The 132,273-nt window shown below is 41.8% G+C and overlaps 1 protein-coding gene across 1 annotated transcript; it reads right to left on the bottom strand.

Annotated features, from left to right (window-relative positions):
- Positions 1-18,009: 18,009 nt before the first annotated feature.
- CCDC88C (coiled-coil domain containing 88C) lies at positions 18,010-119,180 on the bottom strand. Its single transcript, XM_075713051.1, has 33 exons — positions 119,121-119,180; positions 118,905-119,005; positions 109,821-109,929; positions 77,834-77,903; positions 68,321-68,379; positions 66,607-66,690; positions 65,108-65,248; positions 64,154-64,338; positions 63,492-63,573; positions 62,877-63,035; positions 56,605-56,751; positions 55,024-55,168; positions 53,031-53,033; positions 52,245-52,426; positions 46,798-46,935; positions 44,285-45,355; positions 41,792-41,919; positions 40,192-40,333; positions 39,400-39,588; positions 38,863-39,024; positions 37,468-37,745; positions 32,551-32,694; positions 30,876-31,062; positions 30,467-30,612; positions 28,972-29,061; positions 27,877-28,118; positions 26,164-26,337; positions 24,632-24,724; positions 23,841-24,023; positions 23,375-23,443; positions 22,536-22,604; positions 21,464-21,765; positions 18,010-19,023 (listed from the first exon to the last, which is right to left on the bottom strand). The coding sequence occupies exons 1-33, from the start codon at positions 119,178-119,180 to the stop codon at positions 18,010-18,012; spliced, it is 6,348 nt and encodes a 2,115-aa protein (XP_075569166.1).
- Positions 119,181-132,273: the final 13,093 nt, after the last annotated feature.

Raw genomic sequence — 132,273 nt, forward strand, 5'->3', positions numbered from 1 at the left:
GCAATTTCTGAGTGGAGAATGTCAGGAGAACATCTCTCATGAAGCAACAGTAACAGCAGCAGACTGCCTTCTCCATGACCTGTAGACCAGATCAGCTTTGCATTTCTATTTGCCTCTGGCATGGTGACAGATCTGAGCCTAAGCAACCCCAGATCAAACGCCAAAAGAACCCAGCTGGAAACAAATTTGTTGCCACAGAAACAATTTCTGGCAAGAGGGCTCCATGGAGAGGAACAGAGTATCATTTCAGGTGAGCCCTTTTCTCAGCCTCCCTCTATCACAGTGTTTTAAATCTATTATTTAGTCTTTTTTCTTTTTCAGACAGATTAGCTACAGCTTCCAGATGAAGTGCCTAAAAAGTTCTCCTTTTGCTACCCAGTAGATTAACAGAGTTCAGAGAGTGGTTTCTAGCAGAGAAAAGTGAATTACAGTGGATGCATCCCTCAGAGAATAAACTGCAGTGTTGTTCTTAGCTGCTGATGATTACTAATACCTTTACTTAAAATTATTGGCCCGTTTCTTCTAAACATTAAAGCTGTTCTGTGTCTTTTCAAAACCAATTGCCATCAGCTGTCAGGGACAGCAGCTCTGTAAATGCTTCTGCTGGCAGAATAATTCATAACAAGCATTAAAAGCCACTCAGAATAAGCTTTATAGGAAAAACAAACCTCTTAGAGGAGACATTCAGCTAATTATAAGGTAATGAGCCTCACAAGGCCACCATGTCTGGAGTTCTCTTTCCACAGTTCTTCACTTACAAGTAATTAGCAAGTTGTGTAAATGTCCTCATGGGTCCGAAATAATTTTTATTTTGGTTATCCCCACACTGACACAAGAATAGTCAGTGGGACTGAAGGCCCAGGACAACATGAAGGCACCCTCAGGTCAGGTCTAGAAAAACTGGCAGGGAAAAAAATTTCTGCCAAGAAAACTTGCAGTTACAGCATCAGCTGGTTAATCTGAGTGACAGCATCCACAGTGCTGGTTAGGGGAGGAAAACTTACATTAATGCCCACACCTTTGTACACCTGGCCCTGTGCAACTGTGCTCAGCCACAGGTAAGAAGTTTCCAGTCTGTCCAACCTCAGGAACCAGCCATCCCCCAGGTTCACTCTATTTGATCACATCTAGTATGATGACACCTGTGTACACCTAGTTCAGCTGGGACTCATTTTTCTCCCTTCTCTCCCCCTTCCTCACATCTCCCTTCTCTCTTTTCCCACTGTCTAGGATTGCTTACACTCCTCAGGTCCCAGAACAAAGGGAGTAAATTTTTGTCCGCCAGCCAGATAAATACATCTCACTGTGGATGTCAAGTGAGATGAGGTGTTTTTTAATGAGATACTGGAACTGCCACTTCTTTCTTCATTTAAAACTGTGATACTCGAATCACAAAGCTGTGATGTCACAATGCATTGTCACCTGCCCGGCTGAGCCCCACTATCACAGAATACCATACTGGTCTGATCCTATAAACCCAGCATTTTCTCACAGTGTACTCCCCAGACCCTGGGAAGACTCCTAAAACTTTGGGGATGTACCTTCTATGTTATCATCTAAATTACGGCTGTATAGCACTGAGCGTAAAATGAGCTGGAGACAGCTACCTTCTGCCTCTTCCCTCATATAACAGAAAGACCTTACAATTGCATGTGTAGAAGCAGCATGGTAAGGGGGAACAGTAACATACTACCAATAAGACGGGGAGGCCAGGAAGGATAGGGGTGAGGACAATAAAAAATTTTGTTTCCTCAGAACATGAATGGTGGAGTGGGTGTTAAATACACAGGGTTGACTCACTTCTTACCAGCTTCTTGATTAAAGCAAACTTGAAAGAAGAAGTGGTCAGACACCGTACTCTTCTGCAGCCAGTGTGAACACCGGATGCTAATGTGGAAAAAGTCATGGAGGGAGCTGATTAACAGACTGCTCAGAAAGTCCCTCAACGCTCACAATGACAGTGTCACGTCTTATGAGCCTACGTGTAGCTATTTTTCCTTGCCTCACTGTTAAGTTTCCTTAAATTTTTATTAATATCTGCATGTGTTCTGAATAGAAAAGGACAGGACAAGGCTGTTATATTCTTTTAAATTCTCTGTTTCTCAGCTCCCTTCCCCATGCACACATGAAGCTGATTGCTCAGTGATTTACTTCTCTTGTTGCTTTACAAAGACTGTCAAGAACCAGAAAAATGTACTCGTAACACAGGCAACGTACAATAATGAACAAAGGTTTTTAATCCTATTAAAAAAAAAAGAATAGATTCATTTCTGACCGAATGGATTTCTTTTCGCTAAAAAACCTTCACATTCCAAGTTTCCCAAGTCAGGTTCTGAACAGAAGCAAGAGAAGTGGCTTACTGTTTGGAAAATACAGTAATGACATATTTCTGAGATACAAAGACAAATCTATATAGGTGTACACAGAGCGCTCACACACCAAGCTATGTGGTTTAGCAGTTTCCTGTTAGGCATAACTTTTTGCTTGTCTTCTCAGGATAAACGAAGTATTTAAATCACTTATTAGTCATTCAGAGTAGCTTATATCTAGTCAACTTATACAGTCCTACTAAGTTCTCTGAAAATGACTGCTGGAATTTGTCTACTGGCTATTGCTCTGCTTCCCCGCTGCAAACATGAAACAGTTTCTCGGTTTATCTTAACAAGTCCCTTTCATCAATACAACTTCAACATCCAGCTCTCCTTGCTCCTAAGTGGAACTCAAGAAAGTTTTTTTTGGAAGGACTTTTATTCAAAGTTCCCACTAATGGGAACTTGCCAAGGAAATTAATTTTGAAGTTGTGAATTTTTTTGGACATGTTGCTTTGGTTGAGTCCTTGGACTGCCTCGTTGTTTTTCTTTAACAACCTAGCCAAAAAGCTGTCCTTCCACCTTTCCAAGGGTCATAACCTTGTATAACCTGGCTCAATGATGGAATGAATAGATAAACAAATAGAGAGGGATAAATAGATCAAAAACGAAACTCACCTGTGAGCAGAGTTTGTGCAAAGAGGTTTTCCCTGCAGTGTGAAAAGCACAAAACTCCCTTCTCAGCTCCTGCTTAGGCTGCTGGCAAGGCTGTCCTCCTCCCTACTGTGAGTGAGGCTGTTGGTGAAACAGCATAGGGAAGGAGGAGGAGATTGTGTTTCAGCTCCTGTGCTCTTTATGGTTCAACTGCAAAGGAATCAGCCCAGCCCAGCCCAGCCCTCTCCTCCCTCACCCACTCATTCATAAATGAAAGAGATGAGAGTGCCAAAAACAGACACTAAATACGGAGGTGGAAACACACGCAGAGCGGTGTCCACATCCGTACCTGCCTCACAGACAGGAACCAGCAGATAACCGCACTACGATCACAGCAGCTGGTACAAAGCCCAAATACTGCTGCTTGCAGCTTATCTAAACACACACAGATGTTGCCTTGTGCGGGTGTATTACAAAGTACACAGAGTATTAGTGTGGTTGTTAGTGTTATTTACAGTAAGTTGTTCCTAGAGCTTGCTGAGATCAGATCTCCGTTATGTCCAAACACAGCAGAAGCTGATCTCTGCACAAGGGAGCATCTTCCCTGACTGTGCAAGAGCAAGGGCTGTGAGGTGAGGTTTCCTTTTCCTTCCTCTCTCATCTAAACAGCAAGACAGACTGAGGCATAAACAGATCAAAGGGCTTGTCCAAGGTCATTCAGGAAGACTGTAGCAGATGTAAAAGCTGACCTCCTGCTAACTCGCACCACTACTCTTATTCCCACAGGAGTGAAAGCTGCACCATGGGATATGTATTAAAGTGGCTAGCATTCAAACTGAAGTGCACTACTCCTAAAAAACAGATAGATATGAATTACACCACTGAGTCTGGAAACAAAAGCTGTTACTAGTTCAGGCTCTGAACCGGTACGTAACTCACCGGATGTAGCACGCTGCCATGCTGCTGTAGGGACACCAGTGACACTGTGCGCTCAGTACAGCACCTAACGGGAGTTCTGCTTACTGTAATGGGGCAACAGTGCTCCAAGGGTGGCCAGAGACAGTAAGTCTGGAAGTAGGACTCTTGTGCGGGGTACTCTAAGACGTGTTCTCCATTTCCAACCCGGTGGAAGGCAGAGTGACATAAGCACAGAAAAAAAAATACGGGGGGGGAGGGGGGGGGGGGAGTGTGGAAGAGATGATACAATGACATTTACAAAACTCGGAAATACTCCAGGACTACCCATGCCTAATGTCAGAACTGCATCAAAAATAACTCCTCATTCCAAACACAGGCAAAAGGATCTTCAGGTATGACAGGCTAGCAGATGGCAGAGCCCTTCCTCTGCCAGGGCCTCTGGCAGATCAGGGATCTAAAATTATCTGCAGGGTTAAGGGACCTCTCTGAGTTTCTGAGGAGGGTTGAAACAGAAAAAATAGGAAATTCTTGAACATGGCCAGAAAAGGCTGCAAAAACCACAGAATGGTCCTTTGCAGGCTCACCGTGCTGCTCAGAGGATGGCAGAGATGCAGACAGCATACCTGGCTGAATGGGTGAGGCACAGGCTCCCGGGAGCACAGCCAGAAGATGAACACACTGTGCAATAGTAAAGAATATGAAGGTTGGTATCAAATTTATCAGGGCTACTTGGAACACTCCCTCCTCTGTTTTGTTTTGTTTATTTAGTACTCTTTATTTAGTATTTATATGTATTTTTATGTACATATCTAAGAATACATATATCAAGAGAATCGCACAGACTGGGATCTTTCAGGAAGCAAAGTAACACATTTGTTCCAGTGCCTTTTAATCCACAGTTATGTACCGTGGATATTGCAACTCTTTTATTAGATTTAAAGAATTTATAAAAGATTATATTAAGAAAATTAAGTGCAGTTACTTCCTTAGTAATATGTGCACTCCTCTTCAATAAGGACCAACAGGGCATTATATTTGACTACTTGCCTTCCCTGAGAGCCTACTGGGGCAGAGATCACTTTGCTATCCAGGTCTCATTGGCAGCTGCAGGGGAAGCATTTCCACCTCCTGCAGGGTCCAGGGTGCAGATGGGGAACAAGTCCTGAGAAGGGAAAGCAGAGACACCAATGGAAGTAACATTGTAGGCAGTATCTCTTTCCTAGTTCCCAACTTGGCTGCAATTCTCTGTCATGCTGAACTGTGAACGTGCTCAAAGACGTGTTAGACAGATGTTAGATACATGTGACCAGAATATCCAGAAAGCAGAGCCAGAGCCTTGGTCATCAGACACAATATATGTCTATCAGAGTGTACTAAAAAGCACTACTTGACCCACGCAGCTGGTAGATCGGGCCGTGCAAGTGGAGCAGAAACAGTCACTTCCATAAACCTCCTTTTCAAAAAATTATGGAGAAAAACTCCAGGAAGATCCTGGTTTGCTTTTCTTTCATCCAGCCATTCTATTTTGCTTAGCTCAGCATGCAGATGCTGTAAAGCAGGTTGCTAAAATAAAGGGATTTGGTGGCTTGTGTTATCCCCGCTTCATCACTTCCAAGGCAGCAGAACAGTATCTGTTGCAGACCACAGCCTCTATCACACACACTCAGCAACTGCGTGTTGGGACATATTTAAAACTCTAAAAATGAAAAGAAATGAAAATGTTTGAAAATTTTTGTAGCCTTTTATCTCCATGAATTATACAGCAGCTATTAAAGTTGACAAATAGCTATTATTCAGTGCAAGTGACAATTTTGCTTTTCACTCACTTTGGTCAAATCATTTTAATGCGTGTGATGATTAAGTAACTCCACTGAATGGAATGGCTCCTGGCTTGCATGTGTCACAACCAGAAGCAGCAAGCTTCAAAAAGAACGGAGCTAAACTGGTGCTATAAATGTCACAGATGCCACAGAAATGCAGCAGGAAGGAGGTCATCTAGACCATCTCCTTACTCTGAGGGCCAATAAGGAAAACTAACTACCTCCCCCAGACCTTTAGCTTCTTCTCTTAAATTGCCATTGAGGAAGATTCTGCCTCTCCTCTGGCAATGTCTCCATCCCCTGGAGCTAGGCTTATTCTTAAAAAGCTTGCACTAATATCAAAATCTTAATCTTCCATGTTTCTAATTCATTTAATTTCTTCTTGTCCTTCTGTGAATGGATGTGAAAAACAGTCTATTGCTACCTTCCTCCATGTTAATCATTTTAATGTCTGAGTATTAATCACAGCGGTTATCTTAGACTTTTCTTTTGTAGACTAAACAACCCCATTTTTTTAGTTGTCTTCACAGAAAATGTTTTCCAGACCTCTGCTCACTCATGCTGGTCTCATTTTCCATCATCAGCATCCCTCTCTATGCATATTCCAGCAGAGGCCATTTCTGGTAGTGTTGGCTCCATTTACTTCCAATTACCCGATATATGCTTTACCTTTAAGGGTCAACTTTCCTATGGAAGCTTGATTTAAAGCCTTTAAAGCCTTTAATGAACATATTTTTGTGAGGATAGGAGGAAAATAAATAAGTTTTCTCTCTCTTTCACAGTGATAATCCACACGCAAATTCCCATTTTGTGTAGCTGAGAAACAAGGACTTGCTACTGCTCTTCCTTCTGTCCTGGTACCATCTCTAGAGCCCTTGCAGGTCCAGCTCATACACTGCACTGAGGGGTGGCTATGCAAGGCAAGGCTTCACTTGTTTCAGCTGCCAGTGCAAGAGGGAACACTGCTGCAGATTTCACTGCAGCCCAGGCATCTTGCTTCACCTATCCCTCCTCCTATTTTCTCTTGTTGCTGTTCTTGTCCCAGTCTGCACTGCATCATGTGTTATTTTTAACCTTCTCCACAGGTCTCAGTTTTCACCCTGCAGGGCACATGCGCAGTCCTCAGATCTGCACTCCAGGTGCTTTGGAAAGATGCATGGACCAATGTCCTAGAATTTATGCCCAGAATGTGCCCCAAGTGGTCCGCTTGGCTTCAAGAGTTCCCAGTGGAAAATGTCATTGCCTAATACACATCTCAGAAATAAGCTCAGTCACCCAGGCCACACCTCTATCTCCAGAAGAAACTTCAGGTCTCTCCCCTTGCCTCTGTGCTGGCAGCTGTCAGGCGAGACCTGCTCTCCTCTCTCTTGGTGTCTGACTTCATGGGATTTCCCAGCTTCCCTTCAAAGCCTGCAGGGCTCCCATTCCCCCAGACTCAGCACAAGACCTACAGCTCAGCTCTGTCTTCCAAGCCAACAGAAAAGCACGAAGCTCATATCCTCAAGAAGCAAAAGAAAGGAGAAAAGCCAAAGTGCTCGCTAAGCAGAGCACCATGTGTGACAGTGCTCTGCTGGCAGCATAACAGGGCTTTGACAAAGCCAGCACTAATGAAAAGCACTGTCCTGGAGAAATGCCTCTGTGGCTGGGGTCACCTTCAAGCAGCGCCCTGATTAATCCTCCTGAGGCCTCTCATGTGCAATGCTGGCCATTTGGGAGCTTCCATTCTTCAAACGGTGAATATCTGAAGATCCTTAAAAACCTCCACTTCCGGTGAGCAGCACCTTTCGGCTGACTTGGTGGTTTAGTGCCTCAGCTCTTTCTCACATTGGCTAGCACAACTGTGGACAGGTATCAGCCAGGCTCTGCAGGGCTAAAAACACAATCTGGGGCCAGGTAATGTAGCTTGGGGTACTGATGCTTTCATAATTCAACTTCATCCCTTTCCAGGGATCCTCCTTGTGAGAGGGTCCTTCAGCAGGTATAAACTCTCTCCTGGCTCAGAAGTTACTAAACTGGCTCTCAGTTGGCACTTCCAGCAGCTACTTTCTGGAAGATGGAAAAAAGATTGGCAACACCTTTGGGAACTCACTAAAACTAGGGATCTTCTGTCACAAATTAAAGCTCAGCATGGTGACACAGGCTGAAACCATCTCAGCTCATCACAGGAATGTGTTCACACCTCGTAACCAGCAGGAAATTCTCTCTGTGCCCTCACCATGCTGCTGTTTCCCAAGGTCCTTCAACACGTAAATTCAGGAGTGCTCATAATTTCTGACTTCTGCCCACTTCAGCAGAGATAGGAATCTGGAAGGGCAGCAAAGACTCAGTAAACTAGAAGTGGACAAGCAAGCCATCCCCACAAGGGTTTTTTTGCTAGATAGCGTATACCTCTCTAGTTTCTTCCTGACACGGGGAACATGTTTCATTTACACTGAGAATGAAATTTAACCATATTTCGCACCTAGACTGCAAACACCCAACACAGAGACTTCATTTCACACGCTAGAAATGGGCTTCAGGTAGCTGAACTTGGGGCCCTACTAATGCCATACAGCGTCTACGTGTGGATTAGCAGTCATCATCTGCAGAGAATTAAGGACCTGTAGAAGGTGAGCTGGCTTTTCCTAGAGTGAGCCCCTGTGTTACAGCTGCAGGTACCTGGTTCTCCCTTTTGCCTATAAAGGGAGAAAGGCCTCACTCTGTAAGAGTGAAGCGTGAGGTGATGTGAATATTACACAGCTGTCCAGAAGCTCTCCCTGTTTCTGTTCACAGTACTGAACAACACAGAGACACAGACAGAAAGTAAGTCAAGAATGCAGGAATTTCTATGCAAAGACTATCAGAATTAATAAAAAGTTTTGTCAAAATCTAGGAGGCAGGGGCAGTGAAATCATTTGTTGTCATCACAGCTACTCCAGAGTCCAGGCTATAATATCTCTGTTCTTGCTATCTGCAGAACAAGAGACTGAATTCATTCTTTCCCCAGCTGTTATGCCACTACAGAGACACTGGCTTTGTTGTGTGGCCTTGCAACTACTGGTTGTGTGAAGGACCCGTGGATGATTATGGACGTGTTGGGAGTAACCAGATGGACCCACTATGAATGCATGCATGAACGTCCATTCAGATATGGAAAAGAAGGTTGGTCACAGGTCAGTGGAGTTCTTCAAGATGGATAGCCACATGGACTTGAACTCCTGTGCTGCTGCTCTTCCCACTGTTAGCATGGATCTGGGAATTTTAGTTTGAGAAGAACTGTGGTCATAAAGTGGTCCATACACCACTGCCCCATGCAGTGGGGAAGACAGGGCCTAAATGCCCTTGAACCAATACTTCAAGGGCAAAAAAGTCCCTGGTCTTCAGTAACTGCAGTAGGCGGTCAGTCAAAGTACGAATGTATATAGTTCTCCAGATGCTGGCATTTCCTGTAAAACATTGCTACAAAGACATTGTGCTAAAAACAATACATTGGGGTTACTGAGTTAGTTCACTTTTTGCTTTTCTTCTCACTTTCAGTTTTAGATTCTCTTGTAAGTATACTCTCCTTTTCCTGATAAACACTGTCTGTTGAACAGATATAACCTGTTAAGTTTAACACATGAAGGGAACAGTTCTTTTAATTTTGGTTATGAAACTTTATACAGGTGAAATTTGGTCCAATGAAGTGTTGTTAGGATCTGTTTTCATTCATTTGCCTGATTATATAAGAAGAAAACAAGCACGTGTTCGTATAGGACAGGGTGGGAGACTGAAGGGAATTCAGGATCTGCCAAATGGGACTCTGTTACCATTGATATGGCTGGTTAAATAAACAAGGGAAAGGATCTGTGTTCACGGGAGCTGCATGTGGGTAATAGGACTGGGTTTCAGGAATTCAAGTTTTTTTCAATTGAAGAAGCCAAAATAAGCAAGGAAGGAAATTCTAAAACAATGAAAACGATGTGGAAACTCATATTGTTAAAAATACCTAAGACTAAATAGAAACAGTATTGCCTCAATATGCAAAAAGTGACACAGACCTTCTTAAATGCATCTATCATTCTATTAGTATTTCTAAGGGCTAACAAATTCTCACAGAACTTCAGCAACCTATTGTTGAAAACTAATTTCTCTGACCATGAAAGATATCTGCTGGTCCTAAAACATGTAACAAAAAAGCGTAGAAATTCCTATAAGATATTGCATTAAAATTCTGCTACAGATAGTAGAATTCTGTATTTATTGTGATGAATAAATGTTCGAAAGGCATCTCAATAAATAAGAAGTAGATTTGGAAAGACTGGTTCTAGACTCCATGCAAACATGCATCTTCTGCACCAGAAATACCCGCAGTTTTTATAGCGCATGGTGTATTTCCTGTCTTAAGGCTTGGCCATCACTTGACACAAACACAGAGCAGCAACACAAATGAGCTAAAGGACGATGTGGGGAAGAGCCATGATGAGAATACAATGACCACAGCATACACTATGAAGGGATGTGAGGGAGGAAAGGCGCCTTGAACTGATGGCACTGGTGTATTTGGGCAAAATGGTGGAGCAGGATGAGCAAGGATGAGGCAAGGGAGCGTGGGGAATATTTGAGACAACAGTGGATGAAGAGCTAAGGAAGCATCAGAAAGCACTGAGAACAGATACTGAGATGAGGACTACAAACTGACCTCAAGACTTGAAAATATGACTGTGTAACAGAGTGTCTGGCAAGGGCAGAGAGGTACAAAGAAATGACATCAGCAAGAAAAAATGGCAAAAAGGTGAGAGCTGGCTGATAGATGACTAAAACCTAGCAATGGAAGCAGGAGTGGAAAGAGTAGAGAAAGCTGGAACTAGATCTGAAGGGAAACAGGGTACAAAAAGTAAAGTCAAGGGTAAGAAATAGTTAAAGATAACATTCTGCATTTAAGAACAGAAAGGTCTCTAGTGCTGGAGAGAAGTAGTCATGGAGCTAATGTGCATTTGGCCACACTGTGGTAGCTGCTTGCACGATCTGAGCTGTAGGACAGGATTTAGCAAGAAGGCTCTTTTGTTTGCACATTTCATGCGAAGAGTTCTCTGTTAACACACCATGTGGTTGTTTTTGGAAGAAGTGATTTTAAGAGCATACCATATGGCAAAGATGGTCGTCCAGATGCTCCTTGAACTCTGACAGGCTTTTGCACTGCTATGAGCAAGCAATCCTTGTTCAGAGGATTGCAGTTCTAAGAAAAGTTCCTAAGATTTTCACGTCACAGTCATTTCCCTGATTCTCAGTATTTCTTCTACTTTCACTCACAAATAGCCAAAAGGATCCTACGGGAGCACTCTCAAACTGATTGGGAGTTTTCCATCTCTGTAGAAGGCTGAGTTGCTGCAGCTGAACATCTCCAGGTAACCAGCGGCTCTGAAACACACACGTCTATGGATTAGGTTTTTTATGGGCTCACAGTGCATTCACATGCAAATTCCAAGTTTTGGATGACTAGAGAAAAAAAAAATCCTCTTGCAAAGGTGCAGGGAGGCATTTTTCATGGTGTCCTGGTTTTGGCTGGGATAGAATTAATTTGCTTCCTAGTAGCTGGCAGAGAGCTGTGGTTTGGATTTAGGATGAGAATGATGTTGATAACACACTGATGTTTTAGGTGTTGCTAGGTAGTGCTTACGCTAGTCAAGGACTTTTCAGCTTCCCATGCTCTGCCAGGTTCACAAGAAGCTGGAAGGGGGCTCAGCCAGGACAGCTGATCCAAACTGACCCCAAAGGTCTATTCCATACCATATGATGTCATGCTCAGTATAGAAACTGGGGGGAGTTGGCCAGGGGGCACAGCGATCGCTGCTCGGGAACTGGCTGGGTATCGGTTGGCAGGTGGTGAGCAATTGCATTGTGCATCACTTGCTTTGTATATTATTATTATTATCATCACTATTTTACTTTATTTCAATTATTAAATTGTTCTTATCTCAACCCAGGAGTGTTTCTCACTCCTCCAATTCTCTCCCCCATCCCACCGGGGTAGGGGGAGTGAGCGAGCGGCTGCGTGGTGCTTAGTTGCTGGCTGGGGCTAAACCATGACACATGGGTTTAAGAAGAATGGGATAATTTTGGTCAGAAATATTTAAAGCAGCAAGGAAACATAGCATTCCACATCCCATAACCTTCAAAATACCCTGCCAAATGGTAAAACAATCAGACTAGAAGCACTACAAAATGCTCACTTCAGTCCTTCACAGACATACTTTTCCACTTACTTCTTGCAGAAAACTCCCTCTTCCCTCCAGTGCAAGTCTCTAGAGATGCCTCAGCAGTCCACTGGGGAGTTGTGCTTCTCCAGCTAGAACACCCTTCTCAAACTCTCACGTTCTTCCTTAGCAGTGTGTCCCCAAACACAAAATGTGCTTTATTTGCCATTAATGTGTCTCACACTTCCAGAACATGCCAACTACTGAAAAAGTGAGTGAGGTGATCTTTGACTTGCAGATGTCAAGGATTTTCACACGGAGGACGTGCTCACTGTTCCTGCTGTGGTAGCCCGGCTCCATCCTGAATCTGATGGCAGCCAGCACCTGATGTTGGAGAGGAGGGGGACCCTCTTATACTTTACCTGATGATATTTTCTTAAAGCAGAGGCTGTTGAGCTCTCCCATAAACTATCTCATACCATAAATGAAAAGCATTAAAACACTATGATATTGTATTGATCTATTTGATTCCATAAGAGCCTGGTGCAATGAGTCTCACCAATACCTTCATTTTCCCCTTCCTAAGCACTCTCTCCCTTGTCATGACTTTCAGATCACACCATAGGGTGTCACTCACTGAAGAGGGAGCTGGGCTCCTGCTGTTTTCCCTTTGTGCAATACATGCTTTTCATAGGCTAATGCCGATGCTTAGATTTTCCTCATCCTGGTGTGCAACACACACATTACGTACTTTGGCACAGCCTCACCATCAGAGCTACATAATCCTCAGTTATGATAATCTTTGGTTAAGAACATGCAAGTATTTTAACAGCATCTGGGAATGATAGAGAGCTGACATTAGTTTCCATGGCATTCTGTGTTTTGTTTTGGACATGTTTTAGGTTCCTAGTTTCTGTGGAAATACCACATTTTCATGTCCTGTTCTCAGTAAAAACTAGTTTTGGTCCCCCACCACTAGTCCCCAGAAAAATCCCACAGTCACTAACCTGTCCCTTCCATGGCTTCAGCAGGGGTAAGGACAGGTAGTCTGCTACTGGGTTGCCCACTCATCCATGTTACTCTTTAATGGGATTCTTCACAATCCGCCAAATCTGAACTAACCTCAACTTTGTGTCACACTTCATCAACTCACATTTCACTGTCTTTAGGACCCAAGTTAGCCTTTTAAGGATTTTCCCATTTGAGAAGCTTTTAAACAGCAGCTCTCTCTTGTCTACTGTTCTCTTCATACTTTTGAAGAAATCCTTGAGACTGGAAAAACACCATTGAATTTTGCAAAGCTTGCCATAGCTTCTCCCAGTCACCTTAAACTCCTGCCAGTACTCTCTTAAATCAATTTTTTTCACCACTTTCCAGCTGATGCCATTCTCTCTTAGTTCTTAGTACCAGCTTTCAAGATAGACCTTCATGGCCTGTCCTGGTTTCAGCTGGGATAGAGTTAATTTTCTTCCTAGTAGCTGGCATAGTGCTGTGGTTTGGATTTAGAATGAGAGGAATGTTGGTAACACACTGATGTTTTAGGTGTTGCTAGGTAGTGCTTACACTAGTCAAGGACTTTTCAGCTTCCCATGCTCTGCCAGGTACACAAGAAACTGGGAGGGGGCACAGCCAGAATAGTTGATCCAAACTGACCAAAGGGCTATTCCATACCATACGACATCATGCTCAGTATAGAAACTGGGGGGGGTTGGCTGGGGAGCAGCGATCGCTGCTCGGGAACTGTCTGGGTATCGGTCGTCGGGTGGTGAGCAATTGCATTGTGCATAACTTGCTTTGTATATTATTATTATTATTTTATTGTTACTATTATCATTACTATTTTACTTCATTTCAATTATTAAACTGTTCTTATCTCAACCTAGGAGTGTTTCTCACTCTTACTCCTCCGATTCTCTCCCCCATCCCACCAGGGCAGGGGGAGTGCTGCATGGTGCTTTAGTTGCTGGCTGGGGCTAAACCACGACACAGCCCCATCTATTTCTCCAGTTTAGCAACGCTTCAGTAACAATAACTTGTTATTTTTAGTAGCTGGAATTATTTCCCTCTGCACTGTCAGGTTAATTCTGCCTGATACTCGTGATTTGTAAAAATATTCCCAAATTTTCCACCTTGCCTTGAACGTCTCCAGTGCTGCCAGGATCTGACATTCCATGACTCTGATGCAGAGAAGCAATTGTTAGGATAAAATTTTTTGGTGAAGCTTATCACAACTGATTTTATTTCCCCCTGTTCATCTAAAAATGCAAAACCATATTTCAAATGCTCCCAGCACAGCTGGGTTCATGTTTAACAAAAAAAAAAGTTTTAATGTCTTGACATCATTTAACATCTAGGTTGTAGTCATTTCACATGAACTAACGATTTCTGTAGCATTTCTTCCAAGTTCTATCTTAAAGTCATTTACCTTTGGCTGAACTTCTAATATGCTCCCAAACATCTGGATGATCACAAATAATTTCCAACCACATGGTGTTCCTTGATGCGTCATTTTTCTAAGCTAAGTACCAGCCATTTTTACAATGCACTTACACTTGGAACTTCCCTCGTTACAGGAAAAAAAGTAAATTCTGTTTTTTAATTTTTCTTCTGGAGATTTTATGTTCTGAACTCAATGAGCTGAAATCAGAAAAGGTCTTTTCACTTCACAATCAGCTCCCAAGTTTGAGGAACAGCTAAAGAATATCTAATAGTAAAAAGGTTTCCGCTACAAGGTGTATCTGTAGAGGACCTAGGCTTCAGATTTCTTGGTAAGGAGATACTCTGTCACTGCAGAGCATGCAACTCCCTAGAAGCAACTTCCACAGCAGCCATTTCTCTTACTTCAAGCAAACACCATTGTCATGCAGTGCATGCAATTTTAAGCAAAATTTGTTTCCTCACGTTAAACAGCTTCACTGACTTCAGAGGTCGAGCACGCTGCAGGGAGTGGGTGTTGCCAAAGGCAGAGCCCCTTGGCTTTCTCAGAAACTCATCGGCTACTTAGCTGCCTCCTTGGGATGGGATCCCCTTCAAAAAAAATCTCTCCTTTAATAGAAAACATGACCTAGAGAATTAACGAGCCATGTATACAAACTGAGGCACTCCATTATTGAACGTTACTTGAAGCATTACATCCAGAACCATTCACAGCATTATTTAGCACACATAATGAGCAATCTCCAGAGAGCACATGCTCCCCCCGCCGTGTCAGGAAATACCAGCATCCTACAGCCCTTTGCCACGCAGAGCTGGGAAAAGCCCACACGCTGAAGCTGGGGGCTCCTACAGAGAGCGGCCCCTTCTCCCCGGGGCTCAAGACGTACCGGTGCATGGCTGCAGCCGGCGGCTCGCCAGCTTGCTGCCAGCACTGCCGACGGCCGGGCCGGGCCGGGCCGGGCCCCACCACCCGCCCGCGCGCGGTGGGTCGCAGTAGCCTTCGAAGTTGCACAAATTGAAACAGCTGCAGTTTCATTGCAGTTCCCCTTTTCTTCTTGGAAGGAATCAAGAGGCCTGAAATGGCCTGGCAGCTCTGCCCCCTCCACTTTTCCCTCACAGAAAAACCTCTCCCCGCAGCCCCTGCCGCCTCACACAAGCTGGCGCCTCAACCGGCCCAGCTCCGCTGGCACAAAGGTGGGAGGATTTGCCAGTTACTGTCTTTCTCTAAACACAGTTGACTTCTCTCCCATGTTAGCTTTGACACACAGAAACATCCATTTACCCTGCCGACAACTGCCCTGGGCACCCCAGAGAGGCAGAGCAGCAGCACCTTAGCTGCGGGCAGGCCTTGCTTTCCCTCCCACCCCATTTCTTACCTGATGGCGGCTCTTACCTGGGAGCCACCGTGTCTATTCAAGAAGAGTTGGAAACAACTAATGAATTGAGCAGACTGCAGAATGACTGCACCTGCCACGACAGGACAGGCCCTACACCAAAATTTTCCTTAATGTCCTCATCAGGAAGGCCCAAGCACCACAGCATCGTGTGCTTCAGCAGTTGTTCCGTGTTATAACGTCTGTATTTAAAATTATCCCAGTCTTGAAAGGTGTCATGTAAGTATTAAGTACATTTTTATTCAAACTCACTAGAACTGAGAAAGTAAATAATTGTAAATAACTCAGAAAATGACAACTAAGGTGTAAGTGACAGAGCAGGTATTTACAGCAAAAGCAGACCTGCAGTACCTGACAACTCACAGATCAATTCCTCAGCAGTCCAGCCCGCGCCTCCAGAAAGGAGCGTCAACAAGGGAGAAACACCAGCCTTTCACCCCGAGCGATCTGGCCAAGGATCAATGTTGAGAGGGAACTTCTGGAAGAAGAATTACAGTTTACCAAAAATACTCGGTATGTTCTAAAATTGCTGTATAGCACATAATTTTAACACTGTTGCAAAGCCATGGTTTGCAATTAAAATAGAGAAGGCAGAAAGTTCCTTTTGCCATTCTCTTCACGTTCAAAGATGAATAATTTCTCACTTTAAGGCATCCTGAAAGTTAAGCACAAAACAGATTATACAAAATGCAAGCTTGGTCAAAATTGACAACATGCTTGGCACTGTCTGAAGTGGTCAGAGAAGCATAAAAATCTAATGGTCTCATTCTACAGTGACATGGAAGTCACTTAATTTGCATGATCAATCCCCCTGAAATCTTCAGTAAGAAGGTTACAATCAAACGGAAAGATTTCTGATACGTCTTTTGTGGCAGCATTATAAAAACAAACACAACTCTGCCATACAGAGATACCAATCAATACTGAGGCTTACACAAAGCTATTGCAGACCGATCTCCATCCAGCAGCATGAATAGTGGGTTTTTTTCCCCAAGGAAAAAAAGAGAAGTACAAGATCCATCTATTTTATTTTCATCTTTATTATAAACAATTCTGTAGTTTCCAGAATGGGATTACTACACACTAGATAACAAAAACATCCTCGGCTGAGTCAGTTTTAGCTTTTACTAGATTAAATCAGAACCAGAAAAACAAGTAATTTTTTTAAGGATTTAGTCTATTGCAAGAAAAACAGCTTTACAAACATGAAATAGAATTAAAGATGCACATTTGATCATATATACATAAGCAGCTGATGACACTCTGGACAGAAACATACAAGGAACTTCTTTGCACATAAATAGATTTTAAAAAGTATATTTCTTTCACATGTATACAAAATTATTTTGCTTTCTATACTGAGCAAAGCTCTTGGAGACATGAACAAGAATTTCTAAGAGACCAAATCCCACATATTGCTTAGGATGTGGGCTGTCATGCACACAAGGATGTAATAATACAATTTACACAGCATTCCTATACAATACTTGAGCTTCTTATATACATACTTACAAGACACTTTTGTACACGAGATGCCACCTTTGCAATTGAAATGGCATCTCCCCTGAAAGGCTGCATTAGTTCCAGTGTTTGCATAAAAGATAAAACAAGTTTCAAAAGGCAGCACCACTTGGCTTGCAGAGTCAAGGATCCACTGAGCTGCAGCTGTAGTGAAGGCAGTGGGTAATTACACTGGCCTCTCTGATTACACAGTCCCAGCAGGGAAGGTTAAGACCTGACCCTTGAAATCTACACATTACCTCTATAAAATGTGGCTGTGGCAAGAACAATTGATTTTAACAGATCCATGGCTAAAGCCACACACTTTGGCTCTTCAGCTTTCTCTTTAAGCTACTTAAGCCAGGTGTCTGGTTCTGTCTTTGGGGGAGAAGTTTGGCTTTAACATGACCTTTTCAGTATGGTTAAGTTATTTATCAATGGTGGGGCTGGGTTCGGCACACACAAATGACCTGTGAAACTCTTCTTTAATGCAGGTAGAAGGGGTGCACAGTGCAGCAATGACAGAGGACCCTGCTAAGCTTCTCCTGGAGGGGGGAATGCCTAGCACCTGTGAGAATCAGGTGCCAAGCCTGCTGTGAGATTAGGTCAGGCTTCCACTTTGTTTTAGGCACAACAGCATCAAAAGACGGGCTGGAGTTTTGCTCCTTGTTTCTCTTAATCATATTTTCTCCAACTAGAAAACAGTACCCAGAGAACACTCAGAGCAGCGTGCAGGTGATGCCTCTAAGACCTGGCACAGTGTCTAGACAAATGCTACCCAGACGTCAGCAATGCCAAACACACTACTAGCTGCATCCGTGGGTTACACACACCCGTACTCATACCAAACCGTCTGCTGATCCCCGTGGGGATCCGGAGATCCCGGAGTGCTGTTAGAGCTGCTTCCTCTCATTGGCTCCTCTGTAGACCCAGCGCTGTCTTCTGGCAGCTTACCCTGGCACTTGGTAAGTAGGGCATCACCCTGGCCTTGCCCTAGGGAAATACTTCCCTCAGCACTGCTGGAAACACCTCTGGCAGGGGCCACTGTGGCTACCTCCCCGGTACGAGGGGTTGGCTTGGGTTTGACTTTAGAGGGAGTGTGTGATGCGGGTGGGTAGTGTTGCCCAGGGTTCACACGCTCCTGTTGCTGCATGTTCAGATTGCTGGTGGATGCAGTGGGTGAGGCAGAGAACTGATGGAAGGAGAGCGGCCTCTCATCTTTTGGTGAGGCTAGGGAAAGGCGCCTGGCATCAAGCTGCCGACAGCGGGAATCGACGCCTTGCAAGGAACCTGCCACCTTTGCAGACTGGGGCCTCTCTCTTGAGGTTGCCTGGGAGCTCATTGGCGCAGAAGCCCTAGCAGTCTGACTGACAGCGTCCCTGCCCCCGCGCAGGTCTGCTGCTGACTTCTGCGGGCTCTCCTGCCTGTACATCTCCGGGCCAGTGGCTCTGAGGAGGTCAGCAGAGGCTAAGCTAAATGCCCTGCTCAGTGACGTACTCCTCCTGCTCGCAGTTCCAGGCTGCTGAGGCTGTGCCATCTGACGCATCCCACTGGCAGGCTGGTGCTGGGGCATGTGAGAAAGCTTAAGGGACCCCTGGGAGTTTGCCAGAGGCTCAGGTTCGACTTGTCTGAGGTTTGGCTTCATGTAATTTCCAGGCTTAGCCGTTCTTCCTTCTTCATTGGCAACGGTCATCTTTACAGTTGGAGCAACAAGACTAGTGGGCATCTTAGCAGCCTCTTTTCTGGATGGCTGAACCAGCAGGTTCCCAGTAGCTGAAGGCTCATTTGCTTTCCTAAAATAATCGCTGAGCAAGTCATCTCTGTTACTGGAGGTGTCCTGGTGTGAGAAAATATGCACATGCCACGTTAATGACAACACTTTTTGTTTAAAGAATCATGCAGAGCTTTGTGTTCAGATAATCTTCCTTCCCACTTAATTCAACCCAAATACAACCACAGATTTCATATTTAAAGTGGGGGACAGAAATGTTTACAGTGGGTATAAATCCAAATCAAGGAGTAACATGCTCATCGTAATTAGATCATGACAGCCTTGTCTGCCAGATTAATTGTCTTAAATTTAAAAAATTTCATCTCACTTGCAACCTATGCAGCAGCTCTTTTGCTTCCTTTCACACCAGCCACTGTCACTGTAACATCAATATATTAATGACAGCCATGCGTATCAGCAGATATCAATGATGGTCTGTCATCTTCCAGAATACAGTTCATCTGGATAACACTCTACTGTAACTTCCTGGATATGACAGGAGAGAATACCATGGAGACATGTGCTAGCATTACAGAAAGTTTCACTGCTTCTCTCATTGATTCCCCTCACCTCTCCCAGTCAATATACTATATATGTGAAAAGCTGCATGTACAATATAATGAAATGTACAAAAAAATCATTACAAAAATGGAGAAATTATTGCTTGCCCACAATTAACTTGCAAATTTCCAATCAGACGATTAACCTGGCAGTAAAAGAAAATATACAAGGAATATTTCATGGTCCATGCAATCCAAAAATGGTGATGTTTGATCAGCTGCCGTTGGACTATTAGTATGAGGCATGCTCAGAAGAGTTAAGGGACATGCTGTCTTCACGAAAAACGTGCTGAAACAAGCTCATGGAATTTATTTCTTTACTCTTCTCTAGGGAGTATGTTAAAGCTTGCATATATTCATTTCACTAGCGTTCCAAACGTTTCTTCCAGTCACAAAACTCATTTGCTAGAAGCGAACACCATCAATGGTAATAGCGCAGTGGGAAGATTTCTAATGTTCAACTAAATGTTAAAGTGTTAGGGTTATTTTTAATTTCACTTAAACTTCTGTTATGCACATTAACATTACAGAATGACTAGACCTCCAAAAACACGCATGTTTATGAACAAGCACTGGAAATACTTTATGAGCAATTAATGCAAGTGATCTGGCAGCCTTTAAAATAACAGCTAAGAGTTACACTATGCTTCTATAGGTATTAATACGCTAGCAAAAGCTGTGGTAAGTTGGGAGCTGGTGCCTTCATAGCAAGAACAATGGATACCCTGGGGATATACAGTGAAGTAGATCTCCTATTTCCCCTGCCTGTTCTGTGCCTCACGCTGTCGGGACATGACTGAGTGAGGACCGATTCGAGTGACTGCGAAGGTTCCTGATGGAGGGAAGGACATAGGGAGTAGCAAGAGGGATACAGTGCATCAGCTTCTAACAGAAATTGGTGCAATGAAATCATTTCACTCTCATTTAAACTGCGCCGACGCTGAAAAGGAACAAGGATGACAGAAAGAATGAAAATGCAGACATGGTCAGGTAGTTACAGACAAAACAAAACAAAAAAAATCAAATTTTAAACATCTCTAAAACCTAAGGATTATATTTAGGATAATGAGGGAATAGGAGGTATATATAAATACTGCTCTGAAAATTCAAGGACCAGAATTTACTAATGCTATAAAATGGTACAGCTCTGTTGATTTCAATACTGTTACCAAGGCATTCATGAAACAAACATCTGTTCAACTTACACTATCAGTGAATTGTTTTTAAGATATTAACATGCTCGATACTGCACCGCCTCACTACTGTACAGCATGTCCGAGCAGTAAAAGACAAATGCCATCTAGAAAACAACCATTTCATTTCTGACAAAGTACTTCAGCACGCGGCATATTCTTGCAGTCATTGAACCAACAGAACAGTGCCAGTCAGCACACAAACATGCAGCATGGTGAAAGCATTGAGAACTTCCTTTGGCAAGAAAAATATTCTCTCTCAAATGCACTGATGGTATTTTCAAATTAGGAGATGGTTTTAACAACTGCATATTTTGCACTTCAATTGAAAACTACTGTTAGGTTTCATTTCTAATTACAGATTTAGTAGCTGAAAATTATGCAGAAAGCTTAACAATTCACAAATAAAAATACCTGGAGCTGAGTGATATAATATGAAACCTTGACCACACGAGTTTGATATTAAAAAGCCCCAACAGTCCAATACATAGTACTTGCAGTGAATTATCTGCCTGACTTGCCATAGCCAAGACACCAAAATAAATTAGCAGAGTGCTGTCTGAAAATTAATCTTGCCTTAGTTGTTGGAACTCTCTCATTCATTTTGCAAGATTCAATGGTTGTCTGCAAGTTCCACATGTATGAACAAGGATCTTCTTGTCTTTGCTTGTTTCCCTATGCCCTCATCCCCCTGAATCAGCTTTGAACAGTTTTTTGACATCTGACAGGGGCTATCTAGCTCTATTTACTTACACTTGGTGGGGACAGCCTGTTGCTCTCCTCCAAGAACTCTTCCAAGGTTACCATCTCACTGCCAGGTGAGGCAGACCGTTGCCTGCCTGCGTAAGACTGGGATGGAGTACTCTTCTGAGGTGTATCGTAAGAGATCAAACCATTCCTGTGGGAGGAGGACTCATGCCTGCTGCTAGGGCTTAAGACAGCAGAAGCGGAGTGAAAGGAATACGTGTCTCGGAGCAAGGCTGGTGCCTCCCTGCTTGGCACCGTATCTTCACTGCTGAGGCTCTCGGTTCTACCGTGGATATGATCTAAGGAACCTAGGGAGAAGCATAAATACCATTAAGGATGCTGTTCTTTCCTCAATTCAGTAGATTTCTCACCAAGGTAGGAACTTTACCATCCAGGGCCACTTCCACACAGACTAGGTGGCATTTTTGACCTTACTTTCTTCTCCCACAGAACTCAAGGCACTCAGATCTTTGAAAAATCAGGACTAACAAATGTCTTACAGTACATGCTTTGAACCCCTGTGTTAAACAAGCACAACTACTTGTCCGAAGAATAGGAGTAACACAGATAGTGAAGGGGCCTCTTCACCACTAGAAGGTCTCCCAGTCTTGGCTGTGTGTGATCTGAGAGCCAGAACCTGCCAGTGGGAAAGCAGAAAGTGGATTTTTCCACAGCACCAGGTCTTCTGGCATCCTTCAAGGATGCACAATTTCAGCAAAAGCAAACCTCCAGAGCACACTGATTCCATACACAAGCTGTGTACCGAGTAAGAACAGCAGAGACCTGATGTTGTAAAAGGAGCATAAGAGTGGCCTGATGTTTCCCACAATACAATGCCAGTCAGACTGAAGCAAAACTAGACTGACTACCTTAAAAACCACCCCTTGCCAGAATCAATCCTAGAAAAATACTTGTTGCCAGCAGTTTTGATTCCCAAGACAGCCATGTCCACATTGCACAATCATTACAATTTCAAAACAGCAGTCTTCAAATTTAATTGGAAGGAAAACAACATTTTGCACACAGTTTCATGGAATTCCACTTCCTGTTTTTCAGAACTCAGCTGTAAAAGCTTTACCTTTCAAATTGAGAGGTGAACTACTGCTGGAAGGGTTTCTACTGCTCTCTAAACTGTTTGGCCTGGACACTGAAAAACACAAAACAAGCATTGAACAAACAGATCTTAAGTTCCTCTGATTCTCTAAAAGACTTGGCTAGTCTGCCCTCTGAAAATAGGACCTGTGCAAATAAGTCACTTTGAAAACATTAACAACAGGGATGCCAAAGTCTGGACAGAGTAGAAACCATTTTCATTTTTCAAGTCAGACTGTTCAGGATCCATCTTGGTTTTTTCACTTATCTTTTGTACAAAGAAATGTGTTCTGAGTTTTGTTTATAGTTGCTGTAAAAGCAAAGTAATGTAAATACTGAAGAAGTTCAACAATAAGTTGCTGTCTCTTTCTCAGTTTGTTTCTTTGGAAAGAGCTGGTAACCAGCCTGCAAATTAAGTCTTCCACAAAACTCTAAGCAGGCAGTGCTGCTGCTGCACCAGCATTCCCGCCATGCATCCACACCCTCCACCCTGAATTTTTTTTATTGCTGATTCACTCCTTTAAGGAAGGAATTGAACATTGTCCAGAAAAATCAGCAACAACTGTGTAGGACATGCATTAAAGGGTCTGTTGCTGGGACAAGACAACTCATTTCAATGTCAGCATTGTTGTTGAAAATTTATTTTGGGAAAACATCCATTAAAAGCTTCTCAATAGAAAAATGGAAGTACTTAGACCCACATTCCCAAAATGGTGTTGTGTTACTACATCTCATTCTATGATGCTAATTTAACTAAAATGCACCAGGACAGTTCATGTGGATGCAGTGTAAGAAGTCTTCATGTAGAGGTTTAGAGCATCTTACCGTGCTGTCTGGTGCCTGCAAACTCCACCTCAGGAGACTGTTCACATAGATTATCTTCTGAATTATAGCCTGAAAAGAACATAAAACTTAAAAGGCAGTATTAAACACAGGAAGGTTAATCCTGTCTCCAATGCATTCTAGCAGTGTAGAAGACTGAGGTGATCAAGAGGGTTTTACAGAGCCAACGTTGGAAGAGCAGCCATCTTCTAACCACTGCTGTGAACCCCTGGGCAGGGAACCACGGGAGAACTGACATCCCAACGTGGTCTGTCAAGTCAATGACATTACAAGAGTAAGGAAACCCTGTATCTGATCAATCAAACCATTAAGCAGATAAAGTAGGAGTGAAAATACTAGTGCTCTGTTTTTGTACTTGAATGCCACTAGAAGCCATGTTTCACCCAGGCAGGAGCTACAGAGTAGCCAGACTTGCACTAACAGCTGGTATTTCAAATGCACCGCACACCTTTTGGTCTGCTCTGGAGCCTGGAGATGGGGGTGGAAGTGTGCAGATGAATAGCTGAGGTCGAGTAAGTCCTGGGACCCAGCTCCACACAGCAGTGTTTTGTCGCAGAGTCTGCTGAGATTTCAACATTATCATTGCTGCCTCCATGATGGGAATTCCTCTTTTGCTTTAGGTCCATTAGCACTGAGGGGGAGATAGGTAAATAAATACGAGTCAATGAAAAACAGCATTATGAGATTTGTATTTATCTGCCCATACAAACATGACAAGCAGGCACAAAGAAACTGCACAACAGAGGCGCTAGTTTTGCAAGCTTTTCCATGAACAGTTCAGTATTGGATAGGAAATTTCTGCCACCAGTTTTTCAGTTGTGTGCTCTCTGTAAAGTGTGGGAGTGACAAGGGCTGCTTAGTGCCAGTGGGAGGGTTGATATTATACATGCAACAATTACTGTGAAAGGAGGAAGAAAAGGAGCAAAGACATGAATGCAGAAAAGGTAAGTGAGGTGTGAAATTCCCATAACATTATTCCCTGCAGGTACATTTTATAAGCACTTACTTCAATAATATAATAGAATAAGGAAAGAGTGACAGAAGTCATGCTCTTATTCAAAGATAAATAATGCTGATTTGGAAATTATCTAGCATGATCTGCACCCTAAGGTTTAGATCTTTGCCGTGGTAAGAGCTCAGTCTCTACAAGGTTAAAACCCTGCTGTTCTTATGATGCCCTGGTGCAATGACTTTTAAATGGAATTCCTGGGGTCTTAGCATGATAACAACAAAAACTACCTGCTCCAATATTATTTAGATTCAGAAGGCTGAAGACATCTTTCCTAGTGATGAGGTAGGTTAATTCATTTCTTGTAATGCGAATGTAACGCACTAAGGCACACATAAAATACAAAATTTAAAGAATTTACTATAGGAAACACCCTCAATGAGATGCAAGATTCTAGTTTTCTATATATTTCTATGGAGTACTTGCTTAACTAACAGTCACTAAATGCTGAAAACACAGCAGAGTGCAGTGGTCAAAATAAAGAATTTGCAGAGACAATGGACAGACAGTTAGTTCGAAGCACAGAGCAGCAGCAAAGCTGTAAAGCTGTATTAGAGAAATGGACTGAGTTACTGTCATCTTAGATGACTCCTGGAAGCTGACTTCAGAAACGATGTTTTCTTCCACAGTGCGTGTGGGCTCTATAGCACAGGGCTGGCACTTTCTCTCAGAACTGAAGTTTATGGCATGCCTGTAGGGGCAATTACTGACTATAGCTTGCCATGCAAATCTGTATTTCTAATTGACTTTGTAGATGCACTTAACACCTTCCATAGATGCCAGAATTATTAATTGCCCTGGAGACAAATGTTCTCTACAAATCCCAAAATGGGCAGCAACAGGCTGCTGTGTCAGTGTCTTTGGTTGAGTGAGAAGGGAGATGAGATCTTTCAGCCTCTCTGCTGAGCTCCCCGTAGCGTATTGCCTGTGGTGCATACGTTTCTCTAACACAGAGTGGGGACTGGACCCACACATTCATTTCAGAAGCCACCAGGTTGTGACTATCAGGCAATAAGAATTCTGGGCAATGGATCCATGATGAAGGTTATTCCCAATCTTAAGAGAACAAATCTACTTTCTTCTTCCAAAAAAACCCCTGTCAAAACTGAAGCAGCAGAAACTGAAACTTTAGCTCAATTCAAGATGCATTTTCATAGCTGGAAACAGCAGATTCGAATGCAAACGTCTAGACACTTTGTGGAGAATAAATCTCCCAGTAGCTACCAATCTATACCAAAAGCTAGACTATTTAAAAGCAGACAAAGATGTTACAAAAACCTGCCATTTTTAGCATTTAGTGGGACAGGATATTGGAAAAATCTCCAGGATTTGAGACTGCTTATATATTGGACTTGTATTTTAGTAGGACCACAACATTGTAGAAAGCGTAGCGACAGCAAATCAGTTCAACACTTTAACTGGACACGATGCAAGTATGTGATGGCAAGAAAATATCGAAGCGCATAGCAACTCCACTTACTTATAACATGCACCACAGCCAATATACATACGCAAACTGTATGCCATGAGGTCCCCTAAAAATGTGCTGCATTGAAGAAGTGATCCACAGTGTGCAATAGTGATTCATCTTCTACAGGAAAACTTAAGTCCGTGTTCACTAATCTGTGCTTGTATTTAGAGTATTGTAAAGACATGCTGAGTGTTTCTATCAAGGTGTGCATTCTTTTAAGGCACGTGGGATTTTTTTTATTTAAAATATTTGTCAGAAATAAATGAAGATAAATGCTAAAGAGAAGGTGTTAGAAATCTCCCAATTCCGGGAAAGAAAGAGGTTCATTAGGAGAGGATGGGATGTCGGAAGAAGACCAGAACCGGAGCCGATTAGAGAGAGACTGATGATTCGATGGAGACTTAGGAGACTTTTCTTTATCCTTGCTTTTGCTTCTCAAAAAGGCAATCTTTTTGCGCTGCGCAGCTAAATTGTTATCACCCAGGTATCCCAAAAAGAAGAAGAAAAAAAAGTAAAAAAACCCTTGTAAATAAAACTTGAAGTGTCTTAAAACAGATTAAAGACTACACAACCAGTAAAACCAAAAAAGGCTAAACAGAGACTAACATACAGATTTGGAGGACTAATTAACGCATAGTTAATCTGACTCAGATTAACGCATAGATTAACACATATACATAAAACATAAGCAGGTCCATTAAGAAATTACTGTTAGATCACCCAAAATGTTTTTACTTTATTAAGTAAAATCAAACAGGTGTGTCTGTTACTTGGTGATAATATGCTTAAATTTCCTAGATGTCTTCTAGGCTTTAATACTGACACTTATCATCTCAACATAAGCATGTTTCATATAACATCAAAAAGAATGAAGCCCCAGAGACTTTCTGTTATCTCTGGCGCTCCACGAGGGCCTTGTTCTGGGGAAATCCAAGCCTAAATTCCCAGGCTGAACTTTGGATGCATGTTAAAACACTTAATATCTCCTGGAATCACATGGATGATCTGAGACATGCATTTTTATTTTAAGTGAACCAATGACCTTGAAGAATTAGAATGGAGACAGGGAAATATAAAACCCAATCAAAACAAAAACTTCAGCCAAACACTTGCAGTAGTTTGTAACAACAGTTCTACCCTCCCCTTCTGCTTCCCACACTCCCCAGTGGGAGGAGAGGAATTATTATTTAAGGATTAATTTCAAAACTGCTTCTTAAAGTATTCCTGAAGGACAATGATCTATACAGAGAAGCTGACAGAAGTCATCTCAATAGAATAAGCAAAGCTTAGGATACATATTACCTTTAATAAAGATCACAGAGCATTTATTTTGAGGAGCTTTCTTTTAAATTTCCCATAATTAGGAACACCTGATTTACTGCATGAACTAACTAAACGGAAAAAGAAATCATTCCATCTTCCTTACATTCGCCTTAGAGTGTTAAAAATAATAATTTCATCATTTTACATTAAGAAATTCTTAGTTTGAATCAAAGTCAAAACATGGTATCATCCTCCAAAATAATTAGATTACAATAAATTAGCATTTTCTGTTATTTCTTTTGCATGTGCGCCATCTCCTGGCAGTAGCTCTAAGACCAGCTATTACCCACTTGAAGAATAGCTGCTAATGAACCATAATATGGTCCAACTTTAAACTGCTTTGTTGCAAAACCCCAGTACATGAAGTATTTCCACCAGCTTATTCAGTAACATGCAATACATTCAGGCAAACCAAGAAACTATATATAAAAGCTGAAGGGATAAGAAGTAGATAAAAGGAACAAACCAAACAACGAAACAAACCTCCCCCAGCTTTTAGTTTACTCAGCTTTTTAGTTTAGGGGGTTTTTGTTTGTTTGTTTACTAAAACCTTCAGTTTACTAAAAAAGGAGATCTAAAACATAATGTGATGGAGTATTAACATATCATATATATTAAATCTTTTTAAAATCTTTTCAAAAAATACTGTTCAGCTCATGAATTTAGCTTGGCATTCCTTACCTTTGTTTGAAGAGCCCCCAGGGTTCTCTCTCTCTTCCACAGAGTTTGACCCTTGAAAGGTATTATCCTGAGGATCTTGCTGATGTTTCAGTTTTTGGGATGCAGATGGAGAGTTTACCGTCTCTGGGGATTCAGAATACCATGGAGGGCTTTCTGCTGCTGCTTTCAACCGCTCCCTTGTAGCCTCCTTCTTTGGCTTGATTAGTTTGACTAAGGCTCTGGCTCCAATCCAGTGGTTTTTCCTGATAAAGCAGGTTTTGTGAATGGGATTCATAAAACACTACATGAAATACTCCCCGAAGTTTACAGCTGTGCTAAAGCCACAAAGCCATCCTACATTCTTATTTGTTTACTGTCACGGATTGGTTGGAAAGATGCAGCATGAATTTCAGAGAGCTTGAGACCCATTTCTCTCCCAAAGTCAAAATTGTTTTACGGAAATATTTCTTCAAGCATGAGAAATGTGAGAAAGATGACTGATTCCTCTGCTAGAAATCTAAACTACATATATGGACCCACATAAGACATTTTAACAGTGTGAAAAGCTCTACAACAGCAACAGACCAAGAAGGAAAGAAATGAAAACTGCTTTAAAGATGAATCCCTCTCTTTGCTACAGCTATCAGTCAGAACTATGTGTGGTGGAATTAGCTTGGTTCTTTTTTGTGTTCTTAATATTATTTCTTAAAGTTCTTTCTCTCCAATGGACTGCTTATCCCCTTTGAAAGAGCAGCTCTGGAAGCTCCTACTGCTGCTTTGTCACCATATTGCCCCCTCCCCCCCAACCCCTGCCCCGCTAGGGACAAGATGATATTCATCAGAGCAACATAGCTCTTTTCCAATTAACACTGTTTCAGATTCCAGTACTAAAACAGAGGGCCCCACGTGAGGTACTGTGCTCTACATTAACACAACTTGCTGTAACACAATCTGCTGCTTCAGGGAATGGCTTGCACAGTGAGAGTGAAGAGAGAAGTGGAGATGACACTGTCCTTATTTCAGATAAAATTTCTGTTACCTCCAGCTATGGAGAGCCCGTTCTCACTCTCAGAAATCTGTACAACAATAGCAGAATTGAATCCATATAGGACTTACTTTTTTGGAGTAGGATCATAAAACTTGTACTGATCCATTATCTTCTCTTCAAGTTTTTCCTTGTGTCTCCTTAAGGCATTCAATTTATCACTGTGAGGGGGAAAAGCACATTCTGAACCATCTGTATGAAACTAAGCATAATCAAAAAATTGAAGACCAAAAGCCACCAAGACAGGAAAGAGACCAAAATACCTTCCTATCGCATAACCTTCAGAATCCTACTGAGCTCTGTTTAGAGAGGGCAAATGCAAAAGCCTACCAAATTTGCTGATGGGTAATTTTTGTGCAATAAGCATGAAAGGTGAAAGAACAACAGTAGATTGATGCTAGATTACTCACTAATAACTCAGGCAGAGTTTGTTTGGTGGGTACCGAGATTAATCTTGTTTTGTTTTTTGAAAATTCATTTGCTGATTGTTCAGTCTTATTCACAGATCACTGACAATTACTCAAGGGTTAAGATCCTTACATAGCTTGAACTTCTTGTTTACGTGATAACTGGGTATTTTATTCCTGTTCTGCTTACTCTGTTGTAACTAGAGAAATAAATAATGTTTGATCTTTTTAAAACTACTTCAGTCTCCTGCAAGCAGTGTCAAAGCATTTTCAGCACTGCCATGTAATCTTACTATTTTTTTTACTCATTATTTTATTAACCTGCACAGTAGATGTTAGCAAATCTTTTTTCATTCAAGTAGTAGGTCTAATGTACCTCCATCACAGAACCGTCAGACACCTGGATAAATATGCTTAGAGGACATTTGAACTGTATTCAGCCAATTTCAGCACACAATTTCTAACATTTCAACCATATAATCCAGTACTGAAATAAAACTCAGTCAGTAACTCTTGACACCATCCTAAGGTGCTTAGATTAAAATTCTTGGGATTAAGAACACTTCTCTTCCTTCTTTCATAAGAGAAATTCACTGCAGTGAGAACAGGATTCTTTGTAAATGTACAATTATGTTTAAACAGGGTATCTCACTTAAGCATGTCACCCTGTGCATGGGGGATGCAGCAATGTATGTTGACAGTTGCATCCTTAACAACAACAAAAGAAGTATTTCTTATAATGCAAGTGACAAAAACTACAAGAGTATGAATATTTGCTATTCTTCACAAATCTAAATACAAAAATTTAGTCTTCCTAGAGTCATTTTATGGCAACTCAGCTGTTTTCCAAGCTCTTCAGAAACCTTTGAGAAGTACCACTGGGTTTAGCATTCCATCTTTTATAACTAAGTTTTCCACATGGGTTCATCTACATATTTGAAAAAAGCTGTGCTTGTCCAGGTGTCTCCTGAACATCCCTTTGTGGTAAGGCAATGTGAAGAAATTTTGTAGCTTCTCCCCATTACATATATCTCCTCCTAAACATTCCCTTTTCTAGCCAGATATCAGGTAGACCTGCCTGTCCTAATAGACGATTTGTATTCTATGTTTGTCTAGACAACTTTTTTAGGTTTCACAATTCTAATCTCTAGTTTCTTACATGTACTGTTTCTGTTCTTCATGATACTGCTCCTTGTTCTCCATGTTCTGCTCCAGCAACATCTGGTTTTGCTGGCTCAGCATCTGAATCTGACTCAGGAGATGATGGTTTTCTTCTTCCAGATTTCCCTTTAGACGGGACAGCAGCTATTAAACAAGACAGATTAATCTCTCCTTTGCATCTGGCTTCCCTTGAAGTGCACCATAATCAAGAAAACACAACAGCATAGCAACCTAGGATACGAAGCTATAAATGTCAAAGTATATAGGGGGGTTATGATGACCACATAGCTTGACCTTCTATATATAGTGCACCAAAAACTTCACACAACAAACATTAGCGCTCTAACAGGAACCCAGCAGTATACCTACCTATAGCTACTCAAGTATACCTACCTATAGCTACTCACCTCACAGTGGTTATCCAGCTTGGTCAGAGATATCTCCATGGACTGGTGCTGTTCTTTCAGCTCATCATAGCGAGCCTGCCAACGATTCAGCTCCAGCTGAGAGTTGTTCAAGGAAGTTTTCAGCTCTTTAGTGTGTGAATGCAGCCCTTCATACTCTGCCTTTAGCTGGTTGTGCAAGAAATTCACCCTGAACACAAAGCCAGCAGGCTTATGAAGGACAGTTCATAGAAAGTACCTCACGTGCAAAGACCACATGATCAGTGTGCAGCTGTCATTAAATCAAACATTAAGTTCCAAAGACTAACTCCTAAAGACATTTTTATTCTAAGCAGATAATAAAATTTTACTGAGTAGTAATAGCATTATAAAATATTTCAAATATGTGAAAGAACTGAAAGGAAAAATAGATGAAACATAAAACTGCTATTTCCTCAATGTGTAAGAAACACACCACAAATTTCTGAGGCACAATGTATTTACGAGCATTTGGATATAAAGGCAGCTATTTGGCACAAATAAAGAACATTCACAGAATTTTTTTCCTGATGCATGAAATATGAGCATTAAAGTGTCCTGAACTGTGAGATACTGTAATATTCTAAGATGATACTGTGGCATTCTTTTATAACTTTTCGTAAACCTAAAAATGTCTACAAATCACAAAGCCATAAAATTAAAATAAATAGATAAATAAAAAAGATTAAGTTCTGTATCTGCTAACAGATCAGCTAGGCCTTGCTCTCTGCCAGCATTGCAATCAACATTTTGCAACATCTTCCTTTGTCCCTAAACAAATGAGTTGAAAACAGCAAACTTGAGGAAACCTCTTTTGCAGAGCTCTGCAGTGTTCTGAAGTACAACTGGGACAGCATATGAAACTTTCGTGACTGAACTTAACATGTGATTTTTACATATGATTCAATCTGACATCGCTTTCACTTGATATGACCTTGGCCCCTTATTTGTACCAAACTATTTCTCAAAATGCCTTTGTAGTATGAACAGTGGCACTGACCTTGTTACTAATGGAGAGAGCCCCAGGAGGGAGGGTACGTTTTACTGCTGCTCTATGTGAAGTTCAGATGCTAGCTCACGAAACGGGTTTTGACATGAGTTAACAGCTACCCAGTGATCCTATGGATCACTAAGCCCACTTTTAATAACAAGAATAAAATCTCTTTCAAGTATTAACAAATGGCAGCAGAAAATAAAGAGCAATGGTAACTCTTAGAACTAAATCATATTGCATAAAAAACACAATGCAGTTCTCCTTAAGGGAAAAAAATGGGTAGGAACCATTTCACACAACTCTAGATATTATTGAGGGTTTTGGGTATTTGTAGCTCCAGTTAAAGACAAGTGCTTGGCAACAACTCATTACAGAAACATTTGAGAACTGAACCACACGTGGAAGCTTATTTTGAATGAGCAAACATCCCAGGAGCAGACAGTGTTTGAAGCACCGAATAACAGTATTTGTTGACAGTGTCTACGAAGCCAATAATATTAAATGAGTTAGACAAAATGATCAAATTAACAAGACAGAAATTGAGAAAAATTAACAGACACATTAATTTTGGAGCTGAAGTTAATACCACACAGCAAAACAATTGTGTGTTTTGCATAACTGACTTCTTAATGACATATACACAAGAATTTAGCAAGGGAACCATACCTGTCCAGTTCCTCCCTCAGCTTCTGATTTTCCCCAGTGGTTATTGCATTTGATCTCCTCTCTTGTTGCAGAACCTCCCTCTCAGTTTTCAAAACTACTTCCAACTCTTCCAGTTCTGCCTTGTGTTTCATTAAACTGTTGTATCTGCAAAAAGAGGAGCAGCATACTCTCAGCTTTCATGTAAACATTTTTCTTCCTCTAGCTTAAGATTTTTAATAGGTAATACCACAATGACCGGGAAGGATTTTTTTTCCTGCCTGTCTAGATTCATACACATTTGTGTGGTTAAACATCTACCAAGGCTGAAGAACACCACACTACGCATGGAAATTCAGCTTAGTCTGTAAGTCATCACGGACGCTTTTAGAAAAAAAACAAAGGCATTTTTTAAGCAAACTAGAATGCAATTGCCAGAACCTTATTTCAATTCCAGATACCGATCATTTGGTAAAATGCATGCGAGTCTCCAGGGTGAGTGGAAACTGCACCATTAAAATGGAATCCCATTCACAAATAACTGTCAGTGACAGGTTTCAAAAACCTGACTAAAAAGCAGAAAGCAGCAGCCAAAAAGCAACAAGCAAGCAGTGGAATGAGGAACAGTTTATTAGGTAACAACCTAATGCATATAAGGTTATATGCATAGGTAATAGCATCCTGCATAGGTAATAATCTCCTGCATATTCCAGACAGATGATGAGGCTAGTATCAGTGAGTTGACAGCAAAACACCGTTAAGCGGGGGCTGACCCACCTGCCTGAGTGGCTCTACTTGTTCACTAGTGAGAAACCCAAGAGCAATACCGGTGTTCATGTCCAGGCTTCCACTGTTACCTGGTTTATACAATTTGTGCACAAATCACTCGGGGCAGGGAGACAGCAGAGACAGAGGGCAGATGCCATCAACCAGTGTCTTTAATTTCGATCTCTGGAATGCTAAAATAACAGAGGTGTGGAACAACTCCCCAGATGCTTGGCACAGACATCCATTAGGCAGGCTCAGCCTCCCTGAGCTGCTACACTGCCTGCATTCGGAAAACGCTGCAAAGAACAAGGTGGCTTGAGACCACTTTGCAAAACAGCAAGCTGTTCTCAGAAGATTTTTCTTCCTCTGGTGGCCTCTGTCAGGGTCTGTGTCCATACACACACACCAGCAGAAGCCACTGGGGACACTGGTGCAGTGAATGTCAAAAGTCATCAACACATTTTCCTGTGACTGTGATAAAACAATATTGCCCTGCAATATCCCTGAGCAGATACACCTATGCCAGTCACAGAGAAACATCCTTCTAAGCAATTTTAAAACAGCAACTAGGTGGAAGATGCAGCGCTGCTTGAAAAAACTAGAGAGAACAAGCATCATCTATCTGCGACTCTCATCCCAGCAGAGATGAATGCAGAGCAGTTACTCTGCAGTCACGAAAACTTCAAAATAAAAACAAAAGTAGCAGACAGCACCAAATACACTGACTCCTGCCAACTTGTTTTTCTTTCAGGCTACCATTCCCTTCATCCCAGGGTCAAAGGCAAGCCTGTCCCAAATTCCAGTCCATTGAAGGGCCACACAGAAAGTACCTGTCTCCCAGACAAAAGCTGCTTTTTGCTATTCATTCCCAGTAACAGCAGTGGAGTTTAGTTAACTTTATTTATTTTTCTTCTTCCATTCAGCTCCAGGACATTTCAAATTCAATGTCCGTACAACAAATGGAAGAACCTGAAAGCAGAGGAAGGTTTCACACCCAGCTCCAAGAAGGATTTAAGACTGACTGCATGCCAATCCAGAGTCTGAGAAGACAAACTCCATGGTCAGTCCCTTGGCAGAGATTACTATGGCTGCCTCTGCAGAAACTGTCTTGTGAATTCTTTTGCCATTTCTGTAGGATAGTGCTACTCTGTTCATTTTTATCCAAGCCCTCTATTTTTTAAAGAGGGCTACTTAGAGGGAAGCAGTACACTGGTCCAGTTTTACCAGCTCGGCCCAGCTCCACATGCTGCTTTTGAGCAAGAGAACCCCTGAGGTAGACCGTAGCTGCTCCCCTAGATATTAGGTGAAAGGTAAGAAAGAAGAGACTGTTTGCAAAAATGCAAGTGATTCTGCATCTCTGGAGTCCTAATGAAATCCCTAGGCAAAATTTTCTTGTAGTCCAGATTCAGCATGGACTCTACCATTTGAGCAGGATTTGTGCAACCTGACAAGCTCTACCACTGGGGGCAAGGTTACCCATCCTGTAGTCTATTCAACACTATGTTCACTCCACTTCTTTAAGCATCAGGCACTAAGAGGGCTTTTGAAGAGATATTCTTATACATGCAAATAAAATCCATTTTGGCTCTGATGCAATCCATTCCTGCGATTAACAATCGTATTCCTCTTTACTGCTTTTGGCTTTCACTCTTTCTGCTGCTTTGTTAGGAGAAATACCGTGGGTAGGTATTTGTAACTGATAGAACTTTAAAAGTGCTCAGCTATGATAAAAAGCATGTGGCAAAAGGAACCCAGAAAAATAATTACCAGCCAGCACTGGTAACATAATAATACAAGTCCCTGCAATATGTAACCCTCCACAGCAGGGATTCTGTTTTTCCAGTAAGATGAGTTTTTCCAGTGTCTCTGCAGTATTAGACTTCTTCAGAGTAAGCCACAAAGAAATGCTCAAGGATCTGCTAATCCATGGTAGCTAGTAAGTTATTACTTAGTAATGTGCAACATGTAAAGCAATTTAAAAAATGCAGCAAAAAAGTCCAGCCTTTCTGTGTTCACTGAGATGGTCAGCTAAACACCACAAAATCAAAAAACTGCTATTAATGGTAAACGATCCTAACATACTAACTCTGCCTTTCTTGCTAAGTCAAACCCACATGTCTGTGGTTTGCTGGGTAATGACAGGCCATTTCATTGCAGTTACACAACCAATTATTAAATCCCCACTGCAGTGCTAATACTGTGCAGTTAGAGCTGAGGGAGGTTTAATGAAGTTTGCTCAGGTGCAGAAAATATTCTGTGGTTAGAATGCATCAGAGTGAACTGCGCAAACCTCAGGGACCTTGGCTGTACATGGTGTTAGGAGCCCACAAGTTAACTGAAGTTGCTGTGGATTTTTCTAGATGAGTTGTAGTCAAGGGTTTGTGCAAGAGTCTAATCCTGCCTTAAGCAACAGAACTATGATTACAGTGCTGTCACCAACTGAGAAAAATCAATTACCTTGGAGTTGGGACAAGCAAAACCTGTCTCTTAGACAATGCACAAGCAAACTTCTTGGCTGCACTGAGCTGATCTGGGAAAGTTTAGCAGGCGGTGCATTCTAGCTGAAGTTGAAAGTGAGATATTTTATCTTAGCAGTTAAATGCCTCAGAGTGGCAGAAGAAAACACTTTTCTTACAGCTGTTTTTCTAACTTTCTCCCCTCTGCTCCCTCAGCCAGCTGAACTGCATATAGCACATGATGGAGAGAAAACAAAACACACACAAAAAGTGGCTTGTTTCTCTTTTTCTGACAGCCAAATGGAGACACAGGCTGTCCTTAGACAAATCACCTTGATAAGTATCTTCTGAGACTGATCTGCTGAGGGGGACACTGAACTCTTAAAACTGCCAAAATCAACACGCTTTGAGTATAGAAAAGGCCACCATCTGCTCCCCTGCAACATCTCTCACTGGCAGCCCCGTTTAGGTAATAGTCCAAACTGTTAGTGTTTACAATGGTGATCTGAGCACTTATTGCCAGAGATAACCTATTTTTAGAAACCCACTTTTTCCTTAGGCTAGAACTGTTTAATAATTGCTACTTATCAAGAAAAGAACAAACCCAGCAAACTGCCTCAACACACAGCAGTGTGATAATCTCAAGCAAAGCCTGAATCAATGAGAACCATTAATCAGTCTGAGAGAGACTTGGTAAGCAGAAACAGTGGCTGTGTAATCACTTACAGCTCATTTAGTTGACAGCCAAGCAGCTGTCCTGTCACAAGCCTTGGTGGATATTTTAATCACAATAGGTTTATTTCTGTATTTTATCAAAATCTACCGCACATTGTATTGCCAGCTCCTTAAGTCTTTGGGAAAGAGAAGTTTAGCACCAGTTTGTAGTCCACCCTCAAAGATCACCATTGAGTTGCTCTAAACCAAACTCATGGCCTTGCACAGAAACTGAACCTAAATACAGATATTTTGAGGAAAATCACCAAATTGTATAAGAAAAGTTTTGAGGGGTACCATAGAGTGGCATTTATGCAGTAGTACATTATATATATAGTTCAATCCATGCACAATTGTCAGAAAATGACAGTGACTAGAGACTAAGCAATAAACAGATAACTGATTTCACAATTCAATTGAAAGGCCTGAAGCAAAAGTCTTAGACTGTGAGAACTAGAAGAAAATAAATAATACAACAGTATCTCATAGCTAGCTCAGTACGGCTTCCTTCAGAGAGCCTCCTTTGTCATGAGGTTGATGCCACACACATTCTTCAATGATTTAAATTTCTCAAGATACATACTACTCACACATAGGTAGTTACCTAGGTGACTTGCAAACCTCACTGTATGACTAGAAAAGATACCCCACACAGCAGAACTGGGAGAATCTTTTTAAGGCTAAATGTTATTATAATCCAGATCCTTAAATGTAGTAAAGATATTTATGCTACTTCTGACAAGCATCCCCAAGACCCAAGCCCCTATTTGCTAAATATCACCGCAGTCATCTATGGTCTGCCACCTTTAGAGGTCTGAAATCTACAACTTCACAAATATTTTAATCTAATCTCCTAATGACAGCAAGAATGAGAAGACACTTCTTCAGGGGAACAACTAACTCACTCAGTAGTTTCCATTTGTAACTGGAGACCAACATTTAAGGCTAAGATTGTAACATGGGCACATTCTGGCTACACTACACCCCTGAGCAGTGAGCGTACCTCTCACCCAGACCTTTGTGCTCCAGATCCAGGTTTTTGTGTAATGTTTTCAGGCAGCTGTGCTGGTTTATTAGCATTTCATACTCTGTGGACTGCCGTTCATGCAGTGAAGCAAGGTGTTCATGGTCTCGAAGCAATGACTCATACTCAGCTTTCAGCTGCTCCTTCTGTTTTAGTAGATTTTCATTCTCATTCTCCTTGGCTGTCTGCTGATTTTGGAGTAAAGCATTCTGAGCCATCAGTGAGGCACTCTGGGAGCTGACAGTTGAATTTTCTACCTAGTTTCTCAAATAAAAAGTAAGCATTACTTATTTGCACCTGCTGGTACATACAACAAACATGTAGTAGCAGCTTATATCTGTATAGAGTTAATCAAGAATACATCCATTACTTTATAGACTTAAGATGTTTATGGACAATTTGGCATCATTTTGGTATTGCTGGTAGTATGCACCATATAAGGCCATACTATCAGCGGTCTGAAAAGTATCGGGATAACCTCCAAACTGAAACAACACTGTTTTACTAGCAGAAGCTCTTGAGCCTGAAGATGAGTTGGAATACTCACAGCTCAACTGTATCTCTGACAATCATGTACAAAGCCAAAGTTACCCCATGTTTGTGTAAAAGTAACAAAAACTCAAGTTCACCCAAACTCAACAAGATTATCTGCGCCACTGTGTACAGGGGCAGCACTCCTAACAAGTCTGATTCCAGTAGATAGGTGGTGCATTGGTTTTATATGTTGCTTATATACTTGAATTGCAGATGAGAAATAAGGAAAGAGAACAGAAGGGGGGAAAAAAAAAAAAATCTGTGAACATGTGAGAGGAAATGCTTGAAAAGGGAAATTTCCATCAAAAAAATTAGAGCTAATCCAATGTTGTCCTTTAACATTGTTCTCTCTCTCAAGCTAAGTTTATTTTTTCAAAATTAAAGTAATGTTTAAGAGTATCTGTTTTCCACTTTGATATTTTGTCTGAAAGTGTGAAAGTTGTGATTGGAACCCATTGCTACAATGCCTCTTGGGAGCTGACTTGCATCTTCTTCCCATTTCTGCCAAGCTCTTTCACAGGCATAGCATTAACAGGAAAAAAAGTTTTATTCCAGGAGTGCAGCTTCTGAATTTTGCTGTACTGATTTTACAAATTTCCTCTCTAAATAACTACCTTCTTAATGAAGACGATAGCTACCAGACATTAGCTACCGAGCCAATTTATTGCCCTCCTAGCTTGGAGAAATTCAGACCTCTAAATAAGCCCCACCTTACGGGCCTAATCTTTACATCACTACATCAGCCTACCAATACAAACATTTTCTTATTAGCTGTCATCTTCTCCACACTACTATAATCAAATCCAGTCTTCTGGCACAGAGGTGCAAGGCTGTCCTGACCTGGAGTTTGGCCGTCTGCGTCTGCAGGGCAGTGTTGTGCTCCTGAAGGAATACGTTTTGCTTCTGTAGTGTCAGGATCTGATTGTTGAAGGAGACATTCTGTGTTTCCAAATGCTTCAGCTGTTCTTTAAGCAGCTGCTTCTCAGTATGTAGGGCTGCATTCTGAAAGAGAGATGGCATTGAAGGGGTGACAGGAAAAAATGAAACAGCTGTCTGATCATTTGGAGTCCTATCAAAGATTAGAACCAATTAGTGATGATTGTTCTGCAACAAATATGCAAAAGCAAACTCTTTCCAGCATTAAATGAAGGTGGGACAGATGTTATACATGGGATTAATCCCTGCAATGATGTTATACAAGACATATATAGCATTAAAGTCCCATGCAGTCCTAAGAGATACCCAAGGAATTTGGTAGACTTATGTGCTCCAGAAAACCCATCAGATTCCTGTAAGCTCAAAAATCCAGTTCCCAGCAACCCACTCATGATCACAAGGGGAGTCTGAGAGGTAACAGGAAAATAGGAGGCGGCTTACATTCCTTTCCAGTTCAATTGCCCTGTCCTTCAGTTTCAGCAGCTCCATGGTAGCTTCTTGGTGTCCCGTTTCCAATTTCTCATTTGTTTGGTGGTTGGGAATGAGTTTCTCTGCAGAACACCTCAGTGACTTTGGAGCATACTGCCCATCCTGTTGAGCCTGCTTAAGTGCATCAAAGTCCTTCTTTACCTGCAAAACCAACAAGCAACAAGCTTCAACACTGATTCAACAGTGGTATTTTATATTAATAATGATGGGATATGCAGTTCCTCTCTTGCATTTGTAGGGACTTAAAGGGATTCAAGAACCATTACCCTGACTTCACAGATGGGGAAGCTGAGACACAGACAGGTGGACTAATCCATGTCTCCTGGCCTCCAGTCAGGTACCCTTTGACTCAAGCTCACTGTCGCCTAACAAACACGCTGTTCTTAGGTGAGAAGTTTCAACTGCAGTCTTCCTCAGCCTATGCTCTCATTAAACAAGATACAACACCACTGTGGCAATGAAAAAAACCAGAGGGAAACAGAGATCTGCAAATAGTGGTTATGTAAAAAACCCCTCCTGCTGTGCCACCAGCCCAACAATTTTGCTGAAATTGGTGCCATTATACAGAAAGGGGCAAGAGAAAGCAGTCCAGTCATAAAAGGTTTTTGGGAAGTGTGCGTATGTGTGGGGATAGGAGGAAGTAGAGATAACTTGTTCTTGCTGAGTTTAAAAAAAAAAAAAAAAAAAAGCATGTAAGCGTGCAAAACCACATCATGAACAATTAAAATGCAGTTAGCCTCTTACCATATTTAGATCATTCTGTAACTGCTGGTTCAAGTTCAGAGAGTCTTTCACTTGAGCTTCCAGCACTGCGATCTTTTCCTCTTTCACAGCTAGTGTTGTTTTTAGTGCCGATTCAGTTTTGCTCTCCAGAATTTTGTATTTTCTGAAAGACACAAGAATAGCTTTCCAATGTCTGCCACTGGGATATGAGTCACCATCTACGTAGGAGACTTTCATCCTCACCCATTCCAAACCTCACCACATGTTACATTATATGCATTTGCATCTTCAGGAAAATTATTTCCTCTACTGCTGCAGATTGCTACTGATACCTTATAACCAGGGAACCTGCTTTTGGAAAATCCAATCAATTTTAATAGAGGTAACGCCAGCATGGCTCTACAGAAATATCCAAGAGCTACATAACTTAAAAGTAAATACGTTTTTCTCTTTTTCCCCTAATTACACTACGGAAATTTCTTCTCATGGCTCTTTTGTACATTCTTGACAAGGAGAAAAATCCACAGTAGATTCTAAAGACTCCTATGAGATGGTTATGTTTCTCTAATTAGGTCTTACCAAGAGGCTTATATACACATGGGTTGTTGGGGTTTCTTTCTTCGTTACTGTCCTGGTTTCAGCTGGGATAAAGTTAATTTTCTTCCTAGTAGCTGTCAGAGTGCTGTGGTTTGGATTTAGGATGAGAATAATGTTGATAACACACTGAGGGTTTAGTTGTTGCTAAGTACTGCTTGCACTAGTCAAGGACTTTCCAGCTTCCCATGCTCTGCCAGGTGCACAAAAAACTGGGAGGGGGCACAGCCAGGCCAGCTGACCCAAACTGCCCAAAGGGCTATTCCATACCATGTGATGTCATGCTCAGGATATAAACTGGGGGCAGTTGGTCAGGGGGCAGCGATTGCTGCTCAGGGACTGGCTGGGCATTGGTCAGCGGGTGGTGAGAATTGCATTGTGCATCACTTGGTTTGTATATTCTTTTATCATTATTATCATCATCATCTCTTCCTCCGCTGTCCTATTAAACTGTCTTTATCTCAACCTATGGGTTTTACTTTTTCCCCCCCCCAATTCTCTCCCCCATCCCATCAGGGAGGGGTGGAGGGTGAGTGAGTGGCTGTGTGGTGCTTAGTTGCTGACTGTGGTTAAACCACAACCATTACTATAGGACTTGCAAAGGAATTCCTTGCAATCAGGAATTTCTTGGGCAACATCTATTAACAGGTGGTTGGATCACTAATTACATGGACTAATAACAGTCCCCGTTTAATAGGCACTATTCTTACCTGTAGAGAGTATGAGGAAGAATACACACTGAAGTAGCTTCCCAGCTACTCTGCTGGGGAATAGAGAGGGACTACAGTAACACTGGCTAACGTGGAGAGAGAAAATGGCATTTCTTCCTTCCATCCAAGAAAAAGTTTTGCAAAACTTGCAGTATACTGCCAAGCTTGCTACAGAAAAATATGCTTTATGTCCAAAATTGGTAAGCATAATTGGAGTGAGACAGATGAGAACCAAAAAGAGAGGCAAAGGACTTGAGTTAGGCTGAGGAAAAGCCTGCAGAGTCAAAAGAATGACTAAGAGAGCTCAGTTTCCTTACGTGTCATCATTGCCATTGTCATCCTGTAGCAGCAGCTCTTTGTTCAATCCTATCTTCTCCAGTTCCTGGCTCAGTTTGTCCAGCTCACTAGACAACTGTTGACTCTTCAGCTTCTCCAGGACCAAATCCTGTAACAGCACTACTATGATTAGTTACTGTGCAAAGGGTGGTGATAATTATTCAGCACTATAGATTTTCTTTAAAAGTACTGAAAACATCATTGGATAAAATCTTAGCTCCAGGAAGGACAGCTAAAATTCTTCATCAGTGACAGCTGAGTGCAGAATTAAACTGATTGCTTTTATTTATAGTTTACTTGGAATAATCTGAAGAATGCTTCTTTTGGCCTCTGTCTCGCTCACTGCACTGAATTACTTCTGCCAACGCTGGCATCCTGCCCACCTGCCAAAAGAGGGAATGTGTGGAGGCCTGGAGACCTCCTGCCCTTGTGCCACAGATGGGGTGTGTGCAGGTCAGGGACACCAGCAGAGGGAGCTCCCACCTCTCAGCTAGGACAAAAAGCCCTGCTGAAAAGCCCAGCCAAGACTGGCACACACACAGAGGAGTGACAGGACTTCAGTATGAAAGTTTCCTGAGATAATATGATTAAGATGTTATTACCAAGGGACTTGGTAATAGTGCATTTTCACTATTCTGAGTTTCTGACAAGTTACTGCCAAAATTGAAAAAGCATACTTACATCTATGGTCATGTAAGAGACAGGACAGCTCTGGAGACTACAGAGCTTGGTCACTCATTCTGGTATCTACTGGCCTGTTCTGGTTTCATTTAGGTTTCTTTGGAAGAAACTTAAGCAGAACCAGACAAGGAAGTCATATGATGAGGAGATTTGATGGAGTTGTACTAGAAGGTATATTGGGACAATGCTTTGCTGTTATGCCCGTAAAGTGGTCTGTGTGGAAATGGCCTGAGGAGACGTAATATCATGTTTAAAAAAAGGACAAATCATTTTTGGTGCATAGGCAAGTTCAAAGATTCCTACCATTCAAAATCCTCTGAAATGCAAATGTACCATAGAGAGCTACATTGCTCTTGTTTCTGCTCAACAGTTTTCTTAAACAAGGCATGAGGAAAGAACAGAGTTACTGAAGCACTTCAAGTAATAAAAAAAAAATATCCTGGATATCAAACAGAAGCAAGAATAAAATTTTAAAAAAATACTTTGTTAAACATAAACTGTAGGTATTCAATAGTCCTCCAATATCACAAATTTAGCCACATATTCATTCACATAGCAAAGGGAAAAAAAGGCAAGTTTAAGGTCAGTGCCAGTCCATGGTCTGTGAACAGGTCCCTTCAACATCCATGAACACCTTTCTGTAGAATCTATAGAAAGTAACTAAGGAGAAGAAGATACGCTTCTGTATCACTTCTGTACAGGTCTGCACGACTGGAAATTTGCAAAGTCTGAGAATGGAAATGTTAAAAAGCAGCCTTCTCAGAAATGCTATTCATGTCTTTATTTTTAAGAAAAGTTGGATAGAAACACAACTTGGGACCATTTCAAATGTTTCTGATAAACTACTTTTCCTTCCCAAAATTACACTAATGCTTCAAAAACTAAAATAAAACTAAATCTTCAAGTAATTGTTTACTGTGTTAGTCTTGCTATATTTATTTATTTCACTGAGCTACCAAAGCACTGACCATTTTCCTTTGAATGCTTTTTCACAGGAAATCCTGTTTCCAGCAGGACGACAGCAGCTGGGGCAGACAACAAGAGCAAGCTGCAATAACCTGAATCTGCTTATAGGCCACTTATGGGAGTATCGGGTTCTGGCACACATATCATCAGTTTGCCAATGTCCTAATGCTAATTGTGTATTTTTAAAAGATGACTACTAGGAAAAGCACGATTACTGCATTCTGCAGTGGGGCGGGCTGCTGGAACAGATCGCTGCTGCTTAACAACAGAGCTGCTTAGCATGCTCTCACTCTGCATGGAAGCTTTTGGGGAAAGACGCTGTAGGTAGTTGTAAAGTAAAAACTTGGTGCAGCTGTTTCGGAAAGAGTTAGGTTGGTCATCTGGGATGGTTCTTGTTTTAGCTAAGTCTGTTTTAGAACAGGGATGTTAATGTGTCCTCAACAAATGCTCTGATTTCTAGGCTTAAGAGTCAATCTCCCCTGCTGGAGCTCTCATGTTAGCAAACAGTTTTGTGGTCATAGGGTTAGAGAAAGTATCAAAGTCTTTGGTTTACAGCTACTGCGTGGGAGCTGTGTTAAAACCCTATCCTGCATGAAAAAGATGTCATTTGGAGACATTGTGTTTGTGGACACAAAGTGGTACATTGCAGTTTTTGGCAGGTTCCACTTTCCAAGGCAACACTTTCCAGTGATGGCTGTTAAGGCTGTGAAGATCTCCTAGCTCATGTATTAAATAGTCATGGGATAGCTGTCTCCCTTTGGTACTTCACAGAACCGAAACGAAAAAAAATAGCATCGTATTGAAACCACTAGTATTATTTTGCTTACCTCTCTCAATGTAGCTAGTGTTCTTTTATCAATTGTAACTTGCTTTATGAGATCTTTATTGTCCTTTTCAAATTCTTTCAGCTTATTAGATGAATCTCTGAATCGAGCAATTTCCTTTTCTAGTGTCTTGTTTTCTTTCTCAGCAACTGCCAGCTTTACTGTGCTATCATCCAAAATAGCATCTTTCAGCTCCACTTGCTGCCACAGCCGTTTTGTTTCTTTCTCTAGCATTTTTTTGTCTTTCTCAAGCTGAGACATTTCTTGTTCCAGGGCTTTGTTCTCCTTTTCTAACCTCTCTAGCCGTTTGGCAGAAATCTTTAGCTCCTCAAGGTTTCTCTGGAGGACCTGATTTTCACTCTCCATTCCCTGTACTTCTTTTTCTAGCTCCTGGATCTTTTTGCTGCTGTTCTCCAAGATTTGCTGAAGCCTCTGGTTTTCAGAGTTGACACTCTGATAGCTTAACTCCAGCCTCTCCGATTTCTTGCTCATTGCTTTCAACATTTCTACATTCTTCCTTAAGTCCTCTTTCTCCCTCTCCAAATCTTTATTTTCTGCTTCTATTTGTGCCATTTTTGTGCTGGTAAATCTCATGGTCTCCACCACTCTCCTAAGCTCCAGATTTTCTTCATCCAATTGCTTGTTGTCCCTTTCCAGGTCTCCTAGCCGGATGGAAATATTCTGCAATGTGTCCAGGGACTTTCTTAGCTTCCTATTTTCCACTTCCAGATCCCCATTCTCCTGCTCAAGAACTTCAACTTTTTCTGTCACTATTTTCATTGCTGCTGCCTTCTTTGTGAGCTGTTCATTCTCTCTCTCCAGCCGATGGAGCTCTTTTTCCATTTCTTCCACTCTTTCCACTTTTTCTTTAACCTGGTCAAAATCCTTTTGCAATTGTTTCTTCTCAAATTCCAGCTTGCTCAGTTTGCTACTAGTCTCTGTAACGGTTTCATGAAGGATCTTGTTCTCTTTTTCAATATCTTTTACTCTTGCCTCACTGCTCACTTGAGATCTTTGTCTCAGAGATAAGACCACTTGATTAAGGTGATCGTTTTCTTGTTTAAGGTCCTTTATCTACACAAACAATAAAAAAAATCATGCAAATGTTACTCGTCTACCTTACAATGTGCAGTATGAATTAGTCCTGAAGCAGACAGGACAAAACCATGTCCATGTAATCCAAGACAAATTCCTCAATAGTTATCTCTAACTAAAACCAACAACATAAATATATGAAAAAAATTGTTACCTCTGGTAACATGTGATTCTGACAAATTAAGAATGGTGCTATATTCCTCCTACCAGCTAAGAAGGTCAAAGCAGAGGGAGAAAGTGGTCAAGTGACCTTCACATAACACCATGGAGAGGATGCTTTGTTAAGAATAATTCCTAATAAACGGTGTCTTTCTGTTTAGGTTTATATTCGCATCTTTGGGATCCGAAGATACAAATTCCCTCTGATAAGGCATCAGAAACCGGAAAACGTTTTAAAATTTATAGCAGATACAGATCTCACTAAGGACACACTTTCTGTAAAAACAGTACACTTATCCCACTGGCCAAATTTCAGCTGAAGCAACTGTGATTTAGACTGCAATTTGTATTTGATTCTTATCTAGACAACATCCACAGAAATCAAAAAGAACTTATACCTGAAAAAAATCAGAATCTGCCCTTTTCTGACAATTGAGGATACTTCTGGTTTTACTTCCTGCCCTAACTGTGAAGCATTCATTAATTCTTACCATAAAGAGTCTGTATGTGTTCTAACTGAGATGTAGGACTTTGGTGGTAAAGTGCAGTTTCCCAGGTAGAAGTCTGGGTAAGAATCCTTCAAAATGAAAAGCACTAAAAAGTAAGACATTTTGTTACTAATCTTTACCCCATAAATCTTGGAGTAAATTTTAATACAGGTTGAAAATATATAGACCAGTCTCCAATGATCTGTGTATTTTGTTCCGTAGTCAAATTAATACAGATGATACCTTGCACGAACCTATAATAGGATAGTTTCAAGGCATTGTACATGAACTGCAGCATGGTAGTAAAAGCTGAAGGGCATTTAAAATATCAATCCAGAAGACATAAATGCTTTCTCAGCATCTTTCTAAAATAGAGTAAAAAAGGTTGGGTGTCTAAAAAAATGCAACCAAACCAATCAGGACATACAGCTGGCAGAAGACCAATCTTCTGCAATAAAATGGGGTTTTATTTGCACATCCTAAAACCAGTTGATACCCTGTTTAGTAAGATCCATGGCTTTTTTCCCCAAAGAGGGAAGGTCTGTCCTTACAACAGCCTGAAGATCCCCATATGGTTACAGGAGCGGTAGCTACCAAAACAAGCTGGGCTTTTTCGCTCGAAGATACCTTTTACCTACATTTGAACAAGTTCAACCTGCACTTAATAGCTCTCAAATTGCCCTAACTCCCTGACAGAACCAGATGCTCTAAATGGCATTAGTAAATTACCATTACTGAGCATATACTTTTATATTACATTTGTGAAGTTTGCACCTGTCTGTCTTTGTCAGCTTTTAGAGTCTCCATGATGACTTGTAGCTGTTCCTTATCTTTTATCAGCTCCTCGCTCAAGGTCTCCAGATCTTGATTACTCTGCTTCTCTTTTTCAATTTGATTTTGCAGCTTCTCAATCTGTGTGGAAAGAACACACCAAAACACATCATCTACAGCTTGACACAATGACTGCACTTTTAAGTTATTCTGAAGACCAGAAAGGAATGAGATGGGGACTATGGCTGAAAGATGTAATCCTTCCCTTCCGCAGCTTGCCAGTCTCAGAGGAGGAAATGGACTGTTCTGTTTTTCTCACAGTGCCAAGAACCTCCTTTATGCCTATTAAGATCAGAGCATATAAGGTACAGCAGTAAGAAATGCTTCACCTGCCTGCCTCAATGCCCTGTTGTGCTGCTGTCATCAGTGATCAAGTTTCTGGTGCTCACCTTTCTGAGGGACTTGCTTCCTCCCAGCCTCTCCATCACTGATGGCCTTAATCTACCAGTGAATGTGGAGAAAGTTATTACGACAATTCAGTGAGCATCAGAATTTAAAAATAAATAAATAAATGAATCAGGAACAGAAGAAAATCCCTGGAGTTTCCAAGTTTACCTTCCCTCTCCCTGTGCTCTGTTGGACCTCTGTCTTCCCCTGCAGATGACAATACTGGATTTGAAAGATTTGTGAATAAGGTCCCAGTCCTACAATGAATAATGTCTTCTTACTCCCTCCTTTTGGAAGTTGTACTTGTAATGCACTAAGCACTGAAAAGTAGTAGCTCTTCAGTACTTAGAAGCAAGGGGTTCAGAGAGCTAGGCTCCTCAAGTCAGGAAGTATTCCTTTTTACGCTTGTAAAGTACTGTGAGCACCTACAGCTCTGCACAAATATCAGCTCATTTTTTTGTGTTGGTATTATGAACTTTGCCAACAGTGAAAATGCCAATGAAAAAGGTATTAACAATAATTCTTACAAGTGGGAAATAGCTGGAGGTTAGGCTCTGCCTATGTCAACATGTGCCTCATTACAGGAAGTGTTTAAACAAGCAGGGGCTGCCCAGATTGGAGATAAGAAGGTCTTAACAGTTAGAAATGTAACCATGTTGAGGTTCATTGGTCTCAAAGGAGTTGTTCAGAGAAGCTGGAGCATAAACTCAGTAACTCAGCAATACCCGGTCTTCATTAGCACCTCCCAGAAAGCTGGAGGCAAGCAAGAAACTACTGTTTACACTTGTTTCAGTCCAAGCAGTTAGGAACACAGAGAAAACAGATAGGTATTTGGACTGCTGCTACTTGACTGTGCCCGAAAGGAGGGTTTTCTATTATTACCTCTTCTGAAAACCTTGCAAGAAAGGAAAAAAATATGTACGTGACTTTTCCTTCTTATCATCTTCTCTTGTACTACCCGAATAATCCTTTTCCAGCTACATGATCCTTCCAAGCACTAGATCAGTAGACAGCCAAGCATACTCGGACAATTTTTGAAAGTCTCAGACAGCGGATGAAATCTGAATCCAGTTAAGTGACTTTAGGGAGACAAAATTTTACTATGGGTATCTCAGGAAAGTTACAAAAACCCCACAGGCATACAACATTGGCAAAAAATACTTCTTTATGTCTTTTCCTGTGTCTTTATACATTCTTGTCTTTAACAGTCCTTAAGAACTGTTGCCCTCTCCTCTGCCTACTGTAGAAACCATTCTGCAATGAATCAGAGACTTCCCCTATTATCCCCCTTTCCCCGGTACCCCCCCCGTGGACACGTGTCCTGGTTTCAGCTGGAATAGAGTTAATTTTCTTCCTAGTAGCTGGCATAGTGCTGTGGTTTGGATTTAGTAGGAGAATAATATTGATAACACACTGATGTTTTAGTTGTTGCTAAGTAGTGTTTATACTACTCAAGGACTTTTCAGCTTCCCATGCTCTGCCAGGTACACAAGAAACTGGGAGGGGACACAGCCAGGCCAGCTGACCCAAACTGCCCAAAGGGCTATTCCATACCATATGATGTCATGCTCAGGATATAAACTGGGGGGGGGGGTTGGCCGGGGAGCAGCGATCGCTGCTCGGGAACTGTCTGGGTATTGGTCGTCGGGTGGTGAGCAATTGCATTGTGCATCACTTGCTTTGTATATTATTATTATTTTATTGTTACTATTATCATTACTATTTTACTTCATTTCAATTATTAAACTGTTCTTATCTCAACCCAGGAGTGTTTCCCACTCTTGGTCTTCTGATTCTCTCCCCCATCCCATCGGGGTAGGGGGAGTGAGCGAGTGGCTGCGTGGTGCTTAGTTGCTGGCTGGGGCTAAACCACGACAACATGCATACCCTCTAATTAAGGGGATACATCTGTGAGAGAAATACAAAAGCACCTTAGAGGAAGAGAAGATTTAAAAAAAAAAGAAATAAATTCAAACATCTCAAACCTAGTGGCCTCCTATGATGGAGTAACTACATCAGTGGACAAGGGAAGAGCTACGGATGTCACCTATCTGGACTTCCACAAGGCCTTTGACATGGTCCCCTGCAACATTTTTCTCTCTAAACTGGAGAGATGTGGATTTGATGGGTGGACTGTTCGGTGGATGAGGAATTGGTTGGATGGTCACATCCAGAGGGTAGTGGTCAACAGCTCAATATCCAGATGGATATTAGTGACAAGTGGTGTCCCTCAGAGGGGTCTGTATTGGGGTGAGTACTGCTTAATTACTCTTCATCAATGGCATAGGCAGTGGGGTTGAGTCTACCCTCAGCAAGTTTGCAGATGACACCAAGCTGAGTGGTGCGGTTGACACACCTGAGGGACAGGATGCCATCCAGAGGGACCTAGACACACTTGAGAAGCGGGCACATGTGAACTTCATGAGGTTCAACACAGCCAAGTGCAAGGCCCTGCACCTGGGTCAGGACAATCCCTGATATCAATACAGGCTGGGAGATGACGGGATTGAGAGCAGCCCTGCGGAGAAGGACTTGGGGGTACTGGTGGAAGAAAAGGTGGACATGAGCCGGCAGTGTGCACTTGCAGCCCAGAAAGCCAACCAAATCCTGGGCTGCATCAGAAGAAGTGTGGCCAGCAGGTCAAGGGAGGTGATTCTGCCCCTCTGCTCCGCTCTGGTGAGACCTCACCTGGAGTCCTGCATCCAGCTCTGGAGTCCTCAGCACAGGAAAGACATGGACCTGTTGGAGTGGGTCCAGAGGAGGGCCACAAAAATCATTGGAGGGATGGAACACCTCTCTTACGAAGAAAGGCTGAGAGAGCTGGGGTTGTTCAGCCTGGAGAAGAGAAGGCTCCGGGAAGATGTTACTGTGGCCTTTCAGTATTTAAAGGGGGCTTATACGAAAAGATGGGAACAAACTTTTCAGTAGGGCCTGTTGTGATAGGACAAGGGGTGATGGTTTTAAACTAAAAGAAGTTAGATTCAGACTAGATGTCAGGAAGAAATTTTTTACAATGAGGGTGGTGAAACACTGGAACAGGTTGCCCAGAGAGGTGCCCCATCCCTGGAAACATTCAAGGTCAGGCTGGACAGGACTCTGAGCAACCTGATCTAGTTGAAGATGTCCCTGCTTATTGCCGGAGGGTTGGGCTAGATGTCCTTTAAAGGTCCCTTTCAACCCAAACCATTCTATGAAATCAAGACAATTTTACATATCTTGTATCAGGTCTCTGTACACTGAGAGACAACTGTATGTCTCACACAGATGCTGAATACTGTCTACTACCTTTTTTTCCCCAAATCTCCCTGAATGGGAGATGAAGTCCATCCACAACTTGACTGGCCTGTGGTATTCAGTCAACAGGTCCCATCATATTCTGTGTTTCTCTGATAAAGAGTTCATGCATTTCAGCTGCTCTTAATACTAGTATTTTTAACTGCCACTTTTTTCTCATTGGTCTGATGCATACAGTGCACCCCTTTCACCACACAGGTGTTCCCCACTACTGGTTTTTGTCCTTATTTAACTACCAGACCTGTAGGTGACCCTGCCATGCCAACACATTCATCATCATCAAAAACTTCAGACTAATTCTGGAATCACAACTGTTGGCACCAATACAGTGCCATAACAAGAGGTGCCCACAGGAGTGTGCCTGGGGCAAAGCCAAAGGTTGACCACAGTTGTTCAAGTGACTTAAATTGCAGATAAACCACAGGTATCTGCTGAGTGCTTTATATGCCTTGATCTCAAATTTTAAGCATGTAAATTAGAGCTGGACTGAATTACTCATACACAACAGGTCATAAATGAGAGCATGAAAGGAGAAGTATCGTGAACTGAATTTTTGCATTTTTCCTTGTTCATAGAAGAAAGCCAAGAAGCAGAACTGGTCTCTCAACCTGGCAAAAGTATCTCTCTAGAAGATGGAGTGATCCAGTGATGGGTACCTGTTCACCTTGGCAGAGAAACTGGCACTCTGCTAGTTACAATCTGGTAATCCATGACCAGCTTTTCACATCCATATTCTTTCTCCCCTTGTCCTTTAAAGCATTCAGTTAGCCCATAAACAGCCCAGAAATATTTGTATCAACATCTCACACACAGAGGTTACAGCAGTAATGGGAAAAGGAGAAACAAGCCTTATATTCGGGATAATTTAGCAAAGGTACGAATGTGGAAAAAACTGACATGGAAATTTTTTATACTCAGACTAGCAAGCAGCCTCCTTCCCCACCAGCACTTGGCTCAATTAATCAGAGTTCAGGATGCAAGTTACTAGCCAGACAAAAATAAACCTAGTGGTTGGAGGTGAACTGAGCCCTGTGTTTCACAAGGACAAGCACTGAGCTGGCATTTGAGCTGAATGTAATCACAGTTAATAATAGAGTATAACACTCGTACATATAAATTTAAAAAGTGATGATCTGCATGTTTGTTACAAAGATTAAAAGAACCCAGATCTTTGCAGAGAGGGAGACACTAGAGAACTTCTAATAGCCAAAAGGACAAGACAAAGAGAAAGGTCTGATCCAAGACTATGGACAGCAAAAAAGACTTACTTAAAAATATACTAACCTGAACTCACCTGTGCGATTTATTTGACTTACATGGAAACAATATTAAAACTTTCAAACAAACGAAATAGTTCAATGGGGCCATGGCTTCCTTGCCTAGTAGTGACTACCATAAGACAACAAAGAGGGACACACAATCAACAGTACAATCTGATGGGGCAAATGAGCACTGAAAGACAGCTTTTATGGAACAGGAACAGTCACTTTTGCTTACAATGATGCACCTAAGCAGGCAGTGAAGTAGAAAGCAATAGAATACACCAATGTTAGAACGCAATTAAATAGATGGGCCCCAAACCATGCCCAGTCTTCTGGGGAACATAGGTGAATTCCCTGCAATCCCACATCGTTCAGGAATGCCGTACAGCCCTGTGCACACTGTGTTTAAAAAACTAAGAGCTCTGTTTGTTCCTGTGAGCAAATTACCTTTTTGCTAAGCTGTTGATTTTCCTTTTCCAGTTCCCCAAACTTTAGGGTGCTCTCTCTGGAGGTCAAGGAGGCATCTCTCAGCTCTTGGATTGTGTTCTGCAAGCTCTGATTATCCTTCTCTAGCTTCAGTATGCGACTCGAAGCACATTCATTCAACTCAAATACAAAGGACTTTCTGGCTGTTGAAATATGAGAATCAGAAGGTGGCACTAACCAATTCACAAACATCTCCCTCCCTAGGCCCTTAAGATTCATTTGTGTGAATATAATTGCAGTCAGATCCTTATCATTTCAGCTTGACTACTAAGTAAACACTGTTAAAAACAGAACCCATTTTCACAGATAACAATTAAGACCTTTAATAAATACGGAAATATCTGAACAGATAACCATCTTAAAAGTTACTTATTTTCCTAAATCTTCTTGAAGTTGCTTTAGCCATGTTAGTAGCGTGTTTAATGTTAGTAGCAAAATACACTTTGATACCCTCTCCTACTTCCGTCAGAGGAAATAAATTGAGGCAGAAAGTAAACCACTGCAAAGTGTTTGCTAAAACAGCAATGTGGTGCCCTTCCAAAAGCTAGTGAAAACTTAGCTATTTGATCATATTTAGCAATGGAAAAAATTCTTACAAAAGTGAGTTCCAGTGCTTATCTTCACAGCTATTTCATCAAGAATATGCTGAATCAGAGAGGATATTTTACTACCAAGTACAGGACATTCATCATAGAGAAGCATCTGAAGTTGAAATCTCAGAACTAACAAAATTTATGCAACTTTTACAACCTAGATGTATTTTACTCTAAAAGTCTGTAGATCAAAAGTCTCACTGCCTCTCAGCCTTAACTCCCAGCACCAAAGCCTCATTGTTCTGTTCATTTCTCTGCTCAGCACCTGACTAATTATAAGAGCAACCCTCTATTTCACATGGAATAATTGCTACCCTTCATCTCAAAACCACATTTCATATGAAATTGACTTTAACATTGTCTTTAAGTCTCAGAAAATTATTCACTCCTGCTAAATAATCACCACTATTACATACAGCACACTGAGTACTTTAGAACTGGCAGGTTTCTGAGAATGGTGAAATCCCATTTGTCTTTTGTTTGTTTGGAATATAAAATATTCCAAACTCGCAGGTAAAATCTTCTGCTATCTGCCTCCCTTGCAGACTCAACTCGAAATCCAGGAACAAGAGGTTTTTAAAAGAGCTTTGCAGACTGACTCTATTTGTACAAACAAGCTGCATTCAAAACAGTGACATGCATGGAAATGGAACTTCTTAAAGAGAATTATTGTAAAAGTAGGACAGCACTTCTGTGAAATAAAGTTTCAAAGTTCAATGTTCTTAGTTTTTTTTAAATCAGACCTCCTTCACTATTTTTTTTCCCCTACCAAATACAAAATATTACTGATGTTCTTGGTTCCTCTTACTTGCTTTCTTTGGTTAATCAAAGAGTTTCTGGAGCTCTAAGTGCTGAAACACTAAACATCAGTGCAGTGAAGGAATCTTATCTTTTTTCATTTGGTTTAAACCACTCTGAGCAAATTTTGAAAGTTACGTTTGACAGAAATCAATAAATAAGAGATAACAAAATAAAACTAGCATCCTTCCTTCTGTTACATCACTAGAGAAACCAAACCAGGAAGGGGGAAAAACTTGCTATTTGAAACAAGCCAGAAAATTAGATAGTTTTACCTTTTCCTGAAATACTCTTCATCAAAATTTCTAAGTTTTGAGAGTACTGTGTTTTTCCCCCACTGACTAATATAATAAGCAATATCCTTGATTACACATAAGAAGGAATAGAGTGCCATTTGCATCTCAGGCTAAGGTGAACCTGTTTTGCAAGATTATTAATTAAAAGTAACAATTAATTACCCATTAATCTTAGTAAAGAGAACTCAGATCCTAGAGAGCAAGCACATTTGAGAATTGGTGTCAGGCACACGCACATTCAGTTATTTTACAAAATAAAGCTATTCTTCTAGACAGCTTTACTGAAAACTAAACATCTAAACATTTATTCCTTTGTCTTCAAGTTAAACTGTTCCTGGTACACAAAGCCAAACATGCAAGTCTTAGCAGAATCAGGTGAGTAATCAAAGCTGCATATTGAACTGCATGAAATAGCTTCTATTTCCCAAGTTCCATTTAGCATTGTTATTTAGGCTGGTATTATAGACAGAATGAATGTTAAACACAGAAACCAATGTTAAAACTTGACTAGTGAAGGAAGCATTAGTTATGTTTGTGATCATTATGGAAATCAAATCAACCATTCAAAAAAAATAATCAGCCAGTTATTTTAACTGTACATATTTTTCAACATCTAATAAAAATAAATGACTTCAGCATATGCTACTTCCTGGGACTTAAAGACCAGCTAATTGTCTGTACTAATTGTACGAAAGAATACTAAAGATCAGACTCCTCCCAGCCATTCAGTTAGAAATATCCAGTGTTCGGTGTGACACTTCTGCTGTGTCATTTACAAAGCTTTCTTTTTTTTTTTTTTTAAATTTTTATCATTTTACTTAAAAGTCACTCCCTCAGTGACGAACTAAACAAAAAGAAAACATTTTAATTTAACATTTTAAAGAAACTAGAAGGAATACATTTTAGGAGTTCCGAAAAATGAAGTTCAAAGTCAAGTGGCTGAATGAGGCAAGTTCTCCAAGCTTGGATTCAAGTTCTGTGTCTGTCTCAGTCAACCTGTCTACTCTGAAAGAGACCACAAACACAACAACAGCTACCCCAGCTGGTACTCACTATCTGCAAGATCTGTGCTTTTAGACAGTTGTTCTAGTTCCCAGCCTAGGTGTGCAGACTCGTTCATGCTCTGCTTCTGTGCAATCTCCAAGACCATGTTCTCCTCCAGCAGCTCTTCAATTCTCTTCTTGTCTGTGTCCCGGTCCTGTGCAAGACACACATGAATGAAAATGCATATTCAGCTTATCCGTAAGATTGTTCTGTCACTTGAACTGCTACAAGCACAACACACATTGAGGGTAGAAGAATCTCCTTAAACACTGTGTGCTTTTATATTGAAATACATGTAGAGCATTAAACGTTTGCTGTGGGGTACCATACATGCCACAGTTCAGAGATACCCAACTGGCCCTTTTTAGCGTCAGCTCAGGTCCATGATACACTTAGAGGGAGGGTGACTGGAGTGAAAACATACTGGGTGATGACAGGGCCAGTACAAGCCAGGGCTAGTAAGGGAGGCTGGATTCAAGATGTCTCCAGAGCTGAATTCTTCAAAAACATGTAGCATCATGCACTGACACACCGGAGACTCTGCAGATACAACCTTGAATTCTACTGAGCTTCTTCAAATCATCATGTCAAATTTGGATCCAGTCATATGGATCGGCAAGTAACACCTGCCTCATAATTTAGGTTTTAAAATATCCAGAAAACGGATCTGGAGAATGAATCTATCATTGCTTCTTGTGATTATTGTGGCCATTTGAATTTGTAGGAGCTGAAGTGGTGCCTCAGAGGGTCCCGAATTTTCAGAAAGCATTACCCAAAAATTCATCAAGTCACCCAGAAAATCATCATTCAAAATCACCAGCCACTTTAGAAAAGCTGGAGTGTGACATGACCTTTACAATGCCCTGAGTCAGTCATTGAACATAACTCCACACAGCACCCTCAACATCTTTGTTTCCAACAGACCCTGTTGGAAACCCCATACGGTTAAACCCCTATACAGTTAAATCCACAAGAATTCAAAACAGAGATAAGAGGAGGACTATTAAGTAAAATACATGAGATGAAAGAGTATTTATTATTTCTAGTGGGATTATAAAATCCAATGTTGCTTTTTGTTTGTAGGCAATAATCTGCCACTTCTTACATCTCCTTGTCTATAAAGAAATAAGACATGTCTCTGATTTACACAGAGATAAATTCTTGAGTTTTGTGTCTTTTACAGCAGTAATGGATTCTTAAAGTCACTGTAATGGCTGGTGGGTTTGTTTCCAACAAGAAAGATCATTTACTACAGTAGACTTCATTTCCTATATCTAAGAGATTTCTACTTAACTGACAGATTTTAACATCTCCGTTATCAGTATGTATGCAAGCAATCTGTGTTTTAAAATTGTGATATACCTTCTTCCACAAAATTAATGAGTCTCACACAAAGCAGCATTGGCAATATTTACACTGTTAACATTAAAATATTTCAAGAATTCATGTACACAAAGTTCAAACTAAAGACCTCTTTAAAAGCACTGTTGATTTATTTGCCTGCATCACTGGTTTCTGTGACATGAATCGGTGACCTAGCATAAAAACAGAAGTTAGAAAAATTAGCATAATGAAAAAGAGAGGACATACCAGCTCTACATCATGAAGTTTGGATTTCAACTGCAAATTTTCCTTCTCTAATTCATGCAGTTTATCACCACGAGCTCTTGCCATTGTTAGCTGTTCTTCTAGCATGGCCTTCGTTTCAATTAATATGATGTTGTCCTCTCTTAACTCCTAGGGAGAAAAAGTAACAATGTTAATCTCTTTACATAAACTGACTTTTCAAAGACAAGGTGACTTTCATAAACTGACATTGCAAAACACAAGAAAGAAATTTGACATGTTTCTCTGCTTCATAAAAAAGTCTTTACCTGGTATTTTAGTGGGAGATTATACTATGCTTAATTATGTGTCATTCATGCAAGTAAATCTAGTGTTTCTTAGTTGTTTTTTCCTGAATTTTAGAAGTTTAATGGAGTTCCTTTTGCTTTATATGAGGCTAGATCAAGAGGTGCACCAAAGAGACCCAAGACACAGAAGAGCAACTGTTAAATTCCAATTCCACTGTTAACTGTTACAATACCATTTCCTTAGCCAACTCACTGTAGTGCCCAGTTTCAAAATAGATTATATTTATTTACTTTCAAGGGATGTTATAGTGTATTCAAAGCACATTGGGGAGCACTATCCATCAATATATATACTATGTCCATATCCCTGTTTCAGTACACTTATGTGTAAATGTAAATAAAGTTTCTCTCTCGCTCATGAACAGAATTTTAGTTCACTTAAAAGAAGTTGTTTTATACTTACCACTTAACACACACCCCACCCCATCCCCAACAAACACATGAGCATAACTGCAGAAGCCATGTTGCTTATCCATGACAGCTTTTGGATCTGTTTTTACTGAGTAAAAGTTTAACTTCTTATTCTGCTGTAGCTACAGCATTAGAAACAATTTAATTATACTGCACTCTCAACGTTCCTTGCAAAGCAACAAATGAAGCTCTGTGCATTCAAGTATCTTATCTCCAGAAACATGAAATATGTCCAATGTCCAAACCATAAAATATGGCTATATATTCTTGGTCATGTTTTAAATACGTTTATTAAATTATGTCTTATTTCAAGTTACAATACCTCACTGCTAGCTTTTACTCTTGTTGATCCTCAGATAAGTCCTGAGCCAGAGACAGAATTTTTTATGGCAGGAACATATCAGCATTTAAAAGATTAAACAGATACAGAATGGATTTTTGCCCAGAAGAATTACAGTGGGACAAGTAGTACATTATTTGATTCTCTAAAGAAATTTTCTTTGGCCTTTCTTTGCTTTCCTCCCTCCTCCCCCCATCCCTTCCCCTGCTCCAACGAAATATGCAAAACCAGAAAATGCGCACACAGGCAGGATGAAATGCTTATGGCTTGACAAGTTTATTCCTGGACAACCGTCTTCAAAATGTGAAGTCTCTGCTGACATCAGTGTTCATGTCTGCTCTCTCAGACCACAAACATCCAAACCAAGTAGATTCCTGAAAGATCACCAGGCATGCGCAAATGACTTTCACTGCTTAATCAGCAGCTACCTTCTAATTTTTGCGGGTAGAATCAGCCTTAAGAAGCCTTATGTGGCTCAGTTATTTAAAAAAACAAAAAGAAAAAAAGGAAAAAAAAAAAAAGAAAAAAAAGAAGATAGCTGTAAAACACAAGTTAAGAGTGTCTGACGGCAGCCACTCCCCTTGCCTTTTGACACTGTCAGGGGGCCATGATTTAATAGCCTTATATAGCAAGTAATCTTTGCTGTTTCCTGCATCTTGACTGTAGATGGCATGATATGGAAAGTCTACCTTATGCAGTACCATATTGCCCTTGATCTCTCAGTGGGTCAGCTACTAATTTGCAAAATATGAGAGGAAAAATTTCCCTGCTACAGTAGCATTGAAAGGACAAGTATGTTAGTGCTTGTGAAGTGGTTCAACTGCCACAATTAAAATGTCTGAGTATGCAAGTAACTAAAATAATAATAATACTGAAACACTGATTTTATACAGCCAGCATTTTGGGCCAAGTCCGATCTAACAGGGTCACTTCAGGGTGGGCAAACTAAAAAGGCTGACACTAAACAGATGACAGACCAGAGGAAGTACACAACACAAAATGTGCTGGGTGTCATGTAAACTGCCAGAATACCTGTAATGAAACAGCAACATGACAAGAGTTTACTTTGCTAGATCATCACACTCAATCTGGAGCACAGCCCCAAGAAGTAAGGTGGTGTCTGACCTCAAAAACATGGCCTCAGAACTATCTCCAAAATGGCCTACCAAGCAGGAACTAGTTATTTTAGTGTCTCGTGAAGAGTCAAACTACGTGCCAAGTACGTACGCATATCCAGACTCTGGTACAAACCACACATCACAGGGAGCTGCAATGTATGGAAGACTGAAGCACTTTCCATTGAGCGCCCAAGAGGAGCGGACATGTCAGTTCAAAGCAGTTCTGATGAAATCTTAAATTAATAACCTGGTGGAAATGCCTACTATGGTGAGGTCAACATTGCTCACTGCTGTACCCATGATCTGAGGCTGTCTTAATATTGAAAAGTTCATATAATTTAAATAATTACTCCATGGGAGCTTTGCAGAGTTACATCTCAAGGCCTGGGAGGTAAAACTGTCCTAACTAAACATGTCAGCACTAACATCTCCCAGAAGTCACTGAGATGACATAGTTGACCTAAAAATGTGTCTGGCTACAAATCTCCCTTGTTAGACAATCAGCAGGTGGTGGTGCTTCCATTGGAATTAAGGTTTATTTTTTCTTTAATTAACAAACCCACCAACATTATTTAGTAACTATGAGTTTATTTTTAAATCAACAGCAAAAATAGTTGGCTGTGGATTTATTTTTTTTTAATACACTGAATTTACTAGGCAAGGGATTAAAAAAACCCCTTTGTTTTATATCACTTAAATTGAGATGGTTTAATATCCAAAATATGTAATTCTGCTTTTGTAATTTCTAAATTAAATTACATATTGTGGTTTGATCCTGTATCACTGTGCCTTGAAATAGCTTTAAGAATGTGCACTGTGTACCCATATGGTTACAATTAACTCCGGGAGTAAGTGGTTGCACAATCAGGGTGTGTTGCTACTGGAAAACATTTTCAGAAACTAAAGTAGCAATCAGATTGTTTAAATCTGAAACTAGAGAATTTGCACATGCATCCAGACCTAGTTATTAAACAGAGTTCAAACCCCTCCCTTCTGGCAGTTCAGAAGCTACCCCGACTGAGCCATGACACAGTTAACATCTTGTGACAATCAAACATTGCCTTGGACAGCTACATGAAAACATACAAGAGATGCTTTTGCTTTTTTTAATGTTCACAGAAATTCCTCCCGTCATCCCGTATGGAAATGTGATTGCAGTGAGAAGGAGGAAGAATGGGCAAGGCAGACTCCCTGGCCTCAGAAAATAATCTGATCTCCTGGAGCAGCACAAGGTTCAATGGAGAGGAATGCTGGAGGGAAGCTTTACATTGGAGAGAAGCACTTCCTTGAAGGAAGCCCTGCATTAAGCCTGCTCCTCCACATTCACAGTTACGACCTCATTAAGCCACCCCAGCAGGAAGGTCTCCAGAGCATATTCATCTCCATGTCCCTTGAACGATGGTCAAATTAAAATGTCATTTCTGAACAACTTTGTCAAGACATACAGAGCAGGAAAACAACACACATGCCTAAACGTGTTATGTTCACATAGAGAAAGACTTGCTCCTTTTACACGCCTTCTGCAATAGCTCCTTAAAACTCTTCCCGCTGCCACTGCTGATTTGTATTATGTGCTTTCAGAAACTACTTATGAGCTCGCTCACAATTCCTAAAGCTTGTCACGGTATCATACACAGAGCACATTCTATATTTTTTGCTCAAACTACCAAAAGCGTATGTGAACTACAAGAAGGAAAAGATTTTTAAGTGCTTATTTAATAGCTTTCTGCATTGATGCACAAGGTAAAGCCACTTTTTCTTCTCACTTACCAATTTGGCACTGCTTATTAACAACCCTCTCAAGACCCTATGAGCCTTAAGGTATCACACTACCATAGAAAAGTGACTTATGCTGTACTTTATGCACATACATTTTCACTGCTGTGCCTCTGTAAGATTAGTTCAGGTCTTAAGACTTGGAGCTTAGGAAGCCAGCTGAACCAATAAATGCCATGAGATGAATCAGCACTGTACTGTCTAGTGGTAAAAATTTCTACCATGTTACATCCCTGTACACCTTACAACTTGGAACTGTAAGCCAGTTTTTGAGGGACTGGGAGGAATCTGAGCAGACACTGAACTGACTCCAGCCATTAACCCTTCTTTTGGAGGGGCAGAGGACTTGAGACAAGACAGAAAACTGAGTGACCATAAAAAAGACAGAATAGTGCCCCGTGGAATCCTCTGAATGTATCGCCATGAAACCAGTGGAGTTTGCTTGATGCTGCCACTGCTCAACACTGGCAGTTCATGGCTGTGCCAAGACTTGATCAACAATGGAAGAGGGAGTGGTGAGAATGTGAAACTCTCTGGCTATTCTAGACCACAGAGCAGCCTGAAGACAGCTGTGCAATCCTGCCGCATATTAGAAGAGCTCAGCCCCTACAGCAGTGACAACTTTTGCTAGAGGCCAAGCTATGGCCTGGAATTAGAAAAGTGCCGTATCAATGGGAAATATTCTTTGTCCCACTACTGTATTTCAGGGATGTATCCTTGGAGAGCCAACACTCATCTATGACGTGCAATACTTTCACCAAAAACTGGCAGGGTGGAAGAAGGAGTGAAGAAAGAAAGTTGGAACAAATTTGAAACTGAAGTGGAGGTCTCTTTATTGAATGATATGTTAATCAAGATTAGTATGCAGACAGCACAGCAGGAAACTGCTAGCTCTAGTACAAGCAAGGAGGCTGAGAACTCAAGAACAGAAATAGCTACTCCCTTGATCTCAGATGAAGACAAGACTAAAAAACTCCTCTCCTAGCTCCAGCTAAATTATCTGAGCAGCAGGTAGAAGCTAAGTGAGTCCAGTGCACAGCCAAAAGGGAAATGCCAGGATGCCATGCTGACAGCTAGTGGACCAGGTTAATGCACAACTGATTTGCCAGCTTGAGGGAGGAAAACAGGGAGAGCCAGAGCTTCATACTTCCTAATGTAAACTGGGAATTACTGAGAGGGAAGACAGGCTTTTGTAGTCTTTTACTACATTTAATAACCATCCATTTTAGCGAACCTATTCATAAGAAGCAGCAGCTAGCTGGCCCCTTAGGTTAAAGAGGGGGAAAAAATCACCTACAAAGTAGAGTTTATAGAGCAGAAATAAGGTCTGTGTTCTCAGCCAGAGGCCTGGCAAATGCAAGTTTCAACATCACTCTTCTACCTCAGACCTGGGATTTTATCTAATTACACTGAGGTTGTCAATTACTGAACCTCATGTATTCAGTAAATCTGGGTATTTATTTGACTTTGGCTGAAGTGCTCTGTATGTGGGTTATTGAGAGTTTAGGTGAGAATGGCTCAAAGAACTGAAAGGAAAGAAAACAAGAGCAGTATGACCTAAATTTAAGGTCAGCCATGCTGTGAGCAATGAGTTTGCCTAGATGATCTACAAGGTCTTTTCCAGCCTAAGTTAATTAATAATTCCAGGATGGTCATAGCTGCAGGTGACTAAGCTGAGTAACTGGCATTACTACTGGAACAAAGCTATATATTTCTCATTGACATACCCTACTCAGGGCACTAGGGAAGATCCAAATTTTCTCTCTTTTCTACTACAAGCCACAGCTGCACAAAGGGGTGGCTAGAATTTGTCATCTGAGGTCAGGCTTAAAAATGCCTGGCCATTTTAACAATAGTTGCATCTGCTACAAATGCCTAAGGAAGAACACCCAGACATTCATTTAGCTAATTTATACATGATATTTAAAATGTTGGTCAAAGGAGCGAGTCTGAAACATAGGCATTTCACCTAAGAGTAAATTTTCAAGGCCAGACTAAAGGTCTGGTTTCTCCAGAAGCATCATCCAGAAAAGGCCTGTCCTGTTTAGTCACATAATGCTGAACTAAGCAGAGTTTATTAAAACTAATGGGTATTTATTTTTTGTGTGCACCCAGTCTTCCTTGCCACTGAAAGAAGTTTTAATGTTGCTAAGTCAGTAACTATGACATATGTTACAAAATTTCCACTTGCTCTGATTTTTTGCTACAGTCAGCTCAATGACAAATGACACATGCACTAGTAACACAACAAAAGCCAACCATTAAGGATTACTTAGCACATCTTTTCTCTCAATTTTCACTTGCCTCCATGCGAGCTTTGTAAAAATCCACATCATGAAGTTTCTCTTTGCACCGAACAAGTTCCATCTCAAGTCTCTCCACACGGTTTGCCCTCTCTCTCAGAGAGTCGAGCTCATCTCTGTATGCTCGGGCAGAGCGAGCATCTGAGGCCAGGTGCATGTTCTGTGAGAAGCGAGGAATAAGCAGGGAGAAAAATCTTTGTTAATACTTGAAAGCATGTTCTTTAAACTTCATGTTTGTTTATTTATTTAGTGATTTTAAGCGTATGCAAATAGCATTCCCCTGGTTCAGGAGTAATAGAATTCTCCTAACTAGCCAGCAAATTCTCTACAAGACAGAGAGGTTCTTCAGCCTGTTCGGACTCTGACTTTTCTAATGCCTGATGCTGCATAAGCTTCAGGCATTACTAGGCTATTTGCAAGCTAAACAGATGAGACTGCTCTCACCACTTAAGTGGAAGTGTAGCATTGCTATACCATAGCCACAATCATCAAACAGCTTGCTGGAGTAACTTGATTTCGTTATTAAAAAATAGGCATAGTAGTATTTTTTGCCTCACACTGAAAGAGGCTTTTTTTAAATAGGGAAGACTGTCACAGTAAAATGAGCCCATCTTACCTCTTGTTTTATTTTTTGCAGTTCTAGGGTGAGCTGCTCAACTTCATGTTTAGAATCTACAAGCTGCTCAGACTTCTCTTCCCTGAAAAGGATTAGAAAAATCAGCAATATTTCCCCCCCTCCCCCGAAACAATATTGATTATATGGACACTACTGGTCATCTGGAAAGGAAGACAGAAATCTCCTAGCATATTCTGAACATAGAGCATCTTTGTCATGACAGCTTCATAAAAGCGAGAAGGTTTTTCTCATGATACCATACACATATCATGGATCTGAGTTTGCAACTCTATTTTTCTACTAAGTACCTTTGTTCAAATCTCCTTGATGCTACCGCTGTCATAGCTAGCTTCACTGGCCTCTGGACTTCCCACTAATAACTAAAAAGTGCAGCTAGCAGTTGGCATTTTGACGAGGGGAAGAGAGAGATGAGACACAAAAACAAAAATGGAAGTAGCCATCACTCTGTGTTTAAAGACCAGTTAAGAAAGATGGAACACCCATACTAGCTTCCTACTGCTATGAATAAAAAATTTGAAAGGTATGATTCTGAGAGCTCCCATGGAGGCCAGCGTACTGAAGCTGACAGACAACTGCATTTTCGGAATGCACAAGGCTTAATATACAAGTCTCTCCAGAAGCACAAACCACTGGCGACTCACAACTCCTGCCGGATTCTTCTCAATTTAGCCTTTGTGTCTGCCAGCTCAACTGCAAGGTGCTGCTTGTCTTCATTAGAAAGAGGGTTGGCTGGGTTTGGTGTAGAATCTGGACATGGTGCTTTCAGAGGACTTGGCGGTTGCTGAGACTGAAGATAATCTCTCTCTTGAGTGAGATCTACAATGACCTGGAAATACAGAGAAGCATATAGTGTCAACAGATACGTAGTATAATTATACATGGTTTTTCAAGTATCTAAAAATGATGGATAAATGCAGAAAATCATTAGCCTGGCATTATACAGAATTCAAATGATAGCCAGGAGGGAAGGTTACAGAGAAGGAAAGGAATCTCCACTACGCTCAGACCACTAAAACATTCCCCTCCCAATGCTCAAAATAAGCAGTGTGTTTTGCTTGGAGAATTTCGTACAAACCTTTAACAATTAACACTTTTAACTAACTCAATCACAGTCAAAAGCACAACAAAAAATTAACAGGTTAAAGAAGGGGAGAAGCCTTCAGAGATCTGAAGGGAAAGGAACTGATGAGTTAGCAAGAGATAGGGCTGTCTTCATGCAGAAGAAAACTAGAGAAGACACTGCAAGCCATGATGGCAGATACCAATGGAGAGACAGGCAAGCAATCGCTCGAAGATGAATGACTGAGCAGACACACAGAGACAAAAATCTCAAGACAAAGTCACAACTTCAAATATTTTGGTCTCTCCACTTCATGGAGAGACCACTCCACTCCTCTTTATCAATCATTTCACCACACGTTAGTGTTTACATGAGAATCAATAGAAAAGTCAAAATCTTTCTACAGATTTTCAGAGGTGTAGCAGAAAGGTGCAGAAGAAATAGAAATCCAGTGCACAAACAAGACACGAGAGAAAGAATAGAGTCGGCATCTGCTACTTCACATGAGCTCTATATGGGAGAGAAGCCATCGTACTTCTGTGCATTCATCTCGCTCATCAATAAGCCTCTTGAGGTGGAAAACCATATTCCTGGAGAGAGACTCTAGCTCTTCTGGGGCCATATCTGGGAGCTCCAGCCACTGCAAGTCAAAGACATTCTCCTGGTTGTGAGTCACCTAGGAACAGGAACAAAAAAAATTGTCTTTCCACTGGTTGATTGGTAGATTTATTTGCTGTATATGCTGCATCCCCCAGGTTTTTCTACTATCAATTAAAAAAACATATCACATTTCACCAAAACCAGCTTGTAAATAACAAACACAACTACCTTAACACTACCCAGCAATTTCTGGCATTTAGATTTTTTTATATTTATTAAGGGTGATTTTTAAAAGTCATCAGATACATATTTTGATCAATAGCACTTGTGCTTGCATATTAGAAATATGCAACTGTCTTACTGCAACCACTGAGGTGGTCACCACAGGGATTTGAAGGGACTGATCCCACACTGAACACTTAGGCTGGTGTCTCACTGAGAAGCAGCCCTGCTTTCAATGAATTTGCAGCTGATACAGCTGGGAGGAGCTGCCTTTAGCAGAAATGTCTCTGGTTGCTGCTAGCAGTGTACCTTTCGATGGCTATCTTACCCAAACTGATTTCCTCTGAATCATTCAGCAGAAACATCAGGCAAGTCTCTCAAGCTCAGTTTAAAGACTGTTTCTGCTTTTGCAATAACCATGTGGTTAGTTCATCACAATTTTACTTTTTTTTTTTTTTTAAAGCAGAACTCTTTTTTCAAGTCTTAAGAAGAAAGTTCCTGTCTTAGACTTCCACTATTTGTTCCTCAAATCCAAGCATACCAGGCTTTCTACACCTGCAAAAATTCATACCTGACTGCAGCCAGTGCCTGTTCCCGGCAAGGTGCACCCAAGCAGGAGCCGTTTCCACATGGCTCTCCTTTGGGTCTCCAAGCTGGCTCCTAACACCTACCTGTATTCCTTCCTTCTACAGGAACCTCATAAGTCCAAGGATACTCATCATTGAATCAAACATCTTTAAAAACAAAGTACATGTCCCATTTCGGCTGCAGAGTACACTTTTCAAGACCATCTGAGCTTGGAGACCAGTGCCCAAAGCAAGCCATGGGGGAGCCTGTGTCTCACCTACCACAGGACTTGGGGACTAAGTGCCTACACCATTGCTACAAGGCACACTGCAGCTCCTAAGCCATACATGCCTTTTGGAAATATTACACCTGTATCCTTACAACAATTCCTTCTATATAGCCTATAACTGGCAAGCAAGGCATTTACCACTGCATCTCTTTAAAAGACCCCTGAGCCAAGTAATGCTCCCAGCAACTCTCATTTTCATCTTATAATTTGACTGCAGTAACATATTCAATCTTTTTTTTGGTGAAGTTCATGAATCCATTATGAAACTCCAAGCATTAATATTTCATAGCAAAAAAACCCTGTTAAGTGAAGGAAGGGAGATAAAAAGTCAAAATAGACAATATTGAGAGTCCCACCTCCTGAATGTGTGACACAATAGCAGCTTGGGTTTCAATATCCAGTTGTTTTATTCTTTCAATAAACTCTTCTTTTCTTTCACACTGTTAAAAGAAAACACATCCTGAAACAGTGCTACATATCCTAAAACTTACTGCACCATTTTTCATTTAAATTAAAAAAAAATTCCCACATTGCTAACGACAAAACGTTCAAGCTCTACACTTTATCACACCAGAATGTATAACACTTCATTGCTCCATATGGAACATGAACCAAATTATGCATTAAAATATTTAAACTTTTTACAGTCAGTACAATTAAGGCTAAGTTAAATGGCTGATTTTGCTCTTTAAAAACAAGTTCAACATGCAGTGAGATCAAGAGGTGGGGCAACAGCTGGAGGAAATCATCACAGCTTCATTAATGGAGCTGCACAAACATAAACCTACATTTACATTACATCATTTAACTTTTCTGCTTTGCTGTTTGCATTTTGCTTGGTTTTGGCAACAAAAAGAGATGCATCACTTTAGACACTATTCACATTGATGTGTGATGTTGCTTGTTGGACTAAATCAACATGTGCTTTAGATAAAAAACAGGGTTGGGAAACATTCTGGATAAAAATGAGTGACGTTTCAGACAAACAGATTTTAGTAAATCTTTTACTTAAGGCTTTAAAAGAGGCAGACATCTGTTATCTGTGTATCTGTGATTGTACACTAACAACATTATTGCCTTCTTGTAACAACTGTGCATTGTGGAGAAGTTAAGCATTACCTAAATTTTTTTTTCAAACTCATTTACAGTGTCATTTTGGGGCCTGGTTCCGAGTCTCAATGATTCCTTTCACTGGGAAGAACCTCAGACCTGTAAATGGGGACTGAGGATGCACAGCAGCTTGCCAGATCAGACCTTTATTCTTTGTGCTGCAGTGCAACACTCAGATAGTTCAGAGCAGCCATATGCAGACAGCTTTACCCCGACATAATTGACTTGACATAGCTGAGCAGGGTAAGTGTCCTAAGGCATGACAAAAACACTAGACAGACCTACAAACAAGGTCAATTATAAGCAAAGGCTAGCCTGCAACCGTCTATTGTTTACCACCACAGAGGTTTGGTGGGCAGAACACTGATTTCTTTATCTGGTAACTGTTGTGCATTTCTGGAGGGTTTCCCACATACATTGCCTATTTATTTTAACAAATGCCACAAAAATCCCCACATGAATATACAAAGTATCTATTCATTTTGGATTTTCTACATGTAATATTCAATCAAAAGATTATGCAAATAAACCCAGGATTCATTAAACAAATGTTTAGACTGTCAGCTTATCTATTTGTTTGGTATTAATGTGTACTGTTCCACTCTGTATTTTAAAACGGTAAGAAAATAAACCAACAATCTTGATATCAAAACACCGTTCAAAGCCTATCTCTTCCCACTTTGATAACAAAGTGGACTACTTAGTTGCCAGAGTACATATCCTACGGCTGATTGAGCATTGGCAACAAATTGAGGCTACCGCCATCACAAAGCGTGCTTCCTTTCCCCTGCATTTCTTTCATTCACCTATTGTGTCTTCTCAATTTCAGCTCACAAGCTGTCTTGAGCTGGTGATTTTTTCATACAACACTGATCTTTGGGTGGATTTTCTCAGTCCAGAAAAAACCAACAGATTCAAAAAAAAGGAATCTTATTTTTCAAGCCTTTAATGAATGTTCACCTGTACAGCACATCCCAGAACCAACAACAGCAGCTTCTTAATTTCATCCATACTTCTACCTAGAGAGCAAAAAAGGGAATCAGTACACATGTACAAAGTACTTGCAAGTGATCCTCTCCAAAATATCTGCCTGAAAAGAGAAATAAGGCCTTTGAACAAGTGCCTGAACAGTATATATGTGCCCATTATAAAGTTACCATACTTTCCATGTAACAATACAGTTCTTATGGATTAGTTTAAAATCCCAAATTCAGCAAGAGGTTTTTTTCCTTAATGTGCTATCTTCACTTACATTTTCTGAGGCTTTTCTGATCGATGCAGAAAAAAACCAAACCACACCACAACAAAATCCTTTAACTAGTTCAACGCATACATCCAATGCTTGTCCCTTGTTTTGTGATTAACAAGGGTGCAAAAAAGACCCCCAACACCCCCCCCACCCCCACCCCCCCCCGCCAAAAAAAACCCCAAACAAAACAAAACAAAAAACACCAAAACAAAACAAAAACGACCCTGGGCAGAAGTGAAGGAGGGTTACTCTCAGAGAAAGAACTTGCCCCAGATTCGTAAAATAGTTGCCACTCAGACTTCTCAAAGCTAAATGCCATTCTATGCACACAAATTCTGTCAGAAATATGTTCTAGCAAATAAATTCTGCCTCTGTTCTGCACCAAAGCCTGTTCACACTTTGAAGCGCAAACCCCATGTGCTAAGAGGGATAAAAAATGAGTGATGTAGAAGGGCAAAGATGCAGCTAACCATATGCTCGGGGAGCCGTGGGGGGGAGGAAACGCACGCAGGTTGTTACTGCAGGGAATCCTGCTGCGCCCAACAGCCCTGCCCGCGCCTCCTAAGGACAGGAGAGAGAAAGCTGCGCAAGGGGAACTGGTGTGGCTTTGACCCAACTCCAGATCTTGTTTCAACAAAATTAATGTGGGGAGTGTTGGGTGGTAGAGAAAATGATGTATATCAAAGACACACAAAAGGGAGATGGAAGGCAAGGAGCTTCAATGAGGAAATAAAAATCATTATGGAGTTAGGTTCAGGAAAAGCCTATCCTCATCCACACTGATGGAAGAGAAGGTGAGAGAAACAGGCCATGTATAATTTTCTGTCATCCCTATATATCTGCATGCTTCCTGACACAGAGCGTATAACCGTGGGATAAACACTTTTATTTTATACCCTGCTTTACTTGGGCGTTCAATTGCTCCTATCAGTAAATGAGACAGTAATTTCTGAGTGCATCTGTGTTCCTCCACCAACACCACGCCCTTGCAAGGCTGCACTGGCAGAAAGTCAGAGGCATGTGCAGGACCCAAGGCCGGGGACTGGAGTTAAACTGACTCATCAGTTAAGCTGCCGCAGCCCCACAGATGCACCAAGGCACGCTGACCTAAATTACCACGGGGGTTACTTCCATTCCGAGAACCTTGCAAGCCAGCGCAGCCATGTGCAGGCAGCTTAGGAAATAACTTGTTTTCCGATTTCCTGATTTTAGGGCACACAAATGCCCTAAACCAGTCTTTAAATGTAACTTACTTGTTAAAAAACTTTTTGACAACTTTTAGGAATGTTGATCTTTAAAATGTTTCAAGAATGCCCTACAGAAATTATCAGTATACTGTACGAATCAACACTAGAATTCTCAATACCCAAGTCCCACATTATTAATCATTAAGATTCTGCAAGCAGGAATTCTTCTCTGCAGAAGAGACAGACATATTTAAAATGTGCTGGTTTACACTTCACCCTGTAAATGCAGTATTATTTATTTCCCTGCAGAATATTTAAAAACTGTTTTTGAAAACCGTACAATCATTCTTACTCTTCTCCCTATATCCAGCAGCATACATGGCTTGGTCTTTTCTGAAAAATTACAATTTAATATATAAACAACATTTCAGCCTGTGAAAGTCTGATTGTTCTGTACGATTCTGAATAACATAGCCTCAAATGTAGGCAGTGTCACAAAAAAAAAATCCCTCGGCAACAACGAAAAAAAGAGCTGTTACTTCATCAACAGTTCCTTTGAGGGCACTACTAGCCCAAGGAGACACCTAGTTTGGTCAGAAGACATTTTTTCACAAAACTGAGTTTTCATTAGAGTTTCAGCATTGGGTTTCATTCTGCATCAGCTTCAGAGCAGATCCGGACCAGGGATTAAATGCAGAGCATGCCTGTGGGACACGAGAGCAAGTTTCTAAGTTACGGAGAGCAACTTGGGTGTGCTTCTCTCATTCTCCCAAACTTACTCAGGGTGGAACATCTTCTCCATGAGAGACTGAAGGAGTAGCCACCAGGCTGCTTACTCCAGATCACACCAGACAAGTGGTTTAACCCTTGCACGCTCTGGGCACCTCCATCTGTTGACCATAAATTCCAATCTGTGCACCACGGCATCATAGCTATCCTCAGGGTGAGCCTACTGGCTTGAAATCACTCATTTTAGAAAACATCAGGGTTACTTTCCAACAGCGAGAGCATCTATACCATCCCAAAGACATTCGAGCTACTTAAGCCATTCAAGCCACAGTCCACCTCTCTGCACCAAAGGTAGCAGGCTTTGCTATTCTCTCCATGACACAACAGATGGATGCCGGATGACCCTGTGAGGTGAAGTACCTTCAGCTATTACTGCAGGGTAACTTAGCAAGGTCAACCCTGTTCTCCCACCAGGGATTGACCCTGCCTGGAAATACCACTCATAGAATAGAATCATAGAATCGTTTAGGTTGGAAAAGACCTTTAAGATCATCCAGTCCAACCATTAGCCTACACTACCAAGTCCACACCAAACCAATCAAGGGTAGACTAGACTAAACCATGTCCCGAAGTGCCACATCGACCCGCTTTTTGAACACTTCCAGGGATGGTGACTCCACCACTTCTCTGGGCAGCCTGTTCCAATTCTTGACCACCCGTTCCATGAAGAAATTTTTCCTAATTTCCAACCTAAACCTCCCCTGGCGCAGCTTAAGCCCATTTCCTCTCGTCCTATCGCTAACTACTTGGGAGAAGAGACCAACACCCACCTCACTACACCCTCCTTTCAGGTAGTTGTAGAGAGCGATAAGGTCTCCCCTCAGCCTCCTCTTCTCCAGACTGAACAGTCCCAGTTCCCTCAGCCGCTCCTCATAAGACCTGTGCTCCAGACCCTTCACCAGCCTTGTTGCCCTTCTCTGGACACGCTCCAGCACCTCAATGTCTTTCTTGTAGTGAGGGGCCCAAAACTGGACACAGTATTCCAGGTGCGGCCTCACCAGCGCCGAGTACAGGGGGACAATCACCTCCCTGCTCCTGCTGCCCACACTATTCCTGATACAAGCCAGGATGCTGTTGGCCTTCTTGGCCACCTGGGCAAGAGACCTTGTCCCCACTCAGAAGCACCTTCAGGTCAACCCTGTTCTCCCACAAGGGATTGACCCTGCCTGGAAATACCACTCCAAGACCTTGTCCCCACTCAGGCCCTCCCACCAGGAAGAGAAGCTGAGGGAGACACGGCAAGCCCCTTCAGAAGGGAAGGCCAAGCCAAATTTTATAGAAAGGAGTGAGAAATTAAAAGACTTGAGGTAATCATGAGATTATTAGTTTGCTACTGCTTTAAAGATAACATCTGACAGTCTGCTCTCCCCACTGGCAGCTTTCACAGAAAATTTAGCTGTCAGGATTTTTCTAAGATTTCTTTAATAATAAATTACTTCATGCTTGCAGACATGTTATGCACATGTAATGAAAATGAGATTGTACTGCCCACTAGAAACACTTTTAAGGTTGAAAGGTCTACTTAACAGATCTACTCTGCCAGCCACACAAGTGTTTCAGAAGATCATATGTGACTTTTAAAGACTTCAATTCCTTGGGCTTTCATTCAGAAGTTTTTTTCCCATGGGGTGGAGACAATTTGTTGGCATTAAGGCTCTCGGAGATAACTCATAATCAAGCTACGTTTAAGTAACCTTTTAAAGCCTCGCAGAGTAACATTAGTTGCAGGAGATAGCTAGAAGAAATAGGGTATGAGTATGAAAAATCCTCTATACCAATTTAAAGTGCTTTAGAGAGAGTTTTCAATTAAACCTCAGAATGAGCCAGGAAGGGATTAATTACCCCTCTCCCATTTCATCTTACCCACAGGAGAGCTGAGATATCGCACACTTAAGTGGAGTGCCCAAGGTTACTAAGTGAATCGGAAGCACATCTAGGATTATTACACAGCGCAGCAGCTAAGTTCTACGCTCAGGACACTGCATTTATCCTGTAATCCATATTGAACAAAAGCAAGCGATCTTTATCCCCAATTCAAGTCATGCCTCCTGAAGAGTGAATGATTCTGTGTTTTTCAAAAGGCTTGATTTGTGCTAATTTAATAGGTTGGTAAGGTTCCTTGTGCAACTGCATAAGCAGGAATGTGCAGGCTTCCCTACGCTGGCTCATTGGGATGACACAAGTCCTTCCTAGACAGCTGGGAAGAAAGTCTGCTGGGTCCACCCAGGCTTATTAGCTGACCTTACCAAGACAGTGTCCTCCTACAACCTAGGATGCAAACGCTTAGGTCTGGGGCAGCTCCTGGCAGACAGGTACCCAACAAGCTGAAATGAATGGACAGGATTCAAACTAGCACTTAAACAGAAAGCTGCTAATTAAAAAAAAAAAAAAAAGAAAAAACAAAACCAAACTACCAAAAAAAACCCAAAACCTCTTTTCTTTTACACCTTTTTGAAAATTCCAGGGCAGCTGCTCTCAGGGCATGAGAGCCTGCAAGGGAGCCAGCCACCTGGAGGATTTGCAGAAAGACCATCTGCTCCCAGCCGTGAGAGGGCCAGTGGGTTTTCTGGAAAATAAAGGGAGGGAAAGCCCGAGCACCACCTGTGCATCCTCGGAGCCTCCCTGTGCCAGAGCCAGGAGACCCCTCTGCTCTCACAGGGGACAGAGGGTGGGAAACAGATGGCAGGACTCAGGGAGAAGGCGTGCAGAGGGATTAGGAGACACAAGAACAAAAAAAGGAGGATCAAGGTACAGAGAGAATACGGATGACGAAAAAAAATGACAGAGGGGTAGGAAAGATGTCAGAGAAAATGGAAACAAGAAAGCCCAAGTCTGTGAAATCTTAAGCTTGTGATGCTTCTTTCTGCACATTTCTACTTTGACATTCCTCCAGCGGAGGAAAGGGAGTGCCAGCACATGTACACACAGCGGCCGGTGGATGTGCGGAGAAGGTGGGAAGGGGTGAAACACACAAGTGACATTTTTCCCAACTGTAGCAACATCCTGAGTGAGAAAAGCTTGAATGCTAAATTTACACTATTGAGGCAGTGTTTTGTTATTAACTTTTTATATTTTATGAACTTTTGTGCCTCTGGAGGACTGTGAAACAAAATGAGGAAGGAAACCAGACATGAAAAAACACCCCAGTGAGAGTAGACATCTTTTATGATTTTAATGAAAAACAGTTTCTATAGACACTTATTAGCAGGGACTTTGGGCTCTCTCATGCACAAACTTAACATGTAATTTGAAAAGGGGATCTAAACAGCAAAGTTTTTTTGAAGAGACAGAAATGAGGCTCCTTCAGGGAAATAAAACCTCATTTCCATTCTTGGTCTGAAAAAAGTTAATTGGGGGGGGGGGGGTGGGGTGTTAGCTATGACTGTTTCAAAGGATTAATTGCCATCAGTTTCCAAGTACACTCTCTAGCTGTGTTAAACTAAGCATGTCTAGAAAACAAGAAATTAAACAACACCTCTAAACAGAGGTTCAGGACCAGTACTGTATACTGATATTCCTTGTGTGGGCACATGAATGAGTGGCCATTTATAAGGCATGCTAAAACCAGAGGTAATTATAAAAGGTGATTACAGTGATGTGTAGTCACTGATAAATGCTGATGATTCTCATATTGAGCACAGAGGGATTTGTGGTGCAGTAATGAATTAAGAAAGCTGTTCAGCAAGAAAAAACATGGAGGAAGGTAAAAACAGAGAGGAAATTTAATGGTAGTAGCCATCTGCCTTACAGTGCAGTGAAGAGAATAAGTTTTTTAACGTCAGCTGCATCATTTGGTAAGTGAGATTTCCTGGGAAAAACTTTCTAAATCCTTTAATTAAACTTTCAAGTTTCTTTTCGGCTCCCTATATTCTAGAAAACAGTCAAAGCCGCCGCCGCTGCTTACAAATATTTTTGCAACTTTCATGCCCACGGCCAAATGAACTGAAGCAGACAAAATTGCCATATCCTGGAACAAAACAACTTGGAGGATATGAAAGCAAGGAAAGCTCCTAAACCCAGTAGACATGTGCCATCTCCTATGCAAAAGCCCAACTGCTACTGCATTTTTAGTGGTGGCAGCTCTGTTTTTCCAATAGTCTCATGTTCAAAGCAGAGCTTCAGAAGCCCTCAATAATCCCAACTGTTGAGAGCCAAATGGGAGCTAAATAGCAAGAACAGCATTCTCAGCTTTACAGCTGTTCATTTTATAATTTAATACATATAACACCACTTTTGGCTGTGTTTTAGAAGGAAAAAGTAAAATTTACAGATAGCACTGGTGGACAGACAGCTCTGAAAAACATGTCTAGCAAAACATCATGTGGACTTGTTGCAAGGAATAACTCACTGAAATTGTTACACAGTGAATCATATTGAATGATCTAACAGCTCTCTGGTCTTGGACCTATGGAGTCAATACAGTCAAGTAGAAGCCTTCCCAGCTCAAACAGTACAAAGCAACGCCGTACTTGTTTCAGGAATGTGATGGTGGGATCAGTTTTTCTTCCTCTGGTCAAGACGGACCTTTCATTCAGGCAACTTACCTACAGGATAGGGAAGGCAAAACTGGGATTTCATCCCTGCCTCTCAGATCCACCCCAGCCCTGCAGACTGCCTGCACCTCGGTCTCCAGCTCCTAGTACTCTCCACATTGCCCAGCACTGTCCCTGCAGATGCCCCCCTCCAGGACTCTCTTCCTTCCCTCTTAGTCTCTGTCCTGGACTGGATCACTGACACAGAGAAAGAGGTTTCTCCTCTACCGTTCTTGACACTTTTAAACACTTCCCTCAAATAACCGTTTCCACCATCTCTTCTCCCCACACTGCTGTCACCCCCAGCTTCCTCACTTCTCTGTCAGCCTTCCCTGGGGCTTCTCTGTATTCATGCCAGAAGCACTGCTTCCTACTTTGATGACTGCTTTGTCCTCGTACCTCTATTCAATCTGCAGCCGTCCTTTAGGTCTCTTGCTGACAGAGAGAATCTATCATTTCACTTGTTTTCCCCCCTCCAAAGTGCCCCTGCCTTCCTCTCGCTCCTCTCCGCAAGACACTCAGTAACAAAGACATCAACCTGACAGTCACCTGGTCATCACTCACCCACATTGCTCACCACAGCCTATTCCTTTATTCAGCTTTTTGCATTGGTTTTACTAACTTCTCCTGAGCCTTCTCCTCCCTGTTCCCTCTTTCCGAGCTTCCCGTCAGCCCTCAGCCAGGTTCCTCTTCCTGAAGGAAATTCTAGTTCTCTGCTTCTCTAACCATTTCTTCAGCACATCTTACCAGTGGTCATCTACTAAAGGATAAGATTAAGATGAGCTTCTCTTGAAATCCTATCCCTCAGACACTCTCCTCCTTGAATACATTCTTTGGAGCAAGTACATCTCAAGTCTTTCTTTGTTCACCGCCTTCCTCTGTAGCGTCTAAGCTGGGACTGGTTCTCAAAACCATTATACAATATGGCCAAACAAGAACTTCATATTTTTTTATACACACACCCCCCCCCATCAGTTTTAGACATCCACAAGTTACATTTTTGCATTCTTTATCCTCTCTTCCCATGTTCTGAATAACGCCAATGATAAGTCAGCAATGGATAAAATAAATTTAAAAAGACCACATTAAAAAACCCAAACAAACAGAAAGAAACCACCACATTTTGAAAGATGTCAGAAAGTGAAGCAAAATTTCTGGTTGTAATTAAAGGAGCTGGAAGATGGGAACACATGGATGACCAATATGTTTCCTACAAGAGACACATCAGGTACTTTCTTCAAAGAAAGTAAGATCTAAAGTGCTGACAAAAACCAGTAGGTCAATGATGGGAAATTATAGCTAAATACAGGGCAGCTTTCAAGTGTGCAGCTTCCCCAGGAACCAACACTGTGGTTACTGCATTACGAGTCTCCTGCCAGCTGTCGCTCAGGAATGGCCATGACAAGAAACCAGCCAGCCTTTTCCATTGACGCTTAGCCAGCAGAGACAATGCCTTGTTGGCCCAGACATCTCTATTCACTAGCATTCTTGACGCTAGCAGCCCAGGCTCTGCCCATTGCCCATACGACTGAGAAAAGCAACAGCTCTTCTATTTCTATTTCTTTCTTTACCCATAACAGTAGCCTGTACAGGAGAATTAAGACTGGCATTGAAGACTTTAATCTGCTTGCTGAAGAAGTGGACGCCTTACCCTCAGCTTGATTTTACTGCAGAAGTGCCAAGACTATGAGTTTCAGTGATCCAACATCTGTAAATTAATACTCTTTCCTAATGTAAAACCTTTTTTGTACATACACACACTACTGCTGCTAAGAGCAGCAAAGTAAAATCTTCTGCCAAGCTTTCTGCCGTTTGTTTGTTCTGGAGATGCTGATTACCATGTCATTCACCGTCACTGGTGACAGGGTTCATCCAGTTTTCCTTCTTTGGTAAAAAAAAATACATTGTCCTTCGTACTGGCACAGGGCTAAGGCAGAGACAGAACGGGCATGCAAAAGAGAGTAAAACCCACAGCAACAAAACCTTTCATTTCAGAAATGTGGTTCTAAGGAGAAGTCAACTTCGTTTTCAGGCTAAACAGCTTTCATTTTGCCTCACCAAAGACACTGGACTCTGCACATGAGCTCACTGGCTTCCAGGTCACTTTTGATGTGACAGATGTCCTTGCCTAGACAACATGGCCAGACAGATGTTTTTCTCCTTGTCCATTCTCTTCCTCACTTTTTCTAATTTGTCATATATGTATTTTTCTCTCCATCCTCACATATTTTTCTTCCCACGCTTCATTTGCAACAGTTCCTTCACACTTCAGGGCTATTCTGCAAGACTTTTCTGGTGTGTACATACTGCCACAACTGAACTGATTATACAGGCACATAGGACAGAAAAGCTGGAGGACAAAAAATTCTCCTATGGCAGACTGTATCCTGGGTCACTTGCAGCAAGGAGTGAAGAGACATGACTGTCAAGCAAACAGTTGCTGCTCTGGCTTTGGCAAGAACTAACTCACTATCATGTGTGTATGACATGCAAACACACATATATCAGATATTATATTTGCATGTAAGGGTACGTAAATATAAGTATTACATACTAGATATATTAAATTGTGAGACTCAGACGTACTCAAATATTTGTAGTTTGGCTACAAATACATACAGTTTGTTTAAAAGCATGTTTGTTATTTAATTAAAAAAATAAAAATTTTATTTAGCATTTCAGAGGAGGGGGGTGAAGAACCCAACAAACTACTCACCAGAAAGAGGATCTTTGCCAATCATCAAAACATTTGGTAAATTCATTACAATCAGCTGCTGGAGCACCTCCTAAACAAAGAGAACAACAGGCAAAGTTCAGTGTGAAGGAATTCCAATCAATCACACCACAAAGAATACAGAGCTCCATCGATTACAAAGCTTTTAACATACTGGCAGGTCAGAGGTCACAAGAGGAAGCCCCACTTGAGAGAGAAATCACTATTTGAAGATGGCATCAGGTTGCACAGCTAACATACACTAATCGCCTCTTTTAACAATGGCTAATATAGAACTTAAAGGGTCCCATGGCACTAATCAGGATAAATTTGTGGCCATGCCAGGCACACCCATCAGTCATGCCTTTACCCCAGGCATGACCTCTATTCATTTGATGTCCAACATACAGCTGCTGTCATGTTCCAGGGCGTACAAATGCAGTGGGTTCATCAAAGGTACCTAAGCCATTCTGTGAAGTTTGAGTAATTCAAATAATTGGTCAAATTGTTTCACGGGTCTGAGATTTTAATGATGGGCTGAGGAAGGGGGTGTGGGAGAAAGCTATTGATCAGACATCTTGCACTGCTCAGAGAAACCGGATTTAAAGTTCCGGATTTGTTTGCATTGTTTTTAATGGGGAGTAAACCAGATTTAAGTATGTCATGAACCCTGTTTAAAGGTCACTTTATTTTGGGGGAGACGCGGGAAGGGGGGTGCATTGCTTGGTCAGGTTCAACATTTAAATGTCAGCTGCCTGAAGCTATTCTGAAATGACAGAATGGGCTTAAGGGACAGGAAAGGCTACAAGCCCTAGGGCAGGCAAAATGGTCAAAGATGGACAAATAAATACATTGCAAAGGGGAGTCTGCATGGTAATATGTTCAGCCATGCATCCCAGTAACGTACAGAACACAGGAGTAGAGTTGTTAGCTTCAACCTGCAGTTACCAGCACTCACTTGTGATGATCCGAATAAAACATTTTGCCGGCAAGTATTTATTTCACATAAAAAGCCTGGGAGGAAAATGGTTGTGTGACTAAAGCACTGTCCTGGGATTCAGGGAACAAAGGGTGGCACATACGACCCTATCAAACCTTTGGCAGGTGCCTCTTCCGCACTTGTCTCCATCTCCCAGCCTACCTCTAGGCCACTGGGAGCGAACACGCGTTGATACTTGTGGAGCATTCAGAGCCAGGGGAAGAAGTACTGCAGCCCAGCACAGAAACACATTTCCTGAAACAGTCACCCATTCACCCAAACACTTCCCCTCCAAGTTACCCCATTGTTATTTCCCTGCTTTCAAAGTTACCATAGGAGGAAAATTAAGCCTGATTGAAAGAGGAAATATTTCAGTGAGCCTGCAGCATTTGATAAGTAATCAGAGTGTATATTCTTTAAAAAAAAAAGTTTTGGACATAACACATTTCATTTTTTTTTCCTCTGATCCATACCCAAAACACACTCCTCAGTAGTTTCTCTTTTGGATAAAGTAGAAGTATCTCAGTGTCACAGCTGACAGGGTTTTTGGTGCTGTTAAGAAAGAAGGTTCTACAGACCTTTATGCAACGTGGAGTTTGGCTAACGTGGACCAAGCATTCGCTGAGTCGTTAGCCAAATGCATCTTACAGTTTGTGCATCCGAGACATGTTAAACAAAAGTTTGTTTGCACCTGTTACCAAAACAGGTGCAAAACCTATTGGATTTAACAGCACATGGCTGGAGTGCAATATCTGCTATGACAATACAGCATGGCACTGAGGCTTTAAACAAACAAAAAAAAAAATCAGAATTTGCATATACCGAAGTATTGAGCTTTAACCAGCAATTTCCATGGCAAAAAAGAGAAAGAATTGTGCTTCCAGTCACCCAGCCTGTGGAGCGGCACCGAGGCAAGAATGCATAAGGAATTTGCGTTGTCTTTGTGTAATCATCAGATCGCTAGCTATTTAACTGGCAGACACAAAAGACATTACAGCTAACCTTTATGCTGTGAACATTCCCATGAGCTCCTTCTGTAAAATTATTTGAGTATACCATCCAACATAACCATGACTAAACGCCCTCGTAGCTGTTTGAACTTAGTATTTTCTGGCAAGAATCCGACAGTCACCAAATACAAGCAGAAAAGGCTCTGAGCCTGGAAAGAGTAATTTCTTAATTCAGATTGAAAGATTCAAATTGTTGCAAGAGGTGATACTCTGACCTGTTTATTTTTAAAATAAATTATTTAAACAGATAACTATCTATATTGTTCTAAATGCCTTCACCTTCAGATTACTGCTTGTGATGATAATAGCTAGCTGTTACGCAGTGCAGCTCACCAGTAGATCTCAACACTTTATAAAGGAAGGTCAATGTCATTGCCCTCCTTTTTCAAGAAAAGGAAAGTGAGTCACAGAAACAGAGTTACTTCAGTTTAATAAACTATCCTCTGTTGAGAGAGATGTACCAATGAACCATCCACTCACACAGCTACAAGTGTGAGACAGAATGTGTTAACTGAAAGCTCTTACACTGACACTGATGAATTTAGCTCAGATTTTGTCCAGGCTAAAAGCACAGAAAGTTAGTAAGGCTCAGCTGACACCCAGCGACTGACTCAGTAGCTGGCATAATGTGACTGTGTCTCAGGTCCATTGCTTAAAATCCCACATCTGGAAATACAATCAAAGTCTCCTCCCCTAACAGCAAATCAGGAATCCTTCAATTTCTATCCACTCATCAATATTTTCTTGTCTTCTTTATCTGAAGCAGCAATAACCCAGGTTTACAAGTAAAATGCTGTGCGCCTCGGTCTGACCTCTCTGCTCCCCTCATGTTTTACCATCCCACCCCAAAGTCAAACGTGGGCTTCAGGCAGGGAGCTGTGCTGTTGACAGCCTGTGAACCGGCACCGAGGACCAAAGGGCTCCACGGACCCAACCATCTCCCAGGGTACAGCTACACTGGACATTGGGTTAACCTGGACACACCACTGAAGTCCAGCCAGCACCAGAAATGGTAGATAAAATGCAACGTTTCCCCACAAGAGCAGCAAGCTCTTCTATTATATAAAATGATGCTGTTATGCTTAACACCAAACATAGCTGCAAGACACCCCAGCAGAGGCAGAGATGGCGTGTATGTGCTAGGGGTAGCACGCCCGGGCAGGAGCTGCTCGAGAGCAAAGTAGGGTTTTCAAACACTTTAAATAGCCCACAAAAACCCCACAGAACTCCGGAAAGCAACTGTACAAGCAAAAAATCTAGTTCCTCCTGTGAGAAACCTTTTAATGATTTTTACAGCACAGCTAAAGCTTGGTTAAAACAGTAAAGCTTACAGCAACAACATATGGTAACAATTTCCCTGATTATTAGAACAATTAGGGTCTGAGCTGCCAGCTTTACACCTAGACCATTAACCAACTCCGAGGCCAGCTACTGCAAGTCAGGAATCACCTCCCCCAGACTACTGTTTGCCTTTTTCTTTTTTTTTTTTTTAATTGTTGCTAATGACATTTCCATGAAAAAATAGTGTTGGTATCGGAAGTGTTATTTAAGGAATCCAATTCAAAACAAATCCCTGCCAGGTCTTAGCGCAGCATCTGTAGGTGCCTGAAATGCTCCTCTGCCGAAAGGTCAGGATATTTGAAGCTTTAAAGATATTTGCCCAGAATCTCAGCTCTTTTGACAGCAGTGATGTTTGCAAGAATGGATGCTTCTAGTTAGCAGGTCAACACTACTACCACAAAATATAAATGTCAGCAGCCAAGTCTTACACTACTTGAGTCAGACCCCCAAACTCAGTAGATAAAGCCCACAAAGGTTTCTGCATGCAGTTACGTGACCATGTATCGAGAGGAAGGGCTTTCTAAGTGAAAGTCAAACTGGGTGTTCAGTCCTTGCTCACTCCCTCTGCAGTACTTGCCTGCAGAGGTGCAGAGCGTGAAGCAGGCTGAGACAACCTGCAGATCTGAGCAACAAGGGTACTGCCTCAGCCAGAGGTAAGTTTTGCTGAAAGGAGCTAGGCACTCCAGGACTGGTACCCCAAGGATTCAAAAACATTATTAAGTTACCTAGAAATCACTAGGTTTAACATAAATAAATGAATGCTGCGTTCTCATTAGCAGCCTTCTGGCATCTAAGCCCTTGCTGTGCACTTGCTTCACATTTGCAAGCTCTTTGCAATCACTTCGCTAAGAAAGGAGCTTAAAAAAAAAAAAAAACAAAAGCCAAAATTCCCCCACATTGATTCTAGCAGTCACAGGCTTTAGGAAAAAATCAAGACACATACAAGATTCAGGATAAAATTCTAAGCACTGAGTTAAGTGCTTAGGCATATTAAGAGCATGAACAAACATATTCATTCCCTCCATCTAAAAGTCTCTAATTTGTTTCTGGAGTGCTGAGGCACATTTTACCTACTCTCTTTATCTTTCCAAGATCACACATGCCGGATGTTTGCTCTCTGCCTCAGACCATCAGAAGAGATGCAGTGGCAGCTCTCGCTCTCAAGTCACCGTGGTCATATATTAATATTTTATTTACCTGTAATAGAGTAAGCGGGGCCCTTGTAATTTTGTAGGAACAAAGTCTCCTTGGTCCATACTACACCTCAATACACATTTGCTTCTTAAAAATACTTATGTGCAACAGCACAGAATAAAATAGTCTTAAGGTATTATTCTTGGCTACACTATTAAGTGCTAATGGTTCTTGCAAAGAATGCATTGCTAGGAAAGGAGTAGGTAAAATTGTCCTTTCCACGGCTGAGAGACCAGGCAAATACAAGCTCTACACAAAAACTTTCCCCTGTGCTGTAGCACAGCACAGTATTAATGTAGAGTAACTACTAGCTTCTCATGCAGAATTAAATTAACCTCTGCCTGAATCCTACTCAAGAAGTGAGTACTAAATAAATTATGTAAGAAGAGCAGCAGTCTACTGGCCATTGTAATTCAATGCTCAAGACAAGCAATTCCATTTAAGTATATTGCTTGGCTATAAAATGCTAATTACCCAGGCAACTGGAAGCCAAATGGTGCTTTCCTACTTAAAATGCCCATGAGGAAAAACCATCACTAGCTTTATTTATACCAGCGAGAGCCAACACTACCTAGCCAGGTGATCTGGCTTATATTTCAGCTGCAACTCGGGCCAACAGAGCAGGAAAGTTCAGCAGAGTCCTGTCTGTGCAGCACAGTCAACATCTTTCTCCGATAACCTCAGTACGGATCTGACCTCCCAAACATCCTTGGAGTGGGAAACATTTGGTGAAGGAGACACTGCATGCTTAGATAACGTGTCAGGAGGAGTCAGTGGCCATCTGCACCAGCCCAGAGCCTCCCAGCAGCAGGATGGGGTGGTGGCAGCTTTGCCCCTACACATCTTAAGGTCCCTTTGGATGCTACCACAAAGACAGGCTTGGGAGCTGCGTTGCCCAGGCAAGGTGCAATCCAAGTCTAAGGGTCAACCGACCTCAAACTCTTCTGGAATGAGAACTCTAAGGAAGAGTGAACACTCAGGCTAATAAACAAGTTTTAACATTAAAATATATTTTAAACAGCAAATTGAGACACAAGGGTTGTTTTTTAAATATGGTTTTTCAAAGTTTCCAGGTTTGTTTTAATATAATAACTAAACCAAGTTATTCTGCCGCCTACAACAAGGAGGTTATGTTTTAAAAGAAAAAGAATTGTCTTCCAATATATAGAAACTATTTTGTTTTAAAGTTTTATATAATTCGCTTTAATTATCTGAGAAGTTATTAATGGTGTCAGGAAAATAATTTATAGCAAGATTCTGTAAACTGTACGACAGGGTCCCACAAAAGATTAGACAAGATGAAACAAGTTGTTGCAGGGGAATGACAAGGAAATGAAACACAAACAGGTCTTTTATTGAGATGTTTTCCATGTACATCTTACCATGCAAGCATGCCTGATGACACTATGCGTGTGAGTCAGTACTCACTGTTTCCCTGCCAACACATTACATACATGACAAAATTTCATTAAGAACTTTGCTCATCTCTGCAACAATTGTATTCGTTATGTGATGGACAAGAAGATTAGCAATCTTTAAAGGGATTTTTTTTTTCCTGAAAACCAGCAAATTACAAAGCATGATTCTAAAGACCCTTCAAGTGGAAACCCAAAAGCCACTAAAATAACTGTTGCCTCATCTGCTGAAAATAATCAGTTCTGACAATCGTAGACTGGAATCTCAGTGGGAGGGGATGTGAAGGAATCATACCTAGTCTTAGCCATGCTCAGCCTGTGCGGGGTGCAGATAGCCCACCAAATGACAGAAATATACTCAATGTAGAAATATACCATATAAGATCAGATTTAAAAAAAAAAAAAAAAAAAAATCACACATATGCAATTTGGATGGCACATAATAGAGTATCATATCAAAAAACCTAGAAAGGACCCAGGCACAATCATCCACCCAATTCATTGTTATGCCTCAGGTTTTGTTATTTGTATTACAGTAGTGCAGAGGTCCCAGCCAGGGGCAAAACCTCATCTGCTGCAAGCTGTACAAATACATAGAGAGACATCACTGGAACAAAGAGCTTGCCATATATGTGCCAGGCATTAGTAGGCTGATGAAAAAATATCAACAAGCAACGGAGGAAGGAAGTGAAAATAAGATTCTGTGGTTATAATGTCATCCATTGCGCGCACTCTTGCTGCTTTATGAACTGGTTAAATCAACTGCTCCAGGCTGGCACAGAACTAAATCACTCTGGACTTCAGAGGGCAAGGCAAGCCCTGATAAAAACATTTTCTTTAAGATCAATTCAAATAGTTTACAGTGCACACTATTTACATCACATAACAAAAATTCTATGTATATTTAAAGAAAGGTACTTTTATACATGTAAAAAGTATTTTAGGGCACAATGAATTTTACTTCTAGCCTAGTGGAATAAATAATGGAGAAGCTGCCACCCACACACACACCAGCTGCAGAGGAAATAATTTTTTTTAATCAAATGAAATTAAAAAAAAAAAAAGTACATTTACTTCTAAAATATGAAATAAAATGTTCAATGGCTATGTAGCAGCAGATTTCCTACCCTAGTTTCACTGACTCCAAGATGAATCACTTAAGTTAACACAACATACGGCTCTACAGTTGTGCCTAGTGGAAATATTGATTTGACCCAGAGAGGAGAAAATCCAATTGTGGAGTACTATGTTCTCCTGCTTTTATTGCCAGCAGCACCTTTGACTAATTTACCTACTTTGTTGAAAATAAAAAGCCTATTGATTTATCCTCAACTTCTCTCTTCAAATCATGTGCAAGTGACTTCACATGTTTATAATAGTATCCAGACAAATTACTCTTGACTTCTATTTTATTTCACCTTAGATTTGTCCTGGGGTGGTTTATGCAGCAACAGGGAATATGAAATGTGCTGTGTTAAAGGCCTGTCACTTGACATTACAAACATAACCAGCTAAAATGCAATCCATCTGTTCAACACGCTTCCAGCTAATCTATGGTGGTCTCTAAGGACCGTAATAATTTAGCCTAACACACATTAAAAAGAAACACCACAGGCCATCAGAACAGACTTGAAGCACTTCTGAATTCTCGGAAACTCAGCACCAAGCACACTCGCTTGGTTTAAAACGAAGTCAGTTTTCCCATACACAGTTTGAGCATATTTTATTATCCCAGCAAAGCCAAAAGTTTTCACATCAAACTGTAAAACTGAGCAAGTATATTTCAGCTTTTAACACCGAAGCCTGACACCAAAGTACAACAGCCATGCAGAGTTCACAGCTACAAACTCTGCTCCACACTGCCCTTGTTCACTGGAGTGAAAAAAAATTACAATATTAAAATACAGCTTGCCATCAAGAAACAAACACCAACCCAAAAAAAACATTTCTAGGAAGATTACGTATAAGTTGTATTTTCTAGCATTTCGTTTATTACAAGTATTTCTAAAACTTGGGGGGTTTATACATCTATATGGAACATAGTAAACACCTAACTGGGCACATGATACTAGTTCACATACAATACATTGAATTCATTAATACAATTTCTATACTGCTATGACGAAGTGCAAAAATAATTAACCCGAGGCAAGCATATGGTGAGTTGTGGGGCTTATTTAGAGGTTCAGAGCTAGAGATCTGCACTGCAACTGCAACACTGCAGTATGAGTCCCAGGCTCTGAAAAAAGCACCAAGAACTCCAAAGTAGCAGCCGACCATTGGAGTGACAATTGTAATGCAATGCCTGAAAGAGCAGCAGCCAAAAGTACACAAATACAAAGGAGTTAGAGATGGGAAGATGTAGGAATACCGGTTACACATCACAGCAATATTGCTTTCCTAAAGGTGAATCATGAGCAGAAGCTATGAAGTATAAACGTACAGACATTTTGCACTTTTGCCAGTATCATCAAGTCATTTATTCGCATAAGTGTTGCTTGAAAGAGAACAATGCATCTTGGGGAAAACTCTGCAAAACAAACTGTTAATCCCAGAAGGGCACAGAGTATGTGACAAGAACCATTTTGAGGTTCTCTAGTATAGAGAAGTCAAATCAAAGCCATCAAAGTTTAAATAAGAAAACAAATCTGTGAAACTAGAAAAAAAAATTAATAAAGCAGGGAGAGGACACAAAAAAGAACAGGACACTTTCAGGATTTCTAATTAATACCTTGTTATGGACAATACTTGAGTAGCAAACAGAAGGCCTAACAGATGCGATCAAGTTCAATGTGAATGTATGAGTCAAATTTAATCGGTGACTAAGGGTAATAGAAGTAAAACAAACATCCAGGTTGGCTGTTACTAATCTGATACTCTTACATCCTGTTTGAAGCAGGAACTCTCCAATAATTTTCAATCTACCCCTCAGCCTCCAAAAGAAACAGGTTGCTTTACCCTGCCACTCTTATTAATGCTGAGTAACATCCTACTGTCTCAGTAGCCTTCTTGATTGCCACAGAGCTCACAGGGGAAAGTATTCCTCGTTGTTAGCAAAAGGTGCCATGCCTCACCTTCACGACATCCAAACATCCTCAGAGCTGCTCAAATATAAGGCAGTGAAATGCTTAGACACAAGCACAAACGTGCTTGGTCTTTCCAGGATAACACTCCCTGAACAAACAAGATTTAATCCACGTTACATTGGCAAACCATTTTGAGAAACTTGAATGGACAGTACTGGAGAAATGCAGAAAATGACACCTAGAAACTGAGGAACAGTAAACACACGGACAGCATTCAGGCAGCAATGACCAACAGGGATTTTATGGGATAAAACATGTAGGTTATTGGTTAACATTGCTCGCTTTGAAATGCATGAAAATCTTTCAGTCTGTAACTCAGGAAAACCAGTAATCCCAAGACAAGTTTTTCTCCCAGTGAAGAAAAGGGTTGTGACAGTGCTTGAGGAATACCAGAGAGCAACTGGTCTGTTAGCACTCACCCAAATCTCTCCCCCCAGCCCCCTAACATGTATATAAATGTGAAGAAAAAAAAAAACAAACAATCAAAAAAATCAATTAAGTTTAATTTAAACCAATTAATTTCCAAAAGCTTATTTAAAGATTTTTATCCATGAGTTTCCAGCAAGCTTAAACCTTCCTGTGCTTGGGCAGCTTATGGGCAACCTAGTATTGAACAAAAAATTAATGTTTCAGAAAGCACACACACAGTCACTATGCCATCAGTTTACTATCTAAATTTAACAGAGGACAGCAGCATGGGCAAGAGAGAGGTCCTTGCGGCATTTGCAGACAACCATGCAAAAATCCATGTTGGATTTACAGAAGAGGGAAGCTTTCAGCTGGTCTGAAGGAAAGACAGAGAGGGTACAGGGACAAGCTATCCCACCCTGCAAGGATGCCTGACCAGACACTAAGGTGCTACGGGACAGAAGAGGCGGTTGGGAAAGCACAGGGAGGGAAAGGTTTTATTGATAATATCTGTAGGTTAAAACAAAAACAAAGGAGCTCATACATGTTGCTCAGCTGATTACCTTAGCTGCTTTCTCATTCATATCCTGCAACAACCTGACCTTCTCATCCCCGAGAGCTCTCTCTTGCAGGCAAACTCCCGTCACCAACCAGTTACCAGGGGCACTAAAAACTCAAATACCAGCAATGTAGAGAGAAAGTCCTCGCAGTTCAGGCATGCCCCTGTCAAATACTCCCAGAAAACTTTAGGGGGTATCATTGCAGGTTAATGTTATGGGCTTTCCAATTATTTTGAAGCTGAATTTATATCCAACATCATGACCTCAACACATCACTGCCTTACCAGTACCATCTAATTTACCCAATATCAACAAGTTCAACACCCAGACAGTCCCTAGCTAGGAGATTTGCCACTGTAGCCACAGTCTGCAAATTTTTTCTTAAGGTGGGTAAAGGGAGAAGCTTCAAGTCAAACCAGATGGTTCTTCCACGCACAAATGTACAGCAGTGTTTCTCTTTATAGCCAGCAGATTGCCCCAGGAAGGTAGCATGCAAGGGATTTTGAAGGATGTCAATGCTTCTTGCACCGTACAGGTGGAGAAGCTGCAGTAAATTTCATGTGGCTTTCCCAAAGTAACCCAAGCACCCTTGTGAAAGAAAACACTCCCAGCATTTATTTACCGTGTCAATCACCAGTTTTACCATTAGCCCTGTGCAGCAGTTATAATGGGGGGGACGGGACACGACACGGACACGGGATGGGACACAACAGGACACAGGGAGAGAAACTCCACAGAAACTAGCAGCAGTGAAAACTAATAGTGCATAAAATGGGAGAGGGCAGGGAGAGGAAATGGGGGCCATGCTCTCAAGATAGCCTCTGGGCCTCTCATGCCCTTTCTGGGTTTTCTGTACTCATTTGTTTTCAATAGCAAACAACCTTTCTATCTGCAAAGTTAGTGCGTCCCCCTTGGAGGGGGGAACAGTTACCTACAAGGGGGAGACAGTCATTTTTGACACTTGGCTGTTCACGGAGTTTACTGCCAATAGTTTGATCCTCAGCAAAGCCCAGTCAGGCCTAACCCACAGGCAATTACCAGGTCAGGCTGCCAGGAACAGCCTCCCTGGTTTTCCCAACTTGTTGCCACCGAGGAGGCGACAGAGGAGCCCCCTCCTCAGTCCCACCCTAAGGAGACCTTTCACTGGCATCTGATCCCTTTGTCAACCGCCAGCCCGGAGCTACCACGACAAACAGGGATGGTGCTTCACAATGCTCAGCCCTCAGCAGCCGCCAAGGCGAGCGGGTCCAAGAGGGTACCTGGGGCAGCCCCAGGACCTCCTCAGTCCCAGGACAGTGGGGCTTGGGGCCCATCCTGTGCCATCCCCATCTCAGCCAAGTTCCCTCGTTGTCCCCGCCTTTTGGGCATCACATAGTAACAGAAATACTATGCTCTGGAAGGAATGGATATACACATATGTGTCTATATACATACACACACACACACACACACACACAGAATTGTGTGTGTGTGTATATATATATATACACACACACACACAGAATTGTGTGTATATATATACACACACACACAGAATTGTGTGTATATATATATATACACACACACACACACACAGAATTGTGTGTGTATATATATATATATGTTTCTGCTGCTTCTCCCCACTACTACTCTGGAATTACTATACCTGCTCAAACCTGGGACAAGCAAAATCCTTCTGGAAACACTGTTAGATTTGCTGTACATAAGACTGTCCCACGTTCAAGCATTTAGAGTCCCACGGCTCAGCAGCAACAGCATTAGGAGTTTCACCCTGCACCACATAGCAGCAAGCTGGCTTCTTAAACACACACCACTGAAGAGTCTCCAAAAGTGATACAGTGTGACACTTTGTGTACTTGATAAAATTTAAGGTTAGCCTTTCATGCTCAGGAAAATTCAGTTATTCAAGTTATTTTGAGTCTGAGAAATTACACAAAAAATGAGTTGCTCCAACAGTTCCTTTAAAAAGAGGAGAAAGATAAAACTCAAACATTTTGACCAAATATGGAAAATCACAACACAAGGTGCTGTGATACATTAAGATTTTAAATCTGCAGTCATTAAATCCTTCCTTATGCCAGATTCATCCTCTATACACTTACAAAACCCAGTCACCTTCCACCTTCTATTTCACACATGTGCAAGAGAGAAAACTGTTAAAAATTAACGGTGAAAACCCAACAAGCCACAATGAGTCCACAATTCAAGCAGCAGTTAACATCACAGGATAACAAAGATCTCCTCACTGTTGCGGCTGCACAGCAGGGGAAATACTTCATATTCAAGAAGAAAGAGAGTTATGGAAAAGAAAAAAAAAAAAAGAAAGAAAGAAAGGAAAAAGTCACTTCCAACAGCTGCCACAATTTCACCTATATACAGAACAGGAAACAGCCAGTCTCCCTGCATGGTAGCTGCTAGGCAAAATTTACTTGTGGTAATCCAGGCTATGCATTCACACACATCTGCATACTTGCACATGCAAACACTCTCTTCAAGAAGAATTTTCAGTCTTGCCAGTTCTTAACAGTGCTCCTTTAAGTATCTGAAATGACTGATTAACCCTGCTTAATACAATCTGTGTAATCTACTGTGAATCTTGCAGATAACTCATAACTGTTAACATTAATTAACTCAGCAGGACTCTACCCTTCTTGCTCCCCCACCAGCCTCATACCTCAGACCTCAATTTAAGAGTTCTCTTTCACAACAGCCCTAGCAGACAGCTTAGAGTTAAGCAGCAATGGCAAGCTTCTGATGTAGAAAACCCAGTTAAACAATTGATGTGCATTTTAAAGACGACTTTCTCTCCCCATTTTATACTTTTCTTCATCAGTACTTGCCGGTAGTCATGGCACACTTAATGCATACACCACCTTGGGAATACCCATGATATCATAAGAAAAAACATGAAGGGTGCAGTTGCATCCTAGAAGATCCTTTCTTTATGCCACCTGTCACAGAAACAGAGGTAAGCTGTGTCACTATGTTATTATTAACATTCAGGAAAGATTAACTTCTAATACTTCTGCTATGCCAGTTTTAAGGCTTCTGACCACTGGATTTTCTATGTCAACAAAATGCAATTTCCTCTTAAGCTGTGATGTCTAGTGTTGTCCTGAAAGCAAATCTCATCTATCATGTGCTCATCCAAAAGCCTCACCTATACCTGAAAGAAAAAGCAACTTTCAAGACCTTGTATTTACTGAGGAAAACCTTACAAATGGTCACAAAGGTTTCAAAAGCAGCAAGAGCCCCCAAACACAAGGAGCTGCTCTGGCTACAGGCAGAAAAAGCAGAACTACGCACACTACCAAAACCCTTTTGTATTACTAGCATCATTTGCAACTATACTTCTTAATCTTCAGTGTCCTTTAACGGTGCACAAAGGTGGCAGGCATGTATGTTTCTAGGCAATTTTCAAACTACCTCACATGTGGTTCCTATCCCTTACCTACATCACCAGAGCTCAGGTTTACTATAATCGAGGGAAACTTAATATGACATATCGAGTGACTTGTGCTCCCTATCCAACCAGATCACAAAACAACATCAGTGCAACCATGATGGGTCGGCCTCTCAGCTAGCTGAAAGCAGAGGAGGGGAGGGTAAATCCTCAGGAAGATTGCTCTGGGCAAAAGCAATTCAAGCCTCAGGCTGCAGAGAGCAGCCACACCTCCTCCAGTCTAGCACATTTTGGGCTGCGTTGCTCTGTAAAAACTAAAGTTTATTAGAATTTTAAAAGATACAAGTTACGCCCAAGTTTATATCGTTGTTGCAACTACTGAGCAGCAGGTCTAAGCCTAGCAGTGTTCAAAGTGTGCCAAACCTCCTTGGTGGTCTGGAAGAAGTCTGACTCCTAAATGCAGCCTCAGATGAAATTTTAAGGGACACTACAATCAGAGAAAGGTAGCACAAGCAACATTTTATCAGCATAGAGAGAGTTTACACCCTTCACCTTAGTGAAGCACAAAACCTTGGCAAGGAGTACAACAGGGAAAGGAGCAATGCTAGGTCCACTGCAAACTCCAAAATATTCACAATGTTAAGTGCTGGAGTAAGGACTCCTTTGTTCTGGTTTACACGCAGCTTTTCACATAACTTATTAAAATGGCTCTGCATCATTGTTTAAACATACTTTGGTGGAGGCATTGAGTTACTTCGACAAACCTGTTTTTTTGCTGAGAGCATCATGAATTGGTTGAGTGATGAATGGCCGATCAGAAACCGGAGCCCTATGGGAATTAGCGCAGCCACTCACCAAAAGAAACGCTGCAGCAAAATAATTTGTGCTCTTCAAACCTACAGCAATAGTTTGCATTTTGAAGCTGGGCATCTGAACTAATGATCTTACTTCTCAGTGCTCAGAAACATGCAGCTCCCACTAATTTTAAAGGGAGAAACAGATGCTTACTATCTGGAGAAAAAAAATCAGAGAAAATCCAGCAGTTTAATAATACAGTACCTATATGCAAGTCTAGATGCTCTGGCACCTCAGTAGCACTACCTGAATTCACCATTCCTCTCAATCTCAGCATAAGCCAATGTTTGTATCTCCACAACATTAAGACATATAGTAAATACAGGGTGCTGAAAATCAGGCATTTAAGTTTGAATCTCCAAGCTAAGCAATTTCTATTGACAATGTAAATATGCAGAAGATCTGCTAGGTCTCCAAAATTTACTACTCAACATTAACACACAGTAATAAAAACCAGAATTTCCCCCGACCTAATCTGCAGTCACTGATGTCCTTTTCTAAGCGGCAATACAGAAACAGGCACAACTGAAACTGAAAATAAGAAGAGCATTTGCTGCGTTTCAGATTAGTAGATACGTGATTCCTTGCGAATTTTGACTGAAAGTCATTCTCACGAGGTAGAGGCAACAGCCCCTTTGAAATCAGCTCAGCACAATGCAGGCAGGAACTAAGCAAACTTCTTCAAACAGCTCTGCCAACACCATTCAGTTCCGAGCTGCAAAACTCCTGCTGTTTCAAACTCAGGGCCTCCTGTGAGCAGACTGCTGATTACACCAGGTTGTATGGCAGGTTTCTGATATGTGCACAGGGCAGAAGAATAAGAATAAAACATTCCCACTGGCCATGTTAAATAGAAGATTTCACACCACACTGAAAGAAAACACTTTGCCATCTATGGATTCCCTTGCCCCCCATTAAAGAGAACATATATTGTAGTATGCTATACACATACTCCACGTGTACAATTCATGCAAGTGTTACTGGACATGCTACTATCATAAAGGAGAAATGGGAGACAGCACAATGCAAACATCGTATCTCCAAAGGAGAGGAGATATGCATGGTCAAAACAGCCAGAGTGCTGAAAATGCAGCGCTGTGGCACATTTAAGTCGGGCTGTTTACTCCCAGTTACACTTGTACATTGGAGAAGATTTGGAGCAGTCAAGGAAAGGGAATGAAGGCAACTCAACAGGCATTTTTCATCCCGATTTTTATGAGAGGGGACCAGAGGAATCAAACTTTACAAGTTTCTGTGAAATTCTGGTAGGGGAGACCCTTGGGGATCTCTCCCGACAAGGGAAGAGCAAGGGCTCCCATATGAGGCAGCAGCCAGGTCAGCATACACCTCGCTCCACACATACCTTGGCGCATTCCTTCTCTCAGGTGCAAGCCATGGGGAAAAGCAGGGTTTGTGGAGGACACTGGACCTGCAGAAAGCTCTACCCTGTTCCCAAAACAGTTGGCTTTGTTTATGAATTTGAGCAAAGAGGCCTTCGCTGCCTAATCAAGTGCAGCCCCCTTGTTGTCTTGTTGTAGCATCACAGCTGTGAATCTCCTAATTGCATCTTTGGTATGCAGAAGGTAAGAAACCTTCATGAAAAGATGACATGAAAGGCTTCGCTCGTTGGTCATAAACATGGATATTGGAGTCTTTCCTCAGGGAATGGCCAGTACAGAAATCAGACATTCAGAATATATTTCTGCCCATATGGTTCAAAGTGATGAATAATGCACTTTGGAAAAGAAGGATGACAAAAATAATACAACACTGGAGTAAAGCACCCATCATATTAAACAAATAACAGGTGGTGACTAAAAATTCATTTTTAATGAGCACCACTTTATGAATGCACACAATACAAAGTGGTTTCCACTGCTTTGTAACACACCACTCCTCATTATGAATTAAAAATATCTCAGTTATATAGAGCTAGATATGGAAGCTCTTTAGTTTCTCTTTGGACATCTCATGAAGGGTTGGGTTTTGGTTTTGTGTTTTGTTTTGGTTTGGTTTTTTTAAAAGATTTAGCAGACAAACAACATGAACTTGAAATTCTGAACTTGTACCCACTCTGAACTCACACTCAATACTCACAGATTCTTTAATTAACACTAACTTTTTTCAGTAGGTAAATTTGTAATTATATGTTAAAATATATACTTTGATGCGTGTTTTCAATGCATCTGCCTCATCAAATGTGCGTTCTTCACATGTATACAATTAACTGAAGAAGAGGGCGGTCCAGTAGTTAATGCAGAAGACAGTGTTTGAATTCCTGGGTCCAGACGGGCATGAAACACAGATCCACAGCAGTTCTTCAAAGTGAGTTACTGTGTTCCCAAGCTCTTCCCAAACCGGTCTGCATGAAATCCAGTGGCCAAGAATGAGACACTACTCCATAGCAGGAGGTGCTCCTATACCACAGGGTATTAAAACATCGTAAGAACCATTTCACCAGGGTTACTTATCCAACTGAGAGAAAGCTAGACAAATTATTACAGAGAACTGTTATCTAAGACATTTAGAAAGCAAGACTGGTTAAAATGGACTGTTTCTGCAATGGAAGAAGTCTCAGAAAGAAATCTCAGGCAGTTAATACTGTCAGGAAACGAGACTTTGCACTGTTAGAGCTACAGTGTAATAAAGTATGTTCAGCTAAACCTGTACCCTGCTGCATCTCAGCAGAAGGGCCATATTATCTCAAGGACCATGGCAACAGTTTAAGCAGTTACTCAAGTCTGAATCTTCTTGCATGAAGGTCAGTGTTACAGAACATGAAAATAAATGTATTCCTCCTCTCTCAAGTTCAGCTGTCTTGTTAATCTCAAAGATTACATATTCCTCGTATATCAGTCACCACTTTAAAGCCCTGATTCATAGAGAGACTTAGGAGCACATAGCAAGTTATTACTTCAGCAGGTTGTTTATTTCTACAAAGCCTAATACTCCTTGTAATTCTTAACTGCCTTCCCCCTCGAGGGCATACAGCATATGTCTTGGGAGCTGGAACAGACTTGCTCTGAATATCAAAGGAAAATTAATGACTTGTCATTAAAAAAGGTGGGAGGTAGTAGTTAAACACTACCGTCTCCTAGCTGGTTTCTTAGAAGGACAATAATTTTTAAAAATGTTATTTTTCTCTGTTTAACAATTGTTTACATAATATGCTAAAAAAACAAACAAAAAAAAAGGCTTGTCCCTGCAAACAGAAACTATTTTAGGCTGCTGGGTATTTAACATTGTACTACATTAGTCAGCCTGGTTGTTCTGTTCAGCAGAAACTTTGATGGCTTCCCAAATGCGAGGAAACCAGTTCGCTCCATTCATAATTTCTCCTTGATACAGCAGCAGTGTGTGCCAAAGATGTGGAACTCCAAAAGGTCTGCATCGCATGGAGTGGATGATGATTAAACAAACTGGGAGTGCTTAAACTAACACAAAACCCTCCCTCTCTCCTCATCCCTCACAATAGTAAGTGCAGTGAGCTGATCTCAGTTAATGTCAAGAGCCAAATTCCGCCTTTTTATGAACACACAACTTCCCCGAGGCTTTGAGATTTGCATCGCAGAGTACAAAAATCTTTCACATAATTTCCAAATTTAGGACTAGCAGGAGAAGTGGAGAATACCCTTCTAGTAGACTTCTCAGAGCACCCAGCAAAAAACACTGCACTGTAACTCCAGCATGGCATGTGAACGCTAATGCTTCTTTGCCTATACAGAGTAATTAAATGACATGTCTTTGGCTAGCCAGCTAGATACCGATGGCACATATTAAGATACACTAGCGTAATAAGCCTCAGAGTTTATGTGGGGAGGAGCTGCCTTGTTGAAGCAGCTGACCATCACTGCAGTTCCCAACTACCATACCTGGGGAAAAAATAGCTTCTGTCACTTGTGGATGGCCCTATTAACTGTAGAAATTCAAGCCATTAAGCGCAAGAGCACAAGGGAAGCTTCCTTTTGTATTGCAAAACAGCAAGACTCCAGAATAGATAGTAGACACTCCTCAGCAATGCTCTGGTCTCTTGAGGAAGTATGGGTGTAAGCATTCACAAGGGAACACCTTCAGACTGAGTTTACTGTATCTGATGAGGGGGTCGCCACTCCTGAAGGCAGGTTCTCTGTTGCCTTATGTCACACGCCCTCCACAGCATGAACTGACTTGGAAACTCTTTATGCCCACCACAGTCGTAGCATATCTGACAGATGGAGAGAACCAGTCCTCAGAACCCAGCACCCATCTGACAGCAGGTTTGTGCTGCAAGTTTCGGACATTTGGGAAGCTGTACATTTCAGTTCACATGGATTCATGCTTTAGGTAAGTCAAACTCACTGTCAGTATCAACAAATCTACCCAGCAATAATAAAGCAGAAATTTCCAAGTTGTTGGTCCAATAACTGCCATGAACCCAGCAAACAAGATCATATCTCAGATTTTCATCTTCTCCCAAGTAAATCTATCAACATGCAGAGTGCAGGTATTCTGGGGTCAGGGCTGTCTTTTCCTCTGACAATTGTTCCATTTAGTTTATTTCATATTCTGAACCTATTTCATATAAGACACACAGATGTGCTTTGATATCACTCTTTTTGTTTTGTAAAACAAGCTCTTTGCTTTTCTTACAAGTGCCCCAAACAAAACATTTCAGGCCAAGGTAAACATTTCACTTGGTGGCTGGGAAAGTAGGAAGGTGGAAGAAGGATTTTTTTTTTTTTTTTTTTTTTTAAATCATAGTCCTAGTTGAACATGGAATAAGACAACAATTAAAATTATCACAGTGCATGAAAAAGTTAAAAAATCCATACTGTTTATTCATATCTAATTTTTGTTACTGTAGAATCAAACTGATGTTTGAAATATTAAACAACTGTTGCATTAAACACCTCATCTTACATCTGAACTGACCAGTATGAAATATTTAGCAGTATTATTTTGCAGTTTCAGCTCTCCTCCTTTACACTCAAGTGCACTTCATTATAACTCTCAGACTAACTTGACAGTACAACAAGTCTCCACGGTGAGAAAGGAGTTCCAGGTATCTCCAGACTGGTACACTTGTCCCTTTCGCAATTTGTTGGTACTGTATTAGACAAGAACCATTCCTTATCATCCCAGCAAAGAAAAAGCAATGGCTGTATATGCCCCAGTCAACCAACCCCCATCACTGGCATCAGCAGAGAAGATAAACAGAGAAGCAACTGTAAGGTCACAGCATATACCTGCACAGTGCATTTACTCTTACTTAAAGAAAAAAAACCCACCACCACCTACGTAATGAAACATACAGTTCAAAAAAGCAGTCTTTGATGCAGAATTTTTAGATAAGGGGTTTGGGTTGGTTTATTTGTTTTTTTTTTTTAATTATGGCTTTGTTTTGGGATAAAAAACACAAGGACTGAGTATTTCCCCAGCCTCTTCCCTGCTTACACAGATGCATCTTTCAGCAGCACCTCTCTACCAGTTACACAAACACAAAACACGCAAACTGAGAGAACTGCAACACTATCCACTCAAAAAAAGACTAATTACTTCAATCTAGGGCTAACCTGATAACCTTCTTTGGCATGCTGGTCAGACAGCTGCTTTAGAATCTTAGATTCACCTATGCAAAAGTATCACACACACAACTGGTAAGCTATAGCCTTTGTTTTCATGATGCTGTAGAGGTACATTAAAGACTGACATATAAAAAGCTTATTTAAAACAAGTGTGCTGAATGCATCTGCTTGTCACCTCCTTTTGCGTATTAAATGTAGTTGGTGGAAGCACCAAGACTCCACTGTACACTGAAATTTTAAGTTGAGAATTGTATGCTATCCATTACAGAAAGCAGAACAAATCAGGAGCCTGTTTGTGTTTTAAGCGTCATTCTGCAGCGTTTAGCGAACTAAAAGAAATAACTCTTCACTATTAACTTTCTCGACTTACAAAAGACTTTGAGGAATCAGGATTAATGCAGCCTGATGGGCGAGACTTGCATGAGTATCAGTAAGATCAAGGTAGTCTGTCTTGGGTTTTTTGGGGGGGAGGTTTTGTTTGTTTGTGGAGTTTTTCATAATCTATTTTATACTTAAGATTTTCCCTCTAGAGTCTCAGGAGGTTAAGTCATTGGTTACAAGTGTATTTCTACTTGTTTATAAGCAAACTGAAAAGAAACTTCAAATGATCTGTCCTTTATAAACAGGTGACAGAGTACAGGCCTGACTGCAAAGTCTGTGTGCCGGAAGAGTAGAGCAGTTCAGTTCAGATTGTTAAACAACCGCCTTCTACTCTGTCACGTCGACTCAGCTCTCTCATCCGAGTGCATCTCTCGCTAGCAGGTTGGGCAGAGCACTCAAAGCCTCCAAAACTAGGTGTCCTGCTAAGCTCAAGACTGGGAAAGCAAGTCAGGATGAGTCCTTCTGCAGATACTCAAACAGTTGCCATAAACACTGCAAAATCTCTAAGTACTGATAGTGTGATAAATACCTTGATAGTGGTAAAGGCTGCAATATGCTGTCAAGGAGGAAAGCCAAAACAAACCATGATCTGGCAGACAGCTCTGGTTTCACAATATCCAAGGGTGTCAAAGCAAAACTGCTTAAAGACCCCGCTATGCAAGATGCTCAGCATCTCAAGTTGCAGCAAGTCAGTCTGAGAAAGTCAGTGCCACTTAAAATCAGTTTCTATGCCATACAAAGAAAGTGCAATTGCAAGTTAACTGAGATGCTTTAAGAAACAAGAGGCCAAACTGCGTCTGTGTCTTATATAGACAAGTCTTCAAGCAATAACAAATTATTTGAAATTCCAATCCCTCAATAGCACAGAATTTGACCCAGCAATTTATAAAGAGAAAGGGCTAAGTGAAAAAGGGAGATCAAAATCACCTTTCCAATCAAGATTTTGGCTCAGGCAACAAAGGAAATGCACGCCGGAAGAAACACAGGACAGCTCAACCAAGTTCAAGAATTAAAAAACAGAGCACTGTGGTTTAGTTTCTTCTGCACGACTGGAAGCTGGGAGCTAGATTAAGAATCAGAGCACTGAAGTGTAAGCAAGGCTTCTAATAATGGCAGCTTTTGTGGTCCTCTACTACAGACTCAATCAGTCTGCACATAAAACTGTAAAGATACATCTATGTGCTGTTCAGATAAGCATTTGCCACAAACCTTGAAAACAAAGACAAAGCCTTCAGTACTGACACACAGCTTTTTGATATTCAGGAAAACACAGAACACACAGGGTGGGTTCTTTGGTTTGGTTGTTGGGGGTTTTTTTCCACTTTTTGAAAGATCAAAATTGAAGAAGTGACCTTAAGACATTTATTAGGTTAAAAGGCAACTCCTTGTGGTTAAATTGTAGTTCTGCTCTGAAGTAACTACACAGCCTTGAGAGACTCCAAGTAACTCAAGCAGGTAACTAGTCAAATTAGAAGGGTTTTTTTTTGTTTCTTTTGGGTTTGTTTTGTTTGGGGTTTTGTTAGTTTTTAAATAGAAGCATGCTTTACTTTTAAAGTAACTTGCTTCTCAGGACTGATTCTGTTTCTTTGGAACATGCATCCTGAGAAATGAGCCTTTTAACATACACATTAATTCTGCATTTAATATCAAACTTAAAAAGAAATTCACCTCCTTCCAGTTTCTAGCAGTAAATACTTATGCCTCCCGTGGGACTCCAGCCACTTAGCTTTACTGTAACACAGCTGCTCCAAAATAAACCAGGCATTAACCTCAGTACCACCCTCCCCTTTTCTTCTAACACACTGCATGCCAAACAGGTTTTTCTGCGATACCAATTTGATGCTGCACTCCCTTACAAATACCTTTCCAGTGGATATATTACAGGTGGGATCAGCATTAAAAAAAAATTCTCTTTAAAGTGCCACAGGGAACTTACCTTTCTTCTTTTGCTTCTCAACCTTACAGCAAACAAGTTAGATGTTTTTGAAATTACTCCTTTAACACCAAGTAAGTAAAGGTGACTTCTTCTAGAGGAAGAACACCACCTATTCAGTTTAAAAGTTTTAAAAATAACTCGCTAAAGGATCATTTTCACAGGACAGGAATATATTTAAATGGAACTCATACAATATTTTTCCTTTGTGCAAAGAGCACAAGTCTTTCCTACCACCCCCCCAAAGGAGCAGATGTCTATCACTGTTATCTTGATCACCTAATGGGCACTATGTCATTCTAAGTCTAAAAAACAAATTAAATAAACATCTAGAGACTTTTAATAATGCTAATTATGAAAGAGAACAGGCAGTGACAGCTCCACAGGGGCCATTTCAGTCTGCTGAGCAGATTTTTATTTAGGCACTTTTACTGGCCATATGAGGACCCAGCAGAATTTAAACACTTAACTCCCCTTCAGCTCCATCTCTTAATCATAATAGGAAACAGGAGAGGCACCAGCTCACACACAGCTTGTATTCAAACAGCCCTTCTAAGCAGCTGTAAAAAAAGTCATTCTGCTTAAAGTAGAGTGCACACACATCAATTTGCTGCTTTATTTGGTCTTTAGAGTTTGCTTTTTTTAAATCCTTCCTTTTAAAAACCAACATATTTGCAAATGGGAGATGTATGCATGCATCAGCAAGTGACAGCATTTCAATTTCTGTGCTTTCATGAGCAGGTGCCTTCCCTAATTTGTGCTGGCGTAAAGTCCATACACCACGTAAAGTATGAAATACACTCTTTCCTGTGGTTTGTCTTCAGCAAAGAAACTAGCATACTAAAACTTCCTCCTGTCACCAGGTCTGTCGCCTCATCAAGTCCAGAGACTGGCTTAGAAGGGTAAATTCCATCATTCTTAACCACGGTAGGTGACTCCACAAACTCCACACCCGTTTCTTGGCCCAAAAGCATTCACATTTGCCGTAAGTACTGGAGGTCAACATAAGCTCAAGCAGACCTTTACAATACAAACCACATTTTGTTTTCAGAAGTAAATACAACTCTGCATTTGGATACAATGTGCTGTCCAAGATCTCCCACACATTTCTGAAACTGATAATCATGCCTTCAAAAGGACAGATAAGCACTGCTTTAAAAGAAATCCCCAATACCCGCCTCAGATGAAAACACACTGTGGAAGTATTGCTTACAGTCATTAAAAAAACGCAGTGTACAAAAAGGTGAGAGTTTGTTACAGACCTTTGTAACAAATGCTAATTACAAAGCTATTGGAGCGGAAAGCCTAGGTCAGCTGAGTTAGAGGCACAAAGAGACACCTTTGCTCGCTCCACATCACAGGGTCACAGATGTCACTGGAAGTGATGAGAACAAGCCTTGACACCAAACCTTAATCCAGAGTCAGAGCTGTGTAAGAGCAAGACTGTGGACTGAAGCCAGCATGCCACAATGTAGCATGTGACAATATCCGCAGTAAAAGCAACACTGGATTAAACAACGTTTTCACAGACAGAACATGCAAATAAAATAAGAAAATAAATCACCTTCATTTGCTACCTGCCATTAAAAAGCAGAAAATACTTGCTTTGGGAACTGCTATGCAATTAGGGGATTTGTTTTGCAATCATACTTCATACATTTGTGGAATTCATCTTCTTGTGTCTTTAAAGACCTTTTACTGAAAAGGACTAAATGACATGGAATCCATTACAGAAACACAAGCAATAAAGCAATCTTTAACTTTCAATTATTGTTATCTTTTAGCAAAAATAAATCTCAAAGCTATTTTCAGCTACAAGTGGCACGCAGGCTATTTTCTAACTTACCTGAACTTGGTAGACTGAAACTCAGTTCCCTCCTTCACAAAGTTTCAGCTGACAAAAATGGGACATTTCCCTGTAATCTAGGCAGCAGGACTGAACGTGGCTGGCTGGTTAGACTGTCTGAACAGTGACTTACACCTTAAACCTAATATCCAAAAATATACATGTAGTAGAGGACTAAAATACTGAAATACCTTGTGGTTTTAGCATTTGTAATCACAGCAACAGTCTAGGAGATTAACATTAGGCCTCAGTTTTCATCAGGAAAAGCCACATACACTCACACTACCCTTTTTAAAGCCATATAAATGACACAGTGGATACGTTCTGTAACTCAGACATCCCAAGAATTGTCTTCAATTAACATCTCAAAGGTTAAGTAAATACTGCTGTGGGGGAACCAAACTATTCCATACTGTAACATTTTTACAGGTCACCTCCATTTGCCTCCGCATTTTAGGACACTGCTCTTCTCTTTTCTTGCCTCTCTTCATTTGTCTGCACAATGGATTCACACCCTTCTAGCTTATTAAGCAAAACAAAGACAAGACTACACAGACACATGCCAGCCTATTCTGCCCTTTCCCATATTCTAGCTCCAGGAAATTACAGGCAATAAACCATTTTAAAAGTCAACCTATTCTCTTCCATCTGTTTGGGGTCACTATTTCATTCTGTATTAAAATGCATGTGCAGCCCCAGGAAAAAAAAAAAAAAAAAAAGTCTCTTTAAGTTCAGTCCTCCATTAAACTTCCAGACATAATTCAATGTATCAGCTGAAATGCATCCTAGAATCACAGCCAGCAATCTCAATCAGATGTCGGACAGCAGGCTACCAGCCACCTGAAATAGTAGCTCTCACCAGCCTGGGAACACTTTTCAAACTGTCCTCCGCAGAAACTTATTTCAACTCTGGGGCAGAAATGTTTCTTTTGTCTAGTTCTTCTAGACATGAACAAGACAATCTCACTAAAAAAAGCATCAGACAGTCTGGCTGGTAGTGATGAGTTACCTGTCTCCGCCTCCTCCTCCCTGAAATGCTTGGTAACAGCACCTATACAAAACGACCACGATCTTTGCAATTCTTATGTTCGTTCCACTTGCAGCGCAGTGGTACCACTACTTTCAGGTGAAGGACTAAATCAGAGACTAACATCACTGGTTCAGCATTTCCCAGAATGTCTGTGCCAAGGCCAGTCACCCCCTCCACCCACCACCGCAGTAACTGAATGTCTTCGCAATACCAGTTTTACATGCAACCTTCATGCCTCGTGATCATGCTACTGCAGAACAGAAAATCCAACTCAAAACATTTTTATCACTGCAGAACCAAGAAGGCCTCATTAAGCTAGGTACTGCATAAATACATATAGACAGTCTGTGCCTGTAGCAAGCTGAAACTAACTAGAGAAGTCAAATGATGAATAGAGTGGAAACAAATACAGAGCTAATAAGATCCTACTCCAGGTTGTGCCACTGGCAGAATCTCCCAAATCCCAGCCCACTGCCTTACTGAAACACAGAGCATCTCTACAACAGTACCTTAGTACTAACTTATTTGTCATATTAACTTATTTATTGTAGACTTGTGAAAAAGACAGAGAGGCTCAGTGGCTGCTCACGGTCATTTCTTTGCACAGCTGTAACTTAAGGCCACGAGAACATGCATGCTACCTTTGGTAGGTGCAACAATACAATTGCCAGTGCAGAAACAATTCAGGAAACTGTATGCATATCGCCCGCTCAACTTTACAAAAACAGGGAGAGAATATACACTTAAAAGCACAGGAGATCAGCAAAGTATTTGAATTGGAGCTTATCTGTTGAAGCTTCTGATATCTTACTCTTGAGAAAGCTGACATTCTCAGTTGATAATCTTTAAATTTAAAGCTCAAGATGAGGAAAGGTCCCCCCCTAAGCCAAGTTGCTAAATTAAGACTTCTAGGGAACAGGACTCAAAGGAAAGCAGTCACCCAGGTATATTATAGTTTAACACACCAAATGGACAAGGCTAGCAAAAAAAAAGTTTAGTTTTGTCTAATTCAGTAGGCCACTGTGGGTACAAACACTCCCCCTCAGAACAGAAGAATGCTTTTTGACCTCAGGATGTGCACATTTATGTGCATTTTTAGCATTTTGGTGTTTACTTTGCTAAGACTGGATTACTAGCCCAGTAGAACTAGCCTGCCTAGTAGGGAAAGGTTTCAACTCACAGAAGATGATGTTGCTACTTCCAGAACTTTATTTATAGCTTGAGTACAGTTGCCAGTTCATCACTTGTGCCCAAATCTGGAGCTCCAAGTTTGCATTCCTCTTTGCAGTCCAGTCAAGAGCTCTAAACCTGACTCAACATTTCAACTACAGAAGCAGGAATTGTTTATTGATCTGGAAGCTACTGGTATTGCAAGACCTTCGCTGACCCACCAGCAGAACCAGCTTTTGCCCCAGCCTGAAGACAAAACAGTCTCTTTTTTCTGCAGGTTAGAAACAGCCCCAGCACCAAACCACTCACAGCAACAGCCAAACTCACAGGCAGCTAACTCCCTTTAACATGCCTGATAAAAACCCTGCTGCTTATACTTGTTTGACACAAATATAGAGCAGCCAAGTAAAAGGAGAAGGACACAGGTCTGAAGAACCATGCCTTAGAAGTAAGGCATCCTTGTTCACCATTATCTCTGAGCCCAGCTAAGTGAGTTTAGGTGGGGAGGGTACGATTTGTGGCAATAGTCTCTAAAAATTCAATGAATGGTTTCATCTTTACTCCCCCACTCCCTCACTTTAATGGAAATGCTAAGGGTCATGAGTTTCTTATTGAAGCTGCACAAGCCACACAATCACAACTGGCTTCAGAACTGTCTCTCAGTATGATTTCTTTTAAAAATGAAGAGCTATTTCCAACCTATTTAGAAACATGAAGCAATCTGCTAGGTATTTAGTGGCCACAACTGCAGGAAATACAGGCAACAAAAATACAGCCATGACCACATTGCAGCATTTCTTCCAGCAGCATTTCTCATCCACATACTCCAGATGTGGCCATAATACCCATGCAGGGATGAGCCAAGGGATGATCACATTCTTTTTTTAATTCTTCTCTCCATCAACCTCAAGTTTTTCATGTAAATGGTAGGAATTTTTGCTTGAGAGTGCAGAATATACTGTTGGAGTGATTACTGGCATTTTTGAAGGTTAGGAAATTAGCTGACATCAAAACAGATCCTTTCATAAATTCAATTTTTTTTATAAACTGGTATCAAAGTGGTTTTTTGTTCCTTAGAAAAACCCTAAACCCAAGGATTGACATATGAGCAGAGGAAGCACATCAAAGCCACTTCAGGATTCCCCTGCCAGCCTGCCTTAGGCCTCTTCCAATACTCCATAGGTCCGAGCATGTTCTCCAGGTGTTGCAGACATCAGGGCAGCTGTTCTTACATGGACACTTCAAGTACCAGCACCTACAGGGTTTAGATATTCTCTACAGCACAGCAAAGGAATAGGCCAACACCCCTCAGATTTTTCTAGCTTTCTTCTTCCATCTTCAGAAGTGACAGAACTAGCAACAATAACAGCTCTTGCACAGGTTGTTGCAGCTTAAGGGGGGGGTTGTTCCTTTTTTGTTGTTGTTGTCGTCCCCCCCCCCTTTTTTTAAAAAAAATTGCCAATGAACTCTGCCAGAAAAGGGGTAGTGCCACACCACTATGAAAATAGTTGCCACAGCTGGGATTAATCACCCTTTGGAAAAAAAGCAGAAGGCCCCAGAATTAAGGCCATAACACCTCACTGTCAACAAGGGTCAAGAGGTGCTTACTTCAAGTGAAGCCAAACATTGTTCAGTCTTGCGGTACTCACACCTGAACTATTTTCAAGCCAATTGAACTGGACTGGTAGATAATCCTTAGTGGAGCCCACAAAAGAAGCATTTCAAAGCAAAGGCAGAGCTCAGGAACAGCAAGATAATTTCATCTGTGTTGTACTGGGCTAGCCAAGGACCAACATTCCCAGCTATGTCATCAACACAAGGCAGCAGACAACAGCTGGAGGTCAATCTGTTCCACATGTACTGGTTAGCTGTAGTATGAGATAAAGACTTCACCCTTTGACCAGGATGCACAACACCTGCACCAGTGAGAAGTGGATGAGAATCTCTTCTCCAATACTCAGTTCTCTATTGACACCTTTCATCAACTTCCTCACTGCAGTTACAGGCAGTAACCTGTAATTCTCTGTACTAAACTATTGCCTACAAAACCATTTTGAATTCCAGTTTGAGAGACAGCCAAGTGTCTGAATTCAGTCAAAGCAAGAAGAGACAAATAAAACTCACACTATGAGCAATGAAAACGTTCTGCTGTGCTCAGCCCTTTTCCAAGATGTGGCACCAATTCCAGAAGTTTTATGACCAGCCGTTTCTCCAGCAAACCAGTGCTGTAACAGTTATTAAATGCAATTAATGACAGATTGTCTTGAATGCTCATGAAATCCCACAGCAAAATGAGTCATTTGCCTAGTTTCAAAAGAGGGGCCTCTCAAGCCTGCAAAGGTGCAACTGCTCAGAAAGCAGGAAATGCAGAGATGTTGCCTGCTATCACCAGTAACAAATATTACATACCCAATTAAAAAAAAAAAACCCACAAACCGCCAACACCAAAGCCTGCAGCAACCAATGTTGTCCCCCATTTTAAGAGTCTTGACACTGTTGTTTCTAGTAGCCATCAGCAATCCAGTTGTACCCAGCTAAAAGTGGTGAGAGGACAACTCTTCAGAAAGTTGGTAATGAACAAATTCAGTTAGCAAACTTCCAAAAAAATGAGAGGTTATTTGAACTGGAAAAAGGCTTCTTCGTTGCATTTAACCCTCCCAAGTTATGCCTGCTGAAGCACAGATAGGAACTGATCTTTATGGCTCAAATCAAAGCCAGATTCAGAAATAGGCTGGTTTGTTCATAGTCATTCCCAGCACAGACCCTCTGCCTAAGAGATCAGGAAAGCCCCAGCACTGTGGAGAATACTTGGATTCACGCATCTGGATTAGACCTGTCCTTGTTTTCTGAAGTAATATTATCTGCATTAATGAGAATTTTGCTTTAACAAAGAGATTAGCTATACAAATATATGAGAAATCTGATATTGGATATAGATATACAAGACGATTATATGATCTGAAATGTCAACTGGCTTCTGAATATCCCAGTTAATTTTAGTAGGCACTCGATGTCACCTTCTTCAGATACAGTTTACAGTACCATGAATTCACATCATATTCTTGATCTCTCCTGCCCTGTGCAGAGAAAGGCAAGTATTCTTTCATACCTATCAATGTCCTTCAATAAAGCATGAGGTGGCATTTTCCTCATTCTAGAGGACCTGGTCTACCAAATTCAGCAACTAAGCCGTAAACTTGACTTGGGTCCATTAAGTGAAAGGGAATGTAAAATGTCAAGGCTAACACTGTATTTTTAGAGCTTTTGTTTCTCTTGAGGAAGCAGCAATTCATGTTCCTATTGTTTGTCAGGAACTTTTCCCTCCCACTTCCAGTCTGCAACCAAATTTGATCATATGTTTTCAGCCAGTAAGACACTACCCTCACTTTAACTTAAGCTAATGTATTAATACTACTTCATCAAACAATGCCCACAACTTCAACCTATTTAAAAAAATCCCTAACATTCAGGAGAGAAGAGGCCTAACAATATTTAATATATTCCAAAGTATCCCTTTAGTTGCATGTTGAAAAAATTAGTAAAAGCTACTTACACCAGATCCTAAAACACAAGAAACCCTCCAAATATCTAACAGAGACATTAGTACAGACGCAATGTTATACTCTGCATCAGTCACACACAGAGCTCAGTTACAGCACAGATGGCCTTAACTCCTCCCAGACTACAGAGAGTTGAAGGCTGCACACCACCACACAAAAGGGAATCTCAGATTAGCATCGAGACCTTGGATTTGCCCTGAAGATGTGATTGCAACAAGGACAAATAAGTTTCTTATATAATGTTATCATCACAAAAAAAATCTCATTTGGTTTTAAACTTTGTTGTAATTACACATTTTCAGGACCAAAGGCAAAGAATGATCAGCTCTCACGACTGTTTTGTTTACATACAGTATATATAGTCTTCAGGCAGCAAGATTCATAGTACTTAATTTCTGGACTACAACAGGAACATCACTGTTATGCCTGCTACTGGAAGCCTCAAATACCATTCCCCAGTGAAAACTCTGCCTCTTAACCCATTCTAGTTATTGCTGGCTTTATTGGATTATGGTTGACCTAGCTGTTGAGCTGTGCAATAAGACACCAAGCAACATATCACATGATTCTGAATCACTTTTCTTTTTTCCCCAAATCTGATCTCTCTTCAGGTACTCCCTTAAGAGGTCAGATTATCAGCTCCAAGACAAGAACTCACATGAATAAAAAGCCTCAGAGTTTCAACACCTGAAGGACCAGACTCTCAGACTGTAAATCTTGTGGGGGTGAGGAGAGAGGGAGAAAGATTAGTCCTGTCACTGTCCCTAAATATGTTTTTTTTTTTTCCTCGTAGACTCCATGTATATTTACACTGTTCAGTGGGTGAGAAACAAAAAAAACCCCTTCAGCCTCTAGCTATGACCAAATGGAATTTCCCCTTAGAAATCACAAGTCTCAGGAATGACATCACATGGCATCAGCATCTCCAGTTCTCAACAATCGAGACACAGGTCAGCTATCTTCAGAAATACATGATACACTCCTACATCATCTCAAACCCGAGTTACACACTTCGTTTTTCTAGCAGGCCACTGGAACTTGCACAGATGAGTTTTCTGCCCCATCTGACTTTTTCACAAGTACCTCTGTTTTAGGCTTCCGTAAGCAAGTCCAGAGGCAGAGTAGTGGCAATAACATGAAATAGCAGTAGGCAAGCTCTGGAAGAGAACGGCATCAAAAGGCACGACTGCAGTTAAGCATTACATCTCTTCTGTATTTTGAAGACAAAGCCAATCCACAGTCTCTTCTATATGTAGAGAAAACATGAAGTGTCCAGGATGAGCACACTGACTTTAGTTGTTTTGTCCATTATATGATTGAGACACATATGCAGAGGAGCATTTTATTTAATAGTCCTCAATGGTTTCAACCTGATTTATACTGCACAGCATTCAAAACTGGCAGAACACGTGTAAAAGGAAACAGTAGAACAGTTACCCTTCTCACTAAGGAGTCTAAATATACACAACAGTGTGTATACAGAAATTCTATTTGGAGTAACTGAATTCACTCCTATGGCTTTCCAGAAGCATCCAATATGTACCTAAGTCTGCAAAAGCGCTCAGCTGTCACCACCCTGGTTTTAGGGGAGCACTATTGCAGCAGCAGAACACAGAGTCAGTTCAAGGATGTTGCCCAAGAAGCACACTATTTGTGAGAATTTGCAGTCATTCCTGCACTTAAGTCTCTTCGAGAAGGAGTTCAGAACAAACAACTGCTTTAACACCTAAGAACAGGTACATAGCATAAGAAGTCTAACTTCAAGACAAGCACAAATTTATTTTTCCTAATTAATAGTATACCAATTCGAGATTTATATTCTAGCATTAAAGACATTTCTTCATAACTATTTATTTGCTGGCAGCCCCTTTACACGAAGGCTACTTGTTTTTGGCTATAAAACTTGTTTAAAACATTATTCCAATTTCAGCAAACCCCTCCACAGACACACCCCACAACCCCACCGCAAGAGAGCCTTTTTTACTACATGTATCTCCAAGTGCTACCACAGCCTTCGAGCACAATTATTTCTTTAAAAATAGAAGGGGGCAGGGAAGCAGCCTCTGGCTATGAGGGATAGAGAAGGTAGCTGTATTGTTGTTTCATACGGAAAGCATGGCTGAAAGTACTTTTACACAAAAACAATTTCCTAGCCATTTCCTGTAGCAAGCTTCTTTTTGAGCCACCAGCCCCTGCACTAGCTGAAACATTATAGCAATCAGCACAGATCAATGAGCAGAGAGCAAAAATCTCACCTGATAGTAAGTCTTAATGTTTCTGACTAAGATGGTCAGATTTTGAACCCGAAGATAGGTGTCATTATTTACGTGCTTGTTGACACGTTGGTTGGTTGGTCGAGGATCTCTATTAAAAGAGGAAAAAGAAAATAAAAGTATTACTAGGTTACTCGGTGCTAAGACTTAGCACTGACATAATTATACAGGATACATATACATTAATTCATGTTAGAATAAGCCCATTACCTTTGCACCTACGTGTAACTTGGAAACCCTCCTGTGCGCCACGAAGTAACCTACTTTAGGTTAACCCACACAGCAGTTCAGGGCAGCTTCCCTCCCTCCTTATTCATATTTCCCTGAAGCAAAGAGCATGTTTAGTTTGTGCACACTAGATCAAAGCAGTCTCTGATAATAAGGGGTTTATCTTATTCAAATAAAGGGAAGCCTAGGAAAGACTACCATGCTTTCCTTGGCTTTGGAGTTTTATGACAAGAGGCGGGTGTTAACACTTGATCAATGCTCACTGTGCAAACTGTAAAACCCAGATGTATTATACACTGACGTGAAAGGAAAAAGGAACACTGCACTTTTATTATACCCATATCATCACACTAGATCTCTCTCATATACCCACTGTGTCACAAAAAACAGCTCTACCATGCTCTAATTTTACTGGGTTTCAAGATATGAACAACATATAAACATAGGTAGAGATATAAGCAAGACCGGAAGAGTTGGTGGAAAGATTTCAGGGAAAGAAGCCTGAAGTTTTTTTTGGAATTTAAAGGAAGCAAATCAAAATTGTACCTGAAGCAATTTTATTTCTAAAACAAAACACAGGAAAAAAAGCTGCAAATAATTTAATATGAATGTGTACCTTCAGATTCTCTGTGTACACCCTAACATGTTGCAAAAAAAGGAACCTGAAAACCTTTACCTGTCAATAGCATCAATCAAAGCCTTGCATTTCCCCTCTAATAAAGACTCTTATCAGCAAACTCCTACATAATCCAAACACCTGCCTCCCAGAGCTCTGCTTTGGCTGTTAGTTAAGCCATTCACAGCTCTTCCAGTGCCAAATATCGAACTCAGGCGTTGACAAGGAAATAAAAGAGGAACTGATCCAATATTTATTTTTAAAATATATCTGCTAAAGTTTACATTAAGTATGTCAAAAAGCTTTTTCTTTCTATTATTTCTTTTAAATGCACAACTATCCCAAAGCACCTCTCTAGTGAAAGCAGTGCTATATGTATAAATATGAGAGAATACATAGATATTCCAGAGATGAGAGAAAACTATTTTGGCAGCAGATAACACCAGACACAGTATTTCTGTGAACCAGGGTTCAAGCAAACTGAAGTACAGATGACGAAAACTGCCACTGACATAAAATAGCAAGACCCCACACAGCCTTTACAGCAGCAAAGGATTTTGTATACTGATTGGCACTATAATGAATTATGGGAAAAAAGAGGACAAAGACAGGTAAGTAACAAACTTCTAAAGTAAAATCTGTAATAAGTATTCCACTCTACTGATGCTCAGATACAGGAGTGCAGAAGCCATACCCATACACAGTTTGACAGTATGGCTCTTCAGCAACACAGCAAGTTGGAGAAGTGTGACACCTGGGCTCAAACTCGGAGAGTACCTTGCCTTCAGTACTCTCTGAGCAGATGCTGGATCCTGAAGGAGCCTGGATGCTTGGCCTTGTTAGGCAAGGTCACGACAACAAACCAGGAAGCTAAAAGGGAAGAAAAGTACAGTAAAGAGAAGCTGGCCAAACCGAAGGGTCAGCCTACAGTTCTCATTTCCACATGAAAGCTCATGCGGGCAGCACGCTGCCATGCCACTGCCTGGCAGTGACCCAGGTCTATGGCCAGGAAGAGAGAGCTTTGACTGCACAGTGCAGCAATACTCCACGACCCTTCCCAAAGCTGCACCAAACGGGGCAAAAATCCACAAAATGTACCCACTGGCCACAGCAAAGGAGAGGCATTTTCTTCAACAGCTGTAGGCAGTGTAACTGCAAGACTTGGATGAGGTTTTCAAAAGCACGCAAGACACAGAACAGCTCCTCCTTCCAACACAAGACCTGCTCATCTTTTGGCACAGCAGAGCTAGTTGTCTGTTAGAAGAACATAAGCATTGGCAGGACCAGGTCCTCAGAAGCAATTTTGGACCTTTTATCCTATCATCTTCATTAAGGGTAACTGGTTGCCCCAAGAGCTCTTGATGCCACTGACCTCGGGGTCCTCTTAACCTGGAGCCAAGCCACAGCACACAGTGTCACTGTGGCAGTCCTGCCTCCTCCTCCCCACAGATGAGGAAGTTAAAAGCTTTTCTGAAAACAGAATGTAGCTCAAAAAAACGACGGTTTGGATTTCTGAACATGTTGTGTAACCAAGTTCATCCAGCACCTCAGCTCACTTCAGAGAGGTCCCTTCGCACAAGATGTGAAAGGCCAACACGGCCTACTCTTCGAACTACCACAGATCTTATTGCCTCCACAGGGAAAACTAAACAATTCCTTCTCAACAAGCAGTACCCCATTTCTTCTTAATTTGTTACCATTTTTTTTCTTAATCCTGGATCAGATAAGCTCGAGTACTGGCTACGGCTGTCCTAGCTCCACAGCCAAGAACTTGGAGGAGGCGCAGAAAGTCACTCTTGGAGGCAGTGGGAAGTTCCCAAAACCGAGACAGACCTATCCTTTTCCGTTTACCAGGTAAGCTCAGTTTTATCCAGTTGAGCTGGCAAAACATCTTTTGACTTAAGAAAGACATTGAGGTGCTGGAGCGTGTTCAGAAAAGGGCAAGGAAGCTGGTGAAGGGTCTGGAGCACAGGCCTTATGAGGAGCGGCTGAGGGAACTGGGACTGTTCAGTCTGGAGAAGAGGAGGCTGAGAGGAGACCTCATCGCTCTCTACAACTACCTGAAAGGAGGGTGTAGTGGGGTGGGTGTTGGTCTCTTCTCCCATGTAGTTAGCGATAGGACGAGAGGAAATGGGCTTAAGCTGCGCCAGGGGAGGTTTAGATTGGAAATGAGGAAAAATTTCTTCACGGAAAGGGTGGTCAAGAATTGGAACAGGCTGCCCAGAGAGGTGGTGGAGTCACCATCCCTGGAAGTGTTCAAAAAGCGGGTCGATGTGGCACTTCGGGACATGGTTTAGTCCAGTCTACCCTTGATTGGCTTAGAGTAGACTTGGTAGTGTAGGTTAATGGTTGGACTGGATGATCTTAAAGGTCTTTTCCAACCTAAACAATTCTATGATTCTATTCTATGATTCTATGACTTAATAAGCATGAAGATGAACACTTCTAAGAACTGAGCGTTCAAGACGTGTTTATTCAGAAAGAATACGTGTTGCATTTTTCAAACACGTTCTGCGCCAGACCTCCTGCCTAGAATAACCGTGTCGTATTATGCAAGGCCAGGTGGATCCCTCCTGCTGCTGCCTCCTCCACGTCACTCACCCGGCTCCTGAGACATCTCGGGGGACGTGGAAGGGGCGAGATGGAGGAGCCAGGAGAGGCAGCAAAGAGGCCTCCTGCTGCGGGAGCAGACCCAGACCCACCTGCTGCCTCCTCCCCAGCGGGGAGCAGCGAGGGGCCCAGAGGCGGGCAGCCCTCGTGGCAGCCCTCGCCGCAGCGAACGCGGCAACACCCCGAGGGCGAGCAGGCCCGAGGCCAGCTGCGCTCAGGGAAGGAGCGAGCTGCCAGAAAGCACGCAGCCACCCGCGCTTACCGATCCCAAGAGAAGCGAAAGAAAAAAGCTAAAAACCTAGAGAGATGGAGGTACTCAAAAGACTAAAACCCGAACAGCCTGATCTACAGCAGGGAAAAGCGGGAAGGGGAAGCAGAGTCCTCAAGGGAAAAAAAGCACCTGAGTAAAGTTACACCATAAGAGGCAAATTCTGTGTTTAAAGGCATTTCTACCCTGAAGAAAACAGAGCTGTTGGTACCGCGCTCTGCACATTATGGCACCTGTTTGGTTGTAAGACTTGTTTATGAAGCATTTAACAGAAAGAAACTCTTTCCAAGGATCATATTGAAAATGAGAGAGATATCTTTTGCAACACTGACCAGGTAACACAAACAAATTCCTGTCTGAATGCATCTGAAAAATCCCTGAACACAACCTCAATGAGATGCTTTTTCAGTCCTTTGGTCTTTCCCTTACACACAAATATAATGAAAACTACAATTATCTTTTTTTTTTTAAAATCCACCCACTCCTCAAGATCAGAAGTTATCTAAATAAGACTGAGGCAGGGTGACGGCAGTGTGACTAAGGGAGGTACTTCACAAACCAGTAAAAGAAACACCCAAGCCAAATAAGCAGAAGGGAAGTCTCAAACCTCACTATATACCCAAACATTTTAAAGACATCCTCTGGTTTGCATACCTTCATAACTTTTACAGGAGCACAGAGGAAAGGAAGGGCCAGGAGACAGAGGCCAAGTGATGAGTTCAGCAGGCATGGGGCCGGCAGCACAAGTGCTTGAAGATGCAACTCCTCAAGCCACCAATTAATAAAAGTAACAACAACAACAAAAAAATTTCATTTCTAAAATTCAAAATTACAATCCCATTCTAGCAATTTCTGACAAGTAATTTTGGTGAGTAAAGGGGAAGCCCACAAGCCGGGCCCAAGGGTAATGAGATGGCAGAAGGAACCGATTGTGCCCAGCATCCCACGGCACTTCGCTCTGCAGGTAACTCGCTAACTGAACATACACCACTCTTGGACCAGTCTAACTCTCCTATCATCCAACTTCTTCCTCTATCATCAAGTGGGATGACACGACTAAGGCTGGCAGGGTTTCTAAATTGCCTGGAAAACAGTAGAAAAATGCACCTCAAAAGGAGCTTTTAAATTAAACGGATGCATCTCTCGAACCTTCCGGTATTCGTGTCATTTGCCACAAACCACAAGAAGCGGGCACTCACGATGTGGCTGTTCCTGTCACATGGTCTAAATTAGAGAAGACAGATTGACAGTACCACAAACCATGACAGCTGCAATTGAAATGGAAAAACCCATTATTGTGCATTTTTATCATGCAGTTTAAATACAAGTAGTTTTATCAGCTATATTCCTAATACACATTCATATTTGCTAAATGTTTTAACAGAAAAGCAGAGCCTACTATCAATTAGAAGAATTAGAACACGTCAATAGGAAAACACTTGTGTGCTTATGTGCCTGCATGTGTAAACCCCCATGCCATTTCCCAAATAAAACTCTATAAGTTAAACAGGGCAAATATTTGCTTATGCTTGTAGGTATTATGCCACAGCTGCAACTGTAACACTGAAGGCAGTCTATGCAGTGTTGCCACGTGCTAGTTTGATACCAGGAAGTGACACACAACCATCTGAAAAAAGTTCTTTAAAATTTGTCTGCAGAGAAGCTCATTAGCCTGATACACATAAATCCACCAGAAACACAGAAGCTCAGGACACGGCAGTTTCACTTTGAAGATTAACAAACATTTTCGTATGCAGAGTATTCAGCCAGTACTGCAAGTCTGCAAAAATCCACGTGTCCTTCATGCATGAGCAGGTTGGGGTATACGCTTGGACAGAACACAGGAAAATGAAACCACTCATTTACAGCAAAATGACTTGAAAAAATATTTGTCTTGTTTTAAAATATAAGTGGGGAAACCGAATGCTGCTGTCCATCTCTTCGTATTAGATTTAAGTTGTTAAGCAGCTAGGCTCCACTACTGAGAACTAAGCAATCCCCTCTTAAAACTCTCTTAGAAATGGTCTTGCTTTGTTAGGGATCACCAGCAAGCAGAGGGATCACCCGCAAAGCCCAACAGCTGGTTGCCTGCCAACCAACTCGTGGCCAGAATCTGCCTAAGCCCAGGCCAGGTTCCCTTCCTCCGCCCTTGCGCCATGGCTACATTTGGTGTGCCCAAGCAAACTACATTTTATTCAGGGCTAGCATTCCTGGAGGCAGTTCATGTCTGAAGAGGATGGAGCGAAGGCACAGCCCTATTTTTCACCTCCTGTCACGCAGCCAGCAGGGACCTGGCAGGCAGGAAAAGTGGTAGATGTCACACATCTCTCTGGTGACACAGCTGCCTTGCTGATATGAACCCACTGTCTAAAAAACGTTGACACCACAACATCAAGCAGTTGGGATCTTCTCTACCCACTCTAAGTTGCCAGACAGCATTTGGGCAAAATCCAACCTATTACAACAGAAACTAGAGGCTGACTGAACTCGTACAGCCCACTCACACCTTAAACAGCTAAAGCCGTACTTTCACTCAGCAATCTCCACTCAACAGGTATATCTGGATTTCTTCACAGATCCACCTGTCTTTTTGGCCATGGATTAAACTTGAAATCTGCTTAGCTGCAGGACAAAAGTGTTTTGTTTTTAATAATGAAATGCCCAAGAATTTGGCTTTCGAAACCTTCACCAGAAGAAACCCGTCGATCTGCAGCAAAGTACTGCATCACACCTGGTGTTTAGATGCAAGCTCATGTGCTCATGTTATTTGTGTTCCAGTAAGCAGGCAATCAGGGTATCTACCCTAAAAAGTGAAAAGCAAAGTAACATACAAGTGAGGAGACAGCTACCCTCCTCATGTGCCCAGCTCTTTCACTCTTCTACCCCCTGCTCTCTGCATGGGTGTGCATGCATGCATCTGTGCTTTCAGGCAATCAGCACTATCACAGCATGGTATATCAGATTCTAGCAGATTTATCAAAGGCCCTCATTAATACAATTTCAGCAGGAAGAAATCTCAAGCCAAGCACTGAAAGTCATCTTCAGGGACCAGGACTTGAAAAAAAACTGATGAGCAAGCATTTTAAAACACACATTTATTTTTCTGTTCTGAAAGCTTTATGGGGCAGAAACATGCCTTGCAAGGCTTTCCTGATTTACAGGCAAGCAGTAATTGCCTTGCAATTTCTAAAAGTTAAGTCAGGAAAAAGTGAAGGTCATAGTCGGCACCTCTCCTGAGCACCTTGCTGGGTTGGGATACATAAATACAACCATGATCCTTCCTAAGTTAAACAGTCTTGTGCTCTCAGTAGAAAGCTCTTGGTTTCAAGCTCCTTAGACACCACTAGAAGCACTGCCAAAGCTGCCTAAAAAGGGGGAAAAAAAAGCCCCAATTGTGTAGAATGGGATAGTTTCCTACTCCACACTGCTTGTGCTTTCACCACTTACACTTTCTGTGACGCTGCTGACAGAGATGTTTTTTGGAAAAAAACAAACTTATTTTCCTGACTGCTTAAGGCAAGTGAACATGCCAGGACATTTCTCACAAACACATGATATCCGACACAATGCCAACTTGTGTCACTCCACTCAGTCAGCCTATATGCTCATCTTCCTTATTTCAATGAGATCTTAACATTCACTCCTTGTCCCCAAAGCATTATTAAGTTGCTCCATAGAGTTCAACAATTTTATGTCTCTTTAGCCATACTGCAATGGCCAACAACAAAATATTTAAGTTTGCATACACCACACGATAAAGTGCTTCTAAAATACATCACTCATAAGAAAGCCACATAACTTCAGCCTATTTAAAAACAAAATTCAAGAGTGACTAAATATTAAGTCAATTTTTCTTTTTTGAAATAAGATTCTTTCACATATTAGGCAACAGTGATAGTTTAGTTAGTTAAACCCGCAGCAGACTCAACTGCTGCTGTTCCTTGCTAGTTTGGTTGGTCATCTCTGTGCCAAACACAATGGTCATAAATCAAAATCCAATTTCCCACATCTTGGAAAAGTATAAGTCTGTATCTGAACGCTCATACTTGAGGCTTTAATTTGCAGAAAGTTATCTTTTTAAAGTGTAATTACTCCTTGAGAAATGCTGGAAATTACATCTTCTCTTTACATCAGGTTTCCATCCCAGCTAACATTTTACAGCACTATTTTGTTATCCCCAAGTGGGCTGATTGATCTGGATTCTGTTCCGAATCATGAGTCTTCACCAGATTCACTATCTAAGTTCCAGTTCACAATTTCCACTGTTATTAACATCAAACCAGAAGAAAATGCGATTACCTTTTCAGATGGAGCAGCCAGGTACCAGAAGATAACAAAACTTGCCAACTTGGGTGGGTGGGGCGTGGGTTGTCAGACTTTTTTTTTTTTTTTTAAGTTACTTTTCAAGAATTTCACTTAAAGATTCTAATATGAATTCTTCACTTCAGTGCTTGGACTTGGTCTAACATTGCAAATCCCTGGTCGAGTTTCAATTGCTTTCATTCACTTAAAAGAGTGCAATATCAAAATGGAATGATTTCCAAAGCCTCCTTCCCTGAAAATCAAATACTTCACCCTACTAACTCTTTATCAGACACGTTTCCGAATGTTTAAAAGCAAATACGGAGATGATAGAAAACAGTCAGGACCTGCATGCAGCAGACCAACAACCAGAAAGGATGTGGTTAAAAAAAAAGTTCAAGTTCTATCAACAATTCACTTCAATGTTAGGGTATTTCCAGCATTTGCTCTTTCAACCTATTTCTAAGTTTCTTCAAGACATATCCTTACAGTGCTGCCCAAAAGATGTATCACTGAAGTTTTCTTTTTGCCTAATTATGCATTTAATACCAAAGTTCACACGAGAACGTAGAGATGAAGTCTTCCCAGTAAAGCTTCAAATGATAAAGTACTTTCATTTCCTTGTTTGTACTGCCACATACCTTCCCCTAAAGCATATACGAACAGCTAAGAAAAAATAACCGCTCAGGGGAAAGAAAAAAAAAAAACAAAACAAACCAACCCACCACACAAAAAAGCAAAAAAAGTCACACCCCCAGAAAAAGCCTAGAAAAACGTTAAAGAAGATTGTATAGAACGGGACGAGTTTGGAGGTCCCCCCCCGGCCGTGTTTTTGTTAATTTCAACCAGCAACCAAAAGGAGTAAAACGCGAAACGGGCGCTGTCGCCCCGCCCGCCGCCCCCGGCCCCGGCCCCGGCCCCGGCCCGCCCGCCCGCCCGCCGCCGCCGGAGCCTCCGAGCCGCGGAGCGGCCGCAGCGCCGGAGGGGCGAGAGCCCTTCCCCGGCGGCCCCAGGCCCGCCCCCGCCTCGGGAGCCCACTCACATTTGCAGCATGATCTTGTTCAGGACGACGCCATCCACCAGGTCCATGTAGACGCCGAGGTTGTCGCCGTCGCCGCTCCCCAGGGCCCCGAAGGTTTTCACCTGCCGGGAGGAAGGACAGCGGGGTCGGGGCGATGGCGGGAGGGCCCGGCCGCCCCCCGCCCGGCCGCGGCCGCCCCGCCGGCAGCCGCCCCGCCGCCCGCCCCGCCGCGCTCACCCAGGTCACCAAGGGGCTCTGCAGGAAGAGCTCCAGGAGCTCGGAGACGGTCACGTCCATGTCGCCGGGGCCCGGCTGGCGGCGGCAGGCTGCGGGAGCGGGGCCGGCTCACTCGGGAGACAAAGGCGCGGAGCCCATGGCCCGCCGCCCCGCTGCCCGCCGGGCGCTGCCTACAGGGGGAACAATGCGCGGCTCATCGCTCCCCCGCCCCCGCGCCGGGGGGAGACGCGGGGCCGCTCGCCGCCGCTGCGGTCCCTCCTCCCGGCAGCAACAGGCCGGTCCTCCCCGCCGAGCTCACCCCGCAGCCGCCCGGCCCCCGCCGGCAGGAGGGGCTGCCCGGGCAGGAGAGACCCGCGCTGAGAGAGCGGGGCGACGCGGGGGGGGGGGGGGGCGGCCGCCCGCGGCGAACTCCCCCGCGGCCGGGATCAGAGGCGCGAAGCTGCGGCGGGGCGGCTCCGCGGCCCCTCAGCCCCGCTCCGGCCGCCGCCGCGGCGCTACCTGCGGCGAGGCGCGCCCTCGCCCCGGCAATTAGACCCGGGCCGCGGCAGCGCCGTGACGGGCACGGCCCGCCGCGAATGAGAGGCGCGGAGAGGGCCGGCGCCGGCCAATGGGCCGCGCCCCTGGGCGGCCGCGGGCGGGACGCGGCGCGAAGCCGGGGCGAGCTGCCGGCGGTGGCCCTGGCGCGCGCTGCCCGTCCCGCCGTCGCCTGCCTGTTGCGCGTCCCGGGAGCGGCCGCCCCCCCCCGCGGCGGCTGCGAGAGCCCCCGGCCGAAAGCTTGCGCCCGCCCGGGCCCGTTGCTCGCACCTGGGAGGCGCCGTGCCCTCCTCTGCCGGGGGGCGACGCCGGTGCGGAACGCTAAGGCGCGGTTTTAAAGTTCCTGCTTTAAAAAGCACGAAGCTGCCCGTAAAGAGCGGCAGCAGGCAAGAGCAGTGCTTACTGGGATGCTTCCAGTCGCGCAGCACAAGCCCCTTGTTGCAGCACAAAAACCTGTCGCAGGAAAACTCGGAGAAAAACGAGAGGCGCAACCTGTCGCGTGCACCTTTTGAAAAAAACCCACCCAAAAAAACCTGGCAATCTGGTGATCACTGCTTATTTATCACAGTCTCAGATGTCGAGGAGATAGAATCAGTCGTAAAGTTGAACCGTTGCATGCACGGTGTTACACGGCGAGGTTTGGTTTTGCTGCGATTCGCGCTGGACAGTTGGCTATTTTTTCACAGGTGCAGTCTTTTATCTCTGGTATTTGTCAGTCCTTGCATTTTGCCTATTTCTTGTTTGATCACACTAAACTCGCAAACCACAATTTGGATCTTACGCAGTCAGGCAAACCGTATCTGAAATTCTGTTTATTATTAACCACTTAATCTTCCATAGATATTTTTGGAAAGGGAGGTGAGTATATGTGTGTTTGTGTATCAGCTGAGGGAGGGACAGCTGTTGTTTTGCCCGAGGGACCCCAGCAGTGTGCAAGCAATCCATTACTAAATGGTAGGCACCCGTGTTCATTGCAGTGGCCTGTTTGTCCCACTAAAGATGGAGTTTAATGATTTGCTTCAGCAAGGTGCTCATTTTAGGCAGCCCCGCGCTTTCTCGTAGCATCAATCACTGATACATTAGTGAGGCCAGACTTTGTGTTTCCTTCTGACAGCAATTGTGATCTCCCGTTTTGTGAGCAGATGTCATTAAATCAAATTTTAAAGCTGTTACTGCAGTACTTGGAACAGAGGATGGGTGTATTAACACATAGAATCAAAAGAAAACCAATGTAATAATATTTGAAAAATATACAGCCTCCTTCAGAGAAGACAGAATACAAATACAAGGATACTTTCCTACTTCTCACAACTCGGATGCGACTCGTTCGTAGGAGTACGCCTCTACGAACTCCTGAAATGCAGCACCCGTTGCATGGCCCGATGTAGGTGTTGCCAGTCACGAGATGATCATAGAATCGTTTAGGTTGGAAAAGACCTTTAAGATCATCCAGTCCAACCATTAACCTACACTACCAAGTCTACTCTAAACCAGTCAAGGGTAGACTAGACTAAACCATGTCCCCAAGTGCCACGTCTACCCGTTTTTTGAACACTTCCAGGGATGGTGACTCCACCACCTCTCTGGGCAGCCTGTTCCAATGCCTGACCACCCTTTCCGTGAAGAAATTTTTCCTCATTTCCAATCTAAATCTCCCCTGGCGCAGCTTGAGCCCATTTCCTCTCGTCCTATCGCTAACTACTTGGGAGAAGAGATGAACCCCCACCCCACTACACCCTCCTTTCAGGCAGCTGTAGAGAGCGATGAGGTCTCCCCTTATTCAATCCCCTGACTGAAAGGGAGGGCGCGCCGTGGGGCACGGTTAGAAACCCCAAACTTCTGACCCGGGCAATCTTCCTGGGGATGCTGTTAGGTGCCGCCTGCTCGCACGCTACTCAAGGGTACGGCGCGCGTTACAGCAAGCGTCCGGCCTCCGGCAGCAGCGCGGCGGGCGCTGGCGGTGCAGCCGCGGTAGCGGGGCCGGGGCCGGGGCCGCGGCGGGCGGGGGCCGGGCGCCCTCTGCCGGTGGCGGGCGGCGGCGCAGGCGGCGCGTGGCGCCCGGGCCGAGGCCGAGGGCGGGAGCGGGAGCTGCGGGGGGCGGCCGCCTTCTCACCTCTGGTGCCGAAAGCAAACCAACAGCGGGGAATCACATGTTTCTTGTTTTGAAAAGCCGCAGCGCTGATGTAGTATGTAAACTCCCGGTAAACTCCTCCAGCACGTGTGACAAGGGGGAATCGAAGCGCTGCGAGGGTCACAGCCCTCCGCTGAAGCGCAAAGAGCTGCAAGACCGAGAGACGCTGAGGAATGGTGGACCGTGAGTCTTCCAAAGTCCCCGAGTCTAACCGCTCTCTTGAGCCACAAACTTCAAGCCGGCCGCACAAGAGCGCAGCGTGTTGGTGGAACCCTGCGGACCTGAACAGGGACAAGAGCAGGCTTGCCCTGGAGTCGTGCAAAGTCCAGTCGCGGGTACACAGTGCAGGAGCAGGCTGCCTGCCTCCTGCAAAAAACACACCCTGGCTGTTGGACCCCCAAACTGTGTGTGTGTGTTGGGTTTTTTCTCCTCTGTAATTCCGTGTCATAGCTGTCAGCCCCAGCTGGGTGGGTACTGCTTCCTCTGTGTTTTCCCCAAACCGTGACTTAGCATTTATAGTATGAGTACTTTTATTTACCCACCTTGTGTTTCCCCAAAGACGTAGCTTGCAAAACTTCACCTACCTACTACAGGTCAAGTTCTCACTGCTGGTGGTACCTGAAGCTGCCACCTTCACACAGCAGACAAAATAAAATAAATGCTTGTGAATATTTCCAAGAAAGTTCAGATCCAGGTATGTAACATGCAGTTGCATTTAGAACACATGCCTCTTACAGTAAAGAAATGATGAAAATTTGTAGTATTTAATTTTAATGTGATTTGCAACAATTTACTTTCTTTTCATACCACTTGCACATGGTCAGCTTTTAGTTAAAAACATAATTATCAAAGAAGTAAGAAGCACCAAAATGACAATTTAAAATACATACAAAGGTACAAGCAACTAAAGACACCAGGATGTTTAATGCCTCCGTTATCATGTGTATTTCTAAAGCACTCTTTGCAGCCACAAAGCACTCGACTCCCAGCAACACAGACCACAGAAGGAAATTTCTAAGCTCAAGCATTTCCAAATGTTCCTTGAGGCTGACTGTAAATGGCATGATTCCCCTCCCTCAGACTGTCCCCTAGCAACGATTACAACCATCAACAAAGCTCCACCATTCATCTGCTGTCTGAAGTGTAAGTTGCTGAGGGATGGGAATAACAGAATTGACGAGGTTACAATACAAGAGTTAAACTCATGGTAATCAGAAAGGGGCTTTTTCTCCTCCTTTGCTTGGGACTGTCATCAAGCAGCTTTCTTGTAAATATGACTCTACTATGAGGAACTCCCAGAAAACCTAGTGTTAACCTTTGATACAGGGCAGGATGTTCATTCAGTGCTGAAATTTAAGCCAGCTGCATAGGCTCCTGATGAGATTAACCTAATACAGAACCTAAAATACAAGAAGAGAGAGTTCGGGCAGAATATCTCGTGAACATCTGAGCCCACAGAAAATAAATACAGAGTCAAATACACAGGGCAAACAATAAAGTTAATACTGAGCGGAAGATATGAGGAGAAGATGAAGGGGCAGCAGTGGTTTATGGCTCTCTGCATGAACTTGGAAGCAAGGAAGGAACATTCGCATCCCAGGCAAACACAAGAACAATAGCATAACCTCCTTGACTTGAACCCTTCAGAGAAGCAACAAGTGTCACAGCAGCAGAGGAATGCTCATGAGCCTGAAAGAAAAGAGAACAAATTCATTTAAGTTAGACTCGTAAGCTAAAGAGGTGCTAGAAACAAAGGCTGGTGGTGGTGATCTAAAGCGGTGAGCTCGGGTACCGTAGTGTGGGAACTACATGTCCAGCAAATCGGGAAAGATGTCATTTGAAGCAGCAGCAGCAGATAGGGGAAAGTGTCTTGTATGTTTGAAAGGCATGATAGGGCCTGGTCTGTTGAGAAGGTGATTACTGAAGAGGCAAGGACCAAAATAATTGTGTAAAGGCTTGGGGACATTATTTAAAAGCTTGCATTCTCATCAAGGCACAGAACATAACCGAGGCAGATGATTGCCGTGTATGTTCCTCAGTTTCTCTCTCTCTTTGGCAGGAGGTAAAGGAAGAACGACACCAGCAGCGTTAACTGGGAATCGTGAGATGAGTAGAAGAACCAATAGGAGGACCACGCTAGGGACTGTTACTGGCCACTGTAAAGGGAAAAAGAGCAGTATAGAAAGAATGAAAGCATATCAAATGGAACATCTTTTGATTATGTTAAAGACTTAATACTGATTATTTTAAAGTATTTTCAAATCATTGGTATCCATTACTATCAATCATCACTAGCAAATGTCCTTATAAAAACAGAATGGGATTTTGAAGATTCAGTGCTTTAGGGAATTGTTCATTCTTCAGACTGCTGTTTTGGCATTTCGGTTATACAAGAGTGTATCAATATCTGTATTGATGACCTTGGGGGCTAGGCAAAATTTAACAGGCAGGCACAACCAAACATTTTATAAGTAGATTTGGAAAGTACTTAGGCTGGCTAGAGTTGAAGAGAAGTGTAAATTCACATGCAAGGAAGACACTCCAAGGAGAAGTTAACAAAGCTTCAGCAGGGACATAGATAAGAGTAGGGCTGGGACCACCACCTCAGATACCTACCAAGAGGAGAGCCATTTCTTGGAACAGTGGGGAATGGGGAAATTTGTGTCCATGCTACCTGCTCAAGCAGTACCCTGAATTCATTTCTGTGTGCAAGAGTCAGACAGACACAGGAAGAATTTTAAGAATTTGAGGAACTAATGAAATTAAAGACTCCAGTTTTGAGGGGTTGTGACAGAAGGCATGAAATTAAGGTTGCCCAGTGATAACCCCAGAGAAGGCTCTGGAGATAGCTGTTTTACAAGAATATGGTAAAAATTGGTGATCAGTGTATCATGTACACTAACTTAATGTGCTGTAACACAGAAGGTGGCTTTGATTCTAGTTGAATTATGTAAAAGTTTCATCTTATTTAGAGAAGGTCAATGTGAACAGAAACTGACTTTAAATCACCTGGACTTGGCTCACTCTCTTAGAAATGAGATTATTTTTCAATTACAGAAGCTTGAGAGACTTGTTATTTGCATTATAACACTGGTGCTTCACAGATGCTGTAGTGACTGTAAACTCACCGTAGAGCATACAAGGACTCTACTTCGGTGACGCTACTGTTCAAAAGCCATTCTCTTCCTTGGCTATACACACCTCCTGCCTGTCCTCATACTCTGATGCAAGACCTGTAGGCAGATTATCAATCAGCCTAACGCAGTTCTCTCACTATTTGATGTAGTAGTAGCTGGGGTGTCCAAAAAGTACAGAGAGATGATCAGACTCATGTTGTAGTGACTGTATTCACTACACTGTACATACCAGTTATCTGATCTACAACAGCCATCTAGCCATACTTTGCTAATATTTTACAAATGCTGGTAGGATACTGCAAGCTGCCAGGCACATTTTGATACTAGCAGCACCCTGAAACAGCCATAGCGTATTATTGCTGCAGTAGAGGAAGCCTTGATGCTCAGTGGGAAAGGTCTATCAACCAATCAGTTACTAAGACGTGGGCTACGTTGTGATATGGTAGACTACCTTTCAAATGTCTGGACAATGGCTAGAAATAGATGAGGTGGTGATGTGAATGGTTAAGCTATCGACATCACACATCTAGCTTGCAAAGTTTCTCTAATTGCCAGGTACGGCTCTGGAGAAGGACAGGCAAGCTGAAGCTTGCTTTTACATTTGGAGCAGGTATCTGTAAGGACTCCCCAAAGACGTCAGTGAACTACAAATTCAGGTCATGTGGAGTGAGATGCTTTGCTGTTCTGGTGAGCAGTTTTATGCCCTCAGTTATAATATGCTGAATGTGGCATCTCCTATCTTGGGTGTTTTTTGTTATTCTGGATTTTAATAGCCATCACAGCCATCTGTAGCTGGCTGTTTTCAGAGCTCTACAAGAGGCTTCCCAAGGGCACTCGCAACCACCTGGCTTGCTTTGGCTAGTTTTTATTCATCACCAGTAGCCTGCTGATCCTTTCCGTACAGAAAAAGGAGTTAATTTTCCACAGTCTATGGAAATTCATCACCACACTTGCAGTACTCTAAGTAGATAGCCTTAATTCCTGAAAAAAATGATCCCTTTAAGAGGATCCATATATTTAGCTGTGTATTTAATTAATTTTTCCTTAAAATTATGTAATTAACAGCAATCCTGAGTTTGAGTAGCACTGCTTCACTGTGAAGGTAAGTTGCAAGATGAACGAGATCCATAAGAATCCATTGAGGCCTGTGGCACTGAAAATGGGATTAATTCTAGTAATCTCATTAGGGATGATAAATCAAAAATAAACACACAGACAAATCTCTGTAGAATTTCTGCTGCTGTTCTGATGTTTATGTTAAGAACAAGAGATCTTGCAGTCTATTACAAAATTGTCAGCACATGGCATAGGGACTAGCATAATTGCCCAATGATACAAAGGTGATTTGTCTTTTGATAGAGATGCTGTAACTAGCCTGCTGTTCTCGGGTCTAGCATGTCAACTTGATGCTCTGGTTATTCCTAACTTTGAGAGTGACATCGGGAAAAGGTCTGTCCTGTTCTTGGGTATCAAGAAAAGATATGGCTGCAGGTATCAAAATGACTCACCAAGAGGTGATAGCTGATTTGGCAGCTGGATAGCCAAAGACTGGCACCTTGCTTCTCCCTTACACTACTGCCATGCAAGTGGTCTCCCTCCCATCTTGACCTCTTTGAGTCTGTCTCAAAAGGTAGAAGAGCAATACAGTTATTAGGCGTCAAAAACAAGTGACTTGCATAGAACTTGACCCAAGTTGTGCTCAGGTATGAGGGGCTGAAGTGTGTTCCCCGTAAAGCCGTCAGGTACTTCATCCGGCACCTAGCTGCCAGGTTATGAGGTAGGAATGTGTCTTTCCCTGGAGCTACAATCAAGCATCCTTACATTATCAATAAGCTGCAAAAGGGCAGCTCATCGCGCCAAACAAACTACACAACTACCACAGCCATCTCCTTCAGGTATCACATCACATATGATGTAGCCACAGTCACGTATCTCTCAGCTAAAGAGTCGTCAAGATAGATTTGCATGCAAACATGTCATTAGCTCTTCCTTACTACAAAATTAACAAGAATTAGATACCATTCAATCAGGAAAATTAAACATACTAAACGCATGGAGTTCAGATCCTAGAGGCTCGAGTCTAGCTTAGGTCACTGGTGGCAGGCACCTCACTCTACAGGGAGGTCTTCTTTTGAATGTCCAAATATAGAAAGCTCATCTTATTCACCGAACTGAGCTAGAGGAAAGTCTGAAGGTCAGCTAGCTGGGTACTCGAGAGGTTGCACCTGTTGTCCCGTTCATAACAGTGAACAGTGCGGGTTGTGGTTATTCTCACTCTGCTGTGCAGACATCTGTATGTCCCTGACGGACAACTGTATCAAAAAAGAAATACCACAACACAACTGGTCTAACAAAATACATCCATTACTTCCTATATATTCAGATAAAGGTACGGCTAGCTACATAAATACTAAGAAAATTTGAAAGGTGCTTTATAAGGAGCACACACATATAAAAACTTCTGAAGACAGACAAACACTTGTATTACTCCATTAATTAGCTTTGGTACTTAGTTCTCCTGCCCATGAAAAACAAACATTCACATCTTCCTTGTTTCTTCTTCATCTTCCAGGTAATCTAGACCTTGAAGAGGTAGAAGATTTATTTCCATTTTGAGGCTAAACTCAAAATGTGCTAAAAGCTGTGCTCTGTTGTTTGTTTTAATCAGCAGTTGTTGCTTCAGTAAGAATTGCAGCTTCCAGCTCTCCTGGCTAATCTACAAAATCCCAACTGATGGCAGCAGAGGAAGTCACTTCTGTTTTGGGGGAATCGTGGAGGTGAGGGAAGCCATGGGGCGAAAACAAGCTTTTTTTCAGGATAAGATGATCTAACTTAACACCATTTTCAGACCTGTAGAAGTAGAAGCAGATTGGAAATGCAGTTTTTTTAAAGTTTCTCCCAAATGTTCACTGTTGTTAGCATAGACTCCTGTGAATCGGTTCATCGGGAGCTGCTTCCAGTTACCTCCACATCCTTAGCCACAGCATTGATCAAATCCTGCTGAATGGCAAGATTAACAAATGGCTTTTGATCATAGCTTTCTTGATCATAGCTTCCTTCAGGGATCCTTGACCATTCAACACCGATTCAGTGACAGAGTGAAAGTGCAGTCGTACTGTTTTCTGGCCTCACCAGGAGGATGGAAGACTGTACTGAACTCTCCAACCTAAGAGCATCAACCTCCTCTCTGAACACCACAGCTGTCAAAAGGCCACTCACCATCAGCAGGTTTAAAATAAGCCTTACTGAGGTAAGCACACTTTAAAATCAATTTTCCAAGATTTCAGCCACTAAAGCGTGCATCTGAAACACAAGAGAAAAGACTAGCCTTGCCTTGTCTGAAAACTCATGAGCATAATGTAAGGGCTCCGCTATGCACGTACTTCCAGAAGCAATGCTAACAAAGTGATACACGCGACTACTGAGTGCTTCTGAGCCCTTTTAGGTGGGCAGCCCACATACAGTATCTTTATGCATTAAAGTTGCTTACAAGTGGGGTATCAAAATCATTATTCAGCCCAAATCATCCCCAGTCTATATTACAGATGCACATTTTATGAGCGTAATTCCACCCTATATCAAATAATTTCCAGGTTTCAACCTAAACCACACACAGTTGTTCACATGGAACCATTTCAGAGAAGTTCCAAGACAGATACTTTACATCTCCGGGAGATGGAACAGGGCACAGCAAGGCTGCTGGCACAGGTCTGAAAACACTGTAAATCAGTAGCTATTTCAGTAGCTATTTCAGTAACATTCTACCTGCTTTTTTTTTTTTTAATATTATCCACTAGTTTATATATTATTTTTACATTGTTCTTAAATAAAATTGGCATACAGAAGACTACATCTCCCCCCCTGCTTTTTTAGATTGCCTTTTTTCCAGCAGTCTGCAGGGTTTCATTTCAGCTTTGAATAGTTTTATTAATTTCAATTTATAGAAAAAGCCCACTAGACTTGAACACTCCAATGAATGCAACTGCAACTAGAGCAATATTAAATTGAGACACAAGCTCACCAGATAGCTAGCCACCTATGAAAATATAGTAAGTTATGCCTCCCTTGCTTGAATAAAAGACTTCAAATTGTGGCTATGGTTGAAGGCAGGCATTACAAATCCTTCCACAGGTTTTGCTGTATCTGCAGCATGGCTGCATGCCCTGCCTCCTTTCTGGACTGAACCGTAAGCTGTATATATCTTCATTTCTTCTGAACTCCAAAAAGCGAAAGCAATAGGAGCAGGTGGAGAACATGCACACAGACAACTTATCTTGAAAAACTTCAGTTGTTGGTAACTTCTCTTCTTTGAATGCTTGCCCAGTTTTACACTTAGGTGGGTGAACCCAAGCAGTAACCCATCTGGTCTCTGGCTTTCACAGATTACCTGGAATGGGTCTCAATATCCTTGAGGCAGGGGAACTCCAATACTAGCACAGACAGCATTGCTCCAGGATGACTCCGCAGCTGTAAAATGGCTGATAAAGGTAAGGCTGAACTTCTGTGCCCACTCTACAGATGATAGGAAACATAATTTAGCAAGGCAACCAATGTAACTTGTGCTGGGTTCAAAGGTAGCTTATTCCCTAATGGAGCCGCAGCAGCAATATGAGAACAGACTCTTATCAGTTATCTAATTAGACAGTTTCTGCAAATTTGCAGAGATGTAAAAACACAGCCAAAACTGATCTGAACAGTTTCATCCTCGGTATGTTAAAAGGATCAGGCCTACCTGACACTTAATTCCATGAGAACACGACTTCTCATCTGGGTGGCCTGTAAGAGATGGATGAACAGCCTGATCTTCTTTACCAAGTAGGTATAGTACAGGCAGGTACATTTGAGAGGCAACTTATTGTTACATACACCAGCTTTCAGATCCTTCCGCCCTCATGACACAGGAGATCTGTTTTTCAGTGATGTGCACTGTTACCTGAAAACAGACACCTTCTGTGTACGCTGGAAGAAAATCTGGAAATACTCCAGATTACCTGGCATTACTTTCATTAGTGTAAGCGTGTGCTCCCTTGGAGAACCAGGTACTCTATATACTTTTGTCTGGAATCCCCAGCGAACCCAGGCTCAAAGCTGGGAAGTCTACATCAGAGTAAGCAGCATCAAGTCTGTCAATCACTGAAGGAACATAGGGGCCTGTACTGATGATTCAAGCACGTTGCATCTTTCCTGTACGATACTTAAGGGCTTACCCTGTAAACCATACTTAAGGATACAGTTAAAATGCAATTAAGATGACTGAGCCATGTTTAATACAATACACACACAGCTCTCTTGGGATGTGGACAAATGGTATTAAAACTAAGAATAAAAAAAAACCCCAAACCATCAGCCTAGAAAAAGATCTAGACTGGAACGCTGTTTTGTAACATCATTTTTTTCCATCTCAACTCACGCGCACCTCTTTTTTTTTTTTTTTTAATATCCATCAATTCTCACAGTCCCACTACTTCATTTTTCCTGAAATATATTTCAAGATTTCCATGAATACAAAAGTGAAAGCCACTGGGCAAGAGCCACTGTCCCCAACTCACTTACTTCCTGACTACTTCCAACTTCCATGAATATATCATCTAAGTGTAGACAGGTCCTGTCAGGCTACAAGCATGAGATCTCTAGGAAGACAACTAACCATGTAACTGCAAGTTAGACAGCATTAAAAGATGTACAGCTTAATATTTACCAGTCCTTTAGAGCCTCATAAGAAGTTCAAAAATATTCCTACTTCCGTTATTATTTTGACCTAACCCAGTAAATTAAGGATAGTATTTCTTCTGCTAGATGTAATGCTTCAAGTACTGGAATTCCAGAATCCAAGAGTCCTACAACTATTATGAAAGTATCTGAAAGTTTAGAAGACTGCAGCCTCAAACATCAAAAGATCAAGCACTCAGTAGCTGGAAGAATGAACACACACAGAGAAAAAAAAAACACACACAAAAAACCCACAACCAAAAAATGTCCCTTTAACTAACTCAGAAAAAATTACTTCCTAAGATATAGCCTGGAGGACATGAAGACAACTATATGGAAGAATTTTGAGAGCTTTATGCTCAAGGAAAGTCTGACAGATTGGGAAGGATTTAAATTCGGGCCAATTAAGAAAACCTGCAAAATTACAGATTTCCTTGTCACCATGTCTGCTCTGACACCAAAGTTGCAAAAATCAGGTTTCAGACAGGTTGTTGAGACAGCATGGGGACTCTTGATACCGCAGCAGAAGATTGTATCTAGTCTTGTAGTGACCAAGTGCTCAACTCTTGCACTTGCTGTAAAATTTATTGCTGAGAAACTGCCCTGGCACAGACATTTCAAGCATATTGTAAAAGCTCAACCTTGGAAAGTGATTTCAAATGAACTTTTTGAGGAAAAGAGGTGGTTAATTATTTTTCCCGAAAGCACACTCTTATTTAAATCTGCAATTACTAATATGTATTAATAAAGTCCAAGCACAAAAGCTTTGACATTTGTAGTTAGCATAGAATCTGCCATGCAACCCACAATTTTCAGAACAAAGTGCTAATCTACGCTTGGGTATGATCATGTATGACCCAGCTGGAGATTTTAATTTCTTATTTCTATTTGTATGTGACACATTAATGTGCAACATCACGATCATTGCAACATTCGTGCTTTGAATGTCCAAAAGGAAATAAACTCTTGAAAACATAAGTAAGAAGGGGTCTCCTGTTTGCAAAGGAACTGAATAAACGCCCCTTCACAGAAAGCACTGCTCTGTGCAATCCAAGCCATCTTCTGTAAAAGCAATAAGGAAGCAGGATATAACATTTAGTTTCAAATTAATAACTAATATTATTTAGGTTTTTTTTAAAAAGGGGAAAGAATGTAGTCATTGAGTTAGACCCACAGTTTAATTGCTGTTTTTCAATCGAGTATTAGAATAAATTTCAAAAGATGGTATCCTTGTAAAGAGTTTATTCTACAACCATCTTTAATTCACTAAAACTGGTATTCCAAAGGGAATCAGAGGTTTTAAAAAAATACCACTAATGCCATTTTCCTTCAGCTTTAATTATTTCTTTTTTATTTTTTGTAAGTCAAATGAGTCAATATATTGGTATTCCTAAATCATCCATCTTGCATTTTGATGAGTTAGTCTACCATTGTTGTTCTCAGTTATGAAATTTCAAAGTCTCTTTGGAATACTAATTTCATATTTATAGGTTTCAATTTTTTGATTCCATCCTATTTCCCTGAATTTCTTCTCAAGACAGTTGCTGATGTAAAATTTAATATAAAATATTTAGTCACAAAATAGTATTGCTTTTATGCACATTGTGGTAAGATTATTTTTTTTTTCCAATAAAAACTATAC

The sequence above is a fragment of the Pelecanus crispus genome, chromosome 6, assembly GCF_030463565.1.
Source record: "Pelecanus crispus isolate bPelCri1 chromosome 6, bPelCri1.pri, whole genome shotgun sequence".
Classification (NCBI taxonomy): Eukaryota; Metazoa; Chordata; class Aves; order Pelecaniformes; family Pelecanidae; genus Pelecanus; species Pelecanus crispus.

Excerpts from the sequence above, each read along its gene's own strand:
- CCDC88C (XM_075713051.1), bottom strand. The coding sequence starts at position 119,180 with ATGGACGTGACCGTCTCCGAGCTCCTGGAGCTCTTCCTGCAGAGCCCC. Across the intron at positions 45,356-46,797 it reads AAGCTGACAAAGACAGACAG|ATAAAGGACCTTAAACAAGA; the intron begins GTGCAAACTTCA and ends TTGTTTGTGTAG. Across the intron at positions 22,605-23,374 it reads TGCAGGCACCAGACAGCACG|TGTCCAGGCCAAACAGTTTA; the intron begins GTAAGATGCTCT and ends TGTGTTTTTCAG.